The sequence below is a fragment of the Oratosquilla oratoria genome, chromosome 17 (genome assembly GCF_046742065.1).
Source record: "Oratosquilla oratoria isolate Oo_2021 chromosome 17, ASM4674206v1, whole genome shotgun sequence".
In the NCBI taxonomy this organism is placed as follows: Eukaryota; Metazoa; Arthropoda; class Malacostraca; order Stomatopoda; family Squillidae; genus Oratosquilla; species Oratosquilla oratoria.
This window is the reverse complement of record NC_134793.1, coordinates 35264746-35379745: the sequence shown is the minus strand read 5'-3', so window position 1 is coordinate 35379745 and position 115000 is coordinate 35264746. Positions and strand designations below refer to the sequence as shown.

General features: G+C 39.6%; 4 protein-coding genes across 11 annotated transcripts; 2 read left to right on the top strand and 2 right to left on the bottom strand.

Moving 5' to 3' along the window:
• The first annotated feature begins 16813 nt into the window (after nt 1–16813).
• On the top strand, nt 16814–38605 carry LOC143034615 (pyrroline-5-carboxylate reductase 3-like). Its single transcript, XM_076200948.1, has 9 exons — nt 16814–16960; nt 17999–18136; nt 18616–18711; nt 23026–23177; nt 25622–25703; nt 27668–27807; nt 29774–29860; nt 31909–32033; nt 33533–38605. The coding sequence occupies exons 1-9, from the start codon at nt 16918–16920 to the stop codon at nt 33594–33596; spliced, it is 927 nt and encodes a 308-aa protein (XP_076057063.1). The 5' UTR covers nt 16814–16917; the 3' UTR covers nt 33597–38605.
• Nucleotides 38606–38748: 143 nt separating this feature from the next.
• Nucleotides 38749–64615, bottom strand: PNPase (polyribonucleotide nucleotidyltransferase 1). The gene is made up of 11 exons (XM_076200947.1): nt 64409–64615; nt 59476–59723; nt 58747–58860; nt 55312–55473; nt 53187–53370; nt 52443–52652; nt 51205–51378; nt 49413–49606; nt 48069–48226; nt 46559–47101; nt 38749–42299 (listed from the first exon to the last, which is right to left on the bottom strand). Exons 1-11 carry the CDS (start codon nt 64555–64557, stop codon nt 42141–42143), a joined length of 2295 nt encoding a protein of 764 aa, XP_076057062.1. The 5' UTR covers nt 64558–64615; the 3' UTR covers nt 38749–42140.
• A 7447-nt stretch (nt 64616–72062) lies between these two features.
• On the top strand, nt 72063–80706 carry wrm1 (wurmchen 1 transmembrane protein). Of its 3 annotated transcripts, none has more exons than XM_076200945.1 (3): nt 72063–72179; nt 74201–74343; nt 78812–79228. In XM_076200945.1, exons 2-3 carry the CDS (start codon nt 74215–74217, stop codon nt 78938–78940), a joined length of 258 nt encoding a protein of 85 aa, XP_076057060.1. In that variant the 5' UTR covers nt 72063–72179; nt 74201–74214; the 3' UTR covers nt 78941–79228. The 3 variants fall into 3 exon arrangements, with proteins under 3 accessions (XP_076057060.1, XP_076057061.1, XP_076057059.1); XM_076200946.1 differs by lacking the exon at nt 72063–72179 and adding an exon at nt 72189–72372; XM_076200944.1 differs by lacking the exon at nt 72063–72179 and having other exon boundaries at nt 78812–80706.
• LOC143034612 (deoxyribonuclease TATDN1-like) lies at nt 79746–96568 on the bottom strand. 6 transcript variants are annotated; one of them, XM_076200938.1, is made up of 7 exons: nt 96508–96568; nt 94230–94297; nt 93832–94011; nt 92755–92938; nt 91914–92117; nt 88378–88581; nt 79746–87274 (listed from the first exon to the last, which is right to left on the bottom strand). In XM_076200938.1, exons 2-7 carry the CDS (start codon nt 94267–94269, stop codon nt 87169–87171), a joined length of 918 nt encoding a protein of 305 aa, XP_076057053.1. In that variant the 5' UTR covers nt 94270–94297; nt 96508–96568; the 3' UTR covers nt 79746–87168. The 6 variants fall into 6 exon arrangements, with proteins under 6 accessions (XP_076057053.1, XP_076057057.1, XP_076057058.1 ...); XM_076200942.1 differs by lacking the exon at nt 96508–96568 and adding an exon at nt 96396–96416; XM_076200943.1 differs by lacking the exon at nt 96508–96568 and adding an exon at nt 96073–96095.
• Between the last annotated feature and the right edge of the window lie 18432 nt (nt 96569–115000).

Sequence of the window (115000 nt, the reverse complement as noted above, 5' to 3'; positions counted from 1 at the left end):
GAAGTAGTCAAGCAGATTGAAAGACTTAAACCTACAAAATCCCCGGGTCCAAACGAAATTTTTCCGAGAATGCTTAAGGAGTGTAAATTTGAAATCTGCGACCAGTTAACTGGTTTTGTGCCTACTGCTTGGAGGCAGGCAAACGTTGTTCCTGTTTTTAAGAAGGGAGATAGATTGCCTATATGCAACTACAGGCCAATCAGTTTGAAATCGATTATAGGAAAAATGTTTGAATTAATAATAGTAAATAGACTTAGAGAACACATCGAAAGACATCATTTAATTCGTGATACACAGCATGGTTTCTCCAAGGGTAAGTCATGTGTGACTAATCTTCTATCCTTTTACACTAAATTATATAAGCCATCAGATAACAATGATAATTACGATGTTATTTATCTTGACTTTAGCAAAGCGTTCGACAAGGTGCGACACCAGAGACTACTAAATAAAATCAAAGCCCATGGCATAGGAGGAAAAGTGTTAGAATGGATTAGAGCGTGGATTAGTAACAGAAAACAGCGGGTCACCATAAATGGAGTAAAATCTAGGTGGGACAATGTTACTAGTGGGGTCCCCCAGGGCTCGGTTTTGGGTCCCTTGTTGTTCATTATGTACATAAACGACTTAGACGATGGGATAAATAGTGATGTTAGTAAGTTTGCGGACGACACTAAAATAGGACGCTAAATTAGGTCAGGAGACGACGCAGAAATTCTGCAGGACGATCTTAACAAATTGTTCACATGGTCGGTGAAATAGCAAATGAACTTCAATATCTCTAAGTGTAGCGTGTTAAACGTAGGGCTACACAACCCCGAAAATAGATACAGCTTATATAACACGCTTTTAGAGAAAACTGAGTGCGAGAGAGACTTGGGAGTTCTGGTGAGTCCGGAAATTAAAACCAGGAAACAGTGCATTAGCGCCAGGAATAAAGCTAACAGAGCATTAGGTTTCATTGCCAGGACGGTAACGAATAGAAGTGCAGAGGTAATTATCAAACTCTAGCGATAGACCCATCCTTGACTATGCGGTACAGTTTTGGTCTCCGTTCTACAGAATGGACATCAATTCACTAGAATCAGTACAGAGAAGAATGACCAAAATGATACATGGACTCAGAAATTTGCCTTACGCAAAGTGAGGGGTGATCTAATAGAGGTGTTCAAGCGATCAAAGGCTTTAACAAGGGTTATGCAAACAAGGTCATCATATAAAAACAAGGCAGGACTCGCAGTAATGGATTTAATCTGGACAACTTTAGATTTAAGAAGGAAATAGACAAGAATTGGTTTACTAATAGGGTGGTCGATGAATGGAATAGACTTAGTAACCATGTAGTAAGCATTGAAACTATCAGTTGTTTTAATTAAGAAACGATTAGACAACTTTATGGATGGGGATGACAGGTGATGATGGATACGGAGCTGCCTAGTGTAGGCCTTATGGCCTCTTGCAGTCTCCTTCATTCGTATGTTCTTATGTTAAGTATACTGTTAAAAAGTTGGTCCAAAATATAAGTCATCGTTCTTGACAAAATATGAACGAATGAAAGGCAGAAATCAATGACATCACAACTCCGAAGACTAACTGTTGAATTGATCAACTTTCTCTTATCCGACAGATGTTTATTGGTGGACCGCAAGGGGAAGCCTGTTTGTAATGACGAGTACATTTTCTTCCACCTGGTGATCACGCATCTGCTCATTCTGCATTCTTCACCACTGACGAAACCGTCTCCGAAAAGTCGTTTGCTTTGGTTCGTACATTAGAAAAACGACAGTTTGGTAAAAAAAAAATGTTTTGTTGGTCTACGGTGAAGTTTTTTTTTTTTAAGAATTCATTAACGTTGGTATAATGGCTTGGCTTAAAGTATGTGCGAGTCAAAAAGAGTGAGAGAAGGATCGAGAAGAAAGTCGAAGAGAGACGGTGAGTGACGTTGCTATCGACGAGCATAGTGAAACAAAAATCTTAAAACTTAGGAAACGACGATTCCTTAGTCTTTTTTTTTTTCTAAAATATGATTCCATTTCGCCACTTCTAGCAAAGTATTCTACGAGATTTCCCTAGTCTAGATCCAGTGATTTTTGTCAACATAGAGAGTGGGAAATGAATCTCATGTTCACGTTCTCTTACGTCATATCGCTTGGCACAAGACTAAAAAGCGTGAACGAATGAGTAAGGAAACGGTTGACGAGTTCATATTTTTAAACTACACTTTTCACATGAAATAATAAGGATTACTGATACCCAGATTTATCAATAAAGAAAACCCTGTAGTAACAATAATAATTATTAATTTTCCATCATGATTCTTGAGGCACCAATGTCCTAACCAAAATACCCTCATTTTCAACATTGGTATGCGTCAGGCTGTGCTCATAGGATTATTATTATTATTTTTTTTTTCATCCGCAGGGGAAAAAGAACAGGTGCCAACACTTGAGATAGGACAGTTACCTTAGACGGAGACTTAATCCAAGAATCTCAGCAATGTTTTAAGACCGACTGCAGCAGGTGCATTCAACGAGACGCGCATGCGCCGTACGGTTGATGTGAGACCGCGTACTTTCATTTTATTGAATTACTTATCTATATCTTTATTTACTTCTTTTTATTGTGAGAGGGGCAGTGCTGAACACAAACTCCCAGGTACACAAATTCTGCCCATTTTATTTTGTATAAAATCTTCTCAATGCCAACATGAAGTCATGCAGGACTGAGAAGAACGTTATGACGTCATTTATACATCTCGCCTCTCTGAATGTATTATTTTTCCATCATTAGCCAAAGTTTCTATCTATGGAGACAATATCGCACCGAAAAGATGGAACTGTAGAATACAAAGACATTTTTTAAACATACACATAAACACTAAACGTGCACAAAAAATCGCACAAAACACAGAAATCAGAGAGGCCAAACAAAAATACAAGCAGCAAAAGAGGGAAGGGGAGGGGAAGGGGTTACAGGTGATGGGACTATAGATTCCTTATTTATTTGTTTATTTATCTATTCTTTTCAGGTCATTGTTATCGCGGCTCTCTTCACAAATTTACTTCTGAACGAAATCATGATATCGACGGGGGACAGATAAAACAAATGAAAAAGTAGATCGAGTCTGATATATATATATATATATATATATACATATATATATATATATATATATATATATATATATATATACATTTTTATCAACCACAGTGCACTGTAATTCTAAGCCATCAACATCGGAAGAACCGAGGAGGCACATGCAGAAATTGAAACGTGGTACGTCCGAGGACTCGAACCAACGGCCAGTACGTGACCAGTGCTTGTAGTGACTTGACCACTACACCATCACGAGAGATATAAGTTGAGCGCAACTTTTCTTACATATTTGTATGCTCGAGTTACATACACATACACAAAAGTTTGCATTCAACCCATCTCCACTATGATAGTACAAGTGGTAAGTATACGAACGCGGGAAAGTATTTGTACAACACTGAATGGGTCCCAGTGACTAGAGATACATTTTTATTAACCACAGTGCACTTTAATTCTAAAACATCAACATCGGAAGAACCGTGGAGGCACATGCAAAAATTGAAACGTGGTATGCCCGAGGATTCGAACCAACGGCCAGCATACAAATATGTAAGAAAATTTGTGCACAAATTATATCTCTTTTGATGGTGTAGTGGTTAAGTCACTACAAGTACCGGTCACGTGTTGGCCGTTGGTTCGAGTCCTAGGGCGTACCACGTTTCAATTTCTACATGTGCCTCCACGGTTCTTCCGATGTTGATGGCTTAGAATTAAAGTGCACTGTGGTTGATAAAAATGTATCTCTAGTCACTGGAACCCATTCAGTGTTGTACATATAGATATATATGTGTGTGTGGGTGTGATTCACCTTGGTCTTTCACCTTGGTCTTTGGATCACGTGTTGGACTCGTGATCGACAGTTATTTCCCTCCCGGAAGAGAGCTCAGAGCTCGTATGACCGATCTATGGGTAATGCTATGACCTTACACGCACACACGCCCCCAACTCCCCGCCCACGAGATTTGGAGTAACGACTCGAAGCGCAGAGATACTGAAATGTGTGTGTGTCTGTGTGTGTGTGTGTGTGTGTGTGTGTGTGTGTGTGTGTGTGTGTGTGTGTGTGTGTGTGCGTGTGTGTGTATCAAATGTTCTATCAAAGTGGAAGCGTTGAAATTATTCTTTATTAGTCTTCCTATATAGTCGCAAAATAAAATAATTTACGGTTGGCGAAAACAAATTATTCAAATGTCTGCATGAACAAGTCATAGTAAGGGACTGAAAATTTTCCCACATTTCATTATACATATATATATATATATATATATATATATATATATATATATATATATATATATATATATATAAACTTCTTCAGAAGAACGGCGTCTATGTCCTCTGCAGTTACGACGCCAGGTAACCTTTAATCAATCAATCAATCAATCTTCAGAAGAAGTTCTACGCGAACGAAACGTTAGTGTTTAGGGTTCCGAGCCTTCCCCTGTGTTTATGTTCTCCATCATCCAAATAATTTGTCTAAAATACTTATCAATATATATATATATATATATATATATATATATATATATATGCATATATACATATATGTATATATATGAATAAATGAATGTCATTTCAAATTAATCACATAAAAAGAAAGTAATTATTTTATTGTTTTTCTCAAGCCTCAAGTAGACGACACTGGTAGTATTGTTAATTCTTTTATGTTTCATTATCTATTTAGTTAATTAGTGGGTCAGTATATGATTTATTTATTTGTCTACATTTTATTCTGCGTATTCAGTATTGTGTTGATTTATTTGTTTATTCATTTATAAATTCAATAATTTATGAACCGCCTTTCAAGGAAAAATATTATTGGCCATTTGGTGGAAACTGCCAGCTCTCCGTCCTTCCACCCTTATCTGCCAATGCCACACTAATGGTTAGCCATGGCACGGATAGCTAAAACAGCAATAAACAAGGTGAATACGTCCGCTTCCTCTTATCACAGAAAGAACAGCTGAATATTGTCTTTTGTTATTAACTACCGAGAGATTCGCCGCGCGTGAATTCAAACGTCGTTTGCCGCCAAAGCGTGCTCGACATAATTTTATTTATCAGATGCTTGCAGTAACATGTCTATTTTCCTTTTATTATTATTATTATTATCATTATTATTATTATTATTATTATTATTATTATTATTATTATTATTATTATTATTATTATTATTATTATTATTATTATTATTATTATTATTATTATTATTATTATTATTATTATTATTATTATTATTATTATTATTATTATTATTATTATTATTATTATTATAATTATTATTGTTGTTGTTGTTGTTGTTGTTATTGAAATCACCATTATCATTAGCAGTAGTAGTAGTAGTAGTAGTAGTAGTAGTAGTAGTAGTAGTAGTAGTAGTAGTAGTAGTAGCAGTAATAGTAGTAGTAGTATTATCATTATTATCACTATTATCATTTCTCAAACGCAATTCCATATACTGAAGAGAAATAGAGAGGCGATCCAAACATACATTTACCAGTCAAACATTTTGCGTGTTTCTATGCACGACAAATCTACCATAACTCGAATTATTTATGTAAACAAAACTGCTTTGCTGCAGCAAAGTCCAAATTAAATTTTGCACAAGTCTGTAAAGCCACGGGGTTGGTCAGTTTTAAATAAACGTATTTATTCCTTATATATATATATATATGTATATATATATATATATATATATATATATATATATATATATATATCATATATATGTATGTATGTATGTATACATTACAGCCTTATGTCAGGTACATTTTTTTTATTTTCTCTTCATAACCTTTTCTAATTGGGTTATACTATGTTATTTCCCTCTCACACCCATGATTCAGATTTTTTTTTTTTTTTTTTTTAATATGACGGAAAGATAATTTGATATTTGGAGATTTGAAAAATGAAATATTGTAACCGAAGTCGTTTTCACCCAAACGAACTCTCAACTCTCGGCGCTGGTGAAGCCCGTGGAATTCTGACCAGTGTGATAACCCCTTTAATCTAATTATGTTTATATTCTTCTCCCGTCATCTTTTGTTCTTAGGCGTCTTTTAAGTCAATTTTATTCAATCTAGCCACGGTGTCACTCTTTTCTAGTTTGTTCTAAATACTGTCGATTCAAGAAAGTGACCATATCTAGTACACCCGTCCCTCTCTCTCATGCATTTTCGAATAGAAACTAGCCGGTTTGTCATACAAGCTTTCCCTTAGCTGAATCCAAATTTGTTGTTTATCAATATTCCTTGTTGTTAGAGATATTTCATCTAGCTATATTTAACTATTTTCTCACACACACGCGCGCGCGCGCGTGTGTGTGTGTGTGTGTGCGTGCGTGCGTGTCACTCCACACAGTGCCTTGATTCACTCCAGCTGTGAACTAACCAAAGACAATGTTGGAAGCATTCGGTGGTTCATAGATATTCCTGATAAATGTTATAGCAATTGATTAGCCTAAACATAAATATAGAACACATATCTTGGAAAGGAAAATGCTATAAAATCTTGGTATTGGCAAAAATTGAATAACTGTGTGATCGGTGGTCTTGTGGAAAATCGGAAATGGCGCGTAAACAAATTTGAAATCACATGTGAAAAGCTATTATCTGTTAAATAAAACAAAAGTATTTTTGTTTCCCCTTTATGCATTTGAATGGAAATATGATCATCATTAGTTTGATTTGTGTTAGTTTGAAAATCCCCTTACCTCTTCGCGGAATATATGTATAATATAAATATCCGTTATCCCAACCGGTAGTGGAGCTTGGAAAATCAAAGTCGCCATCAACAATGGCAGGTAGTGCACTTATTTTTTTTTTTCATTCATTCATTCTTTAACGGATGTAGATATATGAGTGGAAGAGGGAAAACAGGGAGAAGAAAAATATAGACATTTTTTTTTCAAGAGTGACGTGACGAAAATTGTCATCATGATGCAACTGATGGAGAAAACATGTTCGGCAACAGACTACAAATGGCTAATAACTGACCAAAGGGATGTCATCACCTCCGCCGACCGTTGAGAGTTTGACTAAAAACGACGACGGTTATTTTTCAAATCTCCAAATATCAAATTATCTTTCCTGCATACATAGCAAAGCTGAATGATGAACTAAGAGATTGTAAACTTACACGAATGTTAGACATACTCTCGAAATGTTCTTAGAGAAGCCTAGATTTCTGTAAGCAAAGTCATATTCTAGTTATGCAAATGGAGGTAGGATGTGGAAGGGAAAATATCCCAGTATGATAGCCCTGTCAAACAACGCAAACTAATCGTAATTGTCTGGTTTCCATGCACTAGGACTAGAAGTCCCTTACTGAGTTGTTGTTGTTGTTGTTGTCGTTCCCTAGACTGTCTGTCCGAGCAGTCCCGTCTCCCCAAGGAAGGCCACAGCCGAAACTGGGTTTTCCCACAAATCCTTTGTAGAGTGTATGTTGTGTTGTTTGCGTGCATGATTGTGTATAATGCAGTCTTCCATTATGTGTTGTATGGTATGGGGTGAAGTGTTACATCCTGGGCAGCTGTTCACAACACGGTCGTCCAGCCTCTTCTGGTAGCTTAGAAGTGCTGGGTGGTGACCGCATCGCAGTCTGGCCAAGTGGACTCTGTCCTTACGTGGGAGAGAGGATTCAGAAGGGTGGATATCAGGGGGTCTGGCATGCAGCAGTGTGTTGTCTTTCAGTGTGTTAATGGAGCGGTGAGTGATATGATTATGAATATGTTTCCGGAGGCTGGTATTTGGTGGTTGTGGAGGAAGAGAAGAGAGTATCTGTGTGTAATAAAGGTCTTTGGGTGTAGTTTTAATGTTTCTTGGTGTGTGTGGGTGTTCTGCTATGTAGTGTAGCGGGTGTGATGTGTTTGTGGTGGCTGCAGCAAGTGTTTGTGTGCCTCTCATGTCGAGGTGGTCCTTGACTTTGAGGACTTTTGTTTCATGGTGTAAATGGTCTGTAGGTGATGTATTTGTGCAGCCTGTAATTGTTTTTAGGGCTTTGTTTTGTATGATTTGAAGGGTGTTGTGGTGTGTCTCACTGAGATTAGGAGCCCATGCAGGACTCGCATAATTCATCACTGAGCGTATGCATTGTTTGTATATTGTTATATTAGTTTCTTTGTTTTGTCCAAATGTTGTTCCAGTGATTGACTTAAGTGCGTTAAGTCTAGGTGTGCATTTGTTTTTTATGTTTGTGAGGTGTTGTTTGAAAGACATGGATGTATCGTATGTTACACCAAGAATTTTCGGTGTGTTTGTGTGTGGTATTAGAGTGTTGTTGATGTAGAGATGAGGTATGTATTTGTGTTCTTTTGTCCAGTTGGTGAGAAGTGTTGCTGTAGATTTGGTTGGAGCTATTTTGAGTCTGTTTGTGATGAACCATGTGTTGAGTGTGTCAAGGTAAGGCTGGATTATTTCTGCAGTTTTGTCTGTGTTACGATGTGTGCATGTGATTGTTATGTCGTCTGCGTAGGAAGAGATTTGTATTTCTGAGGTGTCTGGCGTGGGTAAGTCATGCATGTATAGATTAAATAATGTGGGGGATAGAACCGAGCCCTGTGGTACTCCGTTCTTAATGTTTCTGATGTGCGATGATTGGCCATTATATGACACATGAGCATTCCTGCCTGCCAGATAATTGGCCAGCCATCTTTTGGTGTTATTGTGCATGTCTGTGTTATATATTTTATTTGTTAGGTTGTGGCGGGGGATAGCATCAAAAGCTTTACTAATGTCCAATGTTATAAGAAGTGTTCTGTGGTGGGGCCTATCTGAATTGATGCCATCTAAAATTCTTTGTGTGAGGTTTGTCAGAAGAGTGTTTGTGGAGTGTAGTGGCCTAAAACCGTGTTGTGAGTCAGCAAGGGGAATATATGGTGTGACAAGTTTAAGTATTAGGCGTTCAATGACTTTAGAGGGGGTGCAGAGAAGTGTGATTGGGCGGTGCGATGTTGGGATTGTTGGGTCTTTGTTCGGTTTTGGAATGGTGATTATTTTACCATGTTTCCAGATGTCGGGTATTGTGTTGTGTGATAGCTGTAGTTTGCAATGTTTGTGAGTGCGTGTATACCTTGTGGTCCAATGTGTTTTAGGTGTAAGTTGCTAATGTAATCAGGGCCACAGGCAGATGAGTGCTTGAGACTATTTAATATGAGTTTTGTCTGACTGTCTATGAAGGGTGTATAGTCTGAGTCTGTGGGAAAGTCTTTCTTACGTCGAATGGTGCGTCGGTCGTCAGGGTGAGATGTAAGATGGCTCGTCTGTGCAAAATGACGTATGAGTGCGTTTGCTTGTTGTCTGTTTGAGGGTAGATTATCTGTTGTTGTGATTATTGCTGCGTGAGAGCGTGTAGTGTTAGTGTTGGATAGTGTGATGCTGTTGAGTGTTTTGTACAATTTGCTGGTGTTTGTTTTGTGATCAAGTGTATTGATAAAGTTTTGCCAATTTTGTGTTTTTTGTTCATGTATTTTATTGGCAATCACAGTGTTTAGTGTTTGTATTTGGTCTGCTATGTTTTGAGGGATAGGTGTGGGGGTACCGTGTTTAAGTGTGTCACGTTGTCTGATGAGGCCTTGGATTTCTGGTGTGAAGTTGGGGTTGTGTGATTTTCTGTTGCCTCTAGGGATGTATCTCTTGTCTGCGTTTTGTATGATTGTATTAAAAGCGTGCACAGCATTGTTTATGTTTGTGATTGGTGTACTGTTAAGTGTTTCAAAATGTTGTTCTGTCTCTTCATTAAAGGCTTCCCAGTTAGCTCTCTTGTAATTGGTGTAAGTGTGTCTGTGGCCAGCTGGGGTGCATCTTGTTTTGGTGGTGATGATGATTGGAAGGTGGTCAGAACCAAGGGCTCCGACCACTCTCCATGATGTTGTTGGGGTTAGGCAGGGGGAGCAGAAGGTGATATCAGGAGAGGAGGGAGTGTAGAGGGCTTGGTATGGGATATGTGTATGATTATGCGTGTTGTTCATGATAGTCAATGAGTCGAATTGAGTCTGTATATCAAGCCCTCTGTCTGTGTCAGGGTTGTCGACAAACCAGGCAGACGACTTGGCGTTGAAGTCACCACCCATGATCAGGTTGGGGATTGAGGTTAGTTGGCTGAGTTGAGGTCTGAAGGTGTTTGGAACTGTGGGTGCTGATTGGGGTTGAATGTACATGTTAACTATTGTTAGTGTTGAATTGTTGCCTGTGCGGATACGAATGGATTGGGTTTCTGTTGCCCCATCTGTGGTAGGGAGGAGAATTTTGGTTGTGGCACGTGTGTCCACAAAACAGATGGAATGGTGGATCAGGGGGATGAGTCCACCGCGATTGCCGTCAGTCCCTTACTGAGTTGTTGCTGACGGTTTCCCACAGAAGGTCAGAATAGTCAATAAACATCCCTATGCAAAGAATGAATAAGGTTGATAGTTGCCTCCATTCATCGGGGCCTGGAGGAAGTACTAGTGGTCTCAACAGAGGTGGTCGCGTTCCTCGGTGCGTTCCGCTTTAGTTTGGCCGCGGTTAGCGCTCCCAAACTATTAAAGCAATATAGATGCCGGTATAGTATGTGGCCTACCTTTTGGATGTGGCCTACGAAATTGTTCATTAGTGTAGTATGTGACCTACCGGAATTCAGTTTCGGTATGAACCTGTCTCTTGAGCTTTAATAGTTCGGGAGCGCTAACTGCGGCCAAACTAAAGCGGAGGGCACCTAAGAACGCACCGAGGAACGCGCCCAGCCCTGCAAAAAAGAGCTACTAACCTAGTCCCGGAATTGAAAAACTGTTGATATGAGGAAAGATTAGCTTAGCTAGACTGAGACTCACCACACTTGAGGAACGAAACTTTCGAAATCTTGAAAGGTATGGATAACGTTTTCCTTTATTATTAGCTGTATGTCAATTTATTATTATTTACTATTTACCTGTTTTTTATTATTTAACTATGCATATGCATTTCTTTATGTATTTTATTTGTTATTTACATTGTTATATATATTTTTTATTTATTTATTTATTATTATTATTATGACTTCTTTTTTCGCATCCGACCTAGATATGGACCAAAAGGTCTCCTGTCGGCATGCTCCGCCTTTATAATCCCATTACTTACAGTTGGTTACCGGAGACTGTTACCCAGAAACAACGTCCCCTCTAAGCTGTGCACATGCGTGCACACACGTTTTACAACTAACGCACATAAAGAAAATAAAGTGCGAACACAATGTTTTCAAATTATATTAAAATCCATTCAACAAAGAAGTTCCACCCAAACATCACCTTATAATTTCTCTAAAAATTTGGTAACTTGCCATCCGTCACTCTTCTAACTCTAGCGTTTCCATTGCAAACGAAATTACTTTGCCGCCATGGATGCGCGCGCACATACTTTTCGGAGAAGGCAAAGTTTGCGTACAAGCAAATGTCTACGCACACTCACAGCAAAAAAAAAATAATAATAATAACAATAATAAAGAAAAAAAGAAGGAGGGAACATTGGCCACCGAACAGTAAAGAGAAATAAGCATTTTGATTCGAGGGTATTAAGTAAGTGGAACAGCCTCACTGAAAACGTGGTTACTAGCATAAGTGTAAATACATTTGAAAACCGGATGTGACCAGTTTGAAACTATAAATACGGCAGTCGAGAAGAGGCGCTCTTTGTGAAATCTAACGGTCGTACTTTAAAATACTTTCGCCAGTAGTGGAAACCACTTTCTACCGTTACAAATTCGATTTTTAACTGGTTTCCTAAGTACGTTTATACTGCTTACTAGCTTATCCACAAAATTTACCGGTAGTTTTCATAATCATAGCTAATAAAGATTGTAACATTCTAATTCCTAATAGCAGAGAGCATGCGTATCAAAATAACCACATTCAGATCATTCAACGTTGATGAAAACCACAGTTCTTAAAACGGACGCATTTAGCAACATTTGGTGTCGTCACCGTCACACTGGCTCTGAGCTGTTTGTACTTCCAGCCTTCGCCTATCCCCAGAACTTTTTCCGCCGTAAAATCACAGTTATTATTTTTTCAACAAAAACATATGGAATGCAATTTGATATGCTGGAGGAAAATGGATTTCCTCCAGCACATCAAATCGCTTCCCGACAGCTGCGGGGTGCAAATCTGTTCCAAAAGTCGAAGGAAAAATATCCCAGTGTGATAACGCTTTTATAATTGTGGCGTCGAGTCTAATAAGGTAGTTGTAATTGGACGAAGCCCAATTCCAAGAAATTTTTATTACTATTATTATTACTATTGTTATCCAATTATTGCAAGAAAAGGCATATATTTTTTTTTCTATTTTTATTTATTTATTATTTTTATCCAAATGTATCACACTTCAATTCACCATAAATCCAAACCAGTAGCACATTTACCAAGATAGAAAATATAAAATCTATCTTGATAACTGAATTCCATAACACGAAAAGGCTTTGAGCATAGCGTCAGAATCATGTTAAAAAAGGGAACACATCTGCCGTCGTCTATGTAATGGCGCGCCATCAACAATGTGTTTACAAACTGTTACAATAGATGGCGCACTAACTCTTAGTGACAGGAATTCTGAACTTTTTTCTTTATAATCGTTTGGACGCCAATTAAACGGAATATTCATTTGTTTATCCATATTATTCTATATGTTTTTTTTTTTTTTTTTTAATTATTTACCAAAATAAAAATAACAAGATGGAGATACGAGTTATTTTTCTGTGTGATTGATGATGTGCAGTGCGTCAATTGACAAGTTTTCGAATTGGAGCTGAAAATATGAATGAGGGTGAGGGTGAAGATGAATCTAGAGCCCTTAGAGCCTAGAATCTAGGTCATTTTGTGGGAATTTTCCACAAATTTGTGTCTCAGAAATTTGCTCACATGCAGAGCCCATACATGCCAAAGCAACGTTCTCAGTGACGCCTCCCCTTTCCCCATCACCACTTCCTACCTCCACCATCCCTTACTGCCTGTTTTAGCTATTGGCTTGCGAAATAATTAAACGGATTTTAAAGATTTATCTAATGTCCCTATGGCAGAAAGGATAAGGGAAAAATATTTCATATTCTGTTGATTCTAACGCTAAATTCGTATGTTCAGACTAGAATTACCGTCTCCCTAAATATGCCGCCCCGGGGCATATGCCCCCCCCCCATGCGAGGAGCCTGCTCACATGGGATGTTTTGTGAGCAAATTATATGTTGCAATGAACTTATTTGTGTATATAATAATTGCTTCTTTTTGTGGGAAAATCTGGAAATCCAGATTTCCTTGTGAGAAAAGTTTCACTCATTTGTGGAATCTGGCATAGATCACAGTGGCAACACTGGGACTAACGGTCCCCGGATAATACTAAGATTTTAAAACGAGATCGAATCCAACGTGACCTAATAGCATGCCAAGAAAACTAAAATTTATATACTAATTGCTTAGCACCCTCAATAATCAGACTTAATATAAAATCAAGTCGATAACGATTGCTGATATCTAGACACATTCGACATTGAGTTCAATCATGCAAGAATGCACAAGGTGAGTGCGCGTCCGTCTTAACACTCACTTGCAAATTACTGTCATCCTCTTCCCTTGTCACTAACTTCCTTAATCCCTCATCCTATTCTGCCACAAGCGCAGTGTCATCAGCAAACAACAGCTGGCTTATCTTCCATGTTTCTCCGTTGTCTGTAACCGTCTCCAATCCCATTACCCTTGCATCCTCTCGCACTATTCCATCCATGTATAAATTGAACAACCAAGGCGACATAACACATCCATGATGGCAAAGCCCCACCTTTATCTCAAACCAATCGTTCTCTCCATTACTAATTCTAACACAGGCTGTGCTACTCTCGTAAAAACTCTTGACTGATCTTGACAGCTTTCCTCCTATTACATATATCTGCAAAACCTCCCATAGTGCTTTCCTGTCTACCCTGTCATGAGCCTTTCTAAACGCATAAAGGTCCCCTTAAAAAAAAAAAAAAAAAAAAAAAAAAAAAAAAAAAAACAACATCCTTACCTTTTCCTAAAGCTTTCTCGCATATCTGCTTCACCACAAAAATCTGATCAACGTAACCCCTACCTGTCCTAAACCCACACTGTTCCTCACCAATTACTCATTCTGTTCCTCTCCAAATCCTCTCGATCAAAACCCTCCCATTAGCCTTCCCAACTACACTCAACAAACTGATCCCTCTGAAACTACTACACTCACATGTGTTCCCCTTTCCCTTGTAAAGTGGAACTATAAACGCACTTCTCCAGTCCTCCAACACTCTACTCTCTTTTAAACAAACATTAAACAACCTCATTGGCCAGTCCACCATCACTGTACCTCCCTTTTTTAGATACTCCGCATGACAACCATCTAATCCAGGTGCCTTGCCTGCTCTCATCATTTTAATAACTGCTTTCACCTCACCTTTCTTTATTTCTCCTCCATTTTCCTCATTCATCACTCATTTCCTTAGCGCTTCCCACTGCAACTACCTTCCCCTCCCTATCCTCCTTCACATTTAGCAACTCCCTAAAATTCTCTGCCCATTTTCCTCTTACTGCATCACTTCCATTATCATCTCTCCATCTGCACCTTTTACCATTTTTCTCTACTTGATTCTTCTCCTCTCTTGATTTCCTTCCAAAACATATTTTATTACTTTAAACATTTTCTCTCATACTCTAACCCCATTTCACATCTGCTCTTCATTTTACCTCCTTTATTTTATGCTTTACTTCTCTTTTCTTTGTACCTCTCATGTGATTCTCGTCCTATTTTTAACCAATCTGCAAATGTTCGTTTCTTTTCTTCTACAACGTTTTTTGCTTCACCACTCACTACCTTCCTTTTATTTCCTTCCGTCCTTCTTGTTCCACACACCAACTTAGCACACCTTGTGACTCCCTCCTTGAACCATCCCCATTACTCCTTCGCTCCTAGTTCTACTCTATCCTTCACTCCCTCCCAATTCTCTCACTGTTTCTTCTTGTACTCCTCCTTTTCTTTCTCATTCAAACATTTTACTCTAAGCACTTCCCTACCTTCTGTCCTTTTCCTTTCTCCGTCTATCCTCCACTCTCATTTTACCTTCTACCAAAAAATGATCTGATATTCCCCCACTTTCTCCCCTTAGAACATGTACATCCTTAACTTTTCCTGTTTTACTCCTATCTACCACTACATAGTCCATTAACGCTCTATCTATCACCCTTCCATCCACCACTCTCATGTGTACTTATGTTTGACTTTCTTCCTAAACACTGTAATTGCTACCATCAACTCTCTAAACACATCTTCACATTCAACTCTCAACTACAATTTTCCATGGAACTCCACACTTCCCAATCACCCCCATCTATTGGTTCATTTCCTACCCCAGCATTAAGGTCTCCCAATACCACTACAATGACATTTCTCCTTAAACCCTCTATGTACTCATTTAAATAAATTAAAAAAGCCTCACTTTCATCTATACTCTTCTCACTACCAGGCCCATATGTACTTACAAAAACCCACCTCTCCCTTCCCAGTTTCACCTTCATCCACATTAACTTTGAAGAAACCTCCTTCCACTCCACCACACGCTTACCTATCTCTTCACTTACTAGTATAGCCATCCCTTCTCTCCTTTGTCCTCTCTTCACTCCTGACACCCTCCCAGCTACTCTCCCAAACTCAAACTCACCCCTCCCTTTCAACTTAGCTTCATTCATCTTTCTTCTCACAAACATACTGCCTATCTCTTTCCTTTTACTCTCATCTGTACCACATCCACGCACGTTAAAAGACCCAAATCTTAGGGTTCTGATTGGAAAACTCCTCCCAGATCCTCTTATGCCTTTTTTATTATTTTTTTTTATCTCCTTTGTTGCTGCAGAGAGAAGGATGTCTATTCCTATCCCCGTCCTGTTTTAGTCGCATTTTACGACTGAAGTGGGACCACTCGGTGGCAGTACTCTTCTTCCCCCCCCCCCTCCACAGGGTTCGGCGATAAAAATGAAATGAACATTCAGAGAAGTGGTACAGGGCAATATTAAAAGTGGCGGGACAGCATAACGAAGGGACAGTCGCACTATAATAAAGTATTATCATTTCTCTATGCACTGAGATTTCCTCTATCACAGATAAAATGATGTGTGACTCTGGTCCGTAGGGGCGCCCCATATAGACCCTGAAGTAGCAGCTGCATGGTACTGAGTAGCTTACCCCACAAGACGGGGATGTGTAATTACATCAGTGCTAGAAACGAAAAATTTTGGTATTCCGCACAATCAAAAACATTATTTCTCGTGCAATGAAAAAAATAATGTATTATCATTTGGAACAAAACTTTCGAATGTGATATACATTAGAACGTATTTTCATTTTATGAAATGAATACGTATGTGAATGATTGACCATGACAATTAATTTTTATTACAGATGTATATAAATAAAACCTTAATATTGCGTTCAAGAAAGGTAATATTTGAAATAGGAATATTTAATATATATGTTATTTTGGTTACATATATATAATTCTTGTAAAATTTACAAATATTTGTTGAAAGATCAAACTAGTTTCTTCATGCATGACAGATACGCTGATCGCCTAGCCCTTTTACAAAAACTAAACAAAAATATGGATTTAAGTATTTCAGCATTAATATAATAAATTTATTTTATTGTCTTGATGCAATTATTATCTCAAGATATTTTTATTAAAATCATATGATTTGTACATTTATATACAAATATATTTTTTCATTTAAGTTCCTACCCCTAGATTGATGTTACATAGTAGTACGACAAAGTGGTCGTGACAGTAATCGTCCGTGTAACAAGAAAGAAAAGCTTATTTGCAATGGGAATTGGTGATCAAGGGAAGCATCCTATTGTTGCTGAAGGTATTTAGGGATTACAAGATAGTATAGAGCAACGTACTAACTATGCTTGAATTTAGTATTTTGATGAATCGTGTGTTCGCATTTTTTATGTTAGTCAAAACAGTATAGCGAACTAGCAAATTTATGCTAAGTATGTTGCTAGTCATCCGCGGTCTTGAAGGGGCTGTTAATATAAAATAATGGTCATTAACTCCATGAATATAATAAAGAAGGAACAAAAAACAAATGTGTCAGTAGAGTCGTTCACATATTCTTTAATTCACACTGGGCAGTATGTGTGTATATATTTTCTTTTCTTTTATTCTGGTTGCCATAGCCATAGGGTATTCTATCCACATAGCACCCTTTTATTAGCATTGTAAACATAAGTATTAATTCTATCCACACTGAATGGTACTTGTCCATTTATTCCGGCATTTGCCCCTTTAGTGAATGAGAGTTAAACATGCATATTTTCTTATGTAAATAATATACCCATCCTTTAATTTTATTTGGCTCTCCAGGCTATTTTATTAAGCTTTAGACTGCGTCTGCAGAAGAGTGCTTACCTAATGGTAGTAAACAATGAGGGAGGGAGCAACACATGGAGTCCTGTCTGCTACTCTCCAATTAATCATACATAGCCTGAACCTCATATATGCATATGGTTCCAACTTGGTCTAGACTATATCCTTAATTTCCAATTATCATAATGAAATTTGAATTTGTGTATTATTCTAGCTTGGGCTGTATAACATTCTGAGCCATTCCAATTATTTGTTCATCAATACATAAAACTGTTTATTAACATCCTTTAAACATGTAGTCTTTTTTTTTTTTTAACTTGTTCTCATGACATGACCTCTGAAAGTAAATGCAATCTTCATGAAATACTGTAATCATATCACAGGGTGTTTAGCTTTATACAGACTGACTGATTCACTATCCCCTATAGCAGCCTGAATACGATAATCATATCACCCCTTTATTTTTAATATTTCATAGTCATATTTTCAGAGGGTGTTTAACTCTAAAAGACCAACTGATTTATTGTTGCAGGTGGCACCGAGGATGAAGACTGCTCACTGGAGACAAAAGATATCGGAGCGGGGCGAGCGGCTTTGGGAACCATCAGGTTGGGGTTCATTGGGTGTGGAAATATGGCACAGGCTCTACTCAATGGCTTCCTCAAAAATGGTAACCTTAAAGGCTTCTGAGCTGTGACAGCTTTGCTGAAGATCAGGACTTTACAGATTTTCTGTAATTTTTATCTGTAGAGCTAGAACTTGTATTAATATTACCTGTACAGTCTGTAACCTTGTCAGCATGATATAGATAATAGATTTTGTTCTAGTTAGTGATTTCACATAGTTGAAGACAGGAGCTGAATTCAAAAGGTTTTGATGAATTGAGACTTCGTCATATAAGATCATCAGCATCTCATAGAAAATGTCAAACATGTATGATATTCCGTCACATTAGAAGGATTATATTTTTCAACTCCATTTCTGTCTTTCCATCAATTTGACCAATTTTATTAGTTCATAAATGCATCATTGTTTTGAAGGACTAATTTAAAAGTGAAGGGCACTTTAGGGCATATAATAAGGTGCCACAGTATTTAGGATCGCATTTTTTGACTCTGTTTAGTTTGTTTTCTGTTCTTTATGTCTCAGGTCTGGTCCAGCATAAGAATGTGACAGCAAGTGCTCCATCAGATCGCAATTTGTGTAAATTGAGAGGCCTTGGTGTTGCCACAACTCACGAAAACAGTAAGTTGATGAGATATAGTGCAATAGATTGTATTCCATGTTTTAAAATCATTGCTTGATATTGATGGTTTAGCGGAATGGATGTTGGAGAGATTCATTGCTCCACCATCCATCTTCAGAGCCCACAACCACCTTCATCTCTGTCATCTTCAACTATCTTTCTACCAGTTTTTCACACAAGGAGAGTTGGTAACCAGTACTGCTTCCCTCCTATTCCTACTAGCTGGTGACAAAAACATCTCCACTCCCACATAACACAGACAACAGACCAACATTTCTTCCTGGAAATATCAGCGGGAAGGGCTGCTGATTAGTGCTGGGTTCTGTGGCGACACATGTTTCCAGTTTGAGAAATTAAAAGAGAGAGAAAAAAATAGTAAGATAAAAATGTGGTGGGTATGTTTGTAAGTGGAGGCTACACCTCTATATGGAAACAAACCTTGAACAAAGGGATCCTGTCCTTTGAAAGGAAGTAATTGCCTGTTTGCAGGTTCATTGTGGTATCAAGTCCTTTAGTATAAGGCCCCACTTTCAGTTGAATAAAATTGTGTAAAATAGACCAAAACAAAATCTGTAAAGTGGATCGTCGTAGCGAAGGGATTGTTTGAGATCGCCTTATTTCTTTGGTATGGAAGACCACCCTCAAGTGGATGAAATCATGTGGATTAGGCCAAAACAAAATATATAAAGTGCATCATCGTAGCCAAGAAGGCAAGTGAGGCAATGTGTGAAAGAAGGAGATATGACAAAAAAGGTGCATGTAGAGAAGATGAACCAAGCTCTGATGAGTTGGTATGCTCATGTATTTACCTAATTATAGTATACAGGAGAGGACTAACCCTCATTTGGTCCTGTCTCCTATGTTCTAATTTTCTAACATACCTAGACTCAAATTCATGTATGGTTCCAACTTAATCTACATCATTAATTTCCAATTATCATATTTAGATTTGAACTCGTGTATTTTATGAGCTTAGGCTATATCGCCTTCTAAGCTATTCCACATATTTATACATATGTATGGGAAAATGAATTTCTTCACATCATTTTGATATGTGGTCTTTCTTAATTGACTTCCATGACCTCTTAAAACCCTCCCATCTTTAATCAGGAGATCTCCTCTATCAATGTAATTATATCACCTCTTTCTCTTCGATCTTTCAAAGTTGGTAGACCCAATACTTTAGGTTTTTCCTCGTGGTTTATCTGCCAAGGTGGGGAGGCCAGTTTGGTTGCTGCCCAGTGTATTCTCTCAATCTTGCTTATATCCTTCACTCTGTGTGGGGACCATACCACTGACACGTATTCCAGTCTTGGACATATCTGGGTTTCAATGAGTTTTTTCATCATCTCTGCAACCATGTAACGGAATGCCACTTTAATCTTCTGCAGTAGTCCATATGTCTCTTCCACAGTCATGCTGATATGTCTGTCAAGTGACAGGTTGTCTTTTATCAACAATCCCTAGTCTTTCTCCTCTTTTACTTTTGTAGTTGATTCGCTTTCCAAGGAGTAGTTTAAGGATGGCTTCTTGCCACTATTGCCCATTTCTAGTGATATGATGATATGATATAGTTTAACATCACAAACTACCCCCTATCGAGAGGCTAGGATGGTGCCTCTCACAGAGGGCTTTGTACATACATACAGGCTTTGTAGCGTGGAATTTAATGAACCATGCCCTTGGTTCAACTTCGCTGGTAGCAGGATTCGAACTGCCCTCACCTCGACCTTCGCCACAAGTAACGACGCCCTAACCCGCTCAGCCAGCAAGTTTCCATTTCTAGTACTTTGTGTTTTTTGGTATTGAACTTTTTTTCCCATTCTTGATTCCATTCAAAAATAGTATCTAGATCTTTTCGCAATATTCTACCATCCTCGTCATTTTTTACTCTCATGATTTTTTGCATCATTTGGAAACATGTTGTTGTTGTAACATGTTGGTATAACTTGTTGTTCCCTCCATCATGTCATTAACATTGACAAGAAACCTTTTCAGTGCAAGCAGTGGCGAAGAGAATAGAGAGAGATAAGACTTGTTCAAAGGGAGGAGTCAAATTAAAGAAGAAAAGGAAGACTGTGAAAACAGTAGATAACTTTGGTAGGGTATACTTCCTGTACACACGAGGGCTTCGTAATCTTGAGAACATGTAAAGGAACAGGAACCTCCTTTCCATAGGGCTAATGAAGCTAAGATATTGTTTGCATTCCACTTGTATGGGTTCCTTTCACAAGAATACATTAACAGTGAGCCTTCATTTTTCTTTCATGCTTCAACCCCAAAAAATCTTTTATACGTTACCGATGTCTGTTCTGTGTTGAGGTTGGACAGTGTAACATTAAGTCTTCTTTATCTTTGGAGTGCTGTTTACATCTTGGGCAGATGGTGCCTCCTGTTTCCATACTGATTCTGTGTTGATGATGTTTCATTGCCGATTGGTGATCGTATCAGAGGTGGGTTATCATGAGTTAGGTGTCTCAGAAGTGTTTATCATCTTGGCTGATGTTGTGTCAAGGAGCTATGCTTTCAAGTGGTGACACTTGGTGACGGAAGAAGGATGGACCCCAAAACCAGTGAGGAATCCTCCAGCCTACTGCAAAGAACAGCTTGCAAACCCCTACCTCTACCTGAGGGGCCAGTACCTGATCTCCTGAACAGATCCAGTGTCCACTCACTCATTAAGAGCTCTCCAACTTCCTTCCAGCCTTTATTTTTGTTCTATATTTTTATTTATTTATTTTATCTATTTATTTTTTGTTTTTTATTTTATATATATTTATATATATATGTTTATATATATATATATATGTGTTTATATATATATATATATATGTGTATATATATATGTGTATATATATATATATATATGTGTATATATATATATATGTGTATATATATATATGTGTATATATAGACATATATATATATGTATATATATATATATCTATATATAGATATATATGTATATGTATATATATATATATATATATATATATATATAATTTTTTTTTTTTTTTTTTTTTTTTTTTTTTTTTTTTTTTTTTTTTTTTTTTTTTTTTTTTTTTTTTTAAGGAGAGCAGTTCACTGGCCCCTGCCCTTCCTTTTGTGCAAGCTGGAGGCATCAAAGGAAACCTAGGCCCTTACATTTACTCCAAATACACAAAACCACAAGACCCATGACATACACACAAACATCACTCCACCGCTATATTTACCACTCCTGGGTCCACTTAGAATGCACCACACGTAACAGCACAAAACGATACACTGTAGATATTGCTTGAGGACTGTCGAAATTACAGAAGAGTCACTATTGATTATAAAGTGCAGAGAAAAATACAAGGAAGAATACTTGTGGATTGGATATGTTTAGTATACAGAATACAAAAAAGTATTTGGGAGAATACAGTACTTGAATTTGATAAGTGGATTCACAGAGGATAAGGTAGGAGAGGAGCAGGCATGAGATGTGTGGATAGTGTTTACCTTGAAACAAATAACTGAGAAGTACAGGGATATATGGGGAACCTATTTGTGTTGTTTTTAGACCTGACAAAGGCATATGACATTGTACAGGGATGCCAGAGAGACATTCCTTTTTAAGCTTTTATAATATTTCTCAAAAGCTCACCCTTTCAGCTTGTACTTTTCGTTCATGATCATATCTCCTCCGAGTATATTGTCAAAATGAATTTCAGAGTTGGGTGTGTTCCTCGGTGCATTCCTCAGTGTCCTGACTAGCACAATATTGCTCGGGACGCTGAGGAATGCACCGAGAAATGCACCCGGCTCTGATGAATTTTCATCTCTTCTCATTTCCTTTGAGACCTCTTCAATGTAGAATTTTCATTTTGATTAATGCCTCAGCCCCCTCTTCCCCTCTTGCCTTCTCCTGGTCCAACTTGGGGGTCATCGCCGGATACCTTAGGGCCGTTGGTTTCGTGCAAGAGAAACTCAGAGCAACCTAAGACGAGTAGTAAGTCACCATTTGCCAGCTCTTTGTGTTTTCTGCTGCGGCAGTAAATGCACTCTCCACTGTCTTGCCGAAGTGGCCTCAACATCTAAAGACATCCAGTCCAACCTATCCTTCCTAATTTATTTGATTTTGTCAATATATTGTCCAACCATAATGTAGTATTGTTCTTAGCCTTGCAAGCTAATCTGTTGTTTACACTGTGATTTTAATATTTAACCTATGATTTTCATTGTATATATATATATGTAGCCAAATGTGAGAAGGATGTATGTTTTCTTTATTCAACTTTGTTGGTCAATATATTTTTCTATAAATCTCATTTATTTTCTTGCTTTAGGTGAGGTTATAGAGTCCAGCGATATTATCTTCCTGTCAGTGAAACCACATTTGCTGGAAGGCGCTGTACAAGAGCTGAAGCCTGTTAAAATAACTCACAACCCATTATTTGTGTCCATTGTGTCTGGGATCTCTCTAAAGTCCTTAGAGGAAGTAAGTGCCTCTTTATTGTTAATAGTTCTTAAGTTTTGGAATGTAAGATCCCATTCACAATTACATACATACATATACCAAAGGCTTTTTCCCCCTTACACGGGGGGTAGCCAAAAAGAAAAGGGCATAGAAATCACTCCCATCCATTTCACTTCCCATATATTCCACTCCCCTCTACCCTCCTCCCTCCCTCCTATCTTGGCACCTCCTGGATGACGGGTCATCCCTGCATCCTGTCCACTGCCCGGGGTCAGAAGCAATTAATACCTTTAATCTCAGTTCTCCACCTAATGCTAAAATGGTACCAATACAAGACAGGACTGGTCGCAGAATCAAATTTCCCCAGATGCAATCATTACATAGAAGACATGGGACATGTCATCCTACATTACCCTACTCTAGTCTTACCCAGAAAACATCACAATATATTTTCCTTCAGTGACTTTTGGGCTTCTCTTTTTCTGCATGAGGGGACAGAGAGGGGGTGGTCGCCAATTTAATGAAGTAGCCTTGCTGTGGATGTGCTGTGCCTTATGACACTGCTTCTGACCCAGGACAGTGGGCAAGATGCAGGGATGACCCGTCATCCAGGAAAAGCCAAGATATGCTGGAGGGAGGGGGGAGTGGATGGAAGTGGAGTATGTGAGGATGGAATGGATGGGAGTGGATTTTATGCCTTTGTTTGTTTGCTACCTCCCTTGTAAGGGGGAAAAAGCCTTTGGTATATGTATGTATGTACTTTTGGGCTAATGTGGTCTAGTTATTTGGGAGCTGTGGGTCTTTTGCAAGAGAGACCTGAGGAACAGCTGGATTGATTGAACCTGGTGACATGTCAATCTAGTTGTGGCACTATAAAACAAACAAAGGTCTTGATGGAATGAAAAAGTTTGAGAAATAGGTGTTTGGGGATGAATGCATCCTGAGAGACCTAGAGCAACATGATGATTGAATGCAAAGAGAGGGTTGTATAGAATAGTGAATGTGCAGTTAGTGCCCCGTTGAGCAGAGACTTGGAATATGAGGGAGGTGGAAAGGAGACACTGAAAGTTTATAAGATGAAGTGTTTGAGGAACACAATAGGTGTTACAAGCATTACAAAATATCCCTGTTTGGTATTTTCTTTGCAACCGAATCAGGGCGAGTCAAGTGTAGGCACAAATGGAAGAATAATATAGATTCTATTGCTCTATTTACACTGAACTTAACTCAGAGAACAAAATGAACGAAGGTCGGGGGGGGGGGCATGCGAGAATACTTAGCTGGTTTCCTGGGAAGGGAGAGACGAGGCGATGGAGATCTCTCGGAGGAAAGATCTCTGAGAATAGTGAACATTGGCGTGCCTGTGCTAATCTTATAGCTGCCCATGGCCTGACCCATGACCCAGCCTAACCTACAGCAGTCAACTGTTTATACCCTTTCTGACCTCTTTGACCAGTGAGTTAGGTCAACTATCGCACAACTCTACAATGCATAAGCTTTGCACTTTGCATACAAGCATGTATATGGGCAATAATGCACAACACAAGAATGGATAGATTGAGGAATGTGAAAGTGAGACAGAGAATGAGAGTAGGAAGAAAACTGTTGGATGGCATAGAACAACAACCACCAAGCTGGTGTGGGAATATGGGAAGAATACATACATACATGCATATACCAATGGCTTTTTCCCCCATACAAGGGAGGTAGCCAAAAAACAAAGGCATAAAATCCACTCCCACCTATTCCATCCCCACATACCCTACTCCCATTCACCCCCCTCCCTCCTTTCCTCTTATCTTGGCTCCTCTTGGATGACGGGTCATCCCTGTATCTCGCTCACTGCCCTGGGTCAGAAGCAGTGTAGCAAGACACAGCACATCCACAGCAAGGCTGCTTCATTTAATTGGCGACCCCTACCTCTCCATCCTCTCATGCTGAAACATGAGATGGGGATTGTTCAAGGAGTGAATCGCAAAGTGTGCAAAGTTGATGTGTGGAACAAGGAGGATGGGAGGAAATAGAAGGAAGGGTAATGAGTGGTGGGATGATGAAGCAAAGAAGGTTGTAGAAGAAAACTGCCTAATATAGGCCTTATGTTCTCTTGCAGTCTCCTTCATTCATATGTTCTTATGTTATGTTCTTACATCTCCAATTGATGTGAGGGTGTTGAGAAGTCTGAAGATGGGTAGCATCAGGGAGATATTTAGCTTAATCATTTGTCTTGCAGTACTGCCACTAGTATGAAAAGAAGGGAAAAAAGAAAGAGAGCTTTTACTCTTTGGTACAAATTTCATTGTAGAAGAAAAAATTGACTACCGATATTCCAATAGTGAAGTTATAACATATCCACTAAATTCCACTGTGTAGCTCAGAATAAGTAGCTATAGCCATTTTCTTGCAAGTATTTATGCCTCTGCCCATCTGTGCACAGGAAATTATTTACAAATTCATTTAATTTTCAGATGTTGGCTCCAATTGTTCCAAAGCCACGTGTTGTGCGTACGATGCCCAACACACCATCTTTGGTTTCCCAGGGTTGCTGTGGTAAGTATTTTAGCACAAATTACTTTAGTAAATGTTTGTATACGTATCAGTCCAAGGATTATTCCCAAAGAAATCTGTGGTAGTGCCCAAGGAACTTTGACAGCTGCTGTTGGGCTGAAGGTTTCCAGTCAGTGAAACTTTACTTGGTTTACTTGGTGGAGTTTCGAGGACAGTCCTCACGGCCGTAGTGGTCTACTGCTGCTGCCAGTCCTGCTGTCCCTCCTCACAATGGCCAGTTGGTCTGGTATTGAGTTTGAAGCAACAATTGAATTAAATAATCTCCTTTTATATTAACCATTTGCTGTAGGGGTACAGCTTCCAGTCAGTGAAACTTAAAGCAACATAAATACATATACCAAAGGCTTTTCCCCCTTACAAGGGAGGTAGCAAAAAAAACAAAGGCATAAAATCCATTCCCACCCATTCCATCCCCCACATACTCCACTCCCATCCATCCCCTTCCCTCCCTCTTATCTTAGCTTCTCCTGGATGACGGGTCATCCCTGCATCTCGCCCACTGCCCTGAGTCAGAAGCAGTGTCACAGGACACAGCACATCCACATCAAGGCCGCTTCATTAGATCGGTGGCCCTCAAAGCAACAACTGAATTGAATAATATCCTTGTTTATTGATCACCTGCTGCAGAGGTAGTATCTTGTTGCTTTGCTTTGCCTCTGACCCAGACCAAGAGGTGTGGAACAGGGAGGACCCTCAGAGTCTCCAGACTGGGCCCAAGACCTCATTCTATCAGCTTCAACTGTATATCTTACACTTTATCACACGTGGAGGGCTGACAACCAGTGACTGTACCCCTTCCCCTACCACTTTCAGCCAGTAATATGGAAACTGTCCCATGCTGATACAACAAAGGATTACAAAGGCGGAGCATGCCGACAGGAGACCTTTTGATCCATATCTAGGTCGGATGCGAAAAAAAATCATATTAATAATAAAATAATAAATAAAAACTATAATAATGTAAATAACAAATAAAATACATAAATGCATAGGTATAGTTAAATAATAAACAAACAGATGACAGCCCAAAGTTTCCTCTGTGGGAGGAAACAAAGACTGTTCCCAGCCACTGTCAGGCTATGGGTTTTTTAATTTGTGAAATTGTTTATATATATATATATATATATATATATATATATATAATATGGCGATTTGAACTGCTCAGGGTGAGTTGAACTAAGGGTATGGTTCATTAAATTCCACGGTACAAAATCCACTGTAAGGGGCACCATCCTAGCCTCCCAATAGGGGGGAGTTTGTGATGTTAAACCAAATCATCATCATATAATATGCACAGACACTTGTTCATTTGTTCACATCTTTACCTATTTATCACACATCATTGGCTTTGTTAGGGACCAAAAGACCTTCTGCCTTCATTTATTTATTTTATTTATTTATTTATTTTTTTATGTTTTTATTATTTTTATTATTATTTTATTATTATTAAAAAAAAAAAAATCAGGGATGGAATGGGTGGGAATGATTTTATGCCTTTTTCTTTTTGGCTACCACCCTTGTAAGGGGGAAAAAGCCTTGGTATATGTATGTATGTATGATGTATTATTATTATTTTTTTTTTATTTTTTTTTTTTTTACATTCTTGTAAGTTATTAAACTGAAGCGGCCTTGCTGTGGATGTACTGTGTCTTGCGACACTGCTTCTGACCCAGGGCGGTGGGCAGGGTGCAGGGATGACCCGTCATCCAGGAGGTGCTCAGATGAGAGGAAGGGCGGGAGGGGTGTGGAGTGTATTTAGGGATGAAATGGGTGGGAGTGTTTTTATGCCTTTCCCTTTTTGGCTACCTCCCTTGGAAGGGGGAAAAAGCCTTGGTATATGTATGTATGTATGTAAGTTATTAAAATATTGAATGTGTATATTGAAATTTGTGCATGTACTTTGACATTTTGTATCCAATAACTGAGATGAATATTTGCCCTTGCAGTGTACAGCTTGGGTTCGTACGTGAAAAAGGAAGAGGGCCAAATAGTGAACCAACTCATGAGTGCCGTTGGCATCTGTGAACAGGTCCCAGAGAGCCAGATTGATGCCATCTGTGGACTCTCCGGCTCAGGACCTGCATATGTAAGTACATATATACACCAATAGCTTTTTCCTGTTACAAGGGAGGTAGTCAAAGTCTAAGGCATAAATCCACTCCCACCCATTTCATCCCTACATACTCCACTCCCATTCACCACTCCACCCTCCCTCTTTTCATGGCATTTCCTGGATGATGGGTTATCCCTGCATTTCGCCCACAGTCCTGGGTCAGGAGCAATGTAGCAGGATAGAGCACATCCACAGCAAGGGTGGTTCATTTGATCAGCAATCCCCCCTTCTGTCTCGGTTCCCTTATGCAGAAAAAGATAGGACAGTGAGAAATCCCTTTGGGTTGGCATCAAAATATTATTCCAAATTCCATTATACTACATTTCTTTGTGGTGAAGTCCACTTCCCATTTCTGACTCCATTCCCAGACTGTTCAGATCTCTCTGTATTGGGTCACAGTCTGCTTCAATACTAACTTTCTTTAACAATTTTGCATCATCTGCAAAGAAGTTCATGTAACATTCCACACCCTTTCCCATGTCATTCACATAGATAGCAAACATTATTGGGGCCAATACTTATCCTTGTGGAACTCCACTAATTACCTCTTGCTAAGTAGAACTCTGAGCACTCCACTCATTTTTCTTCCATGCAAAAAGTCCTCCATCTATTTCAGTAGTTTTCCTTGTATCCCTCCTATGGTTCCCAGTTTTCTTAATAGGTTTTTGTGAGGGACTTTTATCAAAAGCTTTTTGTAGATCATGGAACGCACAATCAGCCCATCCATCCCTTTCTTGTATTATGTGTATTAATCTTGAGTAATAACAGATCAAATTAGTAGTACATGATCTTCCCTGTCTAAATCTGAATTGTCTCAGATTTAGGATCTTGTTCTCCAGATGTTTTAGCCATCTAATTTCTATAACTTTTTCACATATTTTAGCTATTGTGCTTGCGAGGGAAAATGGTCTGTAATTTGTTGGATCTTCCTTATTTCCTCCTTTATAAATTGGTACAATACCAGCATTTTTCCAGTCCTCTGGTATTTTTCCTTCTTTGAGTGAGCAACTTATGTTATATATTTTGTCCCTTAGTTCTTTTTTACGTTCTTTTAGTATCCAGTTTTCTATTCCAACCAGGCTGTGCAATTTCCTAATATCAAGGTTCATTATTTGATCCATTATTTATTTTCGTGTTACTATTGTTACCCTCAATTGGGGGGGGGGGGTCTTGCTTCTTGCCCTTCACCCCGATGCTGTACATTTTCTCTAGAGAAAATTGACTTGAAGCATTTGCTCAAGACTTCTGCCATTTTTATATTTTCTGTGTATTCCTTATTCTCTTGGTGTAGTTTCACTATTTCCTGTTTGTTTTTTAGTTTACCATTCACATGTCTATAGAATAGTTTTGATTGATCCTTACATTTTTCTGTTATGTCTTTTTCATAGTTGCTTTTTTCTTTCCTGCATATTTTTATATATTTGTTCCTTTGATTAATATATATTTGCCACTTTCTAGGTTTTTTTATGTTTCCTCCATCTTTTGAAAGCTGTGTGTGTGTATATGTGTACGTATATATATATATATACTCGGCTCTGACCCAGGGCAGTGGACAAGGTGCAGGGATGACCCATCATCCAGGAGGTGCTAAGATAAGAGGGAGGGTGGAGGGGAGTGGAGTGTATTTAGGGATGGAATGGGTGGTAATGATTTTATGCCTTTTTCTTTTTGGCTACCTCCCTTGTAAGGGGGGAAATCCTTGGTATATTTATGTATGTATGTATATATATATATATATATATATATGTATATATATATATATATGTATGTATATAATTCAGAACAAAACCGCATATCATATTTCAAGTTTTACTTAGGACAAATTTTAACTCGTTTAGTTTTTATCCATACAACTGCATGAAATTGTCTGTTGGTGTATTCTGAATGAAATTAATGAATTACAGTATTTTTGAAAGATAAAATTAATTTGTTTTCACAGATCTACATGGCTATTGAGGCTTTGGCTGATGGGGGTGTCAAGATGGGACTTCCACGACAACTGGCACAAAAGTTTGCAGCACAAACGGTTTGTACTTTTTATATTGAGTTAACCATAAAAGTTAAGGACAGGATGCAGAGATTACCCATCATCCAGGAGGTGCCAAGATAAGAGGGAGGGAGTAGGGTGGAGGGGAGTGGAATATATAGGAAATGGAATGGGTGGGAGTGGTTTCTATGCCTTTTTCTTTTTGGCTACCCCCGTGTAAGGGGGAAAAAGCCTTTGGTATATGTATGTACATGAATGCATATAGTCCTGGTAGTGAGAAAAGACAGTAGGAGAGGGAGTTGTTTTGGACTGATTTAGCCCATAGAATATGGTGACTCCTACATGTCATGAGCCATGAGAGGGTATATGGGGATGCTGGCATTAGCATCCTGATTATTTTTATTTTGTGATTGTAGCTGAGTGACTCCCGTATTCTACAAACAGACTTGATTGCATTTTCTGTGGTTATGTTTCATTGGAAAAAGATACACAAAAAAAAAAAAAGGAAAAGAAAACCTACTCTCCTCACGCTATCCCATTTAGTCACTGTTATGCTGAGTAAAGATTTTACCTTAACATAGACAAATTATGTGTGATTCTTGTCAGGGGCATACCATTGTAATCCCTTAACCACTTTAGTATGAGTCAAATTTTCGCCTACAGCATCAGCTGCCATATGAACAATGCATCACACTACTTGATTTATGAAATATAAAGTCACTGCTGTAATACTTGTTCTTTTATTCTGAATAATAATACATACATACATACATACATATACCAAGGCTTTTTCCCCCTTACAAGGGAGGTAGCCAAAAAGGGAAAGGCATAAAAACACTCCCACCCATTTCATCCCTACATACACTCCACACACCTCCCACCCTCCCTCTCATCTGAGCACCTCCTGGATGACGGGTCATCCCTGCACCCTGCCCACCGCCCTGGGTCAGAAGCAGTGTCGCAAGACACAGCACATCCACAGCAAGGCCGCTTCATTTAATCGGCGACCCCCCCTCTCCGTCCCCTCTTGCATATAAGGAGAGGACGGGGAGAAAATCCCTTCAGGCTGCGTCAAAATTTACTCACACATACTACCCCACCCCCCACCGCCCTGCCCTTTCCTCGTCATGCAATAATAATAAACATAGAAAACTTGATCAAACCAGTTCACAGAATCCAGGGAGGTAACTCATGTACAACTAAAAAATATATATAATCAAGATGCCGATGCCAGCACCCTCATGTATCCACTCACCTCGTGACGCCTTTGTAGGCATCATCATACCGAAGTGGTAGAGCACTGACTGCAAGTCACAATTCAATCAGTACCCCTGGGGATGGGTTCTTACATATATACACCAAAGGCTTTTTTCACCCTAACAAGGGAGGTACCCAAAAACCAAAGGCATAAAATCCATTCCCACCCATTTCATCCCCACACACTCCACTCCCATTCACCCCCTTCCTCCCTCCTATCTTGGATCCTCCTGGATGACGGGTCATCCCTGTATCTCGCCCACTGTCCTGGATCAGAAGCAGGGTGCCAAGACACAGTACATCCAGAGCAAGGCCACTTCATTTAATTGGCAACCCCCTCTCTGTCTCCTCATACAGAAAAAGAAAAGACTGGGAGAAATCCCTTTGGGCTCTGTCAAATTATGATTCACATATACTCCTTTACCCCCACCCTCTTCCATGCATCACAGCATCATCCATACACAACTATTCTCAACTCACCCCTATCTTTTGTCTTCTCCCGTCCTTCCTCATCAGACATTCCCCTCTTTCCCAATGCCCCTTTTACCCCATCCATCCATCTCATCCTTGGTCACCCCATTATGTTCACTCCTTCCACCTCTGCCTTCCACACCTCTTTTACTAATCTTTCTTCACTCATTCTTTCCATGTATCCAAATCATCCCAATATTCTATCCACCCTATCTCCCAACTCCCTTTCCACCCCCGTTCTCCTCCTCATCTCATTTCTCACTCTGTCCAGCCTAGTAATCCCTATGATACTTCTCAGGCACCTTTACTCAAACATAGATAAATATTTTTTCTGTTTTTTTTTTATATTCACATATCAGGTGAAAGGAGCAGCTACCATGGTGCTTGAGACTGGAAAACACCCAGCAAAACTCAAAGATGAGGTGTGTTCGCCTGGTGGAACAACGATTGCTGCCGTTCATGCCTTGGAAATGAATGGATTGAGGTTTGTAACTAGAGCTCTTACAGATGACTTTATACTACTTATTGATATTTCTTGCTTTTCAAGATAGAAATGAATTGATATTTTTCATTCACCATGGCATGCTCTCTCTCTCTCTCTCTCTCTTTTTTTTTCTGTGTCCTCCCACTCTACTCCTTCTTCCTTTAACTTGTTATAGTCATATTTCAGCTTTTCAGATTCACTCTTATGTAGCAACAGATTGATTGACTGATCTCTGGGTTTAGAATTGCTACATCACTTAATGAATATTCTAACTTGTATATATGACTTATGGTCACTTACCTTTTTATCAAGTTTATTAATACTTTTCTTTCTTTATCATATCTTCTATTAATTTCTTCATTATTTCACTTGCTATGGCCATTCTTGTTTTTGTTTTTATTTACTCTGAATTACTTATCTCACTTGTGAATGTTTTCTAATGAATATGTTGTTCCACTTCAGTGCTCATGTCAAATTCACTACTACAGTCTTTTCTAGTCTTGACAATTTACTATTTCCCTCACCTTCCTAATTGTGGTTTTCCTTCACACTGACTTACACCATGTCTATCTATATACTGAGGGCTTTTTCCCCCTTACAAGGGAGGTAGCCAAGTCACAAGGCAGGTACCCACTCCTACCCATTTCATTCCCATCCATCACCCGTTCTTCTTGCTCATCTTAGCTCCTCATGGATGATGGGTCATCCATGATAAAATCCAGCATGATCCAATATAAAATAGTGGAATGTGCCACAGTTCTTACAGTGTTACATTCCACTATTTTATGTTGAAGGCACTTTTACATATACCAAAAGGGACTCTAACTTCTTTACTACAAGTCGAATATTTGTGCACAAGTGTTAGGTTGCCTGATGTATGATGATTCAGTAATGCATCACAAGAATCGCAATATGAGATACATATACCAGAGGCTTTCTTCCCCCTTACATGGGAAGTAGCCAAAAAACAAAGGCATAGAAACCACTCCCACCTATTCCATCCCCTACATACTCCACTCCCCTCTACCCCCTCCCTCCCTCTTTTCTTGGCTCCTCCTGGATGATGGGTCTCCCTGCATCTTGCCCACTGCCCTGGGTCAGAAGCAATGCAGCAAAACACAGCACATCCACAACAAGGCTACTTCATTTAATTGGTGACCCTCCTCCCCTCTCCATCTCCTCGTACAGAAAAAGAGGAAGTGTAGAAATCCCTTTGGGCTGCATTAAAATATCATTCACACCTACTCCCTAACTAAACCACCCCCCATCCCCAGCCACTCCCTTCCATGAAGAAGCCATAATAATGAAGTAAAATCTCAAAGGCCTGGTTCCCACCACCTCCAGCAATGCAAGTGGCAAAACATTTCACCCCATGATTTATGTAGGAAGATTGCTACAAGATTTTTGTCTCCAAACGTTAGTCATCTCACTTTGTCATGTACAAGCCCCTCATGCATAATAATTGTATTATTATTTAATGAAGTTTCTCTTCTTTTCAGAAATGCTCTCATGTCTGCAGTGGAGGCATCAGCTTGTCGATCAAAAGAATTGGGCAAAAAATAAATAAATATGTATATAGATATATATATCAGACATATGAAAAGAGATTATGTAGGAACGTGTTTAATGGTTTTGGGGATGTAATTAAGCTGCTAAAATGTACCCTGTGTATGATTTCTTCCAGAAAATGTTTTTCATTTTATTGTTATTACTAGACAGTTGCCATTACGTTACTACTACTCGGCTGCACTTACAAACAATACATCAAAGAGGAAACACATTACTGGAACAACTCCCTCAAACAATAGCCAACCTGATGCTAAACTCCAGCTACTTGCACCTCATGACATCTACGTGGGCGTTGTCGTACCGAAGTGGTCATCTTTCTCGCACTGGAAAGGTGTGGCCCCACTGTGTCTGGCAACAGTCCCTAGGCACTACCATTAATTTCTCTAGAAAGAAACTTTGGACAGTTGTTGGTGTCGTATTAGAACATTGTTTCTGTATTTACCTAGTTGTATTATACAGGAAGGGGAGCTATGCTCATAGTGACCCATCTTTATATCTCGCAGCATCTAGTTTGTTCTTAAATTCTTGTATGGTGATTGCACACACTATTGTTTTGTTTAATTTGTTCCAGACATCCATCACTTTGTGGAAAACTTATCTCATCTATAACTATACTTTTTGAGTTTGTTTTCATGTCCCCTTGTTTTTCTTTTAACCCACTTCAATAAGTCTTCTCTGTCAAGGACTTCCATGCCTTTCATGATTCTGTAAATGGCCAATAGATCTCTTTCTCTTCCAAGGTTGGTAGTTCCAGTTGACAACCTTTGTTCATATGTCAGTTTTGAAAGTGTTGGTGCTATCTTTGTCATTGCTTCTTTGGAGTCTTTCTAATTTCCTTGTATTCTTTTTTTGTATTGGGTGTCCATAGTGTCACAGCGTACCCCAATCTTGGTCTTATCAGTGTGTCAGCAGCTGAAAGTAGGAATGAAGCAATCACTGACCCAACATGGAAAACCATTCATGATCTCCCCTAAGACCACTTTCCCATAAAGATCACTACAAAATTCAAAGGAATAATGAGCCTGATGTACAAAAAATATACATGAAGTACGAGAAAGCAAAATGACAAGGTTATGTAGCAGAAACGGAAAAGAATTTAGAGGTCAATCAATCCAACCATAGCCTCAGGTCTCTTCCAGATCCATTGTTTCTGGGTAATTGGCAATGGCCACTGGACCGGCCCATAAGTTCATCCATCTGTCCAGGATGTAACACGTCACCCCATACTATTCAACACATGGAAAATTGCATTGTACACAATTATGCATGCCAACAACACAATATTTACTCTATAAGGAATACATGGGAAAACTCCATTCCAGCCATGGTGTTCATCAGGAAGACAGAGCTGCTTAGCTTAGGGAACATCATCACTGTAGCAATGGTTTGCTATGTATAGGGGGACTTAGCAGGTGATGTAAAGTCTTGGTTGGACTTTGTTGATTTATTGGCAGGTACTTGATGTATTTACAACTTCAGGGAATGTCTCCCCTACCTAGACTAGGGGAGTCTTCCCAGTCTCCTCTTCTAGGTTCCTGACCTAGGCTGCCTGTCTATGGCAAGTGCAGTCACCGTTATAAAAGGTAAATACAACTTTGACAGTAGTCCAGCATTTCTTCAGTAGAGATTTATAGGACCCAAAGGCTTTTGCTGACTATCATAAGGCTGCAGGTTTCCAGCCAGTGAAACTCAAGGCAACAATAGTTATTATTACTACAAAATAACTTCTTTAATTTCGTGCACACAAGTTTACAGTTTCACAGATTTTATTTTTCTTATGTTGAAAATATTTATTTGTACAATAACAAAGGATTTAGAAATAATGTTTGACACTACAAAGGCATCTTTACTTGTTACCATTCCATTCACATGAAGATGTAAATATTTTTTTCCTCGTGTAATTTTGATAGTTTACATGTCCTTGAAAATTAATATCCATGTACTTGCTTAAACATGGCAAAGGAGACTTGGACTGTGAGTGAAGTGTTTATTCCTGACGTTCCACCTTCTGATTTTTTCCAAGGAAACGTTGGGAATAAACACTTCACTCCCAGTCCGTGTCTCCTTTGCTGTGTTTAAGCAACTTGTTACATATTCTTTATTTATATGTCTTGAAATAATATTCAGGATTTTTATGAAACAATGTTCAGAGTAGTATGTTCTCCCACTTTGCTGCATAGAACATACAGACCACTGCAATCTTGAGCATGGTGTCCATGCTCGGTTTATTTGTATGGTAATGCTATTTATATTGTACATGTTCCTATTCTTATTCTCTGTCAGGAGAGGATGTATTAATATATATATATATAAAGGCCTCAGTTCTCCTTATAAAGGAGTGGTCATCAGGACTTATACCCGCACCAAAAGACCTACTAAAGGGGTTATCACACTGGGCTATTTTTCCTTCGTCATCCTACCTTCAACCTCCATTTGAATAACTAGAATATGACTTCACTAACAGAAATCTAGACTTCTCTAAGAACATTTAAAAAATATGTCTAACATACGTATAGGTTTACAATCTTAGTTCATCATTCAGCTTTGCTATATATACATACATATACCAAAGGCTTTTTCCACCTTTCAAGAGAGGTAGCCAAAAAATAAAGGTGTAAAATCCACTCCCACCCTTTCCATCCCCACATACTCCACTCCCATTCACCCCCCTCTCTCCCTCTTATCTTGGCTCCTCCAATCCCCAACCCATTACCCATGCATTTACCTCTCACATCACCCCCATCCATGTATAAATTGAACAGCCAAGGTGACATAAGACATCCCTTACAAATTCCCAACTTATCTCAAACCACTCACTCTATTTCTTATTCTAACACAGGCTCTACTACTCTTGTAAAAACTTGACTGCTCTTACCAGTTTTCCTCCTATCCCATATATCTGCACTATGGGAGGTATCCCACAATGCCTTTCTATCTATCCTGTCATAAGCCTTTTCCAAATCCATAAAGGCCCAAAAACATCCTTACCTTTTCCTAAAGCTTCCTCGTATATCTGCCTTGCTACAGAAATCTGATCAATGCAACCACAACCTGTTCTAAACCCACACTGTTCCTCACCAATTACTCCCTCTGTTCTTCTCCTAATCCTCTCAATCAAAACCCTCCCATAAGCCTTCCCAACTACACTCAACAAACTGATCCCTGTGAAACTACTACACTTACACTTGTCTCTTTTTACATTGTAAAGTGGAACTATACAGGCACTCCTCCAGTACTCTACCCTCTCTTAAATAAACAGTCCACCATCAATGTACCTTTTTTTTTTTTTTTTTTTTTTAGACCTACATGACACACATCCAACCCAGGTGCCTTACCTGCTCTCATCATTTTAACAACTGCCTTCACTTCATCTTTCCTTATTTCTCCTCTATTTTCCTCACACATCACTGTCATTTTTTTTAGCACTTCCCACTGTAACTACCTTTCCCTCCCTAGCCTTCACATTTAGCAACTCGCTAAAATACTTTGCCCATCTTCCTCTTACTGCCTGCTCTTCCATTATCATCTCTCCATCTGCTCCTTTTACTTTTTCTTCTCTACTTGATTCACCTCCTCTTCCTCTCTTAATTTCTTTCCAAAACATCCTTTTATTACTTTCAAAATTTTCTGTCATACTCTTACCCCATTTCACATCTGCTCTCCTCTTTGCCTCCTTTATCTTATGCTTTACTTCTCTTTTCTTTGTACCTCTCATATGATTTTCTTGTCCTATTTTGTAACCAATCTGTGAATACTTGCTTCTCTTCTACAACCTCCTTTGCTCCCTCATCCCACCACTCACTACCCTTCCCTCTATTTCCTCCCATCCTCCTTGTTCCACACACCATCTTTGCACACCTTATGACTCCCTCCTTGAACAATCCCCATTCCTCCTCCACTCCTAGTTCTACTCTATCCTTCACTCCCTCCCACTCCTCTGCCTAGTGTAGGCCTTATGGTCTCTTGCAGTCTCCTTCATTCTTATGTTCTTATGTACTCCTCCTTTTCTTTCTCATTTACATATGATGGAAATATAATTTGATATTTGGAGATTTGAAAACTATTGTAACTGAAGTCATTTTTTACTTGAATGAACTCAACTGTCAGTGCTGGTGAAGCCCGTGGAAGCTCAGTGTAATAACACCATAACATTACTCCTCCTATCTTAGCACTTACAGGATGGTTCTTGATCCTGCCACTCTGCATGGGTCAGACAGTGCAGCAAGGGGTATCTCATCCACTGCAGGACTCGACAGCAGATGTTTAGTCCATCTACACTGCTTCTCCATACAGCAAACTCATCTATGAAATGTTAGGAGCATCCCTTCAAGTTTATTCTGTATATGGAGATGATGTATACACACATCGATATACAAAAAGGCCCTTTCCCCTCATTTAAAGGGGTAGCTGAGTTATAGTATACATCAAGCAGGGTGATCATCCCAACTTAGTAAAAGGACAGGCTGACCCATTGTCCCTAAGGTGCTGACATAAGAGAGGTGGTTGAGTGGCTTTTGTTTATGATGTGGCTGTGTGCAATGACTCGCCACACCCTCGTTATGAGAGGGAATGACTGTATTGTATAGCCATTCCACCCCCAATCTCCTTGTGTCTGCCATTGTTTACAGTAGATTTTATTTAGTGGGAAGACACATTGTTATCGATTGAAAGACACTGGCCACTTGTAGGCCAAGATTGCAGGAAAACATAGAGCAGCTCTTTGAAGATAAATGTAAATATCACAATAACCAGTTTGCAGGGTAGCTCTGCATAAATTATAGAATTATTTATTATGTGGATGATAGAAAAAAAATTCTGTCTACATATATTTGTGTGGTATGTTCTGTTTTTAACAAAATTATGGAACACAAACAAGTAATTGTGTAGCTTGGTGTACCAGGAGTTGTTAACAAAGAGATCAATAAATATAGCTAAACCTTTGTCCGTGTTGTGGTTTCATCTTTAAGAGTTAATGGAAATATTAATTAAAAATCAAAATTCAATGTGATATCTTTTCTTTTCAAAAATCCATCACAAGCATGAGCTTTGAAAAACAGAAACTCTAATTATGGTCTTCAAACGATTTATGAGAACCACTCTTAACTATGCTTTCAGAACATAGTTCCCAACATTCAGCAAGCCAGAGATACTAGGTAACAGGAAGTTGTGTTCACCTTTCAACATATATTCCATGTCTTCAGTAAAGAAGACCTCTTTATAAGTGGAGACAGCTGTGCCTAGTTTTGGAGCACTCGTTACTAATTTTCAAGGTTTTTCAGTTGATAACACCAAAAGGCCCTGTCTCCCTTATAACACCTACTTGTTTTCCCTTCCTTGTGGATGAAGGGCCACCCTGTCCCTTGCCCATTCATTGTATCAGAAGCAATGCAGCAAGGCACAGCACCTCCACAGCAGGGCCCAACAGCTAAAGCTGGTCCACCTCTATTACTTCATTACATGTTGACCCCAACTCCTCATCCACTCATGAAAATACAAAGCAGACAAGAAGAAATCCCTTAAGGCTACATCAGCCGTTCACAACCACTCTCCACTCACTCTTGCCCTCTCCCTTCCTTACTCAACAGGCATTGATCCATGGCCCTATTCATCCTTGTGGCCACAAGGGCTGTATTGTCCACAAACGACAACTGGCTCACCTCCCATCCCCAAACCCCCATCTTTCACTCGCCTCTCCATTTACCTCTCATACCACCCTATTTACATGTTGAACAACCATGGTGATATTACACAACCTTAATGCAGCTCTACCTTCAACTCAAACCACTCACTCTATCCACTTTCTACCCCAAAATCAAGCTCTATTAATTATGTAAAAGCTTTCGATGGCCCTCAACAGTCTTCTCCCTATCACATATATCTGCAACACTTACCAAAATGCCTTCCTGTCAACTATGTCATATGCCTTCACCAAATCCATAAAAATTATTTTTTTCCTTTTGCCAAAAAAATTCTTGCTATATATTTTACTATAAAAAAATTATCCACATATCCTCTTCCTTTTCTAAACCTACACTGTTCTTCCTCAATTACTCAGTGTGTAATGCCGGGATTCTGGAATTATATATGTAGGTTTAGAAGGTTAGAAGCATAACATGAATCGGTAATCAGAAATCTAATTAGACATAGGCCATAAGATGCATCACCCCCCCAGGAGCCCCTCCCTTACCTAAGGTGTACATGACTCTTCACACGTACGAAACCACCCTCCGTCCCTGCCGCACCCTCACAGTTTGGGCAGTGTATCATGTTCTTCACCTTCAGTGATGCCAGTTGGCTTGTTACACCCTGACTCAGTATATCTTCCAAGACTTTTACTTCTACCTCTAGCTTCCCTACTCTTTCAGGATCCCCAAACTTAAACTCCAGTTTTGTCTTTTCTTTTATTCCAATCACCATTTTCTTTATCTAATTATTTATCTTTATTTGTTTCTTTTATATTATTCCTTTATTTATTTTGTTTTATTTTTTTCTGTTATAAGTTTAATGTGAACCACCCACAATCATCAGCCAGCTGTTGGGCACTCTGATTACCTATCTCCCTATTTTATTCTCCTAATTTAGTTATTAATTTTCAACAATATTATTCCAGATGATTTTGATAAGTTTCCCCTTCACGAATGTCTTCCCTTCCTCCACCCAATGAACTCCGTCTTCTGCCAAGGTCTCTTGAAAACTACTAGTGTTAAAATGGATGGTTTGGAACTTCCTTAGCTTCTTCAACCTTTTATTTACCTAGTGTTCAACTTTTTTTATAATTCTGCATGAGGGGACGGAGAGGGGGGTCACCGAATTTATGAAGCGGCCTTGCTGTGGATGTGCTGTGTCTTGCGACACTGCTTCTGACCCAGGGCAGTTGACAGGATGCAGGGATGACCTGTCATCCAGGAGGTGCCAAGATAGGAGGGTGGAGGGGAGTGGAATATATGGGAAATGAAATCGGTGGGAGTGATTTCTATGCCTTTTTCTTTTTGGCTACCCCCCATGTAAGAGGGAAAAAGCCTTTGGTATATGTATGTATATACTAATTGGTCCTCCCTCTGGATATGCTCTCGGTTCCATCAGGCATAAGCATACTTCTGCCTCACAATCTCTCGTTACCATTTCTGCAACCTCCACTATGCCATCATCAAGACTTTCCTCTTAAACACTGTATTTACTATCATCAACTTTCGAGACACATCTCCACCATCATCTCTCCACTACAATTTTTTCCTGAAATTTCACACTTCCCAACCAATCTGTGTATAAGTTCATCTCCTATCCTAGCATTGAGATATCCTAATAACACTACATCCAAAAAGCCTCCCTTCCTCTACACTCTTCTCACTACCAGGTCCATATGCACTTACAAAGACCTACATCTCCCTTCCCAGTTTCACCTTCATTCACATTAACCTTGAAGAAAGCTCCTTTCCTTCCACCATATGCTTACCTATCTCTTCACTTACTAGTACAGCCACCCCTTCTCTCCCTTGTCCTCTCTTCACTCCTGACACCCGACTACACTCCCAAACTCAAACTCACCCCTCCCTTTCAATATAGTTTCACTCAAGGCCAACACATCCATCTTTCTTCTCACAAACATACTGGTTATCTCTTCCCTTATACTCTCACCTGTACCACATCCATGTACATGACCCAAAACTTAGGGTTCTGGTTGGTAAACTCCCAGACCCTCTTATGCCTTTACATTTTTTTAGGAATATCCCCTTTGGGGCTACAGATTGTAGGATGTCTAGTCCTGTTCCTGTCCCTTTTTTGCCGCCTTTTATGACTCAAGTGGAAACACTTGGTGGCAGTATTCTTCTTCCCAACCACAGCATAATGGAGGGACAGTTGTAATACAACAAATTAGCATCATTTCTCTATGAATAGAGATTTCCTCTATCACAGACAAAATTATGGGTGGCTCTGGTCTGTAGGGTGCCCCATATAGACCCTAAGTATCTGCTGCATGTTACTGAGTAGCTTTTAACCCCACCATAACATGCAGTCAATACCACAGACAGGAAGACACTGGTAATACACAGACAAATACACGAGAGACCCGGGGCTAAGGATAGATTGATTTACAACCTTAAAATCAATGCTTCTCATAGCTTCCAAGAAAATATCAGTCACTGTAATACTTTTAAGAGGAAGTAATTATATATTTGATCTACAAGTACATAGAAACACCATTTTATGAATGATACATCCCTCTGTCAACTACCAGGATATAGGAATCTATTAAATTAGACTTTGTGACAAAAAAGGTGATGGAAAAACAAATTCACTATTTCCATTTTATAAAAAAAAAATTAATCACATTATAATGATTAAAAAAACATTATATGCTTTATACAGTGTATACTTTGCAAATTAAATATTTGTCTTTTCCCACAAAAGACTGTCAAGCTGCATCTTTTGGAATGAAATTTTGTGGATGATAAAAAAAAAAAAAAATTAACATTTTGTGTATATGTTTGAGCAGATGGTAACAGTAACAAGAAAATATTCGGCCTTAAAATAAGGCAATTACTGGGACTCCTTCTTGTGAAGGTTTTTTATAGCCATATTAGTGGCCAAAATTGCCCTTCGAGAGAGCCTCATTTGTCCAGTTGCTGGGTCACGTCCAAAGTACTTTACTTTGATCTGCTGATTCACCTCTAAGCCTAAAGCACTAGGATGCTGCACCTGTGGGAAGAAAGAAGGTACTAAGAACTGGTAGTTTCACAATAATATGTATAATAACAGAAGAACTGTCACTGACGAAAATCTTGTGTATTTGGTCTACAGCCAGAGAACACATGACTGCCTTTATACACATTGTTTTTTTTTCTAACATAAATACATATACCAAAGGCTCTTTCCCCCTTATAAAGGAGGTAGCCAAAAAAACAAAGGGCGCTGAATGGCCTACCGGCTCCGGCACTTGGCCTTCGAGCCAAAAATTTCATCAATCAATCAATCAGTCAATCAAAAAACAAAGGCACTGCCACCTATTCCATCCCCAACATACTCCACTCCCATCCACCCCTTTCCATCCCTCTTATCTTGGCTCTTCCTGAAGCTTATACATTACTTATATGAAGTGGCCTTGCTGTGGATGTGCTGTGTCTTGCGACACTGCTTCTGACCCAGGGCAGTGGACAAGATGCAGGGATGACCCATCATCCAGGAGGTGCCAAGACAAGAGGGAGGGGAGTGGAGTGTGATAGGGGTGGAATGGGTGGGAGTGGTTTTTATGCCTTTGTTTTTTGGCTACCTCCCTTATAAGGGGGAAAAAGCCTTTGGTATATGTATGTATGTATATACTCTGGTAAGGTGGAGAGCAGAGATGGAAAAAGGGCTGGCAAATAGGGTTAATCAAAGAATAATGGGGTCGTCTGGGCATATGTAAAGAATAAATAAAGACTAACGAACAAGTGAGGGAAGATAGGTGAATGGAGTAAGCTTGAAGGGAAGCCCTGAGAATGGGATGGATGGATGGATGGATGAGGGCCTTGGGTAAGTCTATTAAGCATGGAAGGGAGAGGGAAAGAGACACATCTGGATGGGGATTGGTTGTGAATGGATGGTAAACTGAAGCAGCCCTAAGGCACTTTTTCTTGTCTGCTCTGTGTTTTTGTGAGTGAATGAGGGTGGAGTTGGGGGGGAGGGTCACCATGTAATAAAGCAGTGGGGGTTAACCAGCTTCAGTTGTTGGGCACTGTTGAGGAGATGCTGTGTCTTGCTGCATTGCTTCTGACCCAAGCAGTGGACAGGGAATAAGGCTGACCCTTTATCTACAAGGATATAGGATGAAACCAAAAACAAATGAGTGAGGGTATTTTGACTTAGCCACCCCCTTATGAGGGGTAAAAGACCTTTTGTTATACATATGAAACTTTTTTGTTACAAACATACATACATACAACAAAAGGTCTTTTTCCCTTGTAAGGGAGAAGCTATTGGTATATAGATACATAGATATGTGTAACTTAAACACTAACACCCAAATGAGATGGCTAGACATAGTTGTCATTCCCACTCCCTTCACATTCACTCCTTTCTGGGATAAAGAAATTGTGCAATGGAGTTCCTGAAGTAGTAATACTCTTACTTGCACTATTTAACCTTCTCACAAGTAATCTCCCCATACCAAATAGACAGCATCATATTAAAGTGCTCACATATGCAGATGACCTACCAATAATAATGCAGCACAGCCACTAAAAAAGCAGCTGTTGCCCCTAGTCTCACTCACAGAAGACCCATGGCCTCCAAGAAACTGGCAACAGCCCCAGGGCTAGACCGTAAATCACTTAGGGAAGAGATATTGTGTTATTGTCTGGGGATTGGTAATGTGGGGCAGTGTATTTACCTAGTTTTACCTTGTTATATTATATGGGAAGAGAGCTATGCTCGTAGTGAGCCATCTTTGCATCTTTCAGCATTTAGTTTGTTCTTAAATTCTTGTATGGTTTTTGCACACACTGTTGCCTCATCCAATTTGTTCCAGATATCTATGGGGTGCCTTATGTCTTCTGTGTGGTGGTTGCATCTGGGGCAGTTTGAAAATGTGGCCAGGCCTATTCTGTATTGGTACAGTACTACCTCTCATTAACAGATGTTACTTAGCTGTGTTTGCGGTGTTTTTGCTGTGTTTTCGGTGTTTTTGGTGCAGTTGTTTAGTGCTGTGCAATCACTATGCCACCCAAAAACCACTCCAAATCAACAGATTATTCACATCAACGGATACCGTTACCCACCTTTTAGTCCATTAATGAGAGGTAGTACTGTACTATCTTAATGATGGATGGTGTCCTCATAATAGACACACTAATGTGGTTCTTGTCTGGTGTGGGAAGGAGTACTGAATATCGAGTTTGGTGGTCTTTCTTAAAGGGCTTCTTTAATCATCTGGGTAGGAATATGTTTTTGTGTGGATGTTTTGTGTGGTTTGGGTGGCAGGTTGTGGTAGTATACTGCTAAGTGGACAAATCTTTCCAATGGAAAGGAACCAAAAAAAAATCTGGGTCTAATACTTGGTACCCAAATGACATTTAGCCCACATATCAAGGCAGGTTGTGGTAGTATACTGCTAAGTGGACAAACCTTTCCAATGGAAAGAAACCAAATAAAATCTGGGTCTAATACTTGGTACCCAAATGACATTTATCCCACATATCAAGGACATGACAACAAAAATCAACAAGAAAACAAACCTATTGAAAACCATCACTAGCACAGACTTGGGAAACAAAAAGAAACTCTAACAGCCATCAATGAATAGTTCATAAAAAACACTCGAAAATATGCCTCCACAGCATGTTTCCCAACAACAAGCAAATCAAACACAAACAATTTACAGTGCAAAAAAGGGCACTGAGTAATAACTGGATGCACCAAAACCATTACTACAGGACACCTATATACAGAAGCCAGAATCCTTATAGTAGAACATTACATGAAAATGACAAGAACACAATTCTATGCCAGAACCCTTAACAACACACACCTTTCACACTATATTTCATGAGCACCACCAGCAAAATGAAAAAGGAGAAAAAAAAAAAAACTACCACCCAAACTATACAGAACATCCAAACAGAAACACATTCGCACCCAGATAACTAAACAAGCCCTTCAAGAAAAATCATCTTCCATACCAGAGAACACAAAAAGCCTAAAGAACATCACCAAAGCAACTCTAACAGAATATTTTTGCCTAAGAGACCAAAATCCTCCCCCAACAAGCAGTACATGAGAACAATTGGGCTACAGCTTTATGCTAAAACTTTTAACCCATTCGCTTATCATTGCACCACACAACACATACTACATGACATGACAAAAATCAACTCCTGCAGCATATAATTCGAAGATCTACAACAACTTACTCCTGCCAATTACCCCCCCCAGTATGCTTATCCAAAAACATGTACACACACTAAGCAGTGTTTACACCAAATGAGTCCGGGTTGATTCTCGCCAAATGCTAAGAATATGAATGGCTACAAGATTTTGTTTGCAGCATTCTAGACATCCCTAAGAACACTTCAACAATCTGTCTAACATTTGTAAAGGTTTAGCCCCTTTCATTTCATCATTCAGTTTCTCAATACATGACACAAAGGTAATTTGACTTCTGAAGATTGAAAAAACTAAAGATTGTAACCGATGTCGTTTCTACTCAAACAAACTCACAACAGTTGAGGAGAATCAGCCTTGACTTGTTCAGTGTAAACACAGCTTGACTCACAAAACACACTCCAATCCAGATATACAAATCCAGTATTTCACTACATACCCAGAGACACCAACCTAAATATCACTTCCAAAACACACAAGTGATGTAAAAATGCCTTCAATCAAGACCCCGCCTATCATGAAAACAGTACCAATAAAGAATAGACTATACATTAGACACCAATTGCCTCAGATGGAATCACCACACATACATACATATACCAAAGGCTTTTTCCCCCTTACACAGGGGGTAGCCAAAAAGAAAAAGGCATAGAAAATACTCCCACCCATTTCATTTCCCATATATTCCACTCCCCTCCACCCTCCTCCCTCCTTCCCATATTGGCACCACACAGTCACAAAATACATAATCTTACACTACCCCACTCTCACAAGCAACACAAAATAAGTGAGATCCAAATTAGCTGACTGATCACTGGCATACAGTCCTGTAGAATCCAATAGAATTCTCTTGAATATCACCAAGGGAAAGAACTAGCTAGATACAGAAATGATCAACAGTCCTTGAATTTTATCATGCATTATCATCTGTACTATTATTTAGTACCCCACATTTCTTCATTATGGTATTAAAAAAAAAAAAAAAAAAAAAAAAAAAAACATAGATAAATAAAATGAAAGAACAAGAAATGTGTTTTTCTCATCTAAATATATACTAATTCATCCTTACAGCAGTTAAATAAAACCATGCATGAACTTACCATTCTTGTGTCCAACTGCGAGTTATGTAGTAACACTGGATGCATGGAATCATATAAAGTCACCATTACACCTGTCTGGCGTATTTCAACAATTGTGGCAGTATAAATAGCTCCAAACTCAAGCACTGGTTCACTCTCTGTTAACAGCTCATCGAGAGCTTCTCGAACCTCGTCCATGGATGATTTTTGGGGTGCGAACAGAGTCAAACTGCCTTGGTCCTGCCAACTGAACTGTACACCTGTTTCACTTTCCAGTCTTCTAAGATTAATACCACCAGGTCCGATCAATCGACTACGTTTATTTGCAGGAACTGTTACTGTTTCTACTTTTGGCCAACATTCTTTCTCCTGTTGCCGTGGAGCGGACATAACTTCATTCATGATGTTGATAATCTTCCCTTTAGCCTCCGTAGCCTGCTGTATTGCTTCCATCACCACCTTCAGAGGAATACCAGGAACCTTGATGTCAGCTTGCAATGCTGTGATGCCCTTTTTAGTTCCAGCAAGTTTGAAGTCCATATCTCCAAGGTAATCTTCTATACCCTAAATAGCAATGAAAAGAAATAAAATGTCAATCTGTTGCCCTTGATCTCTTGCAGAGGATTTCCAACCTCATGGAAACTAGCAACAGCCTCTGGGCAGGTCAAGTCACTGAGAAGATATATTGTATTGTTGTCTGGTTAGTGTGGGACTGCCCATTTTCAAAACCCATGAACACCGTCACTTCCATTTACTCTGTTTACAAGATGAAACCCTGAGAGGCTGATACTTGGTCTCTGAGCTGGACCCAAGGTCTCTTTCTACTAACCTCAACTGTATTTCTTATACCTTTTCACACATGGAGAGCTGACAACCAGTGGCTGCTCCCCTCCTTTTATTTTCAATTGGTGACATTACAGTTAGGTAAATACATACATTCATATACCATAGGCTTTTTTCCCCTTATAAGGAAGGTAGCCAAAAAATAAAGGCATAAAAACCACTCCCACCCACATCCCTATACTCCACTCCCCTTCACCCTCTTCCCTCCCTCTTATCTTGGCACCTCCTGGATAATGGGTCATCCCTGTATCTTGCCCACTGCCCTGGGTCAAACAATTAGGCAAATATAGAAAGTCACACCCCAATACAACACAGACAACTGCCCAAGTTTCTTCCCAGAGAGCTGTGAGAGGTCCTGATGACTGCTGCCAGCTGCCATGTGGCTGTGGGTTTTTCACTCAGTGAAACTTAAGGCAAAATTGGTCATTATTATTTGCTGCTTTTCCTGTTCCCTTCCATCCTCTTCATTCCACATACCATCTTCACATACTCTATAAAACTTTATCCTTGTTCATACTTGAAACATTACTGTTTTTCCTCTAATCCTTTTTGTATTTATCCTTCACTATATTCATCCCATAACTCTCTCACCTTTGCCATGTATTTTTTCTCCTTGCTGAACCTTTGAAGAAAAGAAAAGAAAAGAAAAGAAAAAAAAAAAAAAAAATCCAACATTCCTTTGACTTACCAGAATGTCCGTGAGAGTTTTATACTGTTGCAGTTGTCCTTTGTCATCATAGCGAGTTACAAGACCTACAGCTACTCCTGCAGCTGCAGCTGATACATTGACTCCTGCATCCATCAGTGCTAAACTGCCACCACACACAGTTGCCATGGATGATGACCCTAGTGCAAATGAAAAAAAAAAATAAATAAATAAAATAAATAAAAAAATACTGATTAGCCTTTACTTACAAAATGAGGTTGCTAGACATGAACAGGAGCATCCTTGTCCCTTTCATTTCTATCACAGTTGTCACTCCTGCTCCATGAGAAAAACTGCACCTTCTTTGTTTCCCAGCAATACTGGGGTGGAAAGGCAGTTGGGAGAGAGTATTGATAAAAGAGTATTGGGATGGTTTGGACACATGGAAAGAATGAGTAAAGAAAGATTAGTAAAAGAAGTGTGGAAGGTAGAGGTGGAAGGGCAACCAAATATGAGATGGATGGATGGGGTAAAAGGGGCATTGGGAAAGAGGGGAATGTCTGTTGAGGAAGGAAGGGAGAAGACAGAAGATAGGGGTGAGTGGAGAATGGTTGTGTATGGATGATGTTGTGATACATGGAAGGGAGAAGGTGGGGGATGGGGTGGTTGAGGGAGTATGTGTGAATGATATTTTGATTTTTGACACAGCCCGAATGGATTTCTCCCCGTCTTCTCTTTTTCCACATGAAGGGATGGAGAAGGGGTCGCCAATTAATGAAGTGGCCTTGCTGTGGATGTGCTGTGTTTTGCTACATAGCTTCTGATCCAGGGCAGTGGGCGAGATGCAGGGATGACCTGTCATCCATGAGGAGCCAAGATAAGAGGGAGGGAGGGAGTGAATGGGAGTGGAGTATGTGAGGATGGAATAGGTGGGAGTGGATTTTATGCCTTTGTTATTTTGCTACCTCCCTTGTAAGGGGGGAAAATGCTGTTAGTATACGTATGTATAATGAAAGGCACTTGTTCTTTTCTGCATGCCAAATGACCTAATTCAACTGTGCAGACCATTCAATATTGAGCCTGAGCTTATTTCAATTAATTTCATCCATAGTGGAAAGCACTATATTTTTGGTCTGATAATTTCATTTAGCTGTTTGGTACCCCTTCAGTACACTAAGTACATACTTCCTTTGAGATCAACAATTTCAATTCTATAACCATTGGACTACATGACAGTGGAAGTCAGAAGAATCGTACTATTTCAATTCTGTTACCATTGGACTCCATGACAGTGGAAGTCAGAAGAATCATACAATTTCAATTCAGTTACCATTGGACTCCATGACAGTGGAAGTCAGAAGAATTGTACAATTTCAATTTTGTTACCATTGGACTCCATGACAGTGGAAGTCAGAAGAATCGTGAAGGGGTGACTGCTGGGTAGTAAAGGTCGCAAAGCTCGCTCAGCAAGAGCTCCATGTCCGACCTCTCTTCGTGTCACCGCTCCTCCTCGAGAGAGTTCGTTGTTGGCATACGAAGGAAATGAGTAGTGCAGGTGGAAATTTTGGTCTTTCATACCCCTGTTGAACACAAACATATCTGAGTCAATATCTGTGTAATTAATGTATTTACATTGGCAAAGCATATTGGAAGATTTTTCAGTGTGCAATATGATCAGACAATGAATAATATTCAAACAAATGGATTAACAAACACATACATAAGTAAAAATACATACATATACCAAAGGCTTTTTTCCCCCTTATAAGGGAGGTAGCCTATGATTTGGTTTAATGTCACAAATTTTCCCCTATTGGGATGGTAGGACAATACCCCTTACAGCGGACTTTGTAGCATGGAATTTAATGAACCATGCCCTTAGTTCAACTCACCCTGAGCAGGATTCGAATCGTCATCATCTCAACCTCCGCCAAAAGTAACAATGCCCTAACCTGCTCAGCCAGTGAGCATCCGAAAAAGCCATTTATTGGCCCCCCCCATCTTAGCTCCTGTTGGATGAAAGGTCTTTCTTGTCCCCTATCTACTGCTAAGTCAGAGGCAATGCAATCAGACACAGCATCTCCACAGCAGGGCTCACCCACCAAAGCAAGTTTAGCTCCACAATTTCATTTCATGGCAACTCTCATCCACTTGAAAAGTAACCGAGAAGACAAAAGAGAAATAATTTCAAGCTACATCATTTCCTCACCCATTCACAAACACTTTCCACTCACACTTATCTTTTGCCCTCTCCCTTCCATTAATCTTGCATTTGAGGCACCTTTCACCCTATCCATCCACCTCATTCTTGAACTTCCCCTCAAATTCATTCCATCCACTTCTGTCTTACACGCTCCTTTCGCAAGTATTTCTTTACTCATCCTTTCCGGATGTCCAAATCATCCCAGTATTCTTCCATCAAACCTATCTCCCAACTTTCTTTCCGTCCCTACTCTCTTCCTCACCTCACTTCTCACTCTATCCAACCTAATAACCCCCCTCCCCGACATACTTCTTAAACATTTCATCTTAAATACATTTAGTCTCTTCCTTTCTGCCTCCTACAAATTTCGTGTATCATGGGCACAATCACTCCTTTGTGCAGTCTTCTCTTTGCACCTATCTCCAGATACCAATTTCTTAAAACACTTTTTATTTTTTCCCGACATTTACTTGGTTCCTTTTCTCTAAAATTCTCCTCCACTTAGATTAATTGACAAACATTACAGTATACTACTTGTTATCAATCAATCTGTTGCCCTGGGTTTATCTTGCATGAGAACCATTGCCCCAAAGAATCTAGGCATGGCCACCTATTCAGCCCATAAGTCACTGCAACATCAATTCTTTTCTTTCATAATTATTGACTCTTTTCAAAACTAGTACCTGATGTAGCCCTCTGTATCTATTCCCTATATAGAGTGAAGGCATGCTAACCAAACCAAACCTAACCTAACCAACCTAACCTAACCAAACCAACCCTAACCTAACCAAACCTACCCTAACCTAACCAAACCTACCCTAACCTAACCAAACCTACCCTAACCTAACCAAACCAAACCTACCCTAACCTAACCAAACCAACCCTAACCTAACCTAACCAAACCAACCCTAACCTAACCACCCTCATTACATGTGGGTCATTGATATAGTACCTACTATGGTGGAAACTACTTACCCAGTAGCTTGAAGAAGTGGATCCAGCCTTGGTGAATTCTGTGGAGCATCAAAAGCAACAGTGCACTGCACTTGGGTCTGCCCACGTCTAAATGTTGACGAGCCATGTAAAGGATTATACAAGTCGACTTCACACTGAATGGGGCGAACATCACAGACATCCCGGCCATCACATCTTTACAGCAATGAAAGAAAAATAGTATTATTAGTACATATAGAGAACAAGATCTTGATAGATCTCCTACAAGAGAAGACTGGGGCAAGAGCAACTGAATATATACATGTGTCAACCCCCTTTAAGGGGAAATCTAGAGATGAAGAAAGAAAAATGTAAGGTAAAAAAGGAAAATAAGGATGTTAAAAAGGGACGCTATCTATCTATGAGTATATACCAAGGGCTTCTCCCCCCTTATATGGGACATAGCCAAATCAAATGGATAGCATGTTACATATACATACATAATCCTACAACTTGCTAAGATCAATAAAAATGGCATTTACATATTTGGACTAAGAAATTATTAACCCCTTCCATACGGTGCCGCACACGTAGGCATCATGGGGAGCGAGTGTATTCGCGAGGCTGCCATATCGGCGTCTTGATTATATTTATTGTAGTCACCCCTCCATAATGACATTCTTTCTAATTCTTTTGTAATCGCATTTTCTATGGTTATCAAAATTCACGGGTGAAGAGAGAACGATCAATATAAGCGGTGACTATATTTTATGATGCGAGTATTATTACGACACGTCGTACGGCTGGCATTGGCTGCTGCCACCGAGCTCTAAGTCCATGACGCCTACGTGTGCGGCACCGTATGGAAGGGGTTAAAAAAATATTGGTCACACTGATAAGGCATAGAGTAGAATATGCGGCAACATTATGGTCACCCAGTACCATACATACATATACCAAAGGCTTTTTCCCCCTTACACGGGGGGTAGCCAAAAAGAAAAAGGCATAGAAATCACTCACACCCATTTCATTTCCCATATATTCCACTCCCCTCCACCCTCCTCCCTCCCTCCTATCTTGGCACCTCCCAGTACCAAAAAGAATATAAAGAAAATAGAAAGAAGGTAGCCAACTCAAAAGGCAGGTACCCACTCCCACCCATTACAGTCCCATCCATCAACCTTTCCTTCCTCTCCCCGTAGCTCTTCATGGATGATGAGTCATCCCCTTATCCTGCCCACTGCCCCGGGTCAGGAGCAATGTAACTGCCCCATACATACCTGACATTTTCATCAAGAATTAGAGAGCGGAAGACACTTTTGGTGACTTTATTGAAAGCCTCATTCAGAAGCAAAGTGTCCGTCCCTGGAAAACTCTGCAGTAATTTTGGTAAGATGTCGCAGCGCACACTGTTCACCTCACCATCCCGGGACAGTTTGTTATGACTAGAATCGCTGAAGATTGTTCTTAATCGAATTTCACATAAGGATCTGTAAAAGAAAAGGAAATGAATATGAACTGTGAAATAGATTCTACATACATACAAGATTGTTCTTAATTGAATTTCGCATAAAGATCTGTAAAAGAAAAAGAAAAAAATATAAACTGTGAAATAGATTCTAGAAAATTGAAAAATCAATACTTTTTCATCAACCTTTTGTCTCTGTGTGGCAGATTTCTGGAAATGAAAAATTAAACAATGTAAAAACATATTTCCTGCACACATAATGATCCTATATATGGTAAGAAAAATTCACAGATACAGTCTCTGCTAGATATTTTGTAGAGGAAAGAGCAGGGAGAAGGTACATCTGCCATATCCTATTATTACATGTTATAATGGGTTCGGTATACGGTAATTTCAATTTGCGGTAAGGTTTTCAGGAACGCATATGTACCGTATAATGAGGACTTACTGCACCTCTATGGAATTTCTTCTTGTCTACTCTGTAAATTCTCAAGTGGATGAAAGGGGGAGGGTCACCATATAATGAACCAGCGGGTTAAATCTAAAAGTAGCTTACCGTGTAGCTTCCTGAAGCTCCTCAGAAACCTCCAGAGGGTTACTGAATTCCCGTTTTGGTTTTCCGACCTCTTTCTGAAGTTGCTGGATGGACCTGATAATATGCTGGCATTCCTTGACACCCATCTTCAGTGCCTTCATTAGGTCTTGCTGAAGTACATTGTTGCCCCCTCCTTCCAACATTACTATGTGGTACATGAAATAACATTGTAGAAAGAAGCTCCTCATACAGAGGTTGTAAGATTACCATAAATATTACACACATTCATACATAGATATACCAAAGGCTTTTCCCCCCTTACAAGGGAGGTAGCCAAAAGACAAAGGCATTAAAACCATTCCCACCCATTCCATCCCTAATACACTCCACTCCACTCTCTACCCTCCCTCTCATCTTGGCACCTCCTGGATGACAGGTCATCCCTGCATCTTGTCCACTGCCCTGGGTCAGAAGCGGTGTCGCAAGACACAGCACATCCAGAGCAATGCCACTTCATTAAATTGGCGACCCACCCCTCTCCGTCCCCCCATGCAGAAAAGGATAAATATTACAGCTTGGTAAAAAGGATACAGCCTACATGATTAACCTCTTCCATACCATGATGCCTATGTTGGCATCATGAGGTGCAAGTGGGTACATAGGGATGCCGGCATTGACATCCTGATTATATTTATTTTGTAGTTGTAGCTAAGTGACCCCCAAATTCTGTGAACTGGCTTGATCCCATTTTCTGTGTTTATTATTACTGTGGATGTGCTGTGTCTTGCGACACTGCTTCTGACCCAGGGCAGTGGACAAGGTGCAGGGATGAACCGTCATCCAGGAGGTGCTAAGATAAGAGGGAGGGTGGAGGGGTGTGGAGTGTATTCAGGGATGGAATGGGTGGGAATGATTTTATGCCTTTTCCTTTTTGGCTACCTCCCTTGTAAGGGGGAAAAAGCCTTGGTATATGTATGTATTATTACTCAGTGAAAGAGAATGAGTAATACAGCAGTGACTTTACATTTCATAATGCAAATATTGTGATGCATCTTTGAATCATCATACATCAGGCATCCAATGCTGCACAAGAGAATTTTACTACTATTGAAGAGGTTAACCCCTTCAATATGGGTCACATCGCACATCTGGCAGCATTAGCTGCCAGACGTGCGATGTTGCGTCATAATACTCGCATTATAAAAAATAAAGTCACTGCTCTATCGCTCGTTCTCTTTCACCCGTGAATTTTGATAACCATAGAAAATATGATGAAGCCAGTTTACAGAGTATGGGGGCCATGCAGGTACGACTACAATAAATATAATCAAGACGCCGACGTCGGCATCCTCGTATACCCACTTGCTCCTCATGACGCCTACGTAGGCGTCACCGTATGGAAGAGGTTAACCCCTTCCATACGGTGCCGCATACATAGGCGGCATGAGGAGCAAGTGGATACGCGAGGCTGCCATATCGGCATCTTGATTATATTTATTGTAGTTGCCCCTGCGTAATGACATACTCTCTAAACTATCTTCATCACATTTTCTATGGTTATCAAAATTCACGGGTGAAAGAGAGAATGATCGATATAAGCGGTGACTATATTTTATGATGCAAGTATTATTACAACACATCGTACGTCTGGCAGCTAATGCTGCCTGTGAGATTTTGGCCCATACTGAAGAGGTTAAGGGAACTCTTTAGCCTCTTTAATATCCAGAGTTTTCCCTAAAACAACAGTAAAAACTGTCTGGCATAAACCAGAACATAATCTTTAAAGGAGGCGGCACTAGACCTTAAAGAACTGATCAAAACATAATTTAACCTTTTAACACCCATAGACCCCTTGAAAGCTGAATGAAATCATTTGTCATATGTGACTCCAAATATTTCAGGATCTCCAGTTCCTCCATAAAATAAATCTATCTATATTACAAGGTAGGTAGCCAAGTTTAAAGGCAAGTACCCACTTCCACCCATTTCATTCCAACCCATTCCACTCCCATCCACCACCCTTTCTTCCCCTTCCTCTTAGCTCCTCATGGATGATAGGTTGTCCCTGTATCCTGCCCACTGCCCTGGGTCAGATGCAATGCAGCAAAACAGTGCTATAAAATAAATAAATAAAAAATATACTCACCAACTAGATTCTGTTGTGATGCTGTAATAACCATATTCAAGGTACTGTGAGATAATTCTCTACGAGTAGGGTTGGTAATGACTTCATTGTCAATAAAACCAACCCGCACAGCCCCTACAGGACCACTCCATGGGATGTCTGACACCGCTAATGCTGCCGAGGCTGAAAAGGATAATTTGTAAATAAATTATTGAGCTAACTGAAGAAACAAATTTCTAACATTACTATATGAAAACATCAGCAATACATACAAGATTGCACTGGTAGTCCATAGCCCTAACAAGCTTTCAAAACTTTCAAAATGCAGTTGATTCTTCAACAGTAAGATTGTGCCATTTCCTATGCTTAATATATTTTTTGTGTTTCTCTTTCTAACCCTGCTGTACAGTGAGACCTCTCATTAACGGACATTAATTAGCTGTGTTTGCAGTGTTTTTGCTGTGTTTTCGGTGTTTTGGAGTGGTTTTTGGGTGGCATAGTGATTGCACAGCACTAAACAACAGCACCAAAAACACCGAAAACAGAGCAAAAACAATGCAAACACTGCTAATTAACGTCCATTAATGAGAGGTAGTACTGTATCATGTTCTTCTCTCCAAACTATAACAATGAAACATTTTTATCTTCTGCCGCTTTTACAAAAGTTTCTTTACCCTTGGGTAACTTTATTACTTCATTTCCATACCTTCTCTTACTATCCAATAATCTCATTAAACTTCACTTTTTCCTTTCCCATGATGATTCCATAATCTTATTAAACTTTACTTTTTCTTTTCCCATGATAATTTTGATGCAGCCTGAAGGGATTTCTCCCCATCTTAAATGTTACTGCATGAGGGGATGGAGAGGGGGAGTGTTACCAATTAAATGAGGCTCCTTTGCTGTGGGTGTGCTGTGTCTTGCTGCATTCCTTTTTGACCCAGGGTGATGGGCAAGACACACGGATGACCTGTCATCCAGGAGAAAACAAGACAAGAGGGAGGGATAAAGGGAGAGAGAGATAGAGAGATAGAGGGATAGAGAGAGATAGAGGGATAGAGAGATAGAGAGAGAGAGAGAGAGAGAGAGAGAGAGAGAGAGAGAGAGAGAGAGAGAGAGAGAGAGAGAGAGAGAGAGAGAGAGAGAGAGAGAGAGAGAGAGAGAGAGAGAGAGAGAGAGAGAGAGAGAGAGAGAGAGAGAGAGAGAGAGAGAGAGAGAGAGAGAGAGAGAGAGAGAGAGAGAGAGAGAGAGAGAGAGAGAGAGAGAGAGAGAGAGAGAGAGAGAGAGAGAGAGAGAGAGAGAGAGAGAGAGAGAGAGAGAGAGAGAGAGAGAGAGAGAGAGAGAGAGAGAGAGAGAGAGAGAGAGAGAGAGAGAGAGAGAGAGAGAGAGAGAGAGAGAGAGAGAGAGAGAGAGAGAGAGAGAGAGAGAGAGAGAGAGAGAGAGAGAGAGAGAGAGAGAGAGAGAGAGAGAGAGAGAGAGAGAGAGAGAGAGAGAGAGAGAGAGAGAGAGAGAGAGAGAGGGGGGGGGGGTGAATGTAAATGGAATGACCGAATGAGCGGGGATGAAATGGGTGGGAATGGAATTATGCCTTTTGACTTTGGTTACCTCCCTTGTAAGGGGGGAAAAGCCCTTGGAATATATATGTATGATGAGGATGACATGCGGAAAAAAAAACATACATACCTACATATACCAAAGACTTTTTCCCTTAAAGGGAGGTAGCCAAAAAACAAATGCATAAAAACCACTCCCACCCATTCCATCCCTATCACACTCCACTTCCCTCCCTCTTATCTTGGCAACATAGGATATTGAGGAATAAATATCAACTGTTTAATCTTGAGAACATGTAATTAATTGGGAGTTGTCCAACATCACTGGAGTATTATTCTCCATATCACTAGCCCATGAAAATATCAAAATTAAACATTCACAGTATAGCTTTGATTGAATGCATACTGCATATCTATCAACATGCCAGGAACCTCTTCCCCATTATAAGGGGGGTAGCCAGCCAAGACACGCTCCTATCCACCACCCTTTGTTTCCCTCTCATCTTAGCTCCTTGTGGATGAAGGATCGCCCTTATCTCCTACCCACAGCCCGGGTCAGAGGCAATGCATCAAGACACAGCACATCAACAGCAGGGCTGCTTCATTTACTAGGGAACTCTGTTGTGTCACTAATACTCTGTACATAGCTACACTTTTGTACTAGGTTTGACGCTCCTTGAGCGTAATAAATTGATTAAAACAAAAACCCCACTCCTCGTTCTCTCATGTGAAAAATTGAGATAGGGAGAAATCCTTTCTGACTACACCAAAATATCATCCATACAACACCATTCTCCATTCACACCTTTTCCTATATATTGATGTATATACGTATACAATGAATACCATAGGAGGGGTACAAGGTAAACTACTGGAATGGATAGAGGATTTCCTACATGAAAGAAAAATGATAGTGCTCAGAGATGAAGGTTCTATTTGGGAAGGTGATTAGTAGAGTTCCACAGGGATTGGTACTGGCTCCAATAATGTTTGCTATTTATGTGAATGACATGGACAAGGATGCAGATAGTTACATGAACTTCTTTGCTGATGATGCAAAATTGTTGAAAAAGTGAGCACTGAAATAGACTGAGTCACTGCAGAGATATATGAACAAAATCTGGGAATGGAGTCAGAAGTGGGATGTGGACTTGAACATCAAGAAATGTAGTAAAATGGAATTTGGAAAAAGTCAAAACAGGATATCAGGACAATATAAATTGATGAAAAGGATGTAAAGAAAGTAGGATTTGAAAAAGACCTGGGAGTAATCATCACAATGGATATGTTCCCTGATAATCAGATAAACAAAATTGTCGGAGAATCCTACAACATGCTGAGGTCAATAAAAGAGGCATTTACTTACTTGGACAAAGAAATGGTGAAGAAAATGCTAGTCACATTGATAAGACGAAGACTGGAGTATGCAGCAACACTATGTTCACCCAGTACCAAATAGAATATAAGAAAAATGGAAAGAATCCAAACAGCAACTACGGAGATGGCCCCAACACTATCAAAACGAATAGAGACTGTCAAAATTAGAGTTACCAGCCCTGGAATAAAGAAGAGAAAGAGGAGACCTGTTGACCATCTATGGAATCATGAGAGGTAAGGAGGTCCTTGATAAAGAAGACTTACAAAATTGGGATACAAGAAATACATGAGGACATGGAAAGAAACTCAAAAAGGACAGTTATAGAGGAGACCTGAAAAATAATAGCCTTCCCCAAAGAGTGGTGGATGTATGAAACAAACTGGACAAAATGATAGTGTGTGCAAAAACCATGCACGATTTTAAGAACAATTTGGATACTGCGAGATACAGAGATGAGACACCACAAGCATAATTTTCCATCCCGTAACATACAGCTAGGTAAATACATATACACTGAATACTCACCTGCATTAATACTGACCACATCAGGATCATATTTGCCATCTACAGCCAGAAGTGTGCAAGTGACCTGTGTATCATTGATGAATCCCTCTGGAAACATGGGACGTAATGAGCGGTCTGAAAAAGAGACAAGTCTAATTTAAATATCACAAACAAAAAGCATGGGTCATACAGCTGTCCCTTAGATGTCGTAGCTTTAAATATTTGTGGGATAACTTGTGAATTTCTATTGGCATATGTACTGGATAAGATGAGATTGATGGGTTCTGGAAATGAGCAGTATGGATGTGACTTTCTCTGCCTTCCATTTTACAGGACCACCACTGGCAGGTATGCATCATTGGTCTCATGTATGGAACACATCATAACTGTGTGGTTTTCTGAAGCACACTAACCCTTTTAGTAGAAGCAGTTTTACCTTACTGTATAGTAATACAGCATTAGTTATGACTAAATATTTAGAGACAACTACATTCCTCAATGGTTTAATCAAGATAGTCTTCAGTCCTTCAAATAAAATATATCAACTAGAATAAAATGCTCATCTGAATGACACCCCTAAACAGATTCAGCATGAAGATACTACATGAAAATGTATATTTTTCATCTTGTAATTATGAAAAGAAAAGACACGAAACTTTAGGAATGGGTACTTTATAATCTATGTGGATGTAATGTGGCTTTATGTCTCTCATTAAACAAAATATAATAACTACAAAAAGTGAAACTGACCTATAATACGACTTGTAAGTATTTCCTTCTCTGTTGGTGCAAGTTCTCGCCTAAGGAAGTTTGATGGTATTCGACCAGCAGCTGCATATTTTTGTCTGTAGTCAACTGTAAGAGGAACAAAGCCAGCTGCAACAGTGTTTCGTCCTTTGCTTACAGCTGTGACTAGAACTGCTGTGTCACCAATCTGTGCTACCACAGCACCATCAGCAAGTCTTGCCAACTCCCCTTTTCGGAAACGTATGGAACGACTGTGAGAGAAAACAAAATTACAAAAATATTAACTATTCATCTAATTTAATTACCTAGACAAGTTTTAGAATAACAAATCAAAACTAACACTATCTTTTTCATTCAAACTCAAATAGCAGTTTGTTTTCATCACTCTAATGCTCGAGGTGTCAACTATCCTTGCAATGGCACCTTTGTGTACAATGAAATTAAAGTATAATGGATACATTCAATTCTGAGTAGATAAACTTGATCACCAAACTTAGGTGGGAGCTAAATACCTGAAACATAATCTAGTCCATGTATGCACTGTACACTCTCACAACACATGATCCAGTGGTACCTCTTTATATTACTTTATTTCAGGTCTGTTTTCGAGAGAAGTTCCTTCAAATTCACAGCTTCACTTTTATGGAGCAAGTTTGATGTATCAGTCCATACAATTCAAAATTATATGTCATTCAAAGTATCTTGAAGAAAATTTCTTTTAGTTGCTTCTTTGTCAAGCAGTCATAGCAATTACATTTATATTTAGTATTATTGTCCATTCAATTTTTGTTGTATTTCAATTAAGTTAATATTTGTGTAAAACTACTACATGTATTACAGTATTATTTATTTGTATTTTTGTATATTTTTGCTATCTTACTTCTTAAGAGACCTCAATGGAAATAAGCTCTTCATTGGGCTTTTTTGAGAAATAAGTTGGACACCAACTGGGAACAAAGTTTGGTTGATGGAAATATCAAGATACATACATATACCAAGGGCTTTTTCCCCCCTTACACGGGAGGTAGACAAAAAGAAAAAGGCACAGAAATCACTCCCACCCATTTCATTTCCCATATATTCCACTCTCCTCCACCCTCCTCCCTCCCTCCTATGTTGGCACCTCCTGGATGATGGGTCATCCCTACATCCTGTCCACAAGGTAATGTGGAAAAAATATAGAATCAAACTTGGAGACATTATAAATGACTGTGTGCCAATTAAAGTGGCTAGAGACACATTTAGTCAAATATAAAGAACAAATATGGAACTACTGATAAACAGGAAGCTCTAGTTAAAAAAAAAAAAAAAAAAAAAATCTTGTCTTTGGTCATGTCTAACAGAAAAAATAAATAAATGAAATGATACGTGCAGACACAGTCAAGAATTTCAAGAGGTTGAGAACATGTACAGACACACAGATAACCAGGTGAGGAATGAAACAAGAAAACATCAAATGTAGAGAATGGTTGATAACAAGACAAGCAAATGAAAACCCAAAATTATTTTCAAAATATGTCCAAGAAAAGTTAACAAGAAAAGTTGGTTTACCAGAACTCAACGTGAATGGCGATAGTATGATCAAAGTTAAGACAGATAAAAAAGGGGCAAACGTACTAGCTAATCAGTTCAACAAAGTATTCACAGAAGAACCAGACAGAGATGTACCCAATATTCCAACAAAGCAAATACCTGAAAATGTCGAGTGTGGAGTTCTCATTAGCAAACATTAAAAAAGCCATTAAAGCCATGAAAAACAATAAATCATCTGAACCGGATGGATTGCATCCTAGGATAGTGAAGGAAGGAGACAACTGACAGAAGCCCTTAAAATATTATTTGAAAAATATTACAGTACTGGGCAACTACTGATGAACTGGAGAACTGCAAATATAATTGCAATATTTAAACAAGGAAGCAATTGTAACCTTCCAAACTACAGACCAATAAGTCTAACAAGTATTGTGTGTAAATTGATAGAGTCATTAGTCAAAGCAAAAATCATGACTCACATGAAATCAAATACTATTTAGCAAGAGTCAATTTGGATTCTTACCAGGTAGATCTACAGTTCTTCAACTAATAAAGATATTGGACTGATGAACTCAGATATTAGATGAAAATGCTGCAGTGGACAATTTACTGCAACTTTATGAAAGCTTTCAATAAGGTGCAACATAGGAGACTTTTAGAAAAAACAAGAAGTTACAACATCAAAGAGAAATGTTTGAAGTGGATTAGAGGTTTCATGGAGTCCAGAGAGCAATGTGTAATAGTGAATAGCCAAAAATCAGAATGGCATGATGTGAAAAGTGGTGTCTTTTAGGGGTCTGTGGTGGGACCATCATTGTTCATCCTTTATATTAACAATTTCCCCAAATTATCAAAACATGGAAGTGAAATATACTTGTATGCAGATGACACCAAAATCTACAGGCAAATTAAAACCAAGAATGACATGAAGCTTCTTCAAGAGGACATAGACTATATGAAGCAATGGTTGAATAAATGGCTATTACTATTTCAACCAAAAAAAGTGTAAATTCATTGGTATTGGAAGTTATAGTGTAAGAAACAATGGATATAGCATGAATGAAAAGATGACAGAAACAAGCTCTGAAAAGGATATAGGAGTAATCATAGACAGCAAGCTACAGTTCTCAAACCATCTTGCTTTTAGAAAAAGTAAACAAAGCAAATAGAAATGCTGGGTTCATCAGAACCTTTGTTTCCTTGGATGATTAAATTCTTAAGTTGCTCTATGTGGCTCTAATCAAACCACACCTGGAGTATGCAAACCAAGTATGGGCATCATATTTACTGAAGGACAGAGAAGTTATAGGAGTGCAAAGGAGAGCAACCAAGTTGGTACCAAAACTGAAGGAATTAACTTTTGAAGAGAGATTGAAAAAAATGAGACCACCCACACCATCATATAGATGGGTACAAGGTGACATGATCAAAACATTTAAGATCTTAACAGGAGTAATCTGAAGGTATGTCATGATATTTTTGTACTATGGGAAAATGGCATACCCAGAGGACATCATATGAAATTAGTGAAGAATAGATCAAGGTTGAATAAAAGGAAGACCTCATTTTGTAATGGAGTGATAAATAATTGGAATGCATTACCTAATATACGAGACTCAAAATCAGTTATCAAATTTGAGTGTGATCTGGATAAAGCATGAATTAAACAAGATTTATTACATAATTATGGAGCTAAAATTCAATATAATATTTCAAACTGATATCACCACCAATTATTCAGTTTAAAGTCCAGAGCTGGATACACAGGCCTGAGCTCAGCCTCTTCCAGAAGACTACTGTGCGGCTCAGCCTACATTCTTTACATTTGTTGATTAATTAATTTGTATTGGTTATTGGTTTGAATTGCTTGTAAATTGATTTTATGCTGAAATAAATTAATCTAAATATGAAAGACATATTGCTAAACCAACATCATCCTGACAATTGTATCTACTGATTCAGCCATGGTGCTCTAGCTAGTAAAATTAAAGTTAATAAAGATGATGATAATATTGATTTTGCTGAAACTTTTGGTTAGATATCTATCCCTCAAGGGCAAGGCATATCAAACTGATTTAACTACAAAGGCATTATAAAGAAGGCACCTGTGTTGTAGGTTTAGTTTGATGGTTCTATTCCAGTATCATTCAAACACATTTTTCACTTTTCTTTTTACATTTAAAAGATTTTTTTCTGTGGAATAGTTTGATTAGGTTAGGTTATATTTGGTAAAGAACTATGGGACAATGTAAGTTTCATGTGCATTTCTGGAATTTTACACAAGTTTGACTAAGTAACAAGGAGTTTCAAAATACCTTTATACTAATCATGGTGTACTGTTGGGAACTCCTAAACTATAGTAACCTACCAAGTTTGTAAAGAATATGTGGGTCACATGAAGAATTGTCACCCCATGAGATCCCACCTGAAGAAATGTCACCCCAGAATGCCCACATGAAGAATTGTCATTCTATCAGATCCCACCTGAAGAATTGTCACCCCAGTATACTGAATATCAACAGTGGAATAAAGATTAGGTTTAGGTTAGGTTAGGTTGAATGAAGGTTATGCTTATTGTCATCATCTTATACAACCAAAAATACATAAACCCTGGATAGCCCACTTGAGGACTTGTCACCCTAGGAAAGCCCACATAAAGAGTTGTCACCCTGTTCAAGTCTGGAGTGATAATTCTTCATGTGATCCTAATATGTTATTGCATCTTTCTTTGCAGGGCCAGGAACCCGCAAAGGGCCACTTACAGGCAGCATGATTAGCAGGCACTGAGCAGGGGAATTAAGAGTTGGGGGACAGAATTTGGACTAGGAATGGGGTTAGGACAAGGGTTAAGAGTAGGGTTAGAATTAGGGTCAGGACTGGGATTTGGTTTGAGGAGAGGGAGGTAGTGATGGGTGATCCTAGTTCTAAAAGTATCAAGAGTGGGACTTTTAACTACATGGATTGCAAGATGATTCCTCCCTTGGATGCCACAGGGAAAAAATGAGTACTTGAATATGTTGGAGTTTGTTTAGTATGTGTGGTATTTTGGATTGCAACTGCCTCTAGTTATTCATGTATTTTTTGGGTGTACTTTTTTTTATATCAACTAAATTGTGATTTTGTACACCATTTGTTGTCTGTGTTATGTGTATTCGTCTTAGTTTCAAGTCTACTGTAATAGACCAAGACTAGTCTAATATCTTGTTTTAACCTAGTGACTGATGTAGTGTGTCTGTAATCACGTCTGACCCAACTTGCTGCTATATTTTGTGTGTACTCTAATTTGTATATGTCACTATTATTATGTGGATCCCATGCGATGTCGCAATATATTTGTGTGGCCGAATGAGTGTCTTACAAGCAAGACACTTGTAAGCATCGTAGTATGTCAGCTGATATTTACCCATTGGAAAATTCTGCTCGCACCTCTTGAGCCTGGTCTTGTTTAATTGAAGTAGAATAGTGTTTTAACGGTAAAACATAACGTAATCCACTCATACGTCTTCCAATTTCACATAGTCTTTGGTACCGAACTATTCTTGCAGATGCCATGTTTATTTACAAATACAGTAAGAGTCGAGGGACCGGGGATATAGATAAGAACCACTTGAATGTAATGAATCAGATAGGACAAAGCAAAACAAATTTTATTTTTAATCTTTGGATTTTTTTGTCACCCTCCTTGTAGGATACAATTATCTTTCTTAGGGTGGTTGTCTTGTTTTCTTTTACATATTATCACAATACACTATCTCGTTCCATTGTTTATATTCATCAATCATCATTCACAAATTTATTCTTTTTCAGGTTCGCATCGCCTCTCAAGTAGTCCTATTTTAATTTCCCAGTCACTGAAGCACTGAAGGGTCCATAAAGTCAATTGGAAATATATCCGATAGTCTTGGGGTACAATTTTCAAGCATTATTTATGATTATATATTCTATATTTCGTTTGAAACAGAAGTGAATGGAAGTAAAGTGTTTCTCTATGCAGATGACACTAAGATATACAGGACAATACAAGGCATTGAAGACTGATAGGTTAAAGTGGGACCTGGACGAACTCAAAGAATGGACAGAGAGGTGGCTCCTAAGTTTTCATCCTGAGAAGAGTAAGTTTATGAGGATAGGGAGGACCACGGTGGAAGAGAAGGGTTATAGCTTGTACGGTAACATCAGTAAGACAAGAAATGAAAAAGACATAGGGGTGATCATAGATGATAAACTAAGTTTCTCCAGCCACTTGGCAGAAAAGATCAACAAAGCCAATATGATAGTAGGGCTAATCAGAAGGACCTTCCAACATCTAGAACCAAACATTCTCAAGCCTCTGTACACGGCTCTAGTAAGGCCGCACTTGGAGTACGCCAACCCGGTATGGTGTCCCCATCTGGTGAAGGACTTGGAGGCTGTGGAGAATGTACAGCGGAGAGCTACTAAATCAATGCCATCCCTCAAGGAGTTATCTTACAAAGAGAGACTGAGAAAGTTGAACTTGCCCACCTTGGCGTACAAGAGATCCCGGGGGGGGGACCAAATTGAGACCTACAAAATCGTCACTGGTGTATATGATAGAGTGCACTGAGGGTCTCTGAATTTAGAGAGGGGCCCAGTACAAAGGGAAATAGTTGGAAAATATTGAAGCCAAGAGCACGGTTGGACCTGAGAAAGTACTCCTTTAACAATAGAGTCATTAATAATTGGAATGAGCTGCCAGAGTGGGTGGTAAATGCAGACTCGGTCAAAAAGTTTGAGGCAAAGCTAGACAAATTCTGGGAGGAACAAGAGCAAATATTCAACCACAGAGCACAAATTAACACTGCACGCGGCCAACACCATACTAGAAATCAGGCTGCCACACTGGAGTCACAGGCCACATAAGGCCTCTTCCAGTAAACTTCAACTGTAATCATTAAATATGGTTTAAATATCCGATGTTCACCTGATACGTTGGTAATAGGAGACTTTCATGCTAAAGACGTGTAGGAAATTGTCGATCACTTACCTGACTTCTGATGTTGCTTCTGCCTCATTCTTTAATCCCCCTTGGTTTCACATCACACACTTCTATCACTCCCTATCCTAGCTTACCTAACACCTAAAATCTAGCACGTTCCCTCTTGCTTCCCTCTCATTTCACTCGCACACTCACACCGGCAGCACCGACCCCCGGCAAACCAGCGTACATCCCCGCCTCACTCTCAACTCTTGACCCCGCCCCGGGGGTGCCAACTGCGCGCTCCCGTCTGTACCACATTCACCACAGTCACACCACAAAACGTACTGCCCTAAAAGTAGGTGTGGTGCGACTATGGGTGTGCAGTTGGTACCCCGGCACGTGGTCAAAGGTCACACTGTGGAAGGAGACGAATAGGCGTCGGCCGAGGTATTCACCTTGGTCTTTGGATCATGTGTTGGACTCGTGATCGATAGCTATTTCCCTCCCGGAAGAGAGCTCAGAGCTCGTATGACCGATCTATGGGTAATGCTATGACCTTTCACACACACACACACACACACACACACACACACACACACAACTCCCCGCCCACGAGAGTCAGAGTAACGACCCGAAGCGCAGCGATACCGAAATAATTTCGGCCCTGGGCAGGATTCGAACTAGGTACTGCGAGCACCACCGTACTTCGCAGTCCAGTGCTCTACCAACCGCGCCACCGAGTGAATGAGTTAGTGTGTTGAGTAAACAAGCGGAGAGAAAGGAACGAACAAGAAAAGTGCAGTGGAAAAAATATAAAGAATAATCAGCAAAGGTAGGATTGATAGGCATTACGAGCGAAAGATAAACTAGCTAGAAGACTATTCGTCATCAGGATCGACTAAGGACCAGGAAATAACAAGTGCCACGTACTGAACGTGAATATCATCCTGTGTTCCGCCCTTGCGTGAATAAAGTCTCCTGTTTGTATTCTAAGGCACGCCTTGAATGGATATGACGTGTTGTGTATTATCATTAATGTTGTACATATTTGTACATATTTCATAATATGCATGCTATAAAGTAAACACTTTCGCAATTCCCGTCTGTTGGGGCGCGCTTCGAATACGTTCTGTCAGATGACGCCAAGTTCAGAAAACGTTACATAATTTGGCGCGAAAGCATGTTCTTCTTTCCCATTGGTTGGAGGTGGCTGAACTACCTAGTTAAGTACGTATCGACATCCAGGAAACGTAATCACCAATTCCCGGGCTATATAAGGCCGGGCAGAGAGCGACTGCAGAGAGAACCAGAGCAGAGATACAAGAAAGAAAACTAAGAGCAGATATTTTGTATAAATTTATTACGCTCGCAGAACGACAAAACTAATACATTAGGTAATTTCTATTTATACATAGTATGCGTGACGCGCAAGTGACGTTACTACGTACAATAAAGCTGTACGTCAATAATAAGAACATAAGAAAGAAGGAGACTGCAAGAGACCACAAGGCCCACACTAGGCAGTTCCATTACATCCTGTAAGGGGAAATATATTGGTAATCAAGGTGAGGTAAGCTTTAGCATCCACCAAAGTATGGGTGTCGAATTAGGACAGTGTCTAGATTATTGTCAGTTAAGAGAAAGTGACACACATGTATTAAGTCTTGGCTTTGGGGCAATAGGTCTCTTACTGAGGGACATTCGAGGCAGTAGTGGTGGAGACTGTTGGCGTTGGGACGGTCGCATAGCTTGCAGGTGGAGTAGTGTGGTACGTCCCCCACCTCAGAGACTTGCCACAGTGGTCTGTAACCCAGGCGAAGCCGTGCAGTCACGATATTGTGTCTGCGAACGAGGAGTCCGTGCTTACGATACATCGGGAGGGAGAGACGAAAGTAGTCGTAGTGTTGTATTAATACGTATTGTGCGCGCTCTGCATTCATGCAGTGGGGAGTGGTTAGAAGAGCGGCAGAGTGTATATTCTTCTTGAAGCAGGGGGGGGTATCGTCGGGCAGTAGCAGTTTACAGGCATTTTTGACGAGATTTGCCTTTTCATTGGCAGCGATTCCAATGTGGGAGGGAGTCCACAGAAAGTTTATGGCGAGAGTGTTCTTGAACTGTGACTAGCTGTTGTAAAAGATGATGGATAAGGGGGCGGTGTATGGGTTGTGAAGACGAGATGGCCAGTAGGGAAGACTGAGAGTCACACATTACCACGCCATTCAGTCGCCCCTGACATAGTAGGTTAACAGCCAGCAGGAGTGCCTGTAGTTCGCAGTACGTAGAACTGGACGAGTTGGGTAACCTACGACCAACCCAGCCTCCCTCAGGTGGCTCCACATCCGATGAGTTGACGGCGCAGCCCGCGCTACCATCTGGTTGTAAGGACCCGTCTACGTAGAGATGGTGCCCGGCAGGGACGGAGGAGGACACTGCGGTGATGTGTTCCAGGGCTAATTGTCTCTGGAGGAGCGGTGTGTCTATTTTTGAAGTGGGTGTGAAGGTGATATGAGACTGTGGAATCATCCATGAAGGCAGTCCGTGATCAACCTCGGCTATAGGGAATTCGATGTGTAGGGGCTGCAGGGTGGAGCACAATGTGTTAACGAGGGTGCGGACATCGGGACGTAGCGGAGGGCGGGGTGTGGCGGGGTCAAGTGAAGCTCTAAAGACATGGGAATAGTGTGGGGCCAGATGAGGTGAGTGGAGGCACTTGACGCTGAAGATGTTAGCATGTATTCTTTCAATAACTGAAGGAGGATTAAATTCGGTCTGCATAGTTACTACTCTAGTGGAAGTGGGGCATCCAAGAATGTACCGCATCACTCTGTTCTGGAATCTTTTAAGTAGCATGATGGTCGTTTGTGATCCCTATGATATATGATTGATTTCTTTTCAGGGCCTTTTCCCTTCTCAAGGAAACTTTCTATCGACGTTTGTTTCATACTCATTTTTGCTAATTTGTGGGTTAAATTTCATCGCTCAAGTGACCGAGATGTAACCTGGAAAATAAAAGGAAAAAAAATCGTTAGACTCAGATAGTAAATACAATGGACATTATCAAATGTATCTTGTGCGGTTCGGTACCAATCGATCCACGAACCGGTACCGGTCCGCGGCCCGGGGGTTGGGGACCACTGATCTAGTCCCTCAAACTCCTGAACCCAGGAGACTTCAAGTCCAGGCGGTCTTGCCTCCCTCTGCAGTAACTCGAACATAACAACCAAGCCCTCCAACAATTCAAACCAAGTCGAGACCAACACAGCACTCGCAGAGGTCGGACGTCGCTCTCCACTTCAGCTCACTCAACAAGCGCCCAGGAATCTTCGCCGGCCGGTGGTGGCGAGGTGACTTTTCTCCTTTGCTGTTGCCGGTCTGGCACAGCCCGACCTCTTTGTTGACGTCGGCAGGCGGGTTACACCAAAGACAAATACACACATTTTCCAAGTCACGTAATTCTCTGTTTTCAGAGTTGTGCTTGGATGAAAAGAGATACACGCACACTTGCTCGCTGGCTTAGCGGGGGCCCACAATTCAACTCTGATTCAGAGCCCTTAACTCTTCGCCGGCTGGTTGCGAGAGAGGTATTGGGGAGCCTCTCTAGCCGACCGGTCCGCACCCACGCCCTGGCCTCTTCGCTGACGCTGGCGAGCGGGTTTACACTTCTGACATTTACACACAATTCCCAAGTCACGCAATTCTCTGCTCTCAGAGTTGTGCTTGGAGGGAGAAAGATAGTACAATACCCGCCCGCCTGCCCCCCTTGCACCGCCATTGGATCCACTCTCCTGACTCTCAAGCCCAACCTGGGGATAAATAGGAATGCTCATGCCCAACCTGGGGCTAATCAGGAACGCGCCTTCTACACACGGGAAGTGAACTCTACTCACTTCCCGTAAGATACATACACACACCTCTCACGAACATAGCCACGCCCCACGCACAAACATCTACACGTACTTTTACTGTACTTCGGCTAAAATTCGTTTTCTTTCTAACTTTCTCTTATACTACATCTTCTCATATCAGTTTACCTCCCACTAAATATTTTTCCGTTTTTCCACCTTTCTCTACTACTACGCCTCGTACCATTTTCTCAACTTTTGGTGATTCTAATCTCAGGCGTCGGGCCGCCGTCCAAGTTCCCTGCCCATTTCTCCTGAGCCACGACCACCAACCGCCCTTAATCGCTCGCTCAATCGCCCGGTGGCAAAAGCCCTCTTTTATACACTACTATCTTTTCATTTTCTTACAGACATTCTTCCCCTCCCACAAAAACCGATCCCGCGCAAGCGGGTGGTCTTACCTAGCAAGTCTCAAGTCGCAGTTCACCCCAGGACATGACATCTTCAAGCAACTCACCTCTCCAAGCGATACTCCTCTTCAAGCAGCTCTCCTATCCAAGCATCAGTTCTCTCCAGCAAGCCGCCTCGGGACCAGTTCTCTCCAGCAAGCCGCCTCGGTACCAGTTCTCTCCAGCAAGCCGCCTCGGGACCAATTCTCTCCAGCAAGCCGCCTCGGGACCAATTCTCTCCAGCAAGCCGCCTCGGGAGCAGTTCTCTCCAGCAAGCCGCCTCGGGACCAGTTCTCTCCAGCAAGCCGCAACGGGACCAGTTCTCTCCAGCAAGCCGCCTCGGGACCAGTTCTCTCCAGCAAGCCGCCAGCAAGTCGCCTCATTCCCTCCTGTGGCTCTTCGCCACAGCCACGACGCTTGATGAGGCCTTCACTCTGGACCTTCTCCAAAACGAGACCTCGCCCGTGACCTCCGAGCCTATTAACCATTAAACCTTAGTGTTAAGTGTTACTGTGAGTCTCATTTCCCTGGCTTGTCCGAACCACATATCACAACACCAGCTCGCCCATTGACCCTAAATCTTACAGAGTGGACGCCGCGAGATGGGAAACATGGAAGAGGGAGACCAGACAGAAGATGGAGAGACGAGATAAAGATGTTTGCAGGAGTGACGTGGTAGGGGTTGGCACGGTCGTGTGAATCATGGAATGCTATGGAAGGCCTTTGTTCAGCAGTGGATTCAAGATAGATAATTTGGTGTATGTATGTGCGTTATATATATATATATATATATATATATATATATATATATATATATATATATATATATATATATATATATATATATATATAATGCATTACAAATCAATCAAAATGCACCAAATGCCGCTGTACACAGGCCTGCACACATAATACATGTCCAATGTTGATTCGTAGATAAGATCGAGGCAATAGGCTACATGAAAATGTACCCTGGACTGCCGTTGTACAAGTGCCTGCATATATTATATGCATTCACTGGCTTGTTTGTTTTCTTCGGTTGATGGCTAAAGTTTGTATTTTATTGCACCCCTATAGTTTACTGTTTACCATTCAATGTTTTATAAACAAAATTATTCCACATTTCTATAAAATTTAAAAACTCTTCAAAGATGTGATTTAAAAAATTCTCGGCAATAATCAGCATAGAAAATATAGAACGCAAATACAGCGAACGCAGCTGTAAAAGTAAACAGGTTCCTTTTAGATGATAAAAAAGCCCCTCGACAGTCAAAGAAATTGCGAGTCTCCGTTCATAGCCAAAAATGTTATTGAGTCGCAGTACTGTATGCTCTTTTGAAAGCTTTACCTGCAATTCTCAAAAGTTGTAGGTCCATGTTTTAACATGCAAGAAATAATTCTGAAAGATATCGGTGATAAGCTGAAACATACTACATTTCTGTTAGAAGGATAGCGGGAGGGTACTAGGTAAGATTACTTGATTAGGCTACCTGGATATACCAAGCCATTAATGTTGACGGGATGCTCGCTGAAAAATTACTTTTCGATTAAATGCATTAATTTGTGGAATATATTATTAAAAAAGTACGATTGGAGAACATATATTGATTAATTTTTGTTACAGGAGACAGACACTTTACGGACTTAGTACTATCCTGTATATATCGCCTAAGAAATGAAACTGCTATGATTCTAGCACTCGGGATATTTATTATTTTTTGCCTATTCCAATCAGCTTTAGAAAGAGTAGTTGTCATGGGATTGATATAAAGATAGTTTTATTATATATGTCATCCAATTTTTGCATCTCCGTAACTGTAATATATTCAAACATATTTCCGCTAGGATATTCAGTAGCATAGCTAAATTTATATTTTTACGTTTACAACTACAATGTTAAATTGGACAAAAGAAAATTAAAGCATTTCTTAAAGATATATACAGGTAACAGTAAATTTTCTTATGTGTACTAAAATTAAATCAGTTATCACTTGTTCTAAACTATAGGATTATGGCAAGACAGTTTTGTCTACTGTTTTAATGGTGTTTTGCAAGCTCAAAACAGGCTTAATTACATGTATCGTAAACATTACACGACCCTTGTCTTGGGTGTGGCATTAGAGAAAAAGCTTGACAGGTAAGAATACCCTAACATTGTCAAGTTACAGAAGTTGTCTGAATGACGTTTAAATGGCCTGACAGTTAATATTCGAAAAATATCTTGTAGCTCGATGCATTTTATATTGTATTCTTCATACTCACATATGTACAAGGATTTCCATCTTAACGGTCGAAAATTGTTCCTTGCAATTGCATTGTATGATATAATGATTGTTACATTGTAAATTTCGTCTTAAAACCGTAGCCCCCAAAAATACAATAAGATTGGGAAAATATTAATGCTCTTTTATCATATACCCAACCTACTTACCTAGCCTGTAAATTTATGGAAATTGGAACTAGCAGTATAAAGTATTGACAAAATGGTTTAAACTTTAGTATTGTAACAATTGTTTATTGATGAATTGTTAGCAGAAGCTGTCCAAAAAGGATATTGATGCTACAGCATTTAAAAAGCTAGCAGTTTCAGAGTTGCAGAATAGAAATTAATAGACTGAACCATAAACCTTCATTAACCAGCAGGAAGTGTCCACATTTTGAATATGCAAATCAATCATGGAATCCACAAAGTCAAAGGACATAGAATCTATAGAAAATGTTTCGGTAAATTTTTACAAGTGCACACCTATTGACTATTCAATATATATAGTAATAGAAAATTATTATTTTGGACAATTTATAGTTTCACTGAACCATAGAATTTGATATGTGGCTTATGTGTTTCTGGTGAGAAATGTTGTGATATGAATGATGGTGTACATCATTTCCGTCGCAAATGCGTACTTTTGAAGTAATTAAATATTAAACTTATGCACTTATGCCTACATCTCCTGAACGATCTGGGGGGACATGTGGGAACTTGGGTTTTTGGGTGGGGAAGACTAATAAATGGAGTAATGTGCATTGCAAAACAGGTATAAAATGAACAAAAACACTTAAAAAAAAAAAAAAAAATGAAAAATCACATTTTACGGCCGGAGTCCAGTGGTAGCCATCTTTGTTTTTACTAATGATTCGAAAAAGGTCTCGCTAGATCTGTTAGGAAGTCCACTCCAGCCATGCAAGACTTCCTAACCGTAAACTAACGTTACCTCCATTAGGTTAGGTTAGGTTATGGTTACCAAGTCTTGCGCGAGCATCTTCCCTAAATCTAGCGCTTCTCACAAATACTTACAATTGTTAGTAAACAAACGTGGTGCCACGCGCGGTACCTGCCGATATGGGATTTTTTTTATTTTTTATTTTTTTTTCCTCATGCCTGGGATTTTTCTGTGAGGGTAATATCTGAAGAGGTTTGATGAAGAGTGTTTGGTGGTTGGATTTGGAGTAGTTGTTTTGTATATCTATATATTGTATGGCAAAGGTGAGGAGATGTACAAGGCGAGAATGTTATTTGTTCCTCAAATGACTTGTGGACCACTGAGGTGGATATTGGCAATTACCTTAGAGCCTTGGGTTCTTAAAAGAGAGACGCAAACTTCATTTTCTTGTAACATGAAGGTGTTTCATGCTTTTATGTTACTCCATCAGTTTCTAGTTAATTACAGCTTCTTTGATGGAGTCAAGGAACTAACATGGAGTATGAATGAAAAATATATATCTCCAGAAATATAACTAATAAAAATGTCTAAAACTTTATTTGATCACATAAGGCTCTCTAAGTAGAATATTATTGTAAAAGATATACTCTTGAATTTTTAATGTTATAATTGTCTGGGAACATAACTTTTCTTCCATGTTACTTATAGTTGGTTTTCGTGTAATGGAACCTGATTGATACATGATTTTTCTAGATATTGAAGTTGTTAAGATTATTAAACTTGGCCCTCTCTGTCTCCTAATAGCAAGGTATGACGGCATGTCGGCTCAAAACATTACCCGGGAAGAGCTAAACAGGCAATTTGATATCAAGCCAGAGTATTTCAACTACACTCCCTTCTACGTTGTCATCAGCATATGCACCATTTTGGCTGCTGTTTTACTCTTGGTCAGTAAGAATGCTCATATTTTTAGTTTGATATTATTATTATTATTAAATTATTTCATAACATGATTATAATTTTTGTTGTGTTCAGTTGGTTGTGCTTGTGTGATGTAATGATGAATAAGATAGGCTCTTGCAACTGTGTACATATAATTTTCATGTGCTGTTCTATGGGGAAGGTTTTGGTTTGTGTGTGTAGGTATGTTATTGGGGTGGTTTTTAATGCATCCTATTATGATTATTTTATTTTATGTAGTTTATAAGGTGTGTATGTCAGTTTACCTGATAGGGGACCATGATGGGGAAGTGTATTGGAGTGTGATTCTCAAGAGTTGCTTGAAGACTGATTAAGATAATCAGTCTTCAAACAGTTCTTGAGAACCATACTCCAATACATTTCCACACCATGGTTTCCAAAGCTCATGCTTGCATTCTTAATGATTTTATAATGTTCATTTATTTTTTATAATTCATTTATTATTATTATTATTTATTTATTTATTTATATTTCTTCTTTTTCTCTCTTTCATTTCTTTGACATGCAGGTGCAGTGTCATATAAATGTTAAAAGTGAGCCCTGGAATTTCTCAGTTCTTTTCCAATGGAACAGTGTGGCCATTTGACTTTACTATTGAATGTTTCCTTGATTCATGATTGGAGTGAACATCATTACCGATGAATTCTAGGGGAAGACCTCTATTATTTCTAAGCCTTTGTTCTAGTTTGTCTAAGCAAGCACGAGTGTTTTTAACCACTTCTGCAGTTGCTGTGTTGAGTCGTCATCAGGTTATCTTTGTAGCTGAATGTTTTGGTTTTATACTCTGGGTCTTGTGTTGGGAGACTACTTGTGAAGTGGTTGAATGGCATAGGTGAAACTATTGCTCCTTGGGACTCTAATGTACATTTTGTTTTTTCCAAGAAATTTTGATATCTAAGAAATATGTTAGCCATTTCTTGTTATTGTTGTGGATACTTTATCAAATGCCTTTTTCATTGTTGCCTTAACCGTTCTTTCTGATGATGCTTTCTTGTTGAATACCTCCAGCACTTGTGTAATGTTGGTGAGAAGTGTGGTGGTTGAATGACCTGGTTTGATTCTAAGATGGTTTGGTTTTTTAGATTTGTGAACTTAGATTTTGTTTGCGTCTTAGTTTATATATGTGTGTGTGTGTGTGTATATATATATATATATATATATATATGGAGAGAGAGAGAAATTTTGTTTATATAAATTTATTACACAGGGCGACAAACCTAGTACAGTAGCTAATTTCTATTTATACACAGTATGTGTGATGCACAGGTCACGTTACTATGTACAGTGAAGCTGTACGACAATGATAAGAACATAAGGAATATGATCAGACCAGTTCGCAGAATATGGGCTCACTCAGCTACAACTACAAAATTAATATAATCAAGATGCTGACGTCAGCATCCTCCTATACCCACTCGCTCCTCATGACACTTCATGATAGGTGATGCCATCATCACTGGGAGCTGTTGTTTTGCCTGGGACAAGAGGACAACGCAGTTCATCCTCAGTAATGGGGAAGTCGTCATCTTCATCCATCTGTAATAATGCAACCATTAGATGCAGTATGTGGATATTTTTGTGGTTGGAGAGTGCCGCTTGAATAGGGGTGGGAAGATTGTTTGTCTGTGTTTGTTCAGACCAAGTACTTCATTTTGATGACTTTGTTTATCAGGTGCCACATGGAGCCAACACTGGTCTGGTGGTTGATGCTTTTGATATATTTCTTCCACGACTATGGGCACACTGCTGCAGGGCAATAAGGTCATCTCTGGATGTCTGGTATTGGAGGAGATTAGCAGGTGTTGGCTGACTTTGATAGACGAGACCATCTCTTTCATCCCTCTTTTCTGCCAGTAGGATGCATTGGTCCAGCGTCCAGGTGTGGACCTTGCGGCATCTTTTGAGACGTGGCTTTGTGACGTAACAGGTGTAAAAATCGTGTCGAAACAACGAGGGAAGAGTACAGGTTCTCAGGTGACTGGAGATCAAATGTTGGTAGAAGAGCAGAGATGTAAGAGACGTAGTTGGGGCAGTACTTCGGAGGAATGGAGATGCAGAGGCGGGTGTGAAGAAGAGAATGCCCACTTGGTAGGGAGTACAGGAGTCCAAGCGCAATGTGGTCAGAGAAGAGAGTCTGTAAGGGAAAGCACTTAACTTGTGTCGCTGCTAGACCAGATGTGTTGATATGGTCGAGAGTGCCTCCTCTGGAGTATGTGGCACACCCAGTGAGTGAGGCAGTGGTGGCGGATGTACTCAAGGAGAGGTAGCCCATTGCAGTTCGGGGATGGGGAGACATCTCCTAGGGCAGGGTGCTGGGTGTTGAAGTCCCCCATGTAGATCACACCATGAGATGTGGATGGGGGGAGGGCAGAAAGATTGATGTTTCCTGGAGTATAGTAAACATTGCAGTCTCAGCTTCCCATTGCCTATAGATATCTTAAAGAGTTGAAAGGTCATGTCATCATGGATAGAACAGGATAGGAGTTGATGGGGAATGGAAGAGTGAATGTAACTTGGAAGGCCATTCTTTACATGATGGACATATGAGACATAGCCTGAGAGTGAAGGTGCCTCTGCCCCATGATCATGGTGGCCAATAAAAGCTTCTTGGATAAATATAACTTGTGGTTGGTGGCGGCCTACATAGGTCTTGAGAGAAATAATTTTTGGATAACTGTTGATGCCACAAGCATTCCAAGTGATGATGTGAACTTTTATCTTGTTAGCAAAGTCTGCCTTTGGGTTAACAGATGGCTGGCAGAGGTGGTGCTGCGCTGAGGCATGTGTTATTGTGGCTTGATAGGTATTTGGTTACTGAACTTTTTGAACCAGCTGGTGACGGTCTCCAGTTTGTCAGGGAAGGTGGCAACAGTCATGATGACTGGGATTCGACAAGTGTGGCAAGGGTGTGCTCAGTGGAGGCTTGTTGTGTGATGAGGCTATCGATGTGATTTTTAATTGCATCAAAGCACATTGTAATTGCCGTGCAATGTGCCGTTATGTTGGCGACGGCCCTGTGGAGGGCAATTACTTGATGTGAATCAAGCAGGTTTGAGGGTGTCAGCGGTGGGAAGGATCTTGGGTGCAACTGAGGGGGTGGTGGCATGTATGCAGTCTGAGAGGTGGCCACCTGAGTGCATTTACATCTGTGCCATACATTCATTCTGAGTTCTTGACAGCAGGGGCATTTCCTTGTGGATGTATTGGGAGTGGAAAGCTGATCGGCTGTAGAAGCTTCATTAGTGTTGGTGGGTTGAGAGGAGGTGTGATGTGGGCAAGTGTGGGAGGGTTGAGTACTTGCACACCAGCCGCTCTTGTCAATGTAAGCTGCACAATAACGAGATATATGTCCGACACCCCAGCATTTGAAGCACCAAGGCTGTTCATCTTTCATTCTTCGGAACTCGCATGGTGGTAGGCAAGGAAGAAAGCTGAAGTGATATTCTGTAGTCGGCGGTGGCTCCAGACGATTACAAGGTGGTTGATGGGTGTACTGTATACTGTATACGCCCAGAAGGTTTTACGCTTGGGACAGGTCAGTGCTGACAAGGTAACTAGTGGGGCTGCAGTGATGTGGGTATGACAATGGTGGAGCATGATGGGGGGGGGGGGGTCAGTGATAGGATTTTTGTATGGCAAATATTGACTAAGTCCTATGTCCCTCAAAACTACTTATACCACAGGACTGATGTCTGGTGTTTACTGTTGTGCTCAGCTAAGGCTGGAAGACTGTAGCTTGCTGGATCTTCTATAATTTCTTCAAAATAGCAGGAGGTCAATTGTATGTGTGTTTACATTCAGTCAGCAATGGCCGATTCTATAGAGAAAGCTATAACAGTGGAAGGCAATGTGTAGATGGAGTGAACTTATGGGGAATATCTTTTGAGCTGGGAATGGTGAAAGGAAGAGAAAGGTGTGAGTAGGGAATAGTTGTGAATGAATGATAAATTGATGCAGCTCGAGGGATTTCTCATGTTCTCTTATTTCCACAGTGGAAGTAAACAAACTTTGGTTGTTGAACTTTGTTGTGTATATGCTGTGTCTTGCTGCACTGTTTACGACCCAGGTTGTGGGCAGGGGGGGGTGGCATTTCATCCTTAAGGAGCAAAGATAAAAAGTAAACAAATGGGTGTTGGAGGTGAGTGCATGACTTGCCTGGCTATCTCCTTAATGAGGAAGAAGCCCAAACTTATTTCCTCTTGTCTTATCTGTATATTTCAAGAGGAGACTGTGTGTGTGTGTGTGTGTGCACATTTGACATAAGCAGTGTGGCAAAGAAGAGGGATGACCCTTCATCCATGAGGAACAACAAATGGATTTTTGGATGGGTTTTAGGTGTTTGCTTTAACTTGGTTCCTCCTTTATAGGGAGGAAATGACTTTGTTATATTTTGTATAATCACAGTAGCTTGAACATAGTGACTTTTACTTTCAGGTTAACTGGATCTGCTGCTGTTGTCACGAACATCAGAAGTACTGGTCAGATCCTGATACCGGCAACCGGTTTGCTGCATTCATCTTTGTTCGTAAACCAAAACAACGCCCTTTGGATGTACTCTTTTAATTGGTCAGCAAGAAAGAAGCTTGTCAACAAATCTCACATTTTCAGGTTTTTGTGTATTTAGGCATTGTAAAGATCTTTCTTTTAATTTTTCTACTTCAACAGTAAACATAATGTCTGCCCACGTATTCTGGCCAGCTCTAACGGTGTTGGCCATGCTGGTAATTATTGTGGCCTTCCTTGTCTTGAAGTATGCTGACAGGGTGTGTGGGGCTCGTGGCATACCAAGACCTCAGAGCTTTGAAAAAGATTACCAGTCGTCAACTAACTCAAATGTGGCCTTTGATCCCCGAGAGAGTGGTGGTGATTTCACAGAAATCTTTGAAATTCAGGACTATGAAGAAAGACCCGAGAAGGAAAGGTTTGAGTATTCAGACGATATGGTTGAAGAGAAGTTAGAATATGGGGAGCGACATGTAATTGATGAGAAATATGAATATGCTGTCTAAGTTTCTAGCACAAAAATTTTAGTGTCGCATCCAATGTTAATTTTGTTGCATTATAATATGTAACTTCATGTGAATTAATTTCCCAATAGTAGCTCACAGCACTATATTCCTTTAAAACAAGTTGCTTGCAAAAGTGGATAATATGAAAGCCATTAAATTCTTTTTACATATTTGCTTGGAGATACACAGAAAATGAGGCTTTCCCATATTCAGTGTGTATTCAGTACAACAAATATTTTACACGGGTTAGTTTTTTCTAGAAACCTAGTGGTACCTGTAGTACCTGTCTCCAGCAGAAGTTCATACAATTTTTTTAATGTGCATCCATTTCTTAATTTCAGTTAATTATTTGGTTAATCAAGTAAATTTTTAAAAATTTGTTAGCAACTCTTCTTGCACGTATTAATGTAAACATGTGGACACAAACTGTACTTGTGTATGAAACTGAATTTAGCAACAGGTTATATTCCAGGCCAATAGTTGAACAAAAACATTCCGTCCAGCATTGTGACTTAAGACGTTTTATTACATGCTCTTGCTTGTAGATAGAAGGGCATTTTCTAGATTCAACACAGCAAATAGTGGACACAGGCACAATTTTCACATCCAAAATGACTTGCCAGCAGCTGTGGCACTAGTAGAATTTGTTCCCAGATGTTTTTACACCTCTTGTTTAGTATGTAACCTGAACTTTAATTTTAATTAATTAATTGTTGAATTTTTTTTAAGGCAGCTCTTCTACCTTATACAAGTATTAACATGTACACATACTGTACTACAGTATGAAACTTAATTTAGCAATAGATTACATTCCAAGCTGAAGATTGAACTGAAACATTCCGTCCGGCATTGTGACTTAATTGTAAGTTATATTTCATTAAATGAGAAATATAGGAATTGTTTGGATATAGAGTAGCAAATTTTTTTTGCCACTGTTATGGCAGCATCCAACAACATTAAATGCATAAGAATCTCTTATTTTAAAGAAAATTCACTTGTAGCAAGAGTATATTTTTAAAGGTATTTGTAATAAAAATACTTCCATCATACAGTTTATTTTAATCACCTGTGCAATATTCATAGGTGAGTATTGTACACCAAGAGGTGCATAGCTGTGGCCAAAGCCGTCACCTTTGCCACCATGCACTTTGACTGTTGGGGGCAGGGTAATATTTATGGACAGCATTAAATGAACGGAGCTGCTAGTGTTCCTCAATTTTGGGAATAATGTTCCTCAAATGTTTTTGCTCAGTGCATTCCTGAGTTAGCAGTCCCAAACTATGAAAGCATCCCTCAAAAAAAGTAGCGTGTTCCTCAAAATGCTTTTCTCAAAACACTACTGTGCACAAGAACACAGGACCACACAGAGTGAAAACATCTGAGGAATGCTATTCCAGGAATGCACTGACTGCAGCCAGAGGAATACAGGACCACTAATGCACTATCCAAAATTGAGGAATACGCTCAGCTATGTAAACGAAAATGATCATGCAGAGACATATAGAGTTGTATCACTAAATTGGGACAATAGTTAACACAAAGTATATTGTATCCTTCCAGAAATCAGGTGTAGCTCACCCATACTCCTGCCACTGGGGATGAGGTTTCCCTGCCTGTTATGAATCCCATTTTGGGGAGGGCTGGAAAAGCAGAGGATTTTCAGATCACACAGTGGAGGAAAAGAGAGGGAGAGTGCTGAAAGGGTAAACAAATCAAATGAAAGGGATAAAGAGAAAGAATGTCAGAAGGTGAGAGACAGTGGGGAATTGGTAGAAGGGGACTGGGTACGTTTCAAGGAGGGAGTACTAAATGAGGAAACAGTAGAAAAGGAATGAGTATGTTTCAAGGAGGAAGTGCTAAGTGGGGAATTGGTAGAAAAGGAATGTGTATGTTTCAAAGAGGAAGTGCTAAGTGGGGAATTGGTAGAAAAGGAATGTGTATGTTTCAAAGAGGAAGTGCTAAATGGGGAATCGGTAGAAAAGGAATGTGTATGTTTCAAGGAAGAAGTGCTAAATGGGGAATCGGTAGAGAAGAAATGGGTTTGTTTCAAAGGAAGTGCTAAGAAGCTATGTGACAGGAGAGGCTATGAATGATGGTATGAAGAGGGGTTGTTGGAAGAGAACCAAGCATGTAAAGATTGGTTGCTAAGAAGAACTAGGGAAGCAAGGTAAGAGAGGCAAAGATAGGGCTGTCGAGAGCCATCAAGGGCTGACACTTCATGTGGCAAAACATTATTTCCAATTGCTTCAGGCAAAAAGATACTATTGATGAAGGAAAAGCTAGAGAAAAGATAAAAAGAAATGGCTAATCCACTTTATCAGCTCGAGCTATACAAAACCCTGGTTGTGTCCTTAACCACTTCGGTATGATGATGCCCACGTAGGTGTCATGAGGTGCATGTAACACGAGGATATTGGTGTCGGCATCTTGATTATATATATTTTTTTGCAGTTGTACATGAGTTAGCCCCAGATCCTGAGAACTGGTTTGATCATATTTTCTGTGTTTATTATTACTCAGAGTAAAAGAGAAGGAGTAATACAGCAGTGACTTTATATTTCATAATGCAAATACTGTGATGAATCGTATGTTTGGCAGCCGATGCTGCACACGAGAATTTGTGTCGTGGTGAAGTGGTTAATCTTTCTGAGTCTCCAAGACCCCCTGGGCACTGATCCCTCATCCCCTCTCTCTTGTCGGGCCTGAGCGAAAATGAGAGATGTGAAATGGGTAGCAGTTTATCTAAGAATTTTGAATTGAAAAGAATAAGTTTCTGAAGTAAGTAAAGAGTGATAGGGGTCAACTTGGGTAGAGAGGAAACGGTAAAGGGTGTAAATAGACATGTTATAGAAAAGAAACCAAAGAGGAAGATGGGTAGAGTATTTCAGGAATTTGTTGAATATGGAGGAGGTTGAGGAGTAACTGACTGGCCGTGGGAGATGCTAGAAACAGGACTGAGATGGGGAAAAGAAAATAATAGGGTACAGGAGAACTTTGGGCATATGGAGAGAATGAATGAAGAAAGACTAGCAAAAAGAAAGGGTGGAAGGCAGAGGGATGGAGTGACAAAAAGTGCATTGAAAGTGATGAAAGCTGATAAGGCACCTGGGTTAGGTAGGTGTCTTGTGGAGTGTCTGATCAGAGGAGGAAGAGAGAGTGGATTGTCTAATGTCTTTTAACCACTGGTATGATGACACCTACACAGGCTTTATAGGGTGCAAGTGGGTACATGAAGATGCTGGAATTAGTGTCTTGGTTATATATATATGTTTTTGTAGTTGTACATCAGTTACCCCCCCAGATTCTGTGAACTGGTTTGATCATGTTTTCTGTGTTTATTATTACTCAGAGTAAAAAAGAATGAGTAATACAGCAGTGACTTTATATTTTATAATGCGAGTATTGTGATGTATCGTACATCTGGCAGCCGATGCTGCACGTGAGAATTTGACTCGTACTGAAGTGGTCAATGTGCTAGGGAAGGGAATGTGCCAGAGGACCAGAGGAGTACATGTCTAATTTCACTATACAAATGAAAAGGGGACACATGAACATAATTATAGAGATCAATCTCTTGGTTAGGCATATAGGAGAGTATTAACTGAGAGGATTAGGAGGGGAGCACGGAGTAATTGGAGAAGTGTGGCTTTATGAAAGAAAAAGGGGGCATGGATCAAACTTTTATAATATGGCATATGCAAGAAGCTTGAAGCAAAAGGTAAGGATGCCTTTTGGGCTTTTTATAGGTCTGGAGAAGGCATATGACAGAGTTGGCAAGAAGGAGATGTATTGCAGATGTGTAGGGTAGGAAGAAGGCTGTTGAAAGTGTTTAAAAGCTTTTATAAGAATACAAGAGCATGTGTTAGAGTAGGAAATGGAGATAACGAGTGGTTTGATGTAAAGGTGGGGCTACACCTAGGTTGTGTAATGCCACCATGATTTTTTGAAGTGAACACTGATGAGGTGGTATGGGAGGTAAATGTGAGAATGATGGGTGGAAGGTTGGAGATTACAAAGGATTACAAAGGCAGAGCATGCCAACAGGAGACCTTTTGGTCCATATCTAGCTCGGATGCGAAAAAAAAACAAAAAACTATAGTAATGTAACTAACAAAATACATAAATAAATGCATAGGTATAGTTAAATAGTAAACAAACAGGTAAATAGTAAATAATAATAAATTGACATATAACTAATAATAAATGAGAATCAAATGGGCAAATGATAAAACAAAACAAAAAAAGAAATGGTAAGTGAAAGTGGAAAGAAATGTGAAGTGAGCCAGTTGTTGTTTACAGACAACAAGTTTGCGACTGGGTCAAAGGAAGGCCTGAGGCAGTGAGTAGGAGGTAATTCTTGGAGAGAGGCTAGAGGTAGTAAAGAGTTCAAAGTATTTAGGTCACATGTGGCAGAGAATGGAAGACTAGGATGGAGATAAATTATAGAGAAAGAGAGCAAAGTGTCTAGGGGGTAGAGATGAAGGCCTGAGGCAGTGAGGATGTAATTCTTGGAGAGAGCCTAGAGGTAGTAAAGAGTTCAAAGTATTTAGGTCACATGTAGCAGAGAATGGAAGAGTAGGATGGAGTGGAGATGAAGGCCTGAGGCAATGAGGAGGTAATTCTTGGATAAAGGCTAGAACAATGGTTCTTAACTTTGGGTACAAAACCTTAAACCCAGGGGTATGAGACATGATAGCCAGTGCAACAGTATTGTATAATTACCATGAGAAAGCATGATGTGCATTCACTGTATATTACTAACTGACACTTCTAATTTGAAATTAAAAAAAAAAGTACCTCTGTTCAGTAATTGAATATATCTAATCATTTCTCAGCAAGGTTTGTATCACTAATCCTTTTCATATGTTTGCATTGTGCTCAGATGAGAGGAAGGGTGGGAGGGGTGTGGAGTGTATTTAGGGATGAAATGGGTGGGAGTGTTTTTATGCCTTTCCTTTTGTGGCTACCTCCCTTGGAAGGGGGAAAAAGCCTTGGTATATGTATGTATGTATGTATGTTTGCATTGTATTTGTATTGGATGGGGGTACAAGAAAAATTTCTGAGACATCAAGGGGTATGGGCACTAAAAAGGTTTAAGAACTGCTGTGGAACAAGTAGAAATTGAGGGGAAGACCAAGAATAAGATGGATAGATGGGGTGAAGGGGACACAGTGAGTCCTCCTTATACGATAATTCTTTATCCAGTAAATTCACAGATACGGTATCCGCTCGTGTTTTGAAGAGGAGAGAGCAGGGAGAAGGTACGTCTACCATATCCTATTATTACCTGTTATAATGGGTTCAGTATACGGTAATTTCAATTTGCGGTAAGGTTTTCAGGAACGCATATGTACCGTATAACGAGGACTTACTGCATTAGATGCAAGGGGAATGTCTGTAGAGCAGGGAAGAAAGAGGGCATGATATGAGTAGAGAGTGAATGTGAATGGACAAGATGAAGCATGAAGGGATTTATTCTTGCTATGTATTCTTTAATGGGTGATGGGGGAGGGTCACCATGTAATGAAGCAGTGGGGGTAAACCAGCATTGGCTGTTGGGCCCAGCTGTGGAAGTGCTGTGCCTTGCTGCTTTGTCTCTGTCTTGAAAAGTGTCAGGGAGTGAAAATAAAAGTCATGGGTTTTGCATGGGTGAAAGGAGGGTACATGTTTTGACTCAGCCATTGTTCTGATATGGGAAAGGAGCTTTTGTTATGTATGTAGGAATTGCAAAAGGCTATCGATGAAATGTTTCATTTTCAAATTCAAGGCACCAGTACCTACAGCACCAATTTCTCATGAAAACATTGGTGAAACTTCACACTACCAGCAAAATGAAGCTCAGGAAAAAATATGCAAGAAATTTTAAATTCTAAACCTGACCCACATGTATTAACAGCACTTCAAATATTTCCTCTCCAGAACTAATAGAACTGCACTAACCAGCATAAAACACAACAAAATCAATAATACAGAATCAACAAAATGCTTGTTTAAAACAGTTGAAATAAACCACCTTTGTGGCGCAACACTAACGTTGAAATATAAGGCACTGCACTTGATAAAACACATGTGCATACATACATGTAAATTCTCTTTCCCTTTACAAGGGAGGTGGTCTTGACATGGTACAACATTCTCTTAACCCATTTAACCACTTCCATACGGTGACGCCTACGTAGGCGTCATGAGGAGCAAGTGGGTACGCGATGATGCCGACGTCGGCATCTTGATTATATTTACTGTAGTCATACCTGCGTGACCCTCATTCTCTCTAAACTGGCTTCATCAAATTTTCTATGGTTATCAAAATTCACGGGTGAAAGAGAGCGAGCGATTGAGCAGTGACTTTATTTTTTATAATGCGATTATTATGATGCAACATCACACGCCTGGCAGCTAATGCTGCCAGACGTGCGATGTGCCCCGGAGTGAAGAGGTTAACACCCATCTGTTTACCTTTTTATGTTTACTCCAGGTGTTACAGTGTCCTGCTTTCAAGTAGCTGCACTGAGCACTGAGATGGCAAAGAGAGGAAGACCACCCCCACAAGGAAAGGTAGGCCAACATCTAAACCCTGCTGCAGATCCCAAATGGACACAACACTCCCTATCTCCTCAAGGAGATGTGTCCCCGAGGGGGTGGTACCTGGGCTCTGTACCCAGCCAGAGAGTCTCTTTTCGTTCTCCCAGACAACCCTCAACCATCTCCCAAAGGTGATACAATCAGACAGAAGACACAGAATGCCTCACACTAGAATGTGCCACCCTAACAAACTCTATACAACAAAGCAATATAATCTTCCCTTAATGATTTATGGTTCTGTCCAGAGGCTGTTGCCAGTTACCTGAAGGTTGCAGGTCTTCCATGAGAGAGACCAGGGGCAACAGATTGAATGATTGATTGTTCAATTGGGGGATGAAGAGTCATCTCTGTCACCTGCACATTGCTCAAGTCAGAAGCGATGAGGTAAAACAGAGAACTTCCACAACAGGACCCAACAGCCAAAGCTGAATTACCAGAGAATCCTAATTACCAATAAACAATGTATTACCCAATAACTTTTCAGCAGAACTGACTCTACCACCAGGCAAACTAGGTGACTGCCTAGGGTGCTAAAATCTGGGGACAATTTTAGACAACTTAGATGACATTTTTTAATCCAACCAATCTTAGTGATAAAGAAATAGATACATACATACACCAAGGGCTTTTTCCCCCTTACAACGGAGGTAGCCAAAGTCAATTTGCATAATTCCACTCCCACACATTTCACCCTCATTCACCACCCTTCCCTCCCTCCCTCTCATCTTGGCTAATAATGATGATGACATGAGAAAAATCTTTGTTGCAAGTATCTAATGTAACTTTTAAGTACCTTGTAACACATATAGAGCTGCCTAGATTAGTAAATATTGTGATGCCAACACTGGCTTTCACATCTTAACCACAGTTATTTACTCAAGGACTTTTATTCCAGTTGATGCCAAGCAATTTAAATTAGCCCTGGTAGTGACATTGTTATTTTGATAAACCCATTTGCTTGTGCAAGGTAATTCTATTCGGCTCCAGATGCCAGACATTTAGATTAAGATAAGAAAGACTACATTAACAGTGGAACCTAAAGTTGCAATAATTGGTGGAATGGATGGGTGAGGAAGACAACAAAAGGAAGTCAATATAAAGGGACACTAATTACAGATGGCAAACATGTGGCTGACCTTTTAAGGTATATTGAGATAAGAACTTCAACAACAAATAAAAGATGCAGTGTACAAGAAATCCTTATTTATCCTTGGAGAAAAACAGCTGGTATGTATTATTGTAGACCGTATTTCCTAGAAGGTCTGGGTCTTCTCCTCGAATGGCAGCCAACACCTCCAACACTTGTCTGTAAGAGGCATGATTAGTTAACATATTGACCTCTGAGCTGTCTGTGAACCCAACACATTATCTAAGACTGTTGAATCCAGTATATGAAAACAAATTGAAAAAGACTACATGTCTAAAAGATGTGAATGATGAAGAACATAAACACCGGGGAAGGCACGAAACCCTAAACATTCTAATGTTTTGTTCGCGTAGAACTTCTACGTGAATGAAACATTAGAGTGTTTAGGGTTTTGTGCCTTCCCTGTGTTTGTTCTCCATCATCCAAATCATTTGTCTAAAATACTTATCAAAAGATGTGAAGAAATACAGTTTTCCTTACAGAATACCCCCGGAATACCTTAGAAGGTGATATAGCTCAAGTTGGAACAATAAATGAATTCATATCTCAAATATGATAACTAGAAAAGGACAAAAATCAAGTTGGTACCATACATGAATCTGAATAAGAGACAGGACCCCACATATATTGTTCCTTTCTTGTATGCCACAATTACAAATGCATGGCTTATAGTGTGGTGGTACCACACTCAACTGCTAATTCAGTGATCACAGTTTGAGTCTCACCCAGGGCTGACGGTTTCAGCATCACTGGACTACAAGTTAACATTCAAACTGGTGGGCAAGAAGCTGGGTCTGTAAGTGTATTAGGCCAAAGCATCACCCAGTGATTAGACCATATATGAGCTCTGAGCTCTCATTGAGGATAATAATAGTTGTTGATCAAGTGTCCAACACAAGATACAAAACCATGGTAAATCACAAACAAACACACACACACATAACATATACCCTGCTTTTTGAAATGTGTAGAAGAGGGAAGAAGAAAAAATATTCACTATTGGTTCTATATGAATGTGTTTATGAAGAAAATTCAGTTTAATATCACAAACCCCCACCTATCAGGAGGCTAGGACCAAGCTTCTTACAGAGGACTTTGTAATGTGGAATTTAATGAACCATCCCCTTGGTCCAACTTGCTTGTGGCAGGATGTGTTTATACTCTTAAAAAACTAAAGCTGAACTAGTGTTATGAATAGTGTTTCCTTAAGCTAGACGTAGTATATACTGATAATTAATAACAATTTGTGTCGCACAACTTACGTTATGCAGTTGGGTTCATTTCTGTTTTTGACCATAACTCCTTTTTCCCATTTTTCTTTCTTCTTTGAAGGGAAACTAGTTTTGATATGCTTGTGACCTGCATGACTAGGACGGATCTCACACCACGGGCAATCCGTTTCGATCATCAGTCTCTCTATTGGAATTGTGGCAGCCACTTTTAGATTGTCTTCTGTTTTAAGAGAACTAAAAAAAATTACATAATTAGCAAGTACCTTCAAATGATGCTAGCTATTCTTAATAATTATGGTTTGGATTACACCTATGTTAATCAATCAATCCTTTGTCCTAGGTCTCTTTTGCAAGTAACTCATGATTCCCAGAGGATTGGTAACAACAACAAGAGTGGCCCCGTAAGTCACTCAGTGAAGAAATAATGTATTGTTGTCTGGGTATGGCTACAGTAGGGCAATATTAGATAAAAAATTTCAGCATTTTCTGTGTGATGGTTGTGTCTATGACAGTTTCTGTGACCACACCTATTGTGCATTGGCATTGTCTTAGTGTAGGATGGTGACCTGAACACAGTCATGTTAATATTGTTCTTGCTTCTCTTGGGAATTTTTCTATAGGGGTCTGATGGAAAAGGATGTTTGGTGGTTAGTCTTTTTGTGCTTGTTTGACCTGAATGTGACTGTGATTTTTGTATGGATGTTTTGTGCTGTGCAGCCGGAAAGTTGTTGATGTTTGAGTAGCGAGCTGCTGGTGTAATTTTTCAGCTGGTTATTGTTAGAGATAAGAAGATGAATGAGTAGGATTGAGGGCTCTTGCATAAACTGTGTGCCTATCAATATGATGTGCCATTCTATGGAGAGGATTTTCGTTTCTGTGTAAAGATGTTCTATTGAGGTGGTTTCGATGCAGCCTGTTATTATTCTCAATGCTATTATTTTGAATTATTCTCAATGCTTTATTTTAAAGAAGTGGCCTTGCTGTGGATGTGCTGTGTCTTGCAACACTGCTTCTGACCCAGGGCAGTGGACAAGATGCAGGGATGACCCATCATCCAGGAGGTGCCAAGATCAGAGGGAGGGAAGAGGGGAGTGGATTATGTAGGGGATGGAATGGGTGGGAGTGGTTTCTATGCCTTTGTTTTTTGGCTACCTCCTGTGTAAGGTGGAAAAAGCCTTTGGTATATGTATGTATGTACTTTATTTTGTAGTTTATAAGGTGTCTATGTTTTCCTAATTGTTGGGAACCATGCTGTGGAAGCATAGCTGAGAGTGGTTTTCACAAACTGATCAGTTTCCTTTAGATGTCCAAAGCTGTCAACATGGATGTTTATGATATTTTTTGAAAGTATGTGTCTAGGAACTTTATCAAGTCTTGCTGATGTCTACTACTATCACATTTTTTTTTTCTGGTGGTGCTTCTTGGTTAAATCCCTTTAACATTTGTGTGGATTCTGTGAAAAGTGTACTGGTGGAGTGGCCATCCTTGAATCCTTGTTGGTTTGAGGAGGTAAATAGATTATAGTATAGGTGTTTTAACTCGAGCCTTTAGGCATAGCCAGGTGGAACCTCAAGAATCCACATTGTTGCCACATCACCCCATCACATAAGAGGGGTGGTGAACGGACAATACCCCAATGGATAAAACTCCAATCGGTAGGTGAGGTTAGGTTATATCCTCTACTCAATTTTCCTATTGGGGTTTTGTCTGCTATGCAGATTGGAGTTTTGTCATGTGTTCAAGAGTGGCTTGCTATGACCTGACCTGCCAATTGTGTCCAAATCAAGAACACCTTGGGCAGCAACTTTACTGTCATTGACTTCCTCTTAAATCCGAAGCCATTCCTAATGTCATACAGTTGTGTTATGAATATATATTCCATGAATATGAATACATATTCCATGAATAGATAACATACAGAATAATAGTGAGATAGATTGCTATGCACAACTCATCACTAAATGTGACAACAATGGGGGTTTCCCTGGGACATGGCAAAAGACTCAAGTCACATTTATTAGTTTCTTTCTGCTGCTATTTTTCATCAGACCAGTCTGTAGGAAGCTGGGTTTTCAGGCAGAATATAGAGGAGATTGGGAGAAATCCCCATCTTAAAAAAAAAAAAAAAAAAAAAAAACATGTGTATATATATATATATAAATATATATATACTGTATACATTGTAAAGATACAATGGTTCACAGATATGACAAAATTTAGACAAGAAAATAAAAATGCAAGACTGGACTTAGTGCTCACCAAAGAATCCAATACAATGTTATGATAATTCATCACAAATGAACAAATGCAATCTCTTATTTACTTGTTACAAAAATTATAACTGGGAGTTGCTTTTTCAATTACAAGTGACTTAAAACCCTTTTTCACATTATTCATATATTAGAAAAGCATTAAAACTCTTGATATCCCCCAATTGCATTTACAAGAAGATTTAGATAAATTACAGCAATGGTCTGAAAAGTGGCTAATGAAATTTAACACAAGTAAATGCAAGGTAATGCACATAGGTTACAGTTAGTACAATTACATGTTATTTGGAAGTTCATTATCATAAGTGGATAGTGAAAAGGATCTTAGCATAATTATCAGTAATAATCTCAAATCATCTTAGCAGTGTATTTCAGCCTCTGAGAAAGCAAATAAGATTCTAGGACTGAGTGCGTGATCTTTTGACTTCAAAAGTCTATCTCTCATGAACAAGCTATATAAATTGTTAGTTCGTCCACATTTGGAATGTGCTGATTTCGTATGTTCACCGAATCTCATTAAAGACACTGACAGATTGGAAAAAGTACAACAGCAAGCCACAAAACTGATTCCAAATATCAAAAATAGATCATACGAAAATTGACTAAAACATATGAATCTGTTCTCCCTAAAAAAGCACAGACTCAGAGGTGACTTGATACAGGTTTTTTAGATTCTAAATGGAAATGAAAACATCAAAAGTGACAAATTTTTCACACTGAATGAGAATCAGACAAGAAACAATGGTCTCAAACTGTCAGGAAATAGATTTAATTTGGAAGTGGGTAGAAACAACTTTGCCAACCATGTAGTTAATGAATGGAATAAACTTCCTACAGAGGTAGTACAATGTAGTTCAGTTCGAAGCTTTAAGAATCATTTAGATAAACACCTAAGCAAGATGCTGTCATGACTCATTTATTTTATATAATTAATTTGTTTTGTTATTATCTGTTTGTTTATTATTATTTGCTTGATTCACATTTATTATTAGTTATATGTCAATTTATTATTATTTACTATTTACCTGTTTGTTTATTATTTAACTATATTTTTTAATTTATTTGATTTATTATTATATTTTTTATTTATTTATTTATTTATCATTATTATACAATTTTTTGCATCTGACCTAATTATGGACCAAAGGGTCTCTTGTTGGCATGCTCCGCCTTTGTAATCCTTTGTAAAGTTTCAGTTAAAGTATATGTAGTGCTTGGATAATCTCCATCCTGTGAAGCAAGTCACATGCACACAATCACACTTATCTCTATGTAAATGAATACAGAGTTAAATACCAGCCATTGATGCCTATGAACAAATCTAAATCCAAGATCAGCTTCAACTCCTCCAGGGTTCCATCAAAGGAGTGAACAACACCTCCACTGATGTTCTCTCGATGAGGTGTTAAAATGTCCACTAAATCAGCCCCAGAATTGCGGCAATGGATGAACATGGGAAGACCAGTTATTTCAGCTAAGGTTATCTGCTTCTCAAAATATCTGCCAGATACAAATAGTGTATGTAATAAACCTGCACCACATCATGTTTGCAGCAGCTTAAAATGTTTTAACAAAGGAACATCTGTGCTATTGCAGTAAATCACTATGGGACAATGCCATTGTGAATGGTTGACATTGGGACCTGCATGTGCACTCAATAAATAGTATTACAAGATATAAAACAAACAGCTTCATAAATTTGATAACCTGGGAATGTGATATTCAGATTCATTTTCTATGAAACATTAAGAACAACTCCCTTCCCTACTTTATCAAAGTACACTATTAACCATAAACAGGACAGGTAGCACTTTCAGCACAAAGTATGTTACCAAATTAACAAAATTACTTTATACATCATTCTAGAATGGTAAATATCTACACCCTACTAGCTTAGACTATAACTACACAAGAAACACAGGAATACCTCACTATACGACAGTGCTATAAAGTAGGTAAAACAAATGTTGGGTGTATGTGAAAGGCCCAAGCAAAAATTGAGGAGGGGATTGACAGGGTTCATGAAAACAACCCCCTGTTTACATGTCAACTCAGTTGTATAGTGAGGTATTCCTGTAGTGCCATATGCACACATAGTAATATGCTGCACAATCCAATAGAACCATCGATAACTAACCTTTTCTGAACATCAATTGGACAAAATTGTGTTCTTTCATAATCAAGACCACATTCCCCAATGGCTACAACTTTTTGCTGGTTGTCTTGTGCCAATGTCATGAGGTTAGCAAGATATTGGTCAGGATCTTCTTCAAATTCATTACAGCGGGTGGGGTGACAACCAACAGTGCTGTACAGGTTTTCTAAACAGAAACAAAAAATAAATAAATATAAAAATAAATGAATAAATAAATAAATAAAAATAATAATAATACATACATATACCAAAGGCTTTTTCCCCCTACACGGGGGGTAGCCAAAAAGAAAAAGGCATAGAAACTGCTCCCACCCAATTCCATTTCCTATATATTCCACTCCCCTCCACCCTCCTCCCTCCCTCTCATCTTGGCACCTTCTGGATGACAGGTCATCCCTGCATCCTGTCCACTGCCCTGGGTCAGAAGCAGTGTCGCAAGACACAGCACATCCACAGCAAGGCTGCTTCATACATTCGGCGACCCCCCCTCTCTGTCCCCCCATGCAGAAAAGGAGAAGACGGGGAGAAATCCCTTCGGGTTGTGTCAATTTTTTTTTTCTCATACATACTTCCTCACCCCCCATCCCCCACCCACTCCCCTTCATGCATCACAGCATCATCTATACACAACCCCTCTCCATTCACCCCTATCTTCTGTCCTCTCCCGTCCTTCCTCCACAGACATTCCTCTCTTTTGTATATATACATATATATCTAATATATTTATACATGAATTTGAGGCTAGGTACAATAAATTTTAAAGTAGGATGAGTGTTGCTCCTATCCTGTATACAGTAAACCCTCACTATATTGAACCTTATTTCACAAAATTTTAGATATAGTGAGACCTACTAACCATTTGTCTAATATAATAAACAAGGATATTATATACAGCACAAGGTTTGGCATGGGTGGTAGGTGCATGGAAAATTCAAATACCTACGTACATACAGAATGTACTTTCAGCTATAAAGACCAAACCATTCCCACAATTAGTTTGATATAATGAGGGTTTATTGTACTACAATTAAGTAAATATATATGTACATACATGCATACCATTTGTTTTGGCAGCCTCTAATGCCTGTTTGCTGTCAGATAGGCTTGTTCCTGTGATAATAATTTTCTCAAGACCAGCTTCCCAGGCTCTCTCCAGTACTAGCGGTAGATCTGGGTCATGCTTCTTTGAACCATGATATATTCCCTGATACATGTCATCAGTCAGGTTTGCTCCAATATCTAAAACAAATACATACATAACAATTCTTTTTAATTCTGGTGTATTCATACTTTTCTCTTGAATACTTCTTCAGGTGAATAAACATAAAAAAAATGTTAGGTAACTGATCCATAATGTGTCCCTTATGTCACTGAATTATTGACTGCAAAAAACTTAAATAAATACTTCAATGGGAGATAAGCTCAAAATATCAAACAGTGAAAAGCATACACTTTACCAATAAACTTCCTTGTAAGCTGAGCCATCCTTCTGATCATAGGATTCTACCTTGGGATATGCTTACACCTGCATCAAAATAAATTGGTCAGAGAATATTAATTCCAGTTCATCCAAATCTACACACAGTACATTATTAAATATTACACAGAATACATTACAAGGCATTTCCATATTATTTGCATACTTATACACCAATAGGCTTCTTCCCCCTCATAAGGGAGGTAGCCAACCAAGTCATGTACCTACCCCATCCCTTTCCCACTGCCCAGGTCAGAAGCAATAAACCAGACAACAAAAAATGCTAAGTTTTTCTTTTTTCAAAGAGAGATTGACTCTTGGAATGAACTACCAAATTTGCACATATTTATGATAAAAAAAAATACATATATATATATATATATATATAATACAAGACATATGCACCAATGGGTATAATCAATCTTGCAAAATAATACTGGTATGTTATACTATTAAGTTAAAACCTAACGTAACCAATCCATAACTTCATTTTGGTACTTTTCCTACATTAAGTTTGGCAATCTATTGTGTAAGGAGTAATTTGTGATTTATATCAATAGTTCCCAACTTATCATATATGAAGCCTACCCTTTTTGCTTCCAGCAGACCCACATATGTCCTACTTTTTTGTATGAAAATGGGCTTTTATTTTACTTATCTTAATAGAAACAGTATCTGAGTGACTAAAAGAATTTTACTTTGCATATATGTAATGGCAGATACTTGTTCTTGGAATGATTTCATTAACCTCTTCAATATGAGTCAAATTCTTGCAGGCAGCATCAGCTGCCTGTTGTACGATGTTGCATCACAATACTTGCATTATAGAATATAAAGTTACAGCTGTATTACTTATTCTCTTTCACTCTGAATATTAAAAGCTACACAAAAAATGATCAAGCCAGTTCACAAAATATGCAGGTCACTCATCTACAGCTACAAATTAATGCAGGCAACCTCATATACCCACTCGCGCCTCATAACACCTACATAGGCATCATCGTATGGAAAGGGTTAAACAATGATTTTTATACAGATAACTTCATGCTCCCCTTGTATCCTCCTCACAGACACATGACAAAACCCCAATAGGAAAATTGTGTGTGGGGGGGGGAGACCTAACCTAACCTACTGATTGGGGTATTGTCCATTCACCCCTCCTCACACCTCCCTAGGGGAAGGAGGGTACTCCCTAGTTTGAGAACCACTGGTTTATATAAATAAATTTTGTAACGGTGTAAATGTAACAAATATGATGGGAAAAAATTCTGAACTTTTACTTTCATTTCATCTCTTTACTACTTATTGTTTATCTTCTAACTTCTTGTCCAACTCTTATCACTATCTAATCCCACTTGCCAGTTTTGTTAACTTGCATATTCACTGGCAGCAGCCACTTTTATGCATTTTTTCATCCTATCATTGATCCCATGATAACGGGTAGTCTGATCTATGATGATCCCACTTCCACCGTAAGGTTAGGTCTCGTTAGCTTACGGCAGGGCTAATGGCATTTATAAAGATGTTTGCCAGTCTAAGCTGCTATTCTTACTTATGTCACTGGATATAAGTAATTCCATATACAAGTACTGCAAATTAATAGTAACGTCAGTAGCGATTTTTTGATAATTAAGATAGGCGAAATTGTTTATATTCACAAAGAGGTTACTTTAGGTTATATCATGACTTGTTCAGTCTCCCATTTACAATTCTTATCTATATCATCGTCTTAACTCTCATCATACTGAATATGTTGAACCCTATACATAAATACCGCAAATTAATACCAACGTCGATTGCCAAAAAAAAAAGTTCATATTTACCGGGTTGTTTAGATGAAAAAATACAGTAATTTTCTAGTAGATTTATTTTAGATGACTGGATTCTATTCAAAATTACTCCCTTTGCTCTTTCCCCCCACCTACGAACCCAATTTCTTACAGTCACTTAAACAGTTTGGGGAAGTGGAGCGAATACAAAACATATGGTTTTAACATAATGTTAAAGTCTGATAATTGGTGGGTGACAGACAGTCCACGAAGGCATAGACGTATACTACCTATAATTATATATTAACTATGATAGTAAGCACATCTTGCTTGTCATGCATTCTCTGATATACACTAGAATGAGTCATGTAACTAACTTTGACTAAACTGTTTTTGAGCCATACGCCTATCTTTTAACTATTAACTTTTTTTTACATGTGACTTAACCTTAATCTATGATGTTTGGATTCTGAATGACATTATACTCACGTCAACTATCATCACTAGACACAAATTTCCCTAGGCACAATTTTGCTAGATGAAACATGAAATGTTGCTAAGTTGCTAAGACCAGCAATGTTATGCTGTCGTTTTGGTGACATTGTTATAATTTTCATTTTTCCAAGTAAAACTCGAATCAGAATATCTCTCTCTCTCTCTCTCTCTCTCATCTCTCTCTCTCTCTCTCTCTTTCTCTCTCTCTCTCTCTCTCTCTCTCTCTCTCTCTCTCTCTCTCTCTCTCTCTCTCCTCTCTCTCTCTCACTCTCTCTCTCTCTCTCTCTCTCTCTCTCTCTCTCTCTCTCTCTCTCTCTCTCTCTCTCGTCTCTCTCTCTCTCTCTCTCTCTCCTCTCTCTCTCTCTCTCTCTCACACTCTCTCTCTCTCTCTCTCTCTCTCTCTCTCTCTCTCTCTCTCTCTCTCTCTCTCTCTCTCTCTCTCTCTCTCTCTCTCTCTCTCTCTCTCTCTCTCTCTCTCTCTCTCTCTCTCTCTCTCTCTCTCTCTCCCTCTAGAAGTAGAATCAGTGAAGAATAGATTACCCTTCTGGAATTTTGAAGATAATTTTTGTAGTGGACAAATATTTTTTTTTTTATGTTTTCGAAAAACTAAGGTCTAATTATGTTTGTGATCATCATGTGAAATGCAGACATCTATTGGTTTCTTTTATTCTGTATATAGTAGTAGAAATAATCTTATATCTAGAAATATCCCACATAGATGCACAGGACTAATTTTTGTACCAGACCATCTACTCAGGATGGAAGCATATAGGCAATGAGGCATCAATTCCTTTCAATTTTTGTAGCGGATCGGGAAGATTGTTCAGTTTATATTCCTGCAGAAAAGTTCTCAATTTGGACTCATTCACAGATATTATTCCCGGGTTTTATAGTGAATAGACATACTTTTCTGCAAGGATGTTGTCGTCGTCGTCAGTTTGTGGCTTCTTCTTGTTGAAGTGTTGCGGATATATCTTTTTGTATATCACCGAGAATGTGATCCACGTGTGAGTATATGTAGTCTAGTATTTACCTGTATTTTACATTTTTATTATCGTAGCTGTATTCTGAAGACGCTAATTCTCTTTACAATTGCTAATTTTTCATTCATCCACAAAGAACTTAACACTCACCATATCACTATTTGAAGCAGCTACTTAACAACTTGACAGCATTTCTTGAAAATTGGCTATTGCAAGGCATTTTTTTCTCCACCAGTAATTTGGTATGATTCAACATTTGTAGCTGTGTTCAGCATTTATAGTGATTTTAGCTTAACTCCTAAACTATGTCCCCAAGATTGAGGCAAGTCTCCTCTCTTATTTCAAAATTATTATTTTTTTAATTATTTTTGAGATTTTTCTTCTTGAGTTCTGGTCTTACACCATTTCGAATCATTATGACCTTTTTGTTTTGTTCCTCTGACTATTACGTCGGAGGAGTGATTACAAAGGATTACAAAGGCGGAGCATGCCGACAGGAGACCTTTTGATCCATATCTAGGTCGGATGCAAAAAAAAAAAAAAAAAAAAAAAAAAAATCATATTAATAATAAAACAATAAACAAAAACTATAATAATGTAAATAACAAATAAAATACATAAATAAATGCATAGGTATAGTTAAAATAATAAACAAACAGGTAAATAGTAAATGATAATAAATTGACATATAACTAATAATAAATGAAAATCAGACAGACAAACTATAACAAAACAAAAACAAATAATATAACATAAATTATAATCATTACAGCATCTTACTTAGGTATTTATCTAAATGATTCTTAAAGCTTCGAACTGAACTACATTGCACTACCTGTGCAGGAAGTTTATTCCATTCATTAACTACACGGTTGGCAAAGTTGTTTCTACCTACTTCCAAATTGAATCTATTTCCGGACAGTTTGAGACCATTGTTTCTTGTCTGATTCTCATTCAATGTGAAAATTTTGTCACTTTTGATGTTGTCAATTCCCTTTAAAATCTTAAAGACCTGTATCAAGTCACCTCTGAGTCTACGCTTTTTTAGGGAAAACAGATTCATGTGTTTTAGTCGATTTTCGTATGATTTATTTTTGATATTTGGAATCAGTTTTGTGGCTCGCTGTTGTACTTTTTCCAGTCTGTCAATGTCTTTAATGAGATTCGGTGACCATACGGAAACAGCATATTCCAAATGTGGACGAACTAACGATTTATATAGCTTGTTAATGAGTGATGGACTTTTGAAAACAAAAGATCGCGCAATCAGTCCCAGAATCTTATTTGCTTTCTCAGAGGCTGAAATACACTGCTTGGATGATTTGAGGTCGTTACTGATAATTACGCCGAGATCTTTTTCACTATCCACTTTTGTTAACGAATTTCCAAATAACTTGTAATCGTACTTACTGTTATTTTTACCTATGTGCATTACCTTGCATTTACTTGTGTTAAAAATAATTTCTAATGGAACAACAATCTCATTTTTCATTTCCTTTAAGATTCTTGGATGCCAACCGTCAGGCCCTGGTGTTTTATTAACTTTGAGTTTGTCTATACACCTTTTAATTTTTTCTTTTGTTATATTTACCGTAGTGAGTAAGTTTACCCCAGACTTTTCACAGGTTTCAGTTTGGAATTCACTTTGAGGTGTTTCGTTTACGAATACCGAGCTAAAATAATTGTTTAAGATATTACACATTCCTTCATTTGAATATTCAAGTTGACCGTCAGCAGATAATAGTGGACCAATGTGATTCCTAACAACCTTTTTATCTCTAATGTAACTATAGAATTCTTTGGGATTCTCTTTGGATTTCTCAGCGATGTTCATTTCGTATTGTCGTTTTCTTTTTCTTATTGTCTTTTTTAAATCTCTCTGTATTGATACATAACTTTCATAGTCATTAGATGCACCCGAGCACTTATATTTCTTATAAGCCTGTCTGTTTTTAGCAATACTTTTTTCAGTTTCTTTGTCGAGCCACTTTGGGCGAGCCTGATTTGGGGGACGTCTGTTCTTAAAAGGAATGTAAGTTTGAATCATCTTAGTGAGCGTATTTTGAAATATTTCCCACATCTGATCTACAGGCCTTTCGTTTAATTTTGCCTCCCAATCTGTAAGCTGAAGCTCCTGACGTAGTCCTATGAACTGAGCTTTACTGAAATCGGGTATTTTAGAAGCACAAATATCTATTCTAAAATTGTTTAGGAGTTTGAATCTGACTAAGTTGTGATCGCTATTTGCAACAGATTCACCGACTTCTACATCAGTTACCATGCTTTCGCGGCTAGTGATCAAAAGATCGAGTAAGTTTCCATATCTTGTGGGCTCTTTTACATGCTGAATTAAGTAATTGTCACCAAGAAAATCAATCAAGCGACTACCTATATGGCCATGTTCAAGGGTCATCCAATCAATGTCAGTAAAATTGAAATCACCCATTATCAATAAATCCCGGTTGCAGAAACTAGACAGTTCTTGAAATAACAGTTTGTCGTCTGCTAATGATAATGTCTTTGGCCTATATATTACACCTTATTGGATAAGTGAAACAAGTTATCTGAGTTACAATTTGAGAAGACATTACTTTGACCGACTAGAACATTCGAAGTGTCTGTGCTTCATGCAAGCCAAGAGAAAACGGAGAACCGACAGAAAATGGGAAAAATGACTAACCTTTACAGAGAACGTAGCTGGTTAGGATCAGTATTATATAATAAACACTTAATGTATAATAAAAATTCAAGTATTTATAAAACACAGAAATGTAATCTGAAATATAAAAATTTGAATATCTACGGATGTGATCCTGGTCTACGTAATGTGTGAATGATATATATGCTATCACATGCATTGCAAAAAAAAAAAAAAAAAAATCTGATGGAGTATCAATTGGATAAAAGCTTCTTAGCCTTCTAGCCGTATAACTAAGAGAATCTGCTATTGATACATAAGGAGTTAGACAGAATTATTTCCATGTTGAAGAGTTAGACTACGACATAGGCGAACTGAATGATTTTCCTGTGTGCAATTTCTAGGTCATTCTTGTAATCATCATGGCGTCTATCAAACATAATCGCACAAACATTTGTCATCATTACAACCGTAATTATTCTTGTTCTCTTCTTTGCATGCCAACATAGGCCTACTGAAATGAGGGAGATTTTTTTTACTTTGAAGAGAAAGAACGGACTAAAACACTGTTATTAATAAATTTAATTTCTGCAGGCTGTATGTTATCATTTGCATAAGTAAAACAATTTAAAATTTTGGCCACTATCGCTGTACCTTCAACAGCTGCTGTAAATTTGCTGCAATAGGTGAATTTTTGTTTTGCAAATTTCTCTTTTATTACTACCATCCAAGCTTCGCATATAGTAAACAATAGATAAATAAAGATAATAATAATAGACCACCTAGGTTCAGTTAGACCAATAATTCCTACATTTGTTTTTGTGTAAACGTGATTCCTTTAGGCTGAAAAGGAGACATAACTCTACTAGCTCGAATAAAACAATTAAAATCGTCCGTTCAGTGTGTACGGTATGTATAAGATCTTGATTTTGGGGGTAATGTTACATTTTAGAGATCAGTAAGGAAAGGAATTGAGTTAATTTATTTGTGTTTCTCTTTTAGAAAGAGAATTGAAAAAAGAGAAAAAGAATTAAAAATATGACTGCATCTGACAGGAAATCTGGGAACTGGATTTCTTTTCTACAAAGATATGTGAAAATGATAAAAATAGAGGTGATGGCATTATGAGCAATATAATAACAATATGAAAACAAATAAACGTAATGAAAGAAAACGAGAAGGGTTTCAATGTGCAATAATATTCACATACGTTGGTGAAATGTGACACTATGTAGGAAATGGGATGGAGGAAGAGTTGGAAGATGTTACTGTATTAAAAAGAATGTTATTTATTTATCATTATTTATATTATTATATTCTATTTATTTATTTATCATTATTTATTATATTCTATTTATTTATTTATCATTATTTATATTATTATATTATATTTATTTATTTATCTATTTATCATTACTTTTTCGCATCCGACCTAGTTATGGACCAAAAGGTCTCCTGTCGGCACGCTCCGCCTTTGTAATCCTTTGTAGTGGAGATCAACAAATGAAATACGAACTGGAAGTCAGGCGTGTGATTCACCATGGTCTTGAATCACGTGTTGGACTTGTGATCGACAGTTATTTCCCTCCCAGATGAGAACTCATCGCTCAAATATAACCGATCTATGGGTATTGCTGTGACCATACACGTATGCACACACCTAACTTCCCGCCCACAAGAGCTGGAGTAACGGCTCGCGACGCAGTGATACTGAAATTATATAATCTCTGGGCGGGATTTGAACTCGGATCGGTGGAGTATCGGTTACGAACGCTACCACTGCGCCGTTGAGCTGGAGTAACGGCTCGCGGCGCAGTGATACCGAAATTATATAATCTCTGGGCGGGATTTGAACTCGGACCGGTGGAGTATCGGTTACGAACGCTACCACTGCGCCGTTGAGCTGGAGTAACGGCTCGCGGCGCAGTGATACCGAAATTATATCATCTCTGGGCGGGATTTGAACTCGGACCGGTGGAGTATCGGTTACGAACGCTACCACTGCGCCGTTGAGCCATTCTAATGTTGGGTGGAAATAGTAGATGTGGTGGCACACTAGGCTAGCATTGCTATTTGATTTTGCTATTTGGTTTGAGTAGAAACTACTCTGGTTACAATATTCTAGACCAGGGGTTCTCGTTAGGGGTGAAATTCACCCCCAAGGGGGGAATTTTGGGTTTTCTGGGGGTGAATTGTGACCACAGTCAGCTTACGGGGTGAAGAAAGTAATTATAGGTTTTTGGCCTATCTGGCCTGTCACCTGGGCTGGAATTATACTAATATGGGAAAAATATATACTAATTTGGAAAATATAAAAGGGTTTTTTAGTAATATTTGCATATTATTTAGAATGCACTTTTTGAAACAGGCAATCTTGGAAAGGAGGGGGGAATGACATTCAGACAAATGGTGAAAGGGGTGAATGGGCCAAGTAAGGCTGAGAACCCTTGTTCTAGACTTCCGTAAGAACTTCTCAACAATGTGTCTAACATTCGTATTCTAGGTTTAACTTTTTTTAGTTCGTCTTTCAGTCTCTCAGTATATAACGCAAAGAGTAATTTGATATTTGGAAATTTAAAAGAAATCGTCACTGAAGTCGTTTCTGCTCAAATGAAATAGCAAAAGCAACTAGCATGCTAGCGAGAAATGCCTATACCCGTTGCATTGAGAAATGGCCGTTAGGGCGGAGCACTGGGAGTCCCCCTGTGGTGCCACATATAATTATTTCATAATTTTATTTTATTTTATAATTCTATTTTATGATTTTATAAAGTTGCCACATATAATTATATTACAATTTTGTGTCACACACCACCATTGAAGTAAAAATCAAAGCAATGTTTTCTATACAAACGTTTCGTTTCCTCGAGTCTAGACATGGCATATGAGGAAGAGAGAGCGACATTGCCGCTACATCTAATCTCTGGCCCCGCCCCCCTCACACTGCATTCAGAAAACATTACACCCACACGCACGTTCTCGCCATGGATGCCCATGTGTGGCAACACCGGGAAATCTCCTAGCCACGCCTTAGCGGTCATTTCTCGTTGCGCTGACTATAGTGTGCTGCAGGGACATTGAGAGTTAGGTTCAGTCTCCTACTCCCTAATTGAGAGTTAGGTTCAGTCTCCCACTCCCTAATTGAGAGTCAGGTTCAGTCTTCTACTCCCTAATTGAGAGTTAGGTTCAGTCTCCTACTCCCTAATTGAGAGTTAGGTTCAGTCTCCTACTCCCTAATTGAGAGTTAGGTTCAGTCTCCTACTCCCTAATTGAGAGTTAGGTTCAGTCTCCTACTCCCTAATTGAGAGTTAGGTTCAGTCTCCTACTCCCTAATTGAGAGTTAGGTTCAGTCTCCTACTCCCTAATTGAGAGTTAGGTTCAGTCTCCTACTCCCTAATTGAGAGTTAGGTTCGGTTTCCTACTCCCTAATTGAGAGTTAGGTTCTCCCACTCTCTAATTGAGAGTTAGGTTCAGTCTCCTACTCCCTAATTGAGAGTTAGGTTCAGTCTCCTACTCCCTAATTGAGAGTTAGGTTCAGTCTCCTACTCCCTAATTGAGAGTTAGGTTCGGTTTCCTACTCCCTAATTGAGAGTTAGGTTTGGTTTCCTACTTCCTAATTGAGAGATAGGTTCAGTCTTCTACTCCCTAATTGAGAGTTAGGTTCGGTTTCCTACTCCCTAATTGAGAGATAGGTTCAGTCTCCTACTCCCTAATTGAGAGTTAGGTTCGGTTTCCTACTCCCTAACTGACATTTAGGTTCAGTCTTCTACTCCCTAATTGAGAGTCAGGTTCAGTCTCCTACTCCCTAATTGATCATATCTAGTCTTTTGAACAATACCAGTCCCTGTTATGTCCTGTTTGGAAAAAAAATACAGACCTGACCTAACCTAAGGTCAGGTTAGGGTTAGGGATTACTTACTGAAGATTTGCCTCCAGTGATTAATTGGATGAGAGAGAAAATGTATAAATAATACCTTTTGAACAACGAAGGTCCTAGTTTTGCCCCTTTGCAAAATAGGAATCCATGACACAATCCCACAGGGTTATTATCCCACATCCAAATTACCATTGGTCAAAATCCCACACAGTATCGGCCAAAATCCCACACCTAACCTAACCTAACCAATTAACTTAGGTCTATATTCACCAATAAATCCAAATGAAAGTATCTTTTAACATAAATATAGTGTATATTCATACTCTTAACATTCTAGAATATCTAAATACGTTGGGTTTTGATCATTATGTGTGAGGTTATGAACAACGGGGTATTGGATATGGGATTTTGATTTGTGGGATTTTGATCTATGGGATTTTGGGCGTCCACCGAAGAAGGGGGACCTCAAATTAAGCGGTGAACGGTCAACTGGTCCCCGGTCAACTGGTCCTCGGTCAACTGGTCCCCAAATCTGCACCCCTTGGACAACTCGTCCCCCCAAAATAGGACAACTCGTCCCCGAAATTTTTATTTAAACAATAGTTTTGAGATATTTAGCAAGAATCAAAATACCATGATATATTATGCAATATTGAATAATACACAGTTGACCGGGGACGAGTTGACCTACAATCAAATTAAGCGGGACCCTTCTTCTTCTTCTTCTTCTTCTTCTTCTTCTTCTTCAAAATATCCTTTTGTTCCAGCAAATACCACGCCAAGTGACGCCATTCTGTTCATGTAAGATCCCAGTTTCTCCTGGGTCTGTAACTTATTTAAATGAAGTTACTTAGCGTTAGGTGGTGTGAAATTTGCAAGAGCCGTCACAAAAGGGATATCACACGTTTTGATTTCTGCATGTTGGCCTCCGCGAGTCTCTCGGTGTTGATGGCTTAGAATTAAATTGTATTGTGGTTGATAAAAATGCATATCTGTTCACTGGAACCCATTCAGTGTTGTACACACACACATATATATATATAGAATGTAAGCTATTACAGATTCCTTTGTATATTGAGGAAGTGAATAAAACTTAAATGTAATGCCCGCCACACACGCTCAGTTTTGACAGACACTTCACCTGAATTGACTATGGACCAGTCCCAATTTTCTGCGGCCGTGGGAGCTTCCCGTAATTGTTTACAAACGAAAGTCAGAAAACGCTGTCCTCTCTCGATCTTGGTGCAGATAACGCTGGGAAACCTCGCCTGCAGGCTTCCCCCACACATTCTCAAACTGACCTTCATTTATTCATTATTTATTTTTGTTTTATTTTATCTTATTTTCTATTTTTTTTTTGTCCCAATCGCCTCCACCGATTAAGGGACTGTCTCCTAATTGAATTTTGGCTTGTAGGCTTCAGGTAATGATAACTGGGGTTCTTATTTCTAACAATCCAATCAGTATTGGCTTGCTTTCATTCCAATCCCCAACTGGACCCGAGCGACCGAATTAAATTCGTTTTTTCTTCCAGGCGGCGGCTTTCAGAGCGACGTAGGGCAGTAGTGATGACAATGATGGTGATGATAGTGATGATGATGATGATAAAGATAAATATGATGACGACGACGGCGGTGACGGTTTGCATGCATGTATATACAGACGCACGAGCGCGCGCGCACACACACACATACACACACACACACACACACACACACACACACACACACACACACACACACACACACACACACACACACACACACACACACACACACACACACACACACACACACACACACATATGTATATATATATATATATATATATATATATGTATATATACATATATATATGTGTATATATACATATATATGTACATATATATTTATATATATATATTTATATATGCATATATACATATATATATATATACATATATATATGTATATATATATATTTATATATATATATGTATATATATATATATATATAATATATATACATACACACATACATACATACATACATACATACATACATACATACATACATACATACATACATACATTACACACACACATACATACATACATACATACATACATACATACATACATACATACATACATACATACATACATACATACATACATACATACATACATACATACATACATACATACATACATACATACATACATACATACATACATACATACATACAGTATCTAAATTTATATAAACTGTATGTACTAAGCCATTCCCTCAGCGCAGTGGGATCAGCAACAGTTAGAAATGATGTCGCGACACATCGCGTTGGTCTAGAGAGTTGTTGATGTCATGTGGCGCTGTTGGCGGGTGAAAGTGTGCGACGGGGTCTCCTGAAGGGAAGGAGGAGGAGGAGAAGGAGGAGGAGGTGGAGGAGGATGTCCCCGTGGCCTCATTAGCGTGGGTAGACGGCTTGGCGCCGTGTAACGCCACCCAACAGGTCATTTCAGGTCAAACAGGTGTCCGCGCGGTCAGGTCAGGCGCAACCAGGTGGCCGCATTTTGATCAGGTGGTGACCTCCTTCCTTACAACCCCTCCCTCCCCTCCCTCCCCTCCCTCCCCTCCCTCCCCTCCCTCCCCTCCCTCCCCTCCCTCCCCTCCCTCCCCTTCCTTCCCCCATCACTACTACCATCACTTCCCTCCCCCCCCAACACCACCACACACCTCTATTCTCCTCTCTCCTTCCTTCTCCTTCATTCCTCCTTTTATCTGTTTTCACTACCTCTCTTTATTCCCCCTTGCTACCCTCTCCCTCCTTCCCTCCCTTCACTTTCCTTTTTCCTCTCCTTCTTCTTTTCCGTTCTCTAAAATTTCTCCTACTCTCTCTCTTGTACTTCTTCCTCTCCTCTCCTCTATTCCACACTTCTCCTCTTTTTCTACCTTCTTTTACTTTCCTCTTTATTTTCATTTCCTCTCCTTTTATCTTCCTCCACCGCTCCCTCATTTTATAGCTTCTTCATCACTTTCCTTCTCATTCTCTTTTATCCCTTTCCTTCTCATTCTCTCTCTCCATTCTGTAGTACTCCCTCCTCCTCCCCTCGCTTCTGTCTCTCTTTCTCTCTTCTTCATTCATCGTCACTCCTCTTCCCTTCGTTTCACTTCTCTTTTCCCTTCCATTATTTCCCTCCCTTTCCCTTTCCCCATCTTTTCCGTCTCTCTCCTTTCTCCCCATCCATCCTTTACCCTTCTTTCCGTCTCTTTTTCCCCCTCTTTTCCCTTTCTACTTTCCCTTTCTCTCTCTATTCTAATTTCTCTTTTCCGCTACGACGGCCCTCTCTCCTTTTTCGGTGTCCGGACATAATCCCTCCTGGACACAATCCCCCGGACAAAATTCCTCCGGACAATATCCCCCCTGGACAGAATCCCCCCAAGACAATATCCTTCCTGGACAGAATCCCTCCTAGATTCATGTTTATATATTAATGTATTTTCGCATTTCAAGTTCTTCCGTTCCCAAGATCCCAGTTACCCCTGCTCCTCCCTTTCCTTTCCTTTCTTCCTTTCCATTTCCTTAATTTCCTTTCTCACCTTTCTCCCTTCCTTTCATCCTCCCTTCCCCTCCAATCCCTCCCCCCTACCTCTTTTGCTTCCTTTCCTTCTCCCTCTTTCCTCCCCTATCCTTCCCTCACTGCAAATTAGGTTTTCACACTTCTTTAATTCACACTCGCTCACATGTGGAAGGCGTCGATGAAGATAAGACTGACCCTTTTAGAAGGTGCTACCTCAGATGGGCGCTTCCCATTTGGATTCTTAAAAAAATGTGCTAAAAACCTAACCCAACCTAATCTAACCTAACCTAGTCTAACATAACTTAACTCAACCTAATCTAACCTAACCTAACTCACCCTAATCTAATCCAACCTAATCTAACCTAACCTAGTCTATCATAACTTAACCCAACCTAACCTAACCTAACTCAGCCTAATCTAACCCAACCTAATCTAACAAAACCTAACCTAACTCAGCCTAATCTAATCCAACCTAACCTAACAAAACCTAATCTAACCTAGCCTAGCCTAACCTAACCTAACTCAACCTAACCCAGCTTAGTCTAACCTAATCCAACCTGATTCAACCAACCTAACCTATCGAAATTAACCAACCTAACCCAACTAACCTCACCCAAACAATATAACCAACATAACTAACATAGATTATACTGAAAAAATAAGTGGCTTGCAATTGTCTATCTATTCACCTTTCCGCTGGGTAATAATTGTTCTGTGAGAAAGTGTCCGTAGCCACAAACACGAATACTTTTGACACACATGGACAATTTGTTGCAGGAGGCGAAAAAAGATGAGAAACAAATGTCCTAAATTAGGTTTCAGTAAACAGAATGTTCGTTCTTTTCTTTCGGCATCACGAATACTTTTGACACACATGGACAATTTGTTGCAGAAGGTGAAAAAAAGATGAGAAACAAATGTCCTAAACTAGGTTTCAGTAAACAGAATGATCGTTCTTTTCTTTCGCCATCATGGTCTTGGACCACGTGCTGTTTTCTTTCGCCATCATTGTCTTGGACCACGTGCTGGGCTCGTGATCGTCAGCTATTACTCTCCCAGATGAGAACTCAGAGTTCATACATGACCCGATCTATGTATAATGTTGTGCGTGCGTGCGTGTGTGTGTGTGTGTGTGTGTGTGTGTGTGTGTGTGTGTGTGTGTGTGTGTGTGTGTGTGTGTGTGTGTGTGTGTGTGTGTGTGTGTGTGTGTACGCGACCATGTATGTGTGTACTTGTATGTGTGCATGAGTGTGTGTATGTGTGTGTACACGACCATGAATATGTGTACTTGTATGTGTGCATGAGTGTGTGTGTGTGTGTACGCGACCATGTGTGTGTGTACTTGTACGTGTGCACGAGTGTGTGTGTGTGTGTGTGTGTACGCGACCATGTATGTGTGTACTTGTATGTGTGCATGAGTGTGTGTGTGTGTGTGTGTACGCGACCATGTATGTGTGTACTTGTATGTGTGCATGAGTGTGTGTGTGTGTGTGTGTGTGTACGCGACCATGTATGTGTGCACGAGTGTGTGTGTGTGTGTGTTTTCTTAAGTGCGCGCGTGTTCATGCATGCGCACATTAACTGCAATAACTGTAAAGATAACAAATGTGACAGGCAAGAAGAACAAGAAAAAAAAAGTTCCCCAGAAAAGAAAGGGAGGAGAGGTCGCACAGGAAGGCCAACAGGCTGCTGCCTGCCACGTAGCCAGACGGCCTGTCGCCAGGCGGCTGCTGCGGCGGCGGCGGCGGCGGTTGCGGCAGGATGGTAGAGGAGCGCCGCACAGCATAGATGGGGGTAGGGGGTGGGGGGTGGGGGGTCGGACCTTGGCCCCTCAGAGGCAGCTGCCAGCACCCGTTGTCCAGGATCTAGGTGTGTCCTTCTCCGTGGTCCGTCTGATAGTGACTTTTCCTGGATGTTCCGGTTCTGCAGAGGAGGACAGGGAGGCTTTAGCTGTGGCAGTGGGAAGTGCCCGCGGGGGAATGAATGTGGCAGGAGAGGAGAGTGGTAAGGCTACGGCAGAAGCGATATAAGGAGCATTAAAAGAGATGGAAGCTAGTAAGGCACCTGGGTTAGGCAGTTATGTGGAATCTCTGAGAAAGGACGGGGTATAGAATGGTTACTGACAGCGTTTGATATCAGAGGGAGGGAAGTATGCATGTATGGTAGATTGGAAGAATGCATATTTGGTTCTATCATACTAAGGAGAGGGGGGCATATATATTTAGTAGTTTTAGAGGGATCAGTATCTTAAATGTAGTCGGAACGGTGTACGGAAAGATCCTAAATGAATGTATTAGGAAGGGAACAGCGAAAGTATTTGGTAGAATGGAAAAGTGCATGTATAGTTCCATCATACGAAACAAAAGGGAACAAATATGAATGTAGTATTTTTAGATAGATCAGTCCGTTAAGTGTAGTCAAAAAGATGTATGGAATGGGAGTATCCCAAATGAAAGTATTAGTAAGGGAACAGAGGGGGTGATTGAAAAGAACAGTGTAGTTTTAGCAGTGGAAGAGGGTGCATAGATAAAATATTTGCAGTAAGACAGATATACGGTAAGTTTATGGTAATGGATACGGATATTTTTGGGGCTCTCATGGATTAGGAGAAAGCATATGGTAAGGTTGACAGGAAAGCGTTGTGGAGCGTGTTACAGATGTGTGGAACAGAAGAAAATCTATTGAGGGCAGTCAAAGGTTTTTACATAAGTGGTAGGGCCTGTATCTGAATGGTTTGAATTAAAGTTCGGGCTTGTGTGATGTCGCCATGTATGTTCAGTATGTATATGACAGTAAGACAGATGTACGAGAAGTTTTAGGTATGTCTTATGGACTTGTGTTGCAGATGTATGAGATAGGAGAAAATCTACTTAGGGTAGTCAAACTTTGTTTACTGTTTGCATAAGGATCGGGGATATAAAGTGAGTGGATTGAGGTGATGTATATGACAGTAAGACAAATGTACGAGAAGTTTTAGGCATGTCTTTTGGACTTGTGTTGTAGGTGCATGGGATAGGAGAAAATCTACTTAGGATAGTCAAAAAAGTTTTTACTGTTCGCATAAGGATCGGGAATGTAAAGTGAGTGGATTGAGGTGAAGGTTGGGCTGCGTTAGAGTTGTGTGATGTCATCATGGCTGTTCAACATGAGCACAGTATACTGGACAAAGGTTTTGGATTTGGTGGGTGAAAGTGGAAAGTATTTACATGTGCAGAAGAACTTGTGTAAGGGTCGTGAGTAGAGGGAGTCAATAAATGAAGGTAAAGGATGGGTTCAGCTAGGGTTGTGTGATGTTACTATGGTTTTTCAATATGTATATGGAAGGGGTAGTAAAGGGGACAAACGCAAGAATGCAGGGCGTATACTATGTGAGAGTGGAAGAAAATGGGAAGTGAGTCGGTTGTCATTTGTGGATGACACTACGCTTGTGTCTGAGTCTGAAACTGAAAGGAAACGTGGGGAAAATAAGACGATGAGTTATGAGTGAAATGTTATAGGATGTAGAGAATTCTAAGTATTTTAGTCGAATGTAGTAGTGGGTGGGAGAGTGGAGGTAGAGGTGAGTTAAAGAGTAAATGAGGAAATAAATGTAAAGCGAGAGATGGGAAGTGTCATGAGAAATAGGTATCATTGGGATGAACGAATATAAAATATTGTATACAACAGGAAATTGAAATTTGAGAGAGATAGAATGGAAGACCATAAACATATATGAGATGAAGTGTTTGAGAAGTATGTTAAGTGTCACGAGGAGGTATAGAGAAGAATGGCGTGATGAGGCAGAGCTGGGATATGATGAGAGCTGTTGGGTAGCGTAGATCAAAGAATGCTGAGGTTGTTTGGGTACATGAAAAGAATGAATAAGGAAAGACTGTCAACAAAAAGCGTGAGAGCAGAAGTGGATAGAGTGAACTTGAGAGGAAGACCAAGAACGAGGTGGACGGACGGGGTAAAAAGGACACTGTAGACAAGAAGAACGTCTGTTGACCAAGGAAGAGATATTTCAAAAGATAGGGTTGAATGGAGAGTGAACTTGAGAGGAAGACCATGAACGAGGTGGACGGACGGGGTAAAAAGGACATTTTAGACAAGAAGAATGTCTGTTGAGCAAGGAAGAGAGATTTCAAAAGATAAGGTTGAATAGGGAGTGTTTGTACACGGATGGAGAAATAACGCAGTCCGAAGGATTGTTCTCCTGGTCTTCTCAATACATTCATTATAACGAAGTGATGGAGGGGGGGGGATCTAGTTAAAGCTATTGGGCCCTGGTGTGGAAGGGCTGTGTTTCATTGCATTACCTTTGACTCAAAGAGTGTGGCGGGAGACAGGGATGACTTTTTAGCCATGAAGGGCAATGGATGTGTTTTAGATGGGTGAAGGGTGGGTGGATGCCGTAAGTCGACCACTCTCCTTAGAATTATGTATGTATATATGTATATATGTATGTATGTATGTATGTATGTATGTATGTATGTATATATGTATGTATATATGTATGTATATGTGTATGTATGTATGTATATATGTATGTATGTATGTATGCATGTATGTATATATGTATATGTGTATGTATATATGTGTATATATGTAATGTATGTATGTATGCATGCATGTATGTATGTATGTATGTATATATGTATGTATGTATGTATGCATGTACTGTATGTATGCATGTATGTATGTATGCATGTATGTATGTATATATGTATGTACTGTATGTATGCATGTATGTATGTATGTATGCATGTATGTATGTATGTATGTATGTATGTATGTATGCATGTATGTATGTATGTATGTATGTATGTATGTATGTATGTATGTATGTATGTATGTATGTATGTATGTATGTGTCTATGTATCTATGTATATGGTACTGTGTCCTCTGAATTTTGGGGGTCGCCTATTTCTGTGGGTAAGCTGCGAGTGTCTTTGTTGTATGTATGTGTCTATGTATCTGTGTATATGGTACTGTGTCCTCTGAATTCTGGGGGTCCCCTATTCCTGTGGATAAGCTGCGAGTGTCTGTCGTGGTTGGGAAGGTGTCTGGCTGGAGAAGATGCCTTCTCCCTGAGGGCCGTGACGTGACATCCGTTCATCCCATCTTAGGACGACAGATCTCCTCCTGATGATGATACGAGTGTCTTGTGGGTTTTCCTGTCCCACCCTCGCGCCCCGGACACCTCATACCGCAATTCCCTCTTGTGCCTTAGCTCTCCGGCAGGATACCAGCGAACTCAATCATCTGACGTAAATCAACATCTACGAAGGACATAACCTCGCCAGAATGAAATCTACATAGTTTGAGTTCATCAGGGTCTCAGGGACATGCTTTTGAACGAATTCGGGCAAAACAGCCCTCGGACGAAATACCCCCGGACGAAACACCTCCGGACAAAACACACCCGGACGAAACACCACCGGGCAAAACACTCCCCATGATGATGATGATGATGATGATGATGATGATGATGATGATGATGATGATGATGATGATGATGATGATGATGATGATGATGATGATGATGATGATGATGATGATGTTGTTGTTGTTGAAGGTGGTGATGATGGTGATACTGCTGCTGCTGCTGCTGATGATGATGGAGATGGTGATGATGGTGGTGGAGATGATGAAGATGATGGTGGTGGTGGTGGTGGTGGTGATGATGATGATGATGATGATGATGATGATGATGATGATGATGATGATGATGATGGAGATGATGGTGGAGATGATGATGATAGTGGTGGAGATGATGATAGTGGTGGAGATGATGATAGTGGTGGAGATGATGATAGTGGTGGAGATGACGATGGTGGTGGTGGAGATGATGGTGGTGGTGGTGAAGGTAATGGTGATGATGATGATGATGATGATGATGATGATGATGATGATGATGATGATGATGATGATGATGATGATGATGATGATGATGATGATGATGATGATGATGATGATGATGATGATGATGATGATGATGATGATGATGATGATGATGATGATGATGATGATTATGATGATGATTATGATTATGAAAGTGGTGGTGGTGATGATGATGATGATGATGATGATGATGATGATGATGATGATGATGATGATGATGATGATGATGATGATGATGATGATGATGATGATGATAATAATGATGCTGCTGCTGATGATGATGATGGTGGTGGAGATGATGATGATGATGATGATGATGATGGTGGTGGTGGAGATGATGATGATGATGATGATGATGATGATGATGATGATGATGATGATGATGATGATGATGATGATGATGATGATGATGATGATGATGATGATGATGAAGGTGGTGGTGATGATGATGATAATGCTGCTGCTGCTGGTGGTGGTAGAGATGATGATGATGGTGGTGATGACGATGGTGGTGGTGGAGATGCTGCTGCTGCTGAGGATGATGATGGTGGTGATGATGATGATGATAATGATGGTGGTGATGATGATGATGATAATGATAATGATGATGATGATGATGATGATGATGATGATGATGATGATGATGATGATGATGATGATGATGATGATGATGATGATGAAAATATTAGTGATATATTTTCACTGATAATCAAAATGGGTAAATATATATCAGGGGGTGTTTTGCCCGTTTGTTTTTTCTTAGCCTGGGCGTGTTTTGTCCGGGTTTTTCGTCCTACACTAAATTTTGAAACCTTTGGCTCGCCCTCGTAAATACTTTTTAATATCAGAATGTGGAATTTTTTTTAACTTCACCGGCCATACTTATGAAAAGTACTGAAAGTACTGAAAGCCCAGTGTCATAACCCGTTGACCGTGATGTTCCCCGAACTGGAAAAGATCGTCCCGAGGGTGTGTGTGCTGAGACGACTCCGCCTTCCCTGTGGACATAATAGACCAACAGGTGTTCTCGGTGTTGTTCCGAAGTCAATGGCATTGAAATCTCTCCATTTGCTGTCCATCCCTTTCTTTCTCCTCCCCCTCACAGTCCCCTTCTGGTCCTCCCCGCCAACCCCAACCTGGACCAACAGGTGTTCTCTGTGTTGTTCCGAATTCCATGACATTGAAGTCTCTCAAGCTGCTGTCCATCTCTTTCTTTCTCCTCCCCATCACATTCCCCTTCTGGTCCTCCCCGCCAACCCCAACCTGGACCAACAGGTGTTCTCTGTGTTGTTCCGAATTCCATGACATTGAAGTCTCTCAAGCTGCTGTCCATCTCTTTCTTTCTCCTCCCCCTCACATTCCCCTTCTGGTCCTCCCCTCCAACCCCAGCCTGGACATCCGTAACCATCACCAATTGGACTGTTACCTTCGCTAAGGTGCTAAAGCGACCGTGACACCAAGTGTCCCCAATCTTCGCACTTCGGACAAAGCCGAGTGTCGGGGGTGACCCTTGGCAGGGTGCGGAGGGGGAGGAGGAGGGGGAGG

Bases quoted from the DNA above. Each gene is read 5' to 3' on its own strand.
- PNPase (XM_076200947.1), bottom strand. From the start codon at position 64,557: ATGGCATCTGCAAGAATAGTTCGGTACCAAAGACTATGTGAAATTGGA. The intron at 55,474-58,746 runs GTGAGTATTCAG...TATCCTTTTCAG, and splicing joins TGTGGTCAGTATTAATGCAG to CCTCGGCAGCATTAGCGGTG. The intron at 51,379-52,442 runs GTATGTATGGGG...ATTGCTGTAAAG, and splicing joins ATTCTTGATGAAAATGTCAG to ATGTGATGGCCGGGATGTCT.
- LOC143034615 (XM_076200948.1), top strand. From the start codon at position 16,918: ATGGGAATTGGTGATCAAGGGAAGCATCCTATTGTTGCTGAAG. The intron at 25,704-27,667 runs GTAAGTATTTTA...TTGCCCTTGCAG, and splicing joins GGTTTCCCAGGGTTGCTGTG to TGTACAGCTTGGGTTCGTAC. The intron at 29,861-31,908 runs GTTTGTACTTTT...TTCACATATCAG, and splicing joins AAAAGTTTGCAGCACAAACG to GTGAAAGGAGCAGCTACCAT.
- LOC143034612 (XM_076200938.1), bottom strand. From the start codon at position 94,269: ATGATCAGAAGGATGGCTCAGCTTACAAGGAAGTTTATTG. The intron at 92,939-93,831 runs GTATGCATGTAT...GTTTCTGTTTAG, and splicing joins AGAGGCTGCCAAAACAAATG to AAAACCTGTACAGCACTGTT. The intron at 92,118-92,754 runs GTTAGTTATCGA...TGTATCTGGCAG, and splicing joins CCAATTGATGTTCAGAAAAG to ATATTTTGAGAAGCAGATAA.
- wrm1 (XM_076200944.1), top strand. From the start codon at position 79,051: ATGTCTGCCCACGTATTCTGGCCAGCTCTAACGGTGTTGGCCATGCTG.